General features: G+C 34.3%; 6 protein-coding genes across 10 annotated transcripts; 3 read left to right on the top strand and 3 right to left on the bottom strand.

Annotated features, from left to right (window-relative positions):
• Positions 1–40,131: 40,131 nt before the first annotated feature.
• On the top strand, positions 40,132–41,875 carry LOC132304631 (GDSL esterase/lipase 6). The gene is made up of 4 exons (XM_059802376.1): positions 40,132–40,357; positions 40,485–40,630; positions 40,942–41,407; positions 41,525–41,875. Exons 1-4 carry the CDS (start codon positions 40,132–40,134, stop codon positions 41,761–41,763), a joined length of 1,077 nt encoding a protein of 358 aa, XP_059658359.1. The 3' UTR covers positions 41,764–41,875.
• Positions 41,876–42,908: 1,033 nt separating this feature from the next.
• Positions 42,909–58,586, bottom strand: LOC132302550 (sulfhydryl oxidase 2-like). 3 transcript variants are annotated; one of them, XM_059799444.1, is made up of 12 exons: positions 58,252–58,585; positions 57,263–57,287; positions 57,087–57,179; positions 53,563–53,744; positions 51,254–51,323; positions 51,051–51,119; positions 50,887–50,960; positions 50,648–50,804; positions 45,671–45,711; positions 43,974–44,120; positions 43,453–43,899; positions 42,909–43,268 (listed from the first exon to the last, which is right to left on the bottom strand). In XM_059799444.1, the coding sequence occupies exons 1-12, from the start codon at positions 58,464–58,466 to the stop codon at positions 43,247–43,249; spliced, it is 1,542 nt and encodes a 513-aa protein (XP_059655427.1). In that variant the 5' UTR covers positions 58,467–58,585; the 3' UTR covers positions 42,909–43,246. The 3 variants fall into 3 exon arrangements, with proteins under 3 accessions (XP_059655427.1, XP_059655429.1, XP_059655426.1); XM_059799446.1 differs by having other exon boundaries at positions 57,087–57,193; positions 58,252–58,359; XM_059799443.1 differs by having other exon boundaries at positions 42,909–43,899; positions 58,252–58,586.
• Positions 58,587–88,187: 29,601 nt separating this feature from the next.
• LOC132302549 (uncharacterized) lies at positions 88,188–97,156 on the top strand. Of its 3 annotated transcripts, none has more exons than XM_059799441.1 (11): positions 88,188–88,342; positions 89,373–89,471; positions 89,620–89,690; positions 89,809–89,858; positions 94,661–94,734; positions 94,821–94,883; positions 95,222–95,309; positions 96,320–96,382; positions 96,490–96,569; positions 96,646–96,717; positions 96,829–97,156. In XM_059799441.1, exons 2-11 carry the CDS (start codon positions 89,440–89,442, stop codon positions 96,908–96,910), a joined length of 675 nt encoding a protein of 224 aa, XP_059655424.1. In that variant the 5' UTR covers positions 88,188–88,342; positions 89,373–89,439; the 3' UTR covers positions 96,911–97,156. The 3 variants fall into 3 exon arrangements, with proteins under 3 accessions (XP_059655424.1, XP_059655423.1, XP_059655425.1); XM_059799440.1 differs by having other exon boundaries at positions 88,195–88,404; XM_059799442.1 differs by having other exon boundaries at positions 88,195–88,404; positions 89,351–89,471.
• A 741-nt stretch (positions 97,157–97,897) lies between these two features.
• LOC132302548 (uncharacterized) lies at positions 97,898–103,832 on the bottom strand. Its single transcript, XM_059799439.1, has 9 exons — positions 103,340–103,832; positions 102,705–102,892; positions 101,597–101,775; positions 100,497–100,781; positions 100,351–100,409; positions 100,198–100,234; positions 100,017–100,088; positions 99,398–99,722; positions 97,898–98,561 (listed from the first exon to the last, which is right to left on the bottom strand). Exons 1-9 carry the CDS (start codon positions 103,458–103,460, stop codon positions 98,139–98,141), a joined length of 1,689 nt encoding a protein of 562 aa, XP_059655422.1. The 5' UTR covers positions 103,461–103,832; the 3' UTR covers positions 97,898–98,138.
• Positions 103,833–124,429: 20,597 nt separating this feature from the next.
• LOC132302547 (probable ribose-5-phosphate isomerase 2) lies at positions 124,430–125,903 on the bottom strand. Its single transcript, XM_059799438.1, has one exon. It carries the CDS (start codon positions 125,479–125,481, stop codon positions 124,675–124,677), a length of 807 nt encoding a protein of 268 aa, XP_059655421.1. The 5' UTR covers positions 125,482–125,903; the 3' UTR covers positions 124,430–124,674.
• Positions 125,904–136,287: 10,384 nt separating this feature from the next.
• Positions 136,288–141,863, top strand: LOC132302546 (beta-glucuronosyltransferase GlcAT14A). Its single transcript, XM_059799437.1, has 4 exons — positions 136,288–137,159; positions 140,530–140,605; positions 140,697–140,812; positions 140,934–141,863. Exons 1-4 carry the CDS (start codon positions 136,661–136,663, stop codon positions 141,446–141,448), a joined length of 1,206 nt encoding a protein of 401 aa, XP_059655420.1. The 5' UTR covers positions 136,288–136,660; the 3' UTR covers positions 141,449–141,863.
• The last annotated feature ends 2,316 nt before the right edge of the window (positions 141,864–144,179 follow it).

Here is a 144,179-nt window from a genome sequence, read left to right as displayed (position 1 = left end):
TTTATTATACCGTCAAATAAGCATTCTCCATATCCAATTCATCCTACACATTTAATCTCAATTGCTAAAACATATTAAAAGATTAAATTCATTCGTTTGTTTAAAACATTCAAATAGCAAGCATCATTATGATTGAGTCTATTTAAATTTATTTAAACCCAAACCTAGTTTCTATTTAATGTTCAGGAATCTTAGACATGTTTTTACGTTCCATCGTTCTACAGATATGAAAAATACATAATTTAAACATGTAAAAATTCACACCGGAAATCAAATCAAAATCATGCATTTATCAATTCATAACACAAGAACAGATATGAACCAAATTCATAAAACCTATGTTCTAATCCAATTAAACATGCATAATTATTTAATTTTATGTGTTTAATAAATCCTGGAATTTCCTAGGCATGTACAGAAACACGAATCAAATGGAAAGAGATAGAAGAAGAACTTGTCTTAAACTTTCAGACTGAAAGTTAAACTTCTTCTTCCTTGATCTTCTCTCTAAAGGGTTTTCTCCTTATTCCTTCCTCTTTCTCCTTCTCTCTCTAACTCTCTCTCTCTAGAATATATTACGTGATATATTTTTACTCCTTTTTCAACCTATAGTTGTGTATTTATAGGCTAAATAATAACCCTATTCCTTTTTCCAATCCAAGTCAACTTAATAAAGAAAAATTAAAAAATTAAAAAATTAAAAAGGTAACTTAAAATATGTTACGTATATAATCTATGTATATCCTTATTAATTAAATAAAATATATACATTAGATTATTTATTAATACTAAAGTTACCATAATATTAAAAGGTAAATTAAAACATGTTACGTATATAATCTATCTATATCCTCATTAAATAAATAAAATATATACATCAAATTACTTATTTATACTAAAGTTACCATAATATTAAAAAGTAACTTAAAACATGTTACGTATATAATCTATCTGTATCCTTATTAAACAAATAAAATATATACATCAGATTATTTATTTATACTAAAGTTACCATAATATTAAAAAAGTAACTTAAAACATGTTACGTATAAAATATATGTTCATGTTTATCCTTATTATATAAATATATAAAATATATACATCAGATTATTTATTAATACTAAAGTTACTATAATATTAATAAATTACTTTCCTTTTTATATATATGTATATACATATATATCTATATATATACATATACAACTATCCATGGGTAATTATCCATATCCATCCAACCTCCTATCCAAGTAGTTCATGGGACCCAATTAGTTAGCCCATTACCACTAATCATAACCATAAAATAAAATAAAATAAAACATTTAATCATTTAATTTACAATTAATTACAATTAATCAAATACATCATTTAAGCACATAATCTAATTAAACAAATAATACAAATAACACCTAGACAAAATACAAATAACACATAGATAAGTAGCCAAATAATCAAGTAACACTTAATTCAATTAAACACATAAACAATTAGTCAAATAATCAATTAAACAATTAAAAAAATACAATAAAAATAAATAAATAAATACCGAGACTATCCTTTTAAAATTAGGGGTATTACATTAGGGCCCGGGCCGTTTAAGGTTTTTCAACCTAAGGGAAACTCTTACCCTACCTATTTGATTCTGAGTCACATACACAGTTGGAAAACCAAAATCAATTACCACAATAGGCAGCCTTACCCAAAAACATTTTCATTCTCCTATATAATCATAATTTACAAATATAAATTTACTAATAAATCAATACTACTAATTCATAAATGAAATATTACAAATATAATAATATAAATAAGTACTAGAGAAATCTATATGCAATACAAATCTGTAAAAGAGAATTTCAAAGAAATACTACCAGCAAAGAGCATAATCTGTGCATAACTACTGCTATCTCCAAAAACTTTCAACAAAATAAAAATATTATTTACTCAAAAGTTCATATAAAATCTTCTATTGACCAAACTAATATACACCAAAACTAAATGTAACCTAATTGATTGTAATATGAAATTCATAATCAATATTCCAAAAAGGAACTACATAAAGGAATTAATTTTAGTCACACAAAATAGAGGGATTTCTGTTGGGTGAAAAGTAATCCCACGGACTACCTTACACCACTAAAATGATTCCATAATTAATTCAATAGGTAAGTAAATCAAATCGAATAAAATTCCACAAGTTCAATTTATAGGGTATTTCAATGCCTTAAAACTTCAAAGAAAATAGTAAAAGTAAAATTACGAAAATAGCATTCCGAAAGCCAACCTAGTGTTCTGTTCAGATTCCATAACAAGACTAAATTTACAAAAAATTTAGATTATTGGCCAACAGATTTCACAACCAAAAACCATGTTTTCAGAGAATAACAGGAAGCGAAAGTTTCAATTTTTCCTTTTCTTTTGAATACCAGATTTGAAAATTAAAAAAAATAAATAAGATTTGAAAACCTACCTCCTTATATGGCTACTGGTTCCTCCTTCCTCCTTCCTCCTTCCTCCTCCCTCTAGTCTCCCTCTCTCTCTCTAGCCGAGACCAAGTGATGTGTGTGTGTGGTTTTGTACACTATTATATAAATATATATACAATTTCCACTAAGCCTTAAAGACTTTGAGTCAACTAAGTTTCTTCCAGAAGCTCTAATGTAATTGGGAAATACACCTGGCAACTTCATTCCATGCACAAGGACAAGTGTTACTACTGCCACCTATACACTCCTACAAGTGCCACATGTAACATTATACATTCTTTCTTTTTTTCTTTTTTTTTTTACAAATAATACCCAACTAAATTAAACAAACAGAAACAGTAACGGCTAAAAAAAATTTAAAAAAAATCAAGGATATCACACTTAGTGACCTTATTTAAGGTCTAAACCTGACCCGAACATGCAATTAACAGTGTAAAAACATAATTAAACCCCGTGCCTTCAATTAAACCGAATACAAGTCCACTACATCGTTTGAAGACCAAATTATACAAATCCCATTTTTATACAATTTCTAAGGAATTAAATACAGAAAATGAGGCCTTCATGAACAAAATTACCTAGCTTTAATAAAAATGAAATGAAATCCTAACTACTTCAATATCCATGGATGCATATCCTTTACCGGCTCATCTCTGAATTCCTGAAAAATATTAATGATAATAGGGTGAGCTCAACAGCTCAGTAGAAAAAACCTAAAGTACATTCCTAAAAATCCCATGAGCCATAACCAAAGAAAGGGAAATCAAAGAAAAGGGATCGTGGGATTATAAGTCATATCAATCATACCTGAATTTCACAAATTCACAAACCATACCATCAAAGATGAAATGCAAACGTTCTCTTCTTCCTTTCCGACCCAACCTTACCAAAACCTTCTTAACCACCACCTTAACTTACAGCATCATCCTTCATCTCACTTCCTAACCTTTTTCCCACATCAAACCTTCATTCTCTCAGTTCACCCCATACCATGAATATGCATATCATACTGACATTTATCAATATACAAGTCATTAGTTACATCATGATTATCATATCAAACACCCAAACATAGAAATTGGTCACACAATTCATACTTTCACATTTTCTCATAGAAAATAGAATGCTTGGCACAAATACAAGAAACCATCATAGTCTCAATCCACAACAATTAAATCAACACTATCTCATGCTTAACATCACAACCAAAAAGCTACAAACTAAGCATGCTTCACAATATCAAGATTTTCATGTAAGAAAATACATAGAATCTCACTAAAATCATAGGAATTTGTAATTTAGACTTCCCCTACCTCAAGATAGCAAACCAAATAAGGCCTTAGCAAGCCCTAGTTTTGAGATTCTCCAAACCCTAGCAATATGGGTGCCAAATGGAAAACCTCTCCAAGCTCTCCAACTTTTCCGTTCTTGGTCACCTCCAAAATCTCAAACCCCTTCAAATCAAGGTTTGCGATAATGGAGACATATGTGTATATAGATGTATAGATATATAGAGAGAGAAGGAAGAAAACTAAAGAGAAAGTGAGTGATTTTCGGCCAAATGAAGAGGAAGAGAAAATGAGTTGGTTTATTTTCAATTCATTACATGGCTCTAAGTGTGCCACTTGTCAAAATTTGGTTGATTTCTAATTTTATGCAAAGTTACAATCTTGCCCTCCTTCAAACCATACATTATTCCCTTTGTCCCAGAAATATCTACCTCTAATATATAGATATAGATGTATACATATATGTGAGAAATCCATTATGCCCCTTTCTTAAAATGACAAAACCGAGAGAAGTTCCCGAGTCCAGAAATCATCCCGACTTCTAAAAAATTCTAAAAATGATACCGTCACTTCTAATTGACTTAAAGTTGATTAAAAATAAATTTTCAAAACCCTCGGCTCAATGAATGACCAAAATGCCCCTCGGAGCCGGCGTGGCAAACAAAACGAGGTAAGGATTAAAATAATTCAGAAAAATAAAATAAATTCCAGAAAATAGAAAATAGGAAAAATCAGTAACATTACATTTTTTAGGTACTTGTTTCAATCCATATAAGGATTTTACAAGCTTGCACACCTTCTTTTCTTTTCCTGGAACTATAAAACCTTCAGGTTGTTCCATATAGATTTCATCCCCTAATTCACCATTCAAGAATGCAGTCTTAACATCCATTTGATGTATTTCTAAATTTTGCAATGCCGTAATAGCTAGTAATAATCTAATCGATGTTATTCTTGTGACTGGTGAATATGTATCAAAACAATCGAAGCCTTCTTTTTGCCTGTATCCCTTAGCAACAAGCCTGGCTTTATATTTATCTATTGAACCATCAGGCTTCATCTTCCTCTTAAAAATTCACTTATACAGTAAAGGTTTAGTACCAGGAGGATTATCCACCAGCTCCCAAGTATGATTTTGTATGATGGATTCAATTTCACTACTTATGGCTTTTTTCCATAAAGGAGCTTCAGGAGAAGACATAGCTTCCTTATATCTTTGCGGCTCATTCTCCAATATATATGTCAGAAAATTAGGACCAGATGACTTAGACATTCTAGCTCTTTTGCTACGTCTAGGTTCTTCCTTATTTTCATCATCTATAGACTCTTGGTCTATATTCTCTTGGATATCATGATTTCTTTTAAGAGGATTTTTACAAGGAAATATATCCTCAAAGAAACACGCATTCCTTGATTCAATAATTGTATTGAGATAGATGTTAGAAATGTTTGATTTATGCACAAGGAAACGATATGCACTACTATTTTGTGCATAGCCTATGAAAATATCAAATGTTTTTGGTCCTATCTTAATTTTCTTAGGAATAGGAACCCCAACCTTAGCTAAACACCCCCACACTTTTAAGAATTTATAGGAAGGTTTTTGACCTTTCCATAATTCATAAGGTGTCGCATTTGTTTTCTTTTGAGGTATTTTGTTGAGAACATAATTAGCAGAGAGCAAAGCTTCCCCACACAAATTCTGGGTTAAACTAGAACTTATTGACATAGCATTCATCATTTCTTTTAAGGTCCGATTTTTGTGTTCAGCAACACCATTCTGTTGAGGTGAATAAGGAGCGGTAGTTTGGTGAATAATACCATGTTCTGAGCAAATGTCAGCGAATGTTGCTTCGTATTCACCACCTCTATCACTTCTAAACACCTTTATCTTTTTGCCAAGTTGATTCTTAACCTCATTCTTGTAATGTTTAAACATTTCCAAGGATTCATCTATGCTTCTTAACAAGTATACATAATAGTATCTTGTGCAATCATCAATAAAAGTAATGAAATACTTTTTCCCACCTTTGGTTGGCATAGATTTAAAGTCATAGATATCACTGTGAATTAATGCTAGAGGTTCAGTACTTCGCTCAATAGAGTGAAATGAGGTTCTAGTCAATTTTGCTTCTACACATGTTTGACATTTTTAATTTAAATCAATACTAAATTTAGGTATAAAATCCATGTCAATTAATCTACGAATCTTATCATAATTAACATGTCCTACCCTACCATGCCACACATCAGATGACTCAATCATATAAGCAGAAGAAGCATTAGCTTTAATATTATTATTAATAGCTTTGGGTACAACAGTCATTACATTAAACTTGAATAGTCCATTATTTAGATACCCTTTGCCCACATACACCACATTCTTAGTCAACACAAACTTGTCAGATACAAGGACTAGCTTGAACCTATTCTTATTTAGGAGCGACCCAGAGACCAAGTTCTTCCTGATGTCTGGTACATGCAGCACATTATTAAAAATGAGCTCTTTTCCTGAGGTCATTAATAGCTTGATCTTTCCTTGTCCTTCAACCTTTGCAGTAGACGAGTTCCCCATGTAGAGTTGTTCTTCATTATTTATAACTTCATAAGTAGTGAACATCCTCTTTTCTGAGCAAACATGACGAGTAGCTCCTGTGTCCACCCATCATTCTTTATTGTTGCTCACAAGGTTGATTTCAGAAACCACAGCTGAAAGATTTAGCTCTGACACATCAGCTATCAACTTAGCTTCCTCAACAATGTGCACCTCAATGGTCTTCTTCTTAGGGTTATATTATGCTTTGCGGCTACGACAGTCTTTAGCTCGGTGTCCTAGCTTTCCGCATATGAAGCTCTTCCCAGTGAACCTCTTATAGTTTCCTTGGGTGGGACCTTCTCCAGAGTACTTCCTCTACTTATTCTTCTGTCTAGCTTCCACTATATTCACCTTTGACACCATTAAAGAATTTCCGGCTTTCTTTTCAGATATGCGGTTATCTTCTTTAATTCATAGCCTGACAATCAGGTCTTCAATCCCCATTTCTTTGCGTTTATGTTTCAAGTAGTTTTTGAAATCTTTCCAAGTAGGTGGCAGCTTTTCAATGATTGAAGCTACTTGAAAGGATTCACTCAAAGTCATCTTCTCAGCATATATTGTAATACCCCTAATTTTAAAAGGATAGTCTCGGCATTTATTTATTATTTTTATTGTATTTTTACGTGATTATTTGGTTTAATTATTTTTTTATTATTAATTTGATTTAATTGTTTACCTATGTGACATGTGTTTATTTTATTTATTAATTTGATTTAATTGTTTACCTATGTGACATGTGTTATCTTTTATTATTTAATTGGTTAAGTGTATTTAATTATTTAAATTGAGTTTTAATTTAATTATGTTTTAAATTACAGTTAACTTTGGTGTTGGAATTTCACGTATAGGTAAGCCGTAACAGAGATAGTTTCATGGGCCGACTAGGTTTAGAATTAGGGCTCTGTCTCTGATTAAACATGGATTAGGGTTTAAGATTTTTATGCCTTTATATATACATAGTTATAATCTGCATTAAGGGTTGGAAAAAAACCTACTCACGTAACATAGATACAGAGAGTTACAGAGTGAGGCTTTGAGAGAGCAGATCAAGTTTGTGAGGTTTCCAACCGAGGCTTCAAGATTTGGCTTAGGAAAAGGGAAGAACAAAAGTAATAGGAGGCTAGACAGTGTTGCAGTTGTTGCCGGAAGTTAGGACGACGGCGACAAGTTTTGAGTCTAAAACAACAGGCAAGTTCTTTTCCTTCTTTTTCCCTTTGCTTGTGTTCTGTGCACCTAGGTGGTCTCTAGGATTTAATTAAGAATTAACTGGGTTTCTTATGTATATTTGATGGTATATCGATGTTCTGTATGTGTGGGAATTTATCTAGTTACAGTTTGTGCGTGTCTGTGTTTTATTTGTTTCTTGAAGCATGAAAATCTTATAAATCTGTATCCTCTGTTTTTGTATGTAATTGCTATAAACACATCTTGAGAATGATACTAGACTTAGATGGAACTCTTAGGATCAATTTAAAACCAACTGGACAGGTTGTGAATGGCCGAAAACACTGCAGAAAGTTACAAAAGGAATAGAGGTTGAAGGAGGAGAGAGCCGGCTCTGGAATGCAGAGAGCCGGCTCCCCCATCAAAGAGCCGGCTCTAGGAGAGGTAGAGCCGGCTCTAGGCTGCTAGAGCCTACTCCCAAAATTTGGAGCAGGCTCCCTCTTCCATTTTGCACACTGATATGTTTTTTTTTGTGTTTTTACGAACTGTGTGTTAATATTTGGAGCATGAAAATTATTCTGTTTAATCTGGGGTTGTACAGGGTGATTAGGAAGATGGTTTTGGGCATTACTAAGACTTAAAATTAATTAGAATTCAATTCTAATTACTTGGAACAAACAGTAACAATTTAGTGAAACTATGTATACGGTTAACGGATGAAAGGTGGATTAAGTGCTTAATTAAATTTCAGCAATATAATGGGAAGTAGGATGGTTATAAAACCTATTTTAAATGCATGGTAGGGTTCTCTGTGTATTTATGTTGATCTATTCATGCAATGGGATGTTAATTGTCGAATTATTAAACTTTTTCTGCAACTACTTGGATTACCGTTGGAATTTAATTGCTAAAATATTAATCAACGTCTCTGCGATTATTTGGATGTTACTTTGAACTAAAATTTACCATTTGTATATTTATTCTGCTCTATACATGCTTTGAGATGTTAATTTTTGAAATGGTAAATTCTTTCTACAAATACATGGATTAGTGTTGGATTTAAATTGCTAGAACAACAAAACCTTTTATGCAATTATTTGGATATTAGTTTGGACTGTAAATTATTCAGTTATGAATTAAACGCTGTAATTTACATGGATATGGAGGATTGTATGCACCGGTATGGGACGGTGACATACTAGGGATGGTTTAGCTTAAAAACGCTAACCTAACCTACTGGATGGAAAGAATGGATTATAAATTATTGAATCCATCAATGTGCTTAAGTCAAATCAACTGACTAGGTTGAATGACTCCTTGGATTAATTGGTTGTGGTTAAGTCACTTCAACTGAATAAGTTGAGTGCTTATCTAGACGGTATTTTGTATGTCTCTTCATTGAATAGGTGAATGACATACTATGGTTTCGGATGGACTTTAGATATATGGTTATGAAACCACGATATGAGCGTGAGTCTCAGAGTCGTTGGTTAGGGTGCGTATATGCAGTGGATGCGTAGCTGGATATAGTCGGTAGGTGTACCCTATTAGGTCTAGGTACTCATGCCCACCTTTGGGTGCGTTTTCGCATGTTGCCTTCTATTCAGGTTGAGACCTCTACTATAGTCCAGTGAATGTCCTTAGTGTGGATATATATATGTAGATTTATGGATTACGTAGTTATGTTGAGGGTATCTTGGGTGTATCTGCGTATCGGGCACTGTATGGATTACAGTTGGAATAGGACTTGCATGTGGGCCTGACCCACTTCTTTATTATTCTTTTCAGGTAACAGACGGTTCCAGTCTCAAGCTTGATCGTGCTAAGCAGGGACTCTCATTCATTCTACCGACGATGTAGGATTTCACTTCATGATCTAGTCTTGGAATATCTATACTTTCAGTTTATTTAGTTCCAGTTGGAGTTTTATTTCGGGGTCCACTAGTTGGATTCCCAAGTTGTAACCTTAGAGGTTTTTGAGTTGGATTATTGAATTTTTTGAGGATTTTGTTTTAGTTTCTATCAGCTTAAAACTTCATTTCTTATTTCGGTTTGTATTCTGTGTTCATTATAAAATATTAATTGTTAAATATCCCTCGGGTTTGGGCCTGGGCCTGATCAACCCGTGTCTCGGATCCGAAGGGTATCACATATATGTCATGTAAGATCAGCTGGAGCTCTTGCACTTGGCTTTTGACTGTCTTGGAGTCTATCATTTGAAGTCCAGAAATCATCCGACCATGAACTTCTTCAAGCCAGCATCCTCTATTTTATACTTTTTGTCTAGTGACTCCCAAAGCTCTTTAGCAGTATTTATTGGACTGTACACATTATAAAATGTTGGCCAATCCATTGAGGATGTAGTTCTTGCATAAGAAGTCTCCATCCTTTCATGCATCAACAGCTCTTAGCTTGGTAATGTCAGTCTCACCCTTATCTAACACTGGGGCAGTCTCAGTTACGTACTTGCTTAGATTCAGAGTTGTAAGGTAGAACATCATTTTCTGTTGCCACCTTTTAAACTCCTCCCCATTAAATTTTTTAGGCTTCTCCCCATGACTGACGGGAACATTAGGCATAGTAGTACTTGTACTTGCCATTCGTCTGTTATATATTAAATACATAGACCATAGTCAAATTTACAGACTTAAAATAACAACAATATATAAATAATTAAACTATAGTATAAGCCGATTCTGTCTTAAGATTGTCATCCAAAAAAATGGTCTAATTGTACCATATACTATAGTATTATCTAAAATATAATGTATATATATAATTATTATATAAAATAATATTCTATATATATAATTTCTTATAATATATAGTTTAATATAATCAAATAAAAACTATAAAATAAATGAACCTGATTAAAAGTCGAGGCTAGAATTTGAATATATGTCCTTAAGATAGATTCACCCCGCTATGGTGCTAACGGACTCAGTGGCGTCTATCTTCCAGGATACAACGACTTGTCTTTCTTTGGTAGTAGCACTGCAAACCAAAGGAATGGGTGAATCGTGTAATACCCCTAGTTTTCAAAAGGATAAAATGGGAATGGGAATTTAATTTTCAATTTTGATTTGTATTTCATTTTTTTTTTATTTAATAATTGGACTTATTTGTTATTTGTTTAGCTTAATTGTTTTATTTGCTTAATTGGTAATTGTGTTTGTTTAAATTGATTGTAATTGTTTTAATTTAATTTTTGGTTAATTTAAATATTTTATTATTGTTTTAATTTAATTTTGGGTAGCTTATAAAATTATGTGTGCTGTATTTATAGTTTAGGGTTAGGGTTTTATTTCATATAGTAGCCGACATATCATTAGGCTGGATCTAGGATTAGGGCTTCATAGAAGGCTATATATATATATAAAGTTATAAGCAGACTTAGGATTGGGGACGGCAATATATATATATATATATATATATTCTTATATGTCTGCAACCCTATTCTCGTAATATCTTGAAAAGGAAAAAAACAGAGGCTCTGGAATGTGAAGAGAGATACACAGTGAGGGTCTTGAGAGGTGAATTAAGGGGATTGTGCGTGGGTTGAACCAAGACATAACAAAGGTAGAGAACAGTGATGAGAGGAGGGAACAGTCTTAGAGAATTTAGCAACGGCGTTGAAAGGTTTCGAACCGAAACCTAAAGGCAAGTTTCAGTCTATCTCTCTCCTATAAACTTGTGTTCTGTGCATCTTATATAGACTCCAGGAACTTAATTAAAATTTTAAAAATGGACTTTATGCGTGCTAGATTATTTCTGTAATCAGTTCTGCGTTTTTAAAAGTTCAAACTTATTGTTGCATAAACTGTTCTGTTGTGAGTTTAGTTTCTGTTGATTGATTTACACCGGAGTATGAGGGGTTCTAGGACTGTAAAAAACTTAAATAGAATCCTAAAGATGCTACAAAGGTTTGGGGATACGATAGGAAGCTTCGCCGGAAGCACAGACATCAACCGCACGAGCAGAGGTGAAGCAGAAAAGTGGAGAAGGCTCAAAGTTGGGAAAGAGAAGGCTCCAGATTTATAGGAGCCATCTCCCCCTTCAAAGAGCCGGCTCCAAGGGGTTAGGGAGCCAGCTCTAAGTGGCAAAGAGCCTGCTCTTTGATTTTAGAGCAGGCTCCCTTGGTTGGGTTATGTTTGGAAGTGGTTTGGACACTGTTTGGACACTTTTGGGCACTGTTTGGGATTTTAAATGGTTTCAGGGACTGGAATGAGAATTCTAAAAGTAATTATAATGGATTTTAATCCCTTTAAATGTATAATTTGGTCCATAAGGTAATTGGAAGAAATAGGGTAAGAATAAGCAACTTTGTATGCTGCTAACGGATAGGACGGACTAAATTGCTAAATCTTCTTTTAAAAAAATAACGGATTGTAGCATGGAATTTAAATATGTTATTATGCTAGGTTAGAGCCACATTAAATAAATTAATGTCTTTCTGCTCATAGATTTAACCATAATAAAGTATACAGCGGTGCAAGCTGTTAAAGGACGGAAGGAGTTTAAATGCCTAGTTTAATTTTAGCAATTTAACGGAATATATATATTTGATTTCAAAACTTATTATGGTTGTATGCTAGGGTCAGTTATATATCATGTTTGATCTATGCGTACCTCGGATGGTAACTGTGAAAATACTAAATTCTTTTCTACAACACATGGATTTGAGCTTAGGTTTTAATTGCTGTAATATTACGCACTACCCTGAAATTATTGAATTTTGGTTTGGACTTAAATTGATGAACTAAAACTTAAGTTCCGTCGATCTAATTAGATGTTGGCCTGGAATTAAATGCAGAATTAATTATATATTTTCTGTTGAATTATCCGGATGAATGCTAGACTTAAACTTGATGAACTATTAAACTTTGCCTCGTTAGTTACATGGATGGATTCTGGATTTTTAGTTGATGACTTGTTTAAAATCTGTGTTTATCAACTATATGGATTATGTGGACTTTATTTGATGTACTGCTCATAATGTTGCATCATTCAAGGATCATTTGCATTATATGTACCGGTATGGGACGGTGACATATCAGGGATGGATTAGATCAAAAAGCTAAGTCCTACCCCTTCATACATAAGGAATGGATTAACTAAAACAGTTAAATCCTACATGGATGCATGTCCTGTCAACTAAAACAATTGAACGACATAATGGATATTTGTTTTATCTTTCTATACTAGGAAGGAATTTATATATATATTTATGGTACCGTGATACGAGCTTGAGTCTCCTGATCACAGTTAGGGTGCGTATATCGCAAAGGTTGAGTAGCTAGATATAGCAAATGTTCCCTGGTAGGTCTAGGTACTTGGCCGCTGAAAAGCGTGTTTTATAGGTCACCTTCTACTCAGGCTGAACTATGTTATAGGCTAGTGAGCATCCTATAGTGTGTATATATATATGGACTATTGTAGATATTGCCGAGCTATCTAGGATGTATCTGCGTATCGGGTTTATATACGGATTGTAGTAGATTGGAACTTGCATGTGGGCCTAACCCACTCCTATTTTTCAGGTGTTCGTGAGTACCAGGCTTAGGGTTTGATCGTGGTGATGCAGATACAGTCACTCACTCTTCCGACTACATAGGATATTCTTTCTTATTTTGGTTTTGGATTTTGATTCTGTAAATGTTTTACCAGTTGGAATTATTAGGGGTCCACTAGATAGATTCCCGAGTTGTACAGATTTGACGGATTTAAATGTTATTAATTTATTATTTAAGGTTCGAGGATTTTCATTTTAGTTTCTTTCAGCGCATTATTATTTTATTCTTAATTCAGTTTTATTCCTGCTTGTCTACATATTAATTGTCTGATATCCCTCGGATCTGTGCTCGGACTTGATCACCCGTGGCTTTAGAATCGAGGGGTATCACAAATCAGCTTTGTGTAGTACTCTCTGACTCGAACTCGGACTCGGAGTCACTGACTAAGGCTCGAACCCAAATACTAGGGCTTGAACCCACAGACACTTATAGAAGAAGAGAGGAATGAGAGAATTCAGAATTAGAGAAAATGGTTCTGAATTGGAGTGATTTGTAAATGATCCAAAGTGGGGTATTTATAGGTAGGAATGTGCCTTTTCGGGTGGGTGCAACCATGGGTTATGATGGTTCATAAAAAGATGCAATCCTTTAGAAAAAACTAAAAATTGGTTTTAATTTAAATTCAAAAAACTAATTTTAATTTAAATTCAAATACCAACTATCCATTTGTGAAACCCATTTAAATAAGCCCAACCCAAAAAAAAAGGCCCAATCCAAAATTTCATTTAACAGAAAGAATAATCGGACTTTACAATTAGGCCCAAGCCCAAGCCCAAACCCAAATCCCAAATTTGGCTTATTTAAGCTTCAATTGGTTTCAACATTTTTTCCATGTGGGACAAACACTTCCCACATTTTGCATACCTATTTAGGCTTATCAAAACACCACACTTTGGAGCTAATTTCTCATTCACCCGGAAACGGATTTGAGAAAGTAAATATACTACGTTCATCTCCTTGCGGAGAGAAACGCGCTCGTCTAGAGATCCACAAAAAATTCTTAGCGGAATCTATTCCAAATCTCATCTAAAGTTTATGTTTTTAATGCCCCCATTTCCAACACACTGTTCTCACCCAACCAAAATAAATATATATTTACTATTTAAATAGATCTCTTAGTGGTGTCTTGATGAGTGTACATAAGACAAGGTTTACTAATAATACCACTAATTATCATGTCTTGGTGTGGATCATCATCAAACCCAAAAAGTTTATGCAATGTGGCCAAGTTTTACATTTAGAAATTGCCACTACTACCTTTCACTAAAAATATAGCTAGGGTGAGTAGGGATCGTCCCAAGGGATTGAGGGTCGTACTTGGTTGAGGAATCAAAATTAGGGTTAGTAGGTCGAGTGATCAAAATAGTGGTTGGTTGGTTGAATTAAACTAGATGCAAATTAAACTAAGTAAACAATAATACAATAGAGAAAATAAAAGAAAGAGAGATCTTGGGGTTTAGAGATCACCACTAAGCATAACTTTTCTACACCTTTAATGAATGATTAATGAGGGGAAAAACACGTATTGCAACAAAGTGTGTGTGTGTGGTCGTTCTAACAAGCATGGATGACAAATTAAGCATATATTGTCTAAACAACGAGGTGGATAGCACAACATATCAAATTAAACCATTAATCCTTTCTTTGAGCTCACAATCCAAACACATCACAAGGTTAGAGATATATGTTACTTGCTTTCATAAGTATGGAACATCAACAACAAGCATGGATTGTCCTCCCATTTAACAACTACACTACAACTAAGCTAATGACATGAAATTAAACTAATTAAACTAAGGGAGAGGTACAATCTATTAAGAAATGAGTATAAACCATCAAATAAACCACAAGAACATGACATTAAGCACTATGTCTTGACAATCTCTAGATCTATAGCATCAATACACATAGACATGCATCAATAACACAATAAATAGAGACAAACACATGAACATCTATTCTAGCATACATAGACATATGGATAGAATGAAATGATCAATTGGAAGCATTAAACCACATAAATCATTAAATAAATAAAATCTATATATATAAAAGTGTCAAGACATGAATCACAATACAAATCCCCTCAAAAATACATAAATCAAGAAGTAGAAAGCATGTTTAGGGTTAACTCTAGCCCCAAAAGGATGTCTAGCCACTCATGGATGATGTCCTCCAACCCTCAATGGAAAGCTCCATGGAAGAAATCTGCTCCTTGGTTGATGAAGAGTCTCCAATGGTGTCTCTAGCCTCCTCCTCTCCTTTGCTTCCTCACTAAAAGTTCTCTAAAAAATCCTCTCTCTACATGAATCTACAAGGTATGATATAATATATGTAAAAAGTAATCCTTATCCTTATATAGGTAGGTCAAATGACACCTAAAATGAGCTGGGGTCGTACAACAAATATTCCCCAATGATTGGATAAAGGACAACTTTTTGTGAGCTGGAAATTTAACTTTTTCGCACTAGAGGAAGTTCGATCTATCGAACCTTAGACTTGGATCGATCAAACATGGCTGAGATCTATCGAACTTAGGCTGGATCGATCCACGATGGCAGTGCCTTTTTGGATAAAAACAAGTCTGAGATATTTTGAGAGATATTTTTGGGAAAATGACAAAAGCGGTTGGTAGGGTGGTACAACTGGATAAGATCAATCATTTAGATAAGAACAAGAATGTTCAATCGATCAGAGAAGGAAGTTGGATCGATCGAACTTTTGAGATCTTTGAACAGGGACAAACATGGCTCAGATCCATCTTAAAGTGATGAGATCGATGAAAGTTGGATCGATCGAACTTTTCTTGAGATCGATCGAAGTTGCTGAAATTCCACCATTTGCTTCCTTTTGCTCTACTTTGCTCCTTTCTTTGATTCATCCCATAATTGCTTCAATTATGCTCTTATTTGGCTGAGTTAGCTTATTTTGGAGATAAGTACCTGAAAATGGAAATAACACGAAATCAATACAAAAAGGTAAAATAAGATAGATAAAGGTTCTAGAATACCTAAGCTTAAGGGGTTTAAATACGCACTTTTTAACGTTCATCATGTCTCACAATATATATCAGTTTACAAAGAATCAACACATGTATATATATATATATATATGAATCTTATAACATTACATATATATATATATATATATATATATATAGTGTACCAAATATGCTTTCCACACACATGAAATTGTACGTATATACATATTTCATCACGATATCTATCGCACACAAATTTCTTATGTAAATTTAATTTATGCATTAGAGTCCATGTAGGCTCTGATACCACATGTAAGAAATTTTCAACATAAATAGACTCTGATACCACATGTAAAAAAATTTCAACATAAATAGAATTCATGGCTCTAATGCATAAACTTTGTTAAGAAGACATACCAACTATAAAAACTCAGTTTGGAGAGAATTACAGCGGAAACGATTTTCAACCCTCTCCTATGTCTACACAACCAGATCATGGACTCCGGGGCCTTTTACGCATATATATAGCGAGGGTTAGGACCGTTTCATTCATACATGAAGAGTTATGTTAGTTCCATCAACCGATACAACTATATATATATGACTATTCATTCTAAGGGTGCAACATCTCTTATATGCATATTAACAATATATATAATTAATTATTGATAAACTACTAATTTGCTTACATCCAGAGCACCCAAAATCCTAAGGAGTTGCACATGTATACAAGAATGGATCTGACTAGAACAAGAAAATGAAATGGTGCCAAGTGTAACCCAGTCTTCCATAATACCAAATCATATTCATTTTTTTTTTTTCTAAATTTGATCTAAAAATCAATTAGATGTATCACTAGAAGATATTTCTTCAAACATGTGTTTAACGTGTGTGTGTGTGTGTGTGTATGTGTATTTAAATAAGTGCATTTGAATGAAAAGATTTGAGTTTATTTTATTTTTTATTTTTTACAAGATCTGAGTTTAAATTAAAGATTAACTATTGAAAATATATTGGAACGTCAATGGATGTCAAATTTGTTTGTTGAACTAGAATATTTTATTGGCATGAATTTAAAGATTAAAATTTAAGTATTTCTTAAATAATTGAACCAAAATGTGGAGCTTGCCAGTAATTGCAATGTCAAAAGGGTCATACAGATTGTCAAATGTTCATTAACTTAAAGTTGATTTAAAAATTTCATATAAAATATGTTTGACGCACCGAATCAGCGCCTTGAATTTGAAATTGGTAAAAATTAAGTACAAAAATTAAATTAAATTTCCTCCAATTTCAAATTCAAGACACCGATTTAGTGTTTCAAAACATAACATAAAATATATAAATGTTTATAAAACAAAAAAAGCTGCTCAATAATTGTAACGGCCCGAATTTTCATAACCCAGAGCGTTAGTGAGTAACCTGAAACCATGTCCCAATAACGAGTTCAAAATGCAAAAATGAAAACTGAACAAAAGGTTACTAGAGAAGACACCATCTCTAAGACAACAAGAGAATCCCAAATGGAGTCAACAAGACTAAACTAGAATACAAATGCGGAAGCGATGAACTAAAGGAATTAAACCGATTCCTAAAACGGAAACTGAAGGGTAAAATGGTCATAACTACAAATGAGATATCATACGATGCCCCAAAAATGCATATACATCAATACAATGCAATATAAGGTGACTTAGGTCAAGAAGAAGTGACAAAGAATGAACACAAAATAAGGAATAGGGAGCTGCCAGGAACCGATTAATGTGTAAGGCTCACACGTCGACCGAAAGGTCCAACTCGATCGACGTGAAGGTCACTTTATGTTGATCGAAAGCTATAAGTCTTGGAAATGTATACTGTGCTACATTGGAAACTGAGATACTCGTCGACGTGAAACCTTTACACATCGACCGAAACTCTATAAAAAATGACTCTTAAGCCCAAAAAACTGTAGAATGGTCTTTAGTCCCACCCCAACCTAAACCAAACATTCTAATAGTCTCAAAATCTAAAACTAAACCTCAACAATGATGGAACATGTCATGGAATTGAAGATGCAATAAATGTGAGCAAGTGAGACATACAAAAGTGTGCATTAACATAGGAAGCATGCTTAAAGTAAAATGGCCCCTTGGCCCAAAGACATTGAAATAAAATGACCTCAAGGCCTCAATACATCATGTCCTCAAATATACAAGTTATCAAATACATAAATTGACAACTTAAAAGAAAATAAATACAACTTAAGGTTTGAAACCCTTTAGATTTACATCGAATTACATATACGTCAAAATGAATCTACAATGATTTGAAACATGGCATGAACTTTAAAAGCCGTCCCAAGTGACACCTTTCTTGAAAAATGTTTGTACAGTAGGGTTGAGCACCGCCGCTCAGTAGGAAATGGTAGATTATACAAATAAATGCGTCCTTTAGAATCCCAAGGACATGCAAGGAAAATGATTGGCATCCTAAGGATGAAAGGTCATACAACCTAGAGTCTAAGCTCCGTGAAATAAAAAAAGGTCATACACCTTAACTCTAATTTTCGTAGCATGATAGTCCGACTCAACACAAATAATCCACATAACCAAGTCATGCATCAAATATACGCAAACGTCAAATAATAACCACAACGAACCTTAAACCGAAATAAAGTACATTATCACATAATGGCTACCATGAAACTATAACTGCAACAATATCTACATAATCCTATGAATTATGAACTCAACACAATCCCTTAATTCTACCATGACATAACCCACACACGTGAATGCCATAATGTAAAATGATAATGCATGCTCCATGCCGAAAATCATATCCCGCTCATAAAAATAAATAGGTGTCCTTCCACACCCTATGGAGAGCATTTATTCATCAAATATCTCATGTATTGTAATACCCCTAGCTTTCAAAAGGATAAAATGGGAATTTAAATTTGATTTATGGTGCATTTTTATTTGGTTATGTGACTTATGTGTTTATTTGCGTAATTGTCTAATTGTGTATTTATTTAAATTAATTGTTTAATTATAATTATTTATTTGCTTTACTTTATTTATTTGTTTTAATTGTAATTATTTAATTATTTATTTAATTGTAATTACAAATGTGCTTTGTGGTGTACGTAATTGGTTAGTCATTTGTTTAATACATTGCGTTATAATTAAGTTTAGGGTTTTATTTTTATGTAAGTAGGTTAGCTGACTTAATTAGGCTAGAATTAGGATTAGGGTTTTATAGGAGCCTATAAATATATCTGTATTAATCTGCCAACGGTTTTAGAACCCTATACACGTACTGGAGGCAGAGCGAAAATAGAGAGAGACTTGAGAGAAACAGAGAGGGGAAAACTAGGGTTTAGCTGGGACTAAGGCTGAACCAAGGAAGGATTGAAGGGGTGTTGTATGGGTGTGTCACCAAGGAGGAAACAGAGGGGTTAGAACACTGCATAATCATAAAATCTAGGAAGACGACGTAGAGATTTTAATTCCAAATCTCACAGGCAAGTTCTATTCCTAACTCTCTCCCTTTGACTCGTGTTCTTTACATGCCTAACACAATTCTAGGATTAAATAACAGTTAAATTAAAACTGGTATGCATGTTTTAATATTTATTTGATTTTAAATTTTCCTTGCATAATTCTTGTTGTAATTGATGTTGTTTAGAAAATAATGAATTTAATATTTTTCTGGAACATTTTGGACCTAGTTTAGACACCTAGGAACTTTAGGGATGGAGGACAGATGATTGGAAAGTCAGAAATTTAGCAGGCGTCGAAGAAGACAGAGGCTGGGAAGAGTGGAGGCGGCTCCACCCTTCAATGGAGGCGGCTCCATTGGAGTAGAGCTGACTCCACACTTTATTGGAGATGGTTCCATGTGGGTGGAGGCGGCTCCACATTTTTTTGAGCCGGCTCCATCATTTTCCTTCAATTTGTTTTTATTTTTTTGCTTTCCAGTGAGATGTTTGGCTACGGGGCTTGGATTTTGGAGTTTCCGGATGCAGGTATGAGGTATTTTAGGGGTGTCCAATAATGTCTAAAGCAATATTAAAACTTCCGAAGGTAGTTTAATACATAGTAAATCAATAGATGTTTATAGCTTGAACGGTAGACAATTTTTAAATAAATTGGTTTACTGTTTGGGTGCTGAGGATTTTAAATTACTGAACCTTGGTTTAGCCATTCTCTGTGAATGATTTTATAGTTAATCATGTACCAATGGTAGTAGATAAGTATGTGAATTAATATATTTTTATTATGCATATCATGGATTAATGGACGGTTAAATTTATTATCTGCATTTTTAAGCGTTGGATAATTCTGTATCAGTGGTTTAGGAGGAGCATGATAATTTATCTATTTTTATTATGTTTGACATGAAATTAATTGATGTATACCTTTACTTAGATTCATCAATTACGGAGTAAGCATGTTAAATTATATATTATATTTTTATGCTTATTATGGATCAGTTGATATGTACATTTATGATTTGTTTTATCAACTACTGGATGTCTGGATTGTATGTACTGGTATTGGATGGTGGCATACTATGGATGGATTAGTTTCAAAATACTACATCCTACCTATACGGAATAAGGGAATGTATTCTAAATATAAAATCCTACTTATATTAAGTCTGTGCAGCTGAACAAGCTGAACAACTAACTGGATTTCTTTTGGATTTATGGATTAGTTGATATTTACATTCAAGGTCTATATTATCAACTACTGGATGTATGGATTGTATGCACTGGTATGGGACGGTGGCATACTAGGGATGGATTAGTTTCAAAATACTAAATCCTACCTAAGTTGGAATAAGGGAATGGATTATAAAATAAATCCTACTTATATTTAAGTCAGATCAGCTGAAACAAAGTTGAATGACTAACTGGATTACTTGCTATGGATATGTAAGTCAGGGCAACTGAATAAGCTGAACAGCTTACTGGATTTCTTATGGATGGATAGGATAGGACTTTAAATATATTTTTATGGTACCATGATATGAGCTTTAGACTCAGTGTCGACGGTTAGGGAGCGTATATGCAGTAGGATGTGTAGCTGGCTATGTTGGTTGAGGTATACCCAGTTAGACTTAGGTAGACATGCCCACTCAGGTGCGTTTTACATGTTGCCTTCTACTCAGGTTAACACCCTCATCATAGTCCAGTGAGAGTCCCATAGTGTGGATATATATATATATATGTGTGTGTGTGTGTGTGTGTGTGTGTGTGTGTGTGTGTGTACGGACTACATTGTTATTGTTGAGTTGGTTAGGAAGTACGTGTGTATCAAGTCTCTGCTTGGATTGTAGTAGGATAGAACTTGTTCGTGGGCCTGACTCATTTCTATTTTTCAGGTGTTCGACAGTTCCAGTCGTAGGCTTGATCGTGCTGAGCAGAGACTATCACTCACTCTTCCGACAATGTAGGACTTCTCTCCGTGGTTGAACTTTGGATGTTCTTTCAGTTTACTTTCATTTTAGTTTGGTTTTAATTAGGGGTCCACTAGAGATAGATTCCCGAGTTGTTTAAATTATTTGAGGTTTTGGATTATTGGATTTTCTAAGTATTTAATTTGAAAGGTTTTTATTTTAGAATTCATTCAACTTTTATTTATTTCTTAATTCATTTTGTAATCTGTGTTCGTTTATATATTAATTATTTGATATTCCCTCAGGTTCGGGCTTGGGCCTGATCAACCCATGTTTCGGATCCGAGGAGTATCATAGTTGGTATCAGAGCACTCCATGTTCTAGTATCCTTAGGAGTGTCTTTCGTTATATGACTTCCGCGTTGCATCTCTTAAAACTTAGAGCCATATTAGGATTCGTTGTACTCTTTTACGATTCATTATGAGAGGAAGATGTCAATTATATTTCATATTTATGGAATGGTTGACACTAGGAGGAGGATGAGGTCCAAGGCGATAGCGATACAGACCCAAAGGAGTAAAGGAGTACGTTACCGAGTTCTTTGCCAGAAACAGAACTTGGGATCGAAGAGTTAGTTCCGTTTGGCGCTACTTTTATAAGTACAAGCCAAGGAAGGATTTGGGAGTGTGTTTTAGGTCACCGCATAAAGGGACCAGCACGATTTCAGTTGTTCTCATAAAGGAGACAAACGAGGAATAGGAGTCCAAAGAGGATTCAAGTGGAGGAGATTTCAACATACCCAAGAACGAGGGTATTGAATCTTGAAAACCAAGGATCGCGCGTGGGTGATCTTATTCGCTAATAGTGTAGTGAACGATACTAGTAAAGTTGGTGTGGATCGACCTACATATAGTTAAATTTTCGTGTTACATTGAAAGAGGTAGATAAAGAGAACTCTTTAGGAGTTTGGGATCGGATGGAGTTCTTATCTGAACGCAACAATGATTTTATATCACGTTTCAGGGTGTATGGGGATTAGGTTGTGATGGTCTAAGTTGTTTTATTAAGCTACATTAGACGGTTTGCATTCTGTGTATAGGGAAGATGAGGGTTAAGCCTTTGGAATTTGCTTAGGCAAATGGATTTTGTTTTGAGCTATGGTTTGAGCTTATGTTTCGAGGTTGGATGATTACCTCCAAAAATGTGAAAGGAGATTATGAACCAATCAGGTAAAGTCGATTTCCAAAAGAGACTTGCTTTTCTGGGAGGAACGATGTTTTACGTAGGATTTTATTATGTTTTATTGTGTGTGCATTATGTGTTTTATTTTCGTCAATTATTCAGGATCGGGAATATGGTTTAGTTGGGGACACAAGTGTGTGATCAGCCAACTACCGTTTTGGGAGAAATAGCGTTAATTACGCTAGGATTTTGGGCATGTGGTCATAGGATTTGGTAAGTATACCTAACTTTAGCCAATCTAATGAACCTAGACATGCATAATTATGGTATGTTTTTAGGATGGGATAATTAGAACCAGCAGTACGAGTCAAATAATCTGGTACGATTGGTTGGATATACCATAACGCCACGATGATTTACCGTAGGTACTGACTTTGTTGAATATCTTCTTGGAAATTTTGAAAGTTGTTCCCAAGTTAGCAAGAGGATTTTATACTGATTTAAGTACTTATTGAAATGACACCGACTGAGAATAGTAGACGGACTAACTATTCATCAGTCTACTAATAATCAAGAATTTTAATCATGAGGGCGTGTCATTAGGAAGAGTTGCTGGGGTTGCATATCGAGGATGAAGCAAAGTCTCTTCATTTACACAAATAATATGGAAATTTTTTTTTTTTTTTAGGTCACAGTTCACAACAAATAGTTGTTGCTAAGAAATGCTGACTGTTTGGAGGATGGAAAGATTCCATATTCTTTTGAAGTTAAACAGGAAGTCTAATAGACCCTTACTTGTATTAGAGAAGTAGGATGTCAAACACATGAAGGTGAGACTAAACACCTAAATAAATAAGGGGTGCACAATGTATGTGGAAAGGTTTTAGTTAGTTGACTTTTGATAAATGGAATTATCGATTAACTTTCTGTATCTGTAAGTGTGTCACAGATTAGAATGTATGGATTTAATTGCAGAGTTAACATTTGGCAATGCTTCAAATTAAACAATGGGTACACATAAAAGCTGGTGGCACTAGACTAACGATACTTTCTATACACAAATTGGAAGAAGGATGTAAGGACTGAGGTTCATAACTCTTAGTTTTTTTAATTCTGGTGGAAACATGATGCTTCACGGAATGAAGCAAATGTTTGGAGGACAGGCATGAGGAGTGACCCAGTAATTTTGTCTCAAAGTCTGATATCTAGTAGATACTTCAGATGAACCATCAGAGATCATTAGATCCTTACAGCCATTTCTCATACTAGAGCGGGAATGACAGAGTAGTTCCCACAGATTTAGTTGAGAAATTTCTGATTCTACACAAGGGTCAGGATTCTGGTTGGGATACTGCTTGATTGATAAAATAAAAGCAGCTTCACTTTGTCAATTTTGTAACTGATAAGATATCAGTTCATACAAATATCATGGATCATGAGACGGCTTAGATGGATAGATGTGGTGATTCACACTTTGCATTAAGTTTCGTCCAGTGGAAGGAGGATGATCTTAGCAACTGATATGGTAAGTGAACCTTCGGTGGTTATTGCGAAATCAGTTGAGTTTTAGCATGTGTAAAAAAAATGACACTTGCTATTACCAAGGTAATTAAGGAAGTCAACTTAGAATATTGGAGCTGACCCTAGAGGAGGTGGTACCTTACTCAGATGAGCTTAGGGTACTGAAGGAGGATGAGTAGTTGGTCTTTATGATGCTAGGAAGGTTAGAGTGACTGAGCTGTAAAATTCATAAATTTTACAGTACATCAAATGGTTAAGGGTTGCATCATGACATACCAGGTTCGTTTTGGTGAGCTGGTACGGATAGAGACATGTATATCACTGTCTCCAAGTGTATCACCTGTTAGCAAGGTGGAGAATGGATACTTGGATATCATTAGAGGTTTTAGCCACTTCCTATATCAAAATGGGAGTAGGACTAATCAGGAGAGGATGGTGGGTAGAAGATACCGACATTTGTTGAAATTTTATTTCTATATGGATTAAGAGTAATGGATAGAGCAAGTTCGCTTGTGGACATCATTTTAGTGGTGTTTACCATGGCGTTTCATGTTAGTTCTACCGTGCACTGATAATGGAGTTATAGCAGGTGGTTATTTCTTATAGTAGATAAACAGTGTTATGTCAAAGGAATTTTCTGAAGGTGTGGGAGCAACAATTTTGTTTCGCATCTCTAGACGGGAGGTTTGGTCAAGACATTATCTTTGGTCATGGAGGATATACTTAGAACATACATCCTAAGTTTGCATGGGTAAATGGAAGTGTTACTCCGCTTTTCAGTTATTATCTATGCTATTGTTGGCATAAGGAGGTTAGTGCGACAACGGTTGAGGTTTTGGATATTACGTAGTGCAGATCTCTCACTTATTGGTCTGAAATGGAAGCGAAGGTTATCTAATAAGACCTTGCCTTTATATAAGGTTACATCGAAGAGAAATACTCTCTTTTGTCGAGGCTTACGCGTGGTTTGAAGGCGGCAGTCGGATTTTGTAAATGGTTGAACTCATGTATTCAAGTTTTCTATCAGGAAATGGTTATTTGGGATATCTTCCGTATTGGAAGCAATGTTTTTTTGGAGGAAGGTCAATTTTACGTATTACACTGATTTTTCCCGGATTTTGTTTATCGATTTAAGCAGTAGCCTATTGCTTAGCGTTACCAATTAGTTAGCGCTGGATGCATAGGAATTTTATGCGTCTTTCTATAGAACTTGAAGGAATAGAGATCGTTACCCTTCACTAAATATTGGGTACGATTGGATCGTTGATAGATACAACCTAGGAGTTGTACATTTATGGTATTTCTTAAACATAAAAACCTTGTATATTGTTGGATATGTTGGAATTTGGTAGAGCTTATATACAGAGGTTGTGCCACACAAAAACAGTAATGAATTTTGAAAAGACATTAATTTAGAGTTTCGTGAATTCCGAGGACGGAATTTCTTTTTTTAGGGGGGAAGAATGTAATACCTCTAATTTTCAAAGGATAAAATGGGAATTTAAATTTAATTTCTAGTGCATTTTTATTTGGTTATGTGACTTATGTGTTTATTTGCGTAATTGTCTAATTGTGCATTTATTTAAATTAATTGTTTAATTATAATTATTTATTTGCTTTACTTTATTTATTTGTTTTAATTGTAATTATTTAATTATTTATTTAATTGTAATTACAAATGTACTTTGTGGTAGACGTGATTGTTTAGTCATTTGTTTAATACATTGTTTGCGTTATAATTAAGGTTAGGGTTTTATTTTTATATAAGTAGGTTAGCCGACTTAATTAGGCTGGAATTAGGATTTGGGTTTTATAGGAGCCTATAAATATATCTGTATTAATCTGCCAAGGGTTTTAGAACCCTATACACGTACTGGAGGCAAAGCGAAAACAGAGAGAGACTCGAGAGAAACAGAGAGGGGAAAACTAGGGTTTAGCTGGGACTAAGGCTGAACCAAGGAAGGATTGAAGGGGTGTTGTACGGGTGTGGAACCAAGGAGGAAACAGAGGGGTTAGAATAGTGCAGGATCACCGAAAAATCTAGGAAGACGGAGTAGAGATTTTAATTCAAAATCTCTCAGGCAAGTTCTATTCCTAACTCTCTCCCTTTAACTCGTGTTCTTTACATGCCTAACACAATTCTAGGATTAAATAACAGTTAAATTAAAACTGGTATACATGTTTTATATGATTAAAACAGTATGTGTTCGCGATGTGGTATTTGTTTGATTTTAAATTTTCCTTTCATAATTCTTGTTGTAATTGATGTTGTTTAGCAAATAATGAATTTAATATTTTTTCTGGAACATTTTGGACCTAGTTTAGACACCTAGGAACTTTAAGGATGGAGGACAGATGATCGGAAAGTCAGAAATTTAGCAGGCGTCGGAGAAGACAGAGGCTGGGAAGTGTGGAGCCGGCTCCACTTCAATGGAGGCGATCAGAAAGTCAGAAATTTAACAGGCGTCGGAGAAGATAGAGGCTGGGAAAAGTGGAGGAGGCTCCATTGGAGTGGAGCCGGCTCCATGTGGGTGGAGGAGGCTCCACATTTTTTTGAGCTGGCTCCATCATTTTCCTTTAGTTTGTTTTTATTTTTTTGCTTTCCAGTGAGATGTTTGGTTACGAGGCTTGGATTTTGGAGTTTCCGGATGCAGGTAAGAGGTATTTTAGGGGTGTCAGTAATGTCTAAAGCAATATTAAAACATCCGAAGGCGGGTTAATATATAGTAAATCAATAGATGTTTATAGCTTGAACGGTAGACAATTTTTAAATAAATTGGTTTACTGTTTGGGTGCGGAGGATTTTAAATTACTGAACCTTGGTTTAGCGATTCTCTGTGAATGATTTTACAGTTAATCATGTACCAGTGGTAGTAGATAAGTATGTGAATTAATATATTTTTATTATGATTATCATGGATTAATGGACGGTTAAATTTATTATCTGCATTTTTAAGTGTTGGATAATTCTGTATCAGTGGTTTAGGAGGAGCATGATAATTTATCTATTTTTATTATGTTTGACATGAAATTAATTGATGTATACCGTTACTTAGATTCATCAATTACTGGAGTAAGCATGTTAAATTATATATTATATTTTTATGCTTATTATGGATCAGTTGATACGTACATTTATGATTTGTTTTATTAACTGCTGGATGTTTGGATTGTATGTACCGATATAGGATGGTGGCATGCTAGGGACGGATTAGTTTCAAAATACTACATCCTACCTATACGAAATAAGGGAATGGATTATAAATATAAAATCCTACTTATATTAAGTCTGTGCAGCTGAACGACTAACTGGATTTCTTTTGGATTTATGGATTAGTTGATATTTAAATTCATGGTTTGTATTATCAACTACTAGATGTATAGATTGTATACACCGGTATGGGACGGTGGCATACTAGGGATGGATTAGTTTCAAAATACTAAATCCTACCTAAGTTGGAATAAAGGAATGGATTATAAAATAAATCCTACTTATATTTAAGTCAAATCAGCTGAAACAAAGTTGAATGACTAACTGGATTACTTGCTATGGATATGTAAGTCAGGGCAGCTGAATATGGTAAACGGCTGACTGGATGGATAGGATAGGACTTTAAATATATTTTTATGGTACTGCGATATGAGCTTGAGACTCAGAGTCGATGGTTAGGGAGCGTATATGCAGTAAGATGCGTAGCTGGCTATGTTGGTTGAGGTATACCCTGTTAGGCTTAGGTAGACATGCCCACTCAGGTGAGTTTTGCATGTTGCCTTCTACTCAGGTTGAGACCCTCATCATAGTCCAGTGAGAGTCCCATAGTGTGGATATATATATATATATATATATATGTACGAACTACATAGTTATTGTTGGGTTGGTTATGATGTACATGCGTATCGAGTCTTTACTTGGATTATAGTAGGATTGAACTTGCTTGTGGGCCTGACCCACTTCTATTTTTCAGGTGTTCGACAGTTCCAGTCGTAGGCTTGATCGTGCTGAGCAGAGACTATCACTCACTCTTCCGAAGATGTAAGACTTTTCTACGTGGTTGAACTTTGGATGTTCTTTCAGTTTAATTTCATTTCAGTTTGGTTTTAATTAGGGGTCCATTAGAGATGGATTCCCGAGTTGTTTAAATTTTTTGAGATTTTGGAATATTAGATTTTCTAAGTATTTAATTTGAAAGGTTTTTATTTTAGAATTCATTCAACTTTTATTTATTTCTTAATTCATTTTGTAATCTGTGTTCGTTTTAAAATACTTTAATTGTTTGACATTCCCTCGGGTTCAGGCTTGGGCCTGATCAACCCGTGTCTCAGAATCGAGGGGTATCACATGTATGTCATGCATACATAACTCATGAACCCAATAAGGACCACAATGCGCCCATGGCCAAAGTGGCACCCACACCATAACCTACGCATTATGAAAATAACGCAATGCATCCCATTGCCCGGAAATAGTCCAACAACCTCATAAAAGGGAACAAAAGTACCCATGGTACACAATAATATATATATATATATATATATATATATATATATATATATATATATATATGCTTCAAATGCCCGCAAAATGAATACAAAACCTTAAATAATCACAAAGGAAATACTATTAGCCAAAACTATAACCCAATCCATTCCATTTATATCATGCTCAACAATTCCAAAACCCAATATAGCCCGAGGCAAAATTAAAATCAAACCTATAACTTAAACATTGTATATATATATCACATATATAACAATTAAATCATGGATCACGTATACATATTGCAAATAAACATACTTTACACCTCCAAACACCCATAAACCCCAAAGAAAGTACAATTTATAAGTATATGACACCCTTACCTCAATTTGAGGTGAAAACCTCAAATGACGCCAAAACGAAACTGCTCTAAAGACGACGCAACTTCAAGGTTACGTCATGGACAACAAAGGCAACAACAAATCCTATTGCGGCACCTCCAAAATCCGAACCTGGGCTCAAACCAAAAACTCAAAAATGATACAAATGGAAAACTGATCGGATAGAAAGCGAAGCCTTACCAAGACCAACATATCTCTCTTATATGGCAAGAGGTAAATCACAAAGGAATACTTTCATATGGAGGAAAGAATAACTAGATGTTAAAAAAGAAAAAGGAAGAAAAAGAAAGAAATGATTGTTGATTTCTCTCTCTCATCCCTCACTTTTATACTAGGTTAAGAAAAATCAACAAATGGGCCCAACAAGACCCCAAATAGCAAAAGTTTGTAAGATTATTTATTAATTGTGTGGCTCACATGTGATATATTTCATTAATTAGTGGTTAAGTAAATAAATTTCAGATTAATATTATATTATTTGGTTAACTTATAAATTACCTTTTTGGTAATTAATTATTGGGGAAGTGTTTTTCTATTTGTTCCTTACTTTGATTGAAAATGGAATTAAGGTTACTAAAAGGAAAACTGGTCATTTTTCTGCCTTTATAAACATGCATATTCCCATCAGTTATGTATGTTAATGAAACAACATGTATAATGTTTATGTGTGCAAAAGGCTAAGAGAGATAAATCAGTTTCCACGCTTTGACTATTATTCGGACTTACAGTTTAGCATGTTATTCGTTCCGCAGAAAGGATTTAGACATTTGGCTTAATTTCTACGAGAGTTGCAATTACAGATCAAAGTATTTATATTTAACTATTTGTTTATGCATTATAGACATGTGAAAATAATGAAGTTCTAAGATCTTGAGATTCATGTTTATTTGTGATTAATGCTTGACATGAATAATTATAGATTACATGTGGTATCAGAACCATGGTTTAGGAACTCATGATTTTCTTCTAAAGTTGCATAAATAAAAGTAAAATTAAATGATTGTATAATATATTCTTTTAGAATTCACACACACACACACACACACACACACACATATATATATAATGTGTTTTTATTGGCCTTGCATGATTGTTCGCGGATTGCCTAGTTCATAATGTGGATCAGTTTTATTTATGCTTCATGCATAGATATAGACAAATAAGATGATTTTTTTTTTTTGGTTTCTTGATTTACATCCCTGATTTGAATAGTACATGAGATTGGAAAGTTTATAAGTCCTGTTTGTTATTGTTTTTGAAGAAAACTTATTGTTATGTAACTTGTCCAATGATTTCAAAGATCCGTGTTTTTAATTTTCTAAAAATTAAAATAAAATTATTAAATACATAAAGCATGTGTATTTATTTATTTTATTAAAGAAATTTAAATTTCTAAAATAATGTGAGTCTAGAAATTTAATTTAATCTTATTGGACATGCAAATAAATTTCTAAAATAATGTGTGAGTCTAGAAATTTAATTTAATCTTATTGGACATGCAAATAAATTATTGTTTTATACCCATACATACATACATGATGAATAATCAATTTTAGATTGATTCAATTATGATATCTGAGTCAAGAAATAAAATTAATATTTTATTATGCATATAAAATAAAAGGATATTTTTATTGAATTTTCGGACTATTAAGTTTTTTGGATTGAAATTACCTAAACTAGGATTGATGAGTATGAGTATGTGTGTATAATGTTAAATGGGTTAATTAATAATTAATTAGTTACTAGCTAATTTAATATTCATATTATATGATGGTTAGTAGCTACCAAAGTGGCCTAACCATAATGGCCGATGAATAAGAATTCTAGTAGTAAACATAACTTAATGATAAATATGTCACTAGATAATTTAATATTCATATTATATGAGAGTTGGTAGCTGCCAAAGTGGCATAACCATGATGATTGATGAATATTAATTTTAGTAGTAAACATAATTAATGATTAATTAGTCACTAGCTAATTTAATATTCATATTATATAAAGGTTGGTAGCTACCAAAGTGGCCCAACCATAATAGTTGATGGATATTAATTTTAATGGTAGACATAATTACAATATTTCATGAATTACGATGCTTATAATTTTTTATGGTATTCATGAATATTGAGTTTATTTAATTATTAGAAATAATTCCCCAAAAGAAATTGATTTTTTGTTTAATTAAACAATGCATTATCAATGAAGGTATACATATAAATACAAATAAGTATCATTATTAGTATTTTATAGTTGTCACCTAAAGGGGTACTATAATTATACATTGTATTTATATTTTAAGTTATATATATGTATTGTTAACTCAAAGTATTATTGTTATGAGCATTTTATCTTATTAAGTTTGTTTTATTACATCCCTTAATACGTATACTACATCTGTTCTGATTCTTAATTGGACTAACTTCTCATAATGGAATGAGTAAGTTAAGTTCAAAATTTAGGTGTACTAAACCTTAATTTAGCATTTAAATTGAGAAATCTGCTGTCATTACTGATAAAGACAATAAGGAAGAAAATATTCTCCATAAAGCTTGGGAGAGATTGAACAGATTAAGCATTACGGTTATTCGAATAATTGTTTCCCATAGTGATAGTGCTAAGGAATATTTGACAATAAGAATGTTTTTGTATTGTAGATAAATATCTAAAATGAAAATTATTAATTGATATCACTACTATGCATTTTTGTTGATACTCGTACCATATATGAACATATTCTTAGATGACTAATGTTGCTACAAAATTGAGAACCTTATGGATAATTGTGGATAAGAATTTTCTTGTTTAATTTATTCTCAATTTCATATCTACGCAATATGGGTCATTTCGAATTAACACTATTAAGATAAGTGGAAAGTGAAAAAAAAAAAAAAAAAAAAAAAAAAAAAAAAAAAAAAAAAAAATGTGTCAGTTATATATGAACACTTTTAAAAAGATTATATGAAACGTAAAAAATGATTCGAAAAGAAAGGTAAGTCTTTTGATTTTTGTATATTTCAAATCACTTATTGATATTCCTTCTAATACATAATATGTTGACTTAAGTACTAATATTTATGTTTCTAATAGATGCAAGGATTTCTTATGGCATAAACCACAAATTCAAATGAGAATTTCTTATTTATGAGAATTGGAAAAAAGTTTTGTTGAAACCATTGAGACATTTTGTTTAGTTTTAGACAATGGATTTTATTTAAATTGTTTTAAACTCTTTATATTTCTTTAATTTCCCATAATTTGATTTTTAATTCAAAACTTTATGTTAATGGTTTTTCTTTAAATTTGATAATGATGTTTATTCAAGAAATTCTAATTTGTGAGTTATAGTATTCTTGTTGATGATTTCTGTAAATTCAAACTTGATAGTTTATTTATTAAAACCCTTTTGGCCTTGCATCATAATGTTATAATTAAGCGTAGCTCAATTAATGAAAATTCATTTATCTTATGGCATAAAAGACTGGAACAATATTCAGTAAAAGGTTAGAAAAATTAGTAACTGATGTGATTCTTCTGAATCTAAACTTTACTAATTTTGATGTATATGGATTGTACTAAGGATAAACAAATCAAACACACAAAGAAATTAGCCACAAAAAGTACAGAGCTTCTTGAAATTATTCATACAAACATTTGTAGACCTTCTGATGTTCCATCTTTTGGTGGAAAAAAATATTTTTTCACCTTTATAGTTGATTTTTCACGTTATGGATATATCTATTTGTTGCATGAAAAATCTCAAGCAGTGGGTACTCTTAAAGTATACATAAATGAGGTTGAAAAATAACTAGATAGAAAAGTGAAAATCATAAGGTCATATAGAGGTGGTGAATATTATGGAAAGTATGATGAAACGAGTTAATACTCTAACCGTTTGCTAAACTCCTTGAAATGTATTGTATTTGTACTCAATACACTATGCTAGCATGCCACAGTAAAAGCGTGTACCTGAAAGGTGTAATCGTACTCTTATGAATATGGTTAGGAGTATGTTAAATAATGTCTCGTTACCCATAATGTTGTGGATGTTAAGTAATCTAAATGGTACACGTTTTACTATCCTAAACATAGTATGAGATTTATTGAAACCAAAAATGTTAGATTCATTAAGAATGGTGAAATTAGTGAAAATGATAAAAATAAGAATGTCATCATTCAAGAAGTTCGGGTACAAATTTCTTACCCATAACTTCTAAGGAAATAATTATTCCTTCAATTGTTGAACCGTATAACAATGATGAACAATTCAATGATCTACAACTCCATGATAAGATTATCACCAATGAATAGATTGTAGAAGAACCACAAGGAATAACATTAAGATGATCTCAAAGAGAAATGAGATCTGCTATTCCGGATGACTATGTGGTATATCTGCAAGAATCTGATTTTAATATTAAGATATATAAGGATCCGATTACATATTCACAAACCATTAACAATAATGATTTTACTAAATGGATTAGTGCCATGGATGAAGAGATTATAAAGAAACCTTCACCACAGTATCTAAGAAGGATTCTCCTAAAATATCATAGCATTAGCAGCGTATTATGATTTAGAGTTACATCAAATGAAGGTGAAAACAATTTTTTTGAATGTGAGTTTAGAAAGAGGATGTTTATATGAATCAACCTGAAGGCTTCACATTAGAGGGTAAAGAATATATGGTTTATAAACTTAAGATGTCAATAGATGGACTTAAACAAGCTTTTTGACAATGGTATATTAAATTCATTGATACCATTATTTCTTTTGGTTTTAAGTTTAACACTATTGGTCAGTGTGTATACTAGAAGGTTAGTGGGTGTAAGTTTATATTTCTGATTCTATATATTGATGATATTTTGTTTGCTAGTATTGATCTTAGTTTATTTTATGAAACTTAAAGTAGTCTCTAAGAATTTTGAAATGAAATATATGGATGAGGTATCATATGTGATAAGAATAGAAATATTTTATGATAAATCACGTGGATTTGTAGGATTGTCTCAAAAAAATATATATTAAAAGAGTTCTAGAAATATTTGTTATGGAACATTATTCAACTAGTATTGTTCCATATATAAAAGGGGATAAATTCAGCCTAATGCAATCCTAAAAAATGAGTTAGAAGGTAAAGAAACGAAAAATATTTCTTATGCATATATTGTGGAGTTTGATGTATGTATAAGTTGGTAAGTGATAAAAGATTATATGCTCATACTTAGGATAACATTTTTATGAATATGTGGATAATAATTAAGTTACAATTGGTTATTTGTTCCTTTTGGCTGGAGGAACAATATTATGAAAAGTGCAAAGTAATTTTTTATTTTATCTAGTATGAATTTTTAATTTGTAGCACACTTTGAGGTTATAATTTATGGTTGCAAAATTTACCTCAGGTTTTAGAGTTATGGGTTCCATTTTCAGATTGCTGAAAATTTATGCTGTAATTGTTGATCTTCTTGTATTAAAAATGATAGGTATTATAAAGTTGAAATACTTTAGATATTTAGAAACAACGAGTGTCTATTGAATATATAAGCACACAACTTATTATTGCAATCCATTAACGAATGGACTACCACCCAAGACATTTATTGAACATATTGAAAGAATAGGTCTTGAATGTAGTCAATGATGATGATTTTTTGTAGATTGCTTAACTGTGCTTATATATATTTGACATTTTGCGCTAATTAAATGTGTTTATGATATTTCCTATTAATTAATGTATATGTACGTATTGCCTTAATGAGTGGTAATAGGAATAGTCTTGGAAAAGACATTATTGTTAGACTATTACCGATATTTTTCATTTATAGACTATGTTGAATAGGTTACTAGTGCTGTGGTACATGGAAGAGACTGTATCATTTAGTAATATATAACCGCCATGACTCGCATTGTTAGTTTATTTACTATTGTATTTATGATGACCAACTTAATGAGTCAATCTGATTTATGGTACACACTAATGACTATTTTACTAAACTACAACAGAAGTTATCAAATAGGCCAAGTGGGAGACTGTAAGATTATTTATTAATTATGTGGCCTACATGATTTGGACATGTTATATATTTCATTAATTAGTGGTTAAGTAAATAGATATCAGATTAATATTATATTATTTGGTCAATTTATAAATTACCTTTTTGGTAATTAATTATTGGGGAAGTATTTTCCTATTTGTTCCTTACTTTGATGGAAAGTGGAATTAAGGTTACTAAAAGGAAAACTAGTCCTCTCTTTACCTTTATAAAAATACATATTTCCATCAGTTATGTACACTAATGAAACAACACGTATAATGTTTATGTGTGCAATAGACTCAGAGAGAGAAATCGGTTTCCACGCTTTAGCTATTATTCGAACTCGCAATTTAGCACGTTATTCGTTCCGCAGAAAGGATCTCGACGTTTGGCTTGATCTCTATGATATTTGCAATTACATATCGAGGTATTTATATTTACCTATTTGTTTGTGCATTATAGACATATGAAAATAATGAAGTTCTAAGATCTTATGATTCATGTTTATTTGTGATTAATGCTTGACATGAATAATTATAGATTACAAAGTAGTCAAAACGCGCTCGAACGAAAAAAAAAAAAAAAAAAATACCGGTATTGAAAATAATGAATAACAAAATTAACAGTGTCGAAAAATAATCTCGAGCTGAAAAGTTCGTCTCGAACCCACACAGTGACCTCCCAGGTCAAAATTTCAAAAATGAAGAAAATGATCCAAAATGCATTTCTAAGAATCCAGAACTCGAAAGAAATGGTAAAAAAAAATCCCGAGAACTTCGTAAACATATCCCAATGTCATAAAAAATAAAAGAAAAAAATCCAAAAAATCAGTAAAAGGACCGGTCTCTAGAATAATAATGAATTGTATGAATTGGAAGTAGATACATAAAAAGTATAAGGTGAATTATAGTGATCCATTTTGGACTTTCATCTCATAAATTCAACCTTTTTTTTTTTTTTTTTTTGAAAAATCACTCTTACATCTTGTTAGAGTTAGAACTATAAATTGATTTATATCAGCAATGTACACTACCATTTTACTCTCGTAATAAAACATATAATTGTTGTCATTCTGCTGATTTTATGAAAATAAGTTAAAATTACAACTTTATCCCTTATCTTAAGCGTATTTACATATTGGGTGAATTACTCTGACATATTGTTTGTCAAAATTACACGTGGATGAAACTATTTGAAAAATGATGGTCAACTACCGTTTGTTCAAATCATTCTGACCACCCTATTTAAGTCAAAAGTTAATTATGTCAATAGAATAATTTCTAAATACCACAACTACCCTTATTTAGACAATACTACCCATTGCTTATATTTGTATAATTTACCCTTTTTCCTGATAGTTGCACCATTTTGGGCCCTTTGGATTGGATTTTAGGCAACCATTTTTGGCTTCTAGGACTCAAAAGCTAATTTTTACAGTGTTTGGATTACAACGTTGAAGAGCTTCCAGTCTATGGAAGAACGTTGGACCGAAGCTAAAGGAGGGTAGCGTTCACGAAACGCTCTTCCTGAGGGACACAAGAAGCCTTTTGTGGTTTTAATGAAACTTTTGTAATTCCCATAATACCCTATATTCTGTAAGGTTTTGTTTAGTTAGATAGAATCAACTAGAAAAGAAAGGGAAAAAAATTTTTAAATTTTTTTTAGAGTTTAGATAGATGGAAAAAGAATCGTAACAGAAAATATAATTTCCCACATTAGATTAATTTCCCTCAAAACTTTTCTCACACAAAACACGAGGAAATAATATTTTCTCCTGAAAACTTCTTCTTTTTATTTGAAGTTTCTATTTTATCTAAGAACTGAATCATGTAAATCAATTAACTTCTTTTTTTTCTAACTGAGTTTCTTTTCTACTGAGTTTCAAAGAGACAAGTTCTCTAACAATTTTTATTTTAGTGGACTCTAAAAAGGCAAGTTCTCTCTAAACATGTTCTCTTGCAAATACTATTTGGACGATTTTTTTTTTTTTTTTTTGGTTTCAAATATATACATTGTATTTGATATATATATATACCTCTATTATATAAACAAAGAATAATAATATATATATTGCTCTTTTTGTGTTCTCTGGTTGAAAGCCATGAGTCCAAGCCCAAATTTTTTTATTTTTTAATTTTTATTTTTAAGCTTCCATATTTCTCTTAAATGAATAGTTAATTCTACTTTTACGGTTCTACCTAAGAAGTCTTAATTGTTTTAATTTAAACAATGTAAATGAATATAAATAATTATATTATTAAATTTAATAAATCATCATTTTATTAAAACTTTGATAAAATTAGACATCATCAAACACAAATTTATTTATTTTTTTAGTATTTGAAATCATAAGGGTAATTTTGGTATGCATAATCACTTTCTTTTCATTTTCATGCTATCCAAAGTAGGAAACTAATATTTTCATACAATTTTTCTGAATAAATTTTCATGGTAACCAAATACTTGACAGAAAATAACTTTTCTTACCATACCATATGGAGCATCCGGCAACCTCCAGCAGGAACAAAAGCATTTTAACATTTTATGATTGGTTATTCTTTGTTGATGATTAACTTATTCTCTCTGGAGACCCTTTTTACTACAAATTAATGTAATTTGAGCCGCTCAGTTGATACCCAAATGACGAATTACGAATTACTCATCTTAATTTCATGGTTTCAAAGTTATATTTTTTCATTCACCAAGTTTTGAGATGATACCCATTTCAGAGAACATTCATTGGGGTTTCAAAAAAAAAAAATCTCACTAAATTTAGTTCTACTTCATATACAATGATTGTTATTGTTGGTTTTTCAAATGGCAAATTTTATTTATGATTAAGTATTGATCATTCTCGGATTTTATATTGACAGCTTTGTTTGTTTATGAACTACCAATAATCTTAATCGTTTTTTTTTTTCCTTCAATTATTAGGACTATTTTTTCCATCTCCTCATTCAGTTGTTCTAAATTCTGTGTACTTCCATGAACAGGGGGAGGTTAAACGTTTGATGAATGGAAAATTGATAGCAATTCAATTTTTCAAACTTGCAGCACTTTTTATCAAACATACTTTCATGTTTTTGCTTTCAAAAATCTTGCAATAAAATTACATTCTCAAATAAGTTTCGAAATAATGTTGAACAAACTCTAAAACGGAAACATTGTTTCTGCTTTGGGTCAAAGCAAAACTACAAAACAACTGTGGTTGCCAAACGGGCCCTTAGAAATCCCAAGTTTGTGTTTAACATGCTTTCAGTTCTTGAGTGATTGTGTTTACGACTATTTTTGCTTGCTCATGAATTTATGTGAGTCTACACAAGGCTATGTTGATGAAATTACGTTCATAAACCTATACATGCTTATATTTATGTAAACCTCTACATACTCTATGTTCTTGAACATATCTAAGCTTACACAAGCCAAACTCAATATTTTCGTTTATTTATTAAGCAGGTCTAAAAATTAAACCCTAGTTTGCTTAATGAAAGAGTCTGAACCGATCCTTAAAAGAGCTGAGGCCGAGCTATTTATGATCAACTCAGTTCATTTGCAGTTCTAAATATTGATTCAAACATTAGTTGGTCGATCCACAACAGGAAATTATATTGTTTTCTGCAATTTGGTCAAAAAATTTAAGTGACTAACCAAGTCTTAAAACAGTAAGACTGTCTTTTGAGTTTGCTTTTGAACCATTGATATCTAGGCTAACAACATTCATAACTCAAGAAAGAAAAACTTCCATTAATGACCATGAATCACATTAATTACCTTTCAGCAGCTGCTAACTCCCTGGTGAGGGCAGGAATGTCATCCTCAAGAATTTTGGTTATCTTTCTTTGCAAAGCTAACTATGCAAATAGATATGCAATTTTTTCAACTCATCGTAAAAGACTATTTTATCTTTTCTCAATAAAGAGAGTTTATGTAAAGTATTGTCTTTAAGTTTCGACTTGAATCGACCCAACAACTAACTCAACTACTTAAAAAAAAAATTGAGCAGTGTATTAACTTCACATATTATAAATGATGAAGATTTCATTTAATTTAAATAACCAATTTTTTTGCAAATGAGATCTTTTGGTATATATAAACGTTTCCATCTATAGATAAATGGTCTAAAAGAAGTTCAATATATAAGAACAATGGAAATAAAAAAGAGAGATTTGTTGAGTTCTCTTTTTTCCTATTGAAACATTTAAGATATATTACTTATGCATGTGTGAATTGTCATCAACAAAAAGTTACAAAATTAAATGAAATTAAATTCAAATGAATTTATATACATGTGCTAGATGGATCCAAATAACATGTTAAAATTTACGGAGTAATTGATTGGTGATATAATGTGTGCTAAAAAGACATGGTACCACCAATCTGTTACCACCTCTGGAATAATTAATGATGAAAGACCTAGCTGATCATGCATATGCTTGAATTCATCTTTTCTTTTTCTTTTTCTTTTCTTCTTCTTCTTCTTCTTCTTTTTTTTTTTTAGGAATAAGAAACTAACATCGGCAATCACCCGCAAACTATATATATAAATTAAATTTAGATTTTTTTTGTATGTTGTAAGAGTCAAACTTAAGATATTCGAATTTACGGCTCGTCCCTTCAGACTCCCTTAATCACCTGTGCAGGCTCTCTCTTTCTTTATAGTATTAATTAGTCTCTTAATGTTAAGATTAGGTTGACCTGCCCAATTAAAATCCACAGCTGAAAGAAGAAAAAGCAAGAAAACTGACATAAAGCAAAATAAATTTTGGACCAAAAAGATGAGCAAAGTGGCTTCAAAATGTTGTCGGCAAATAACTGTTTTATCTGGCAGTTTGTGCAAATAACTATGATATAAAGCGCTTTGTCATGCACTAAGCTCGTGTGTTCTGTTTCAATTTGTCTTCACTCTCTCCTTTGCTTGCTATATTTCCTCTTTTCATCAACATATATATATATATATATATATAAACTCACTCCATATTCACACTTCCCACATTAGCTTCAGTGCATATCTCCCTCTGGGACTGGACTTGAAGCTTATGGAGAGACTATTACTCATCTCTGTCATTCTTAGCTTCTCTGTCTCTGTCTTTTCGTATAATGTTCCCGCAATTTTCACATTCGGAGACTCCATATTTGATGCAGGTAACAATCACTACAACATCAACTGCACAGCCCAGGCCGATTTTCCGCCTTATGGATCCAGTTTCTTCCACCACCCGACCGGAAGATTCACCAATGGAAGGACAGTCGCGGACTTCATATGTATATATATTTTCTTTCTTTCCTTCTGTCAAATATATACTCCGTATATGTTAAAGTCATCCCATTTAAATCTTACACATGAATTTCTTTTTTTTTTTTTTTTTTTTTTTTGAATTTAAATTTGTAGCCGAATTTGTCGGCTTAGATTTGCAAAAACCATATCTGCAAGCACATCTTGAGGTTGTTAATGGAAGTCAGAAGGCTTATCCGTCCAATGGCATCAACTTTGCAAGTGCAGGCAGTGGAGTTTTGCTCGGAACGAATAAAGATTTGGTAAGAATATTGCTTCCTTGGAGTTAAGAAGAGGGAGTACTCTGTAATTAAGAATGATCATATGGAGTCTTTTAAGTATTTTCAATTTAGATAGAGCAGTTACATATGCTCCATTATAGAAAATCTTGATATATATATATATATACTCTTATATGTATATATATATATCACTTTCACATACTTTGGGGGATAGACCTAACATGGATTTTACTCTACAGTACTGTGTACTAGCATTTAATTACATTCATGTGGCAAACATTTTACTCCAAGTACTGTGTACTAGCATTTAATTACATTCATGGGGCAAACAGGGAGTGATACCAATCCAGGTCCAGCTACAACAATTCCAAACCCTAATAGAACAAAACCAGATTGACGAAAAACTGGTCCGGCAATCTCTCTTCTTCATCGAGTCTGGTTCAAACGACGTCTTCAACTACTTCCTCCCATTTGATCCCCCAACTCTCAACCCAGACGCATACGTGCAAGCCATGTTGACACAAGTTGGAATCTTCCTTGACCAAATTTACAAGCTTGGTGCTCGCCGCATTGCCATTTTTTCGCTAGGTCCTGTGGGTTGTGTTCCGGCGAGGTCCCTCTTGCCTGATGCACCGATTGAACGATGCTTCGGGAAGATGAATAGGATGGTCAAGAATTACAACTTCGGTTTAGAAAGTTTGGTGAAGAACGTAACCATAAAGTATCCTGGTGCAGTTGGTGTTTATGGAGCTGTATATGACACCGTGCAGCAGTTTCGAGCACTCCCAACTCGCTACGGTAATTTTAGGCTCTTCTTTTTTTCTAATAATAACTACTTCTGTGTTAATGAAGAAAAGGTGTTCCAATTAAGTTGTTCGACGCCTAATGAGAGTGTACTTTGTTACGATTTCACAGGCTTCTCCAATGTATCAAGTGCATGCTGTGGTGAAGGAACTCTGGGAGGGATGGTGCAATGTGGCAAGGAAGGTTACAAGATGTGTTCAAACCCTAATGAGTTCTTGTTCTGGGATTACTTCCATCCATCAGAGCACACTTACAAACTCATCTCCAAGGCTTTATGGGGTGGAAGAGGGTCACGAATTCGTCCCCTAAATTTGAAGACTCTGGCAAATATTACAGTCACTCGTGAATGAGTAACAAGAATATTTTGAGGGATGTGTAAGCAAAGAAAGAGTACATTTATCAGTCTACATGAGTAAACTTCATAAATTATGGGTATCTAATAGATTTGTGTGTGTATTAGTACTCTTGCCTTGTTCGGTAATGCATTTATTTGTTGGGTCAACCTCGTCTCTAAGACATATGAACCTTCTCTAAAAGGAGGAGAGCCCGCTACAAGAATTTTTTTTTTTTTTTTTTTTTTTTTTGATAAGTAAGAAATGAATAAAAATCGCTCAAAAGAAGAGCCCATCCAACAAAAGGCAAAAGAGCCTCTAAGCTTTCAAAGAGGTCCAAAAATCGATAATATTCTCAATAAATATAAAATCTTTTCCTGAAACCCAACAAAAAAAAAGTGAATACAAAAAACATGAAAATTTAGAAAACATGAACACTTTTACAAAAGAGCCGTACCCATGTCAAATACCAATACTCTTCGTACACTCCTTGAATACGTGTCCATAAATAAAAATTAATTTTATTATTTTAGACACTTCCTGGACACTTCGTCGACACTTCTCGGACATTTCTAACACAAATCTACTCAGTAATCTTGAAAATAATATGAATACTTTCATGACAAAGTAGTAAAATAATGATATATATGATATAAAAATTATTACAATAATGACATAATTTCATTTTCTAATTCATTTCAAAGCAACTCTTAGTATAAAAATTATAAATAAATTAAAATTTTATAATACTATTACTAAATAGAAGTATAAAAATAAAAATAAATATTTATATTTATATTTATATTTATACATAGCCATGTCCACACCGTACCCGTGTGTTACATTATTTTACTTTTTTAAAATTTGACGTGTCAACGTATCCTGTCCCTGCCCATGCTACATAGATGAAAATTCTTGGTGTTGAGATCGCTAGAAAGAATTAGTTACAAGATTCTTCATGCAAACCACAGAATTCTAGTCATATGCAGATCAATAGCCTCAGTTCCCAAAAAGTCCAAACCGTGCCTAAGAAGAATTTCCATCCAAAATAACACAGCACGGAGAACGATTCATTTTTGACAATAAGGTGGAATTGTCAAAGCGTGTCGTCGGGTATTTTACCTTTTTTTTTGTTTTTTTATCATAACAAATTAACAATCACATAACCAGTAAAAACTAAACTTTATAATCTACTGTATCAAAACTAAAAATGTCTTTTTATTCTTACATAAATTCATATAATACACAATGAGGTAAAAAGAAAACGCTGATGAAAGCAAATGTTGGAGGGACTTTATAAGTTCTCTTCAAAAATTAAGATTAATATATAAACCTGTACATCCATATGAAAATTAAGAAGGAAAGCCTCGGAAAAAAGAGTAAAAAAGACCTGACAGTCTATTTGGTACAAGGCCATTGTCTGAATTCCTAGTCAGAGCTTGATTGTACCTTCTATGCATCTTCATTGATGGCCATGTGTGGATTTGTCCGATTAACAATATCATTTCCAGCTTCTCCTTGGCCTGAAAAGTTCGTTGAAGAAAAACAAATAAGAATATAACATCCTAACAAACACTTCTCTCTTCTCTTCATCTCTCTCTCCACAAAATTTTTTTTTTTTTTTTTTTTGGGTTGCTCTTTTAGTCTTTTCTTAAAAGAGCTCACGATAATCATATGTTCTTTAAAGAGTGTAGATGGTGTAAATACTTCCGATTCTTCTGCTGTGAACGCCAGAAGCAGGCAAGTGCTCCAAATGCACAGCTGGCAACAGCAATTGCCAATGCTGCCCCCACAGGCACCACAAGTGCATTTGTTGAAGCTGCCAAATCTTCAGCCAGACCCTTGTTTGTCCCATCATCCTCGAGAAGCCCTTTATCCTTGTACAGAGACACGATCATCTTCCCATAGAAGTTTGTCAAAAACTTGAATACCTCGTCATGGTCCCAATCAATCCGACTACTTTCATTGTTTTTCCGGCTTCGAGCAAGATAACAAGAAGGACAAAGCTGTTTTGGAGGCCAAATAATCTTTGGGAATTTAGGGTCAACCGTTTTCAGAGATGCTTCTTCTTTCATGAGTCTCTCATTGACTTTATTATGTGCACTCCACAACCAGAGGACAAGGTCACGGGTTTTGTTGAAAGGGCCAGAAACACTGAAGTAAAATTAGCCATAATCAGATTCAATGAACCTCAAGAAGTAGAAGACAACCTTCAAGTAGCTTTTTACCTAGAGCACATTTCATAGAAATGTTGGCGACACTCCTCACAGACGAAGAAATTGTGGATAAAATCACATATAGCTGTAAACGCCAAGTGGCTCTCTCCATCCTCAGTTCTCACAGAGAGTGAATGTAATAGAACCCACAATCCACAGCTGCAAAAGGAACATAAACTACTTGGCTAAACAAATCTGCTGAAAAATCTATTATAGCCTTTAAATGGAAGACTGATTTGTAGGAAGTAAAAACGAAAAAAAAAAAACGTTGGTAGCCAAGTTATTTTCTTTTATCTTATTTCCTGTCATCGTTATTGTTGTTAACTAACTTTGGCAGTGAAGTTATAACAACAGAAAGTAACAAAGAGCCATAGTTGCAGAGTCAACTCTGTCGAGGGTATATAGTAATGCGCTAGTAAATAATTAGCTCAGCAACTGTGACAAAAATATATATATATACCATGCATAACAAGTAAAGCAGAAAATAAAAAATTAATCGTCTTTATGGGCAAATATATACCGCTTCTGAAAGCAAAAGTTCATGATGGACTCGGATTGCATCTGCTATTCAATTTTTGTAACAGGTCATCTGATGCTCCTGATAGAATAATGCACAACTGTCATCTAAAACCATGCGCTTTTGCTTTCAAAAGGGTAGAATAAATTGTCTTCCATCACGAGAAAGTAACTATTGCAACTAATAGAAAAAGTGAATTTTCCCTTCCTCTCCACAACTGCTGCTATCAGGACACCAGAACTGCAGCCGCTATGTCCACGCGTGTTTTAAATGCACTGTAGTTTATACTTCTCAGTTTATTATACCACCTTACTTCTGTTATTTGTTCAAAGCCAAAGACCAAATATATTGCTTTTCAAATGTAGTTCAAAAATTCTGATCCCAACGGGGGCCTTAGCTGATCCCTTTGTGCCATGTTCAGGTAGAGTGATTGTGATGCCACCTACATCTACTGATCTAATTGCCAAATACAAATTTCATATTCTTTCGTATAGCGCCTGCAATATGACTTTTCTAGAGGCAATAATTGCTAAAACACTTCAACAACCTCTCTTGTAGATTATAAGCACTATAATACATAGATGGCACATATAAATCTAAGTAAGTTCGAGAAACTCCTATTGACGACAATGTGGTTCTGAAAAGAAAACTTGAAAGTACAATCTACATTTAGCACACCCCAAAATAAAAATATTTTAGCATAAGAGTCCCTTTTTTTTTAGTTCTAGATTTCATTAATTTCATAGTTTAATTTTCATTTTTTTATTTTTTATTCTTTATTTTAAGTTTTTATTTTCATTTAGAATTTTAGTTTCTTGAACTTTTAAACCTATCAGGGATATCTTGGGAATTATAACCAAGTCCAGAAGAGGGTTGATTTTATGGTTTTATTATAATTTAATTTATTTAAATTAAAAGGAATTTATTTAAGGGGTCATCACATAAAAGATCTTCTTTCTGTTGTACACCGCCCCATTGATTTTGGATGGGATTGGGGCAGAGGAATTGCAAAGCCCTGTGAAATTTTCTTTTAAGTTTCTTTTCTTAAAGTTATTTTAATATTCAGAAAATAAAATTATTTGAAAGCATGTAATTCGATGCAATAATAAGTAATTGATAAATACAGAATGAAGATATGAAGGATAAACTATTCAAGGTTAACAAAGTATCAAAAATAAGAATACACCAGTACCTGAAGCCCCTAGTATCATTCTTGCTGCCACGACAAAACATCTGCAAACGAACACCCATATCAGATTGAAACAACCAGAAAAAAATTCCTTTTATCAGATATTGACAGATAACATCACAGCCAAATTATATTCAGATTGAAACAAGTAGAAATATTTCAACCAAATTTTAACATAATCAAAATTGAATTTATACAGTGAAATAATGAAGACAGCCCATAGAGAGAACGAAGGCACATTGGAGAGCAAGAAAAGTTCTATAAAAACTGTGTGAACTATTGAGAGAGAGGGAGAGATGCAAGGGGCATCCAACAGAGTCTTAGCATTCAGTAACTAACTCCCTACTCCTAAGACATTCCAATCCAATCAATGTGCCAACACGGTCTGCCAACTGAGAATTAGATTACTGACTCACACATTACCTTCAAACATCCTTCAATATAGTTCAGAAAGAAATACCTAGGAAAAATATTGGTTATTGAGTTGCTGCAATATCAATTTGGAAGTGTTAATTTTCCACTGCAAAATTCCTTTTAACCAACTTTAAGAAATTTTCTCACAAAGAAATAACAAGTTACACAAGTTATTAGCCAACACAAACAAATAACTAGACAGAGAATCCTTAATCACTCATCAAAAGCTAGATCTAGCCCTTTTAGTAACGAGTCCGCTTCTGACTGCAAATCTTGGCTTTTTACGTAATCCAAATTTCCTATGATCTTTATAACATTGATAACTGCATAAAATTTATGAGGGAGGCCAGCATGCCCCGATCTTCACAAATTTGACATGAAAATTTTAACTAAGCACCATTTATTCCAATCTCTTCATTATCCTACGAAATACAAAACCACTTTAACTGTCTAAAATAATATTCTTATCCCCCGTGTAATGTAGACTAGCAAAAAAGATCAGTAACATCACCACTATGAGTTTAAGAAGTAAATAGCACAATATTCAAATGTGCATCACTTTTCCTGTAGAGACTAAAGGGGGGTGTGTGGTTCTTCTGGGAGAGGGCAATTTACAAACCTCAAGAACCCTTCTCACCAAAGGCAGATTGAGATGAAGCTGATAGATATTTAAATGGCATTACTACTAATTAGAAGAATGCCATTCATATTCTTTGTAATGACTTGACGTATTAGGTCACTCTGATGGGCATAAGTGAGATGAAGTTAAAATGTTGTCCCTTGTGAATTTGAGAAGATACCATTTATGGTTTTTTTGAAAGGAACAAAAGAAAGAACCTACCCAGCATGCAAATATATACAAATTATAACTCCCATCAATATTATCTCCAATGCCGTCCACTGCCTCATTAATGCTGAAAAATCAATTGAAAGCTTAGAAGTAGAGGTTCATCAAATAGTTTGAATCCTCTTTCATAGAGTATGTAACATTTGTAATCTTGAAATTCGGTAACAAAATTGTTGTCATCATTTTTCAGCACAGTTTCATATGGGTAAAGTTATATCTCGCAAGTTTCTTGCCAATGCCAAGAGGACTCACTAAACTCATAATGCATCAAAAACGTATTTGCGATTTGTAGCACGATACATAACAATACAATGTCATTTTTAGGGGTCCACGAAGAACCGGTGGAACCAGAGAACCGATCGGAACTGAACCAAATTGGTGCTTTGGTTCCGGTTCCTCACCGGTCTGGTTCCGGTTCCAATTTTGTGGAACTGTTGAGTAACGGTTCGGTTCCGGTTCCAAACCCTTGGGAACCGAACCGGTTATATAATTTATATATAATATATATTATTTTTTAATTTTATAATTACAATACATAATGATAATATATATTATAATTGCTTGGATCAAATATAGAGTGGTTTGATGCATTCCTAAATCTTCAACTCTTTTTAATGTTTTATTATTTCAATGCTTACATAAAAAAATACTAGTAGTGATCATCAGCCAAGAATGTTTGATTCTTGCAAGAACAGTTTATAAGAATGTTTATTTAAGTGAGTTAGACATACAAATTGATGGAATGAATGTGATCTCCAGTGTACTGTGTGTGCGCGCGAGTGAGAGAGAGATCAAACCGTACCTTATACACACATAAACACACAGTGAATATTATAGTTCAACAAAGTTGCTTCCATTCCAATTCTGACATCAGTTTTGAATCAAAGACCATTATGACACAGAGAGAGACAGAGAGAGAGAGTGGAATCACAAGTAAGCATTTATGCATTAATTTAAATAACATATAAAAAGAATAATTCTTTTTTGGAGAAGTAAACAAGTTTTTTTTCTCAAATTTTATATAATGAGAACCGTGGAACCAAATGGAACGTTCAGTTCGGTTCCATGTCCCAACGGTTCCGGTTCCGGTTCCGGTTCCAATTTTCTAGGAACCGTTGGGAACAGTTCGGTTCCGGTTCCGCCACTGAACCGTGTGCACCCCTAGTCATTTTTGGTTGATTATGGTATCGAGAATCGTAATCAGATTGAAGGACCAGAAACTCATATGTGTGATATGGGTACTTGTACTTCACGCATTCAAAAGAGTCCATGTAACATAGTATACACTAACACACATACATAGATACATAAACTCCCATAAACATTCACTAATAGAACCGCATGCATAAATATGTGCAAGCAAACTGAGAAATAGACACTATAACAAGGAAGAGAGTGATATATTTTAGATGACTAAATCTGGCGATGGTGCTAAAAGATCTGGATGATTAAGTTTACATTTTTCGTGGTGAATGGTATTGTCTCATACAATTTAAACATTTGTCCATTAAGAACCATAAATCAAATTTCTTTTCTTTTTCCTTTTTTTTTTTTAATTTGTTTTAGTAACAATCACAGTTTCACCTGTGTGTGTGAGAGAGAGGAGGGGGGGTAAAGGAGAGAGATATAAAGTTATAAATCCATTTTATGGTAGTTTTATTTTTAAATGAAGATGACTATGCCACACTGTTGGGAATTGTTTTTTTTTTTAGAAGTAAAAATATATTAGAAAAACGTTCAAAAGGGGAACGTGTCCCTAATACAAGAATAAAAAAGGTCTAAGGACCGATGGAATCCAAGAGATCAAAGAAATCATCAATCGAGGAGTATGCACTTCCTCTTACATAAGAGAACAGAGAACGAAGAATATGAATTTTCCTTCAAAGGATCTGTTATTCCTCTCACGCCACAAGCACCACCAGACACAATGTGGAACAATCTTCCAATAATCACAGGACACCTTTTCCAATCGTTAATCAATTGAGAGGAGTGCTTGGGCATTACCCAAAAAACGCCAAACATGCTAAAAATAGAACTCCAACAATCAAACGCCACAGGACAATGCAAAAGAATGTGATCCACATATTCACTATCAGCTTTACATAAACAACACCAATTAACAATGATATTGCCTCTCTTTCTCAAATTGTCCAATGTCAAAATCTTCCCCAATATGGCAGTCCAAACGAAGAATGCAATTCGAAGAGGAGCTTTAGAGCGCCAGACAGACTTCCAAGGGAACTCAGGACCAACGAAATTGGACAAACAGATGAACATAAAGCGAACACCATACCGACCATGAGCTAAAGGAACCCACAAAATAGCATCACACCCTCTGCCAATATCCTTCTGTCTATGCAACGTATCCAAAAAAACACAAGCTTCCTCCATTTCCCAATCCTGAAAGAGCCGCCTAAACTGCACATCCCACGTAACTCCATTGTTATCAAGTTGATAACAATAACTCACGTAAACATGCTTATTGGCTGCAATACTGTAAAGCCTAGGAAAGGAGTGAGACAACAATTGATCACCGCACCAAAGGTCCTCCCAAAAACGAACATGTCTGCCATCACGAACTTTGGGAATTGTGTCTCAAATTCCTATTCTGATTAGGTTTCTATTTAGATTTGTATTTTATTAAGTAATTCCTTGTTAGATAGTCTTGGGCTCCAAGAAATTGTAATACTTGTCCAACAAGGAATTGCATTTGGACTCTACAAATAGATACCTAGGTTATGAGTTTAGACTTATGAAATTGAGAAAGGTAGCCAGCCTCGCCAGGTAATGAGTGAGTGTGTAGTCTCCTTGTTGGGAATTTTACCCCTTCGTTCGGACAGCGGAAGCAAATCACTAACATATATAAAGATCCACTCAAAAATCAACAAACAATAACACAATATTTAACGTGGTTCAGCCACACCCGGCCTACATCCACGGAGTTTGGGAATTATACCCCTTCGTTCGGACAGCGGAAGCAAATCACTAACATACATAAAGATCCACTCACAAATCAACAAACAAAACAATAACACAATATTTAACGTGTACACTCTCTCTACTCAAGGTTATGGTGTCGAATACCCAAGCCTTTCACGATCTACCACTCCACGAGACCCCTGCTCGCCATCGGTGTTCCACCACTCACTCATCATCTCTACTTCCACACACTCACAGATTTCTATGGGGCTACATCTCTCCACTCTTTGCACCTCTTCTCTTCTTTTCTCTTCTTCATTCTCTTTTCTTCTCTACCCTCTCAATTCAACTCTCTCTATTGACATAGCTTGGTGAGCAAGTAATACAAACCCTTGTTGGGTAAGAATGCAACTACTTGGGGCTCAAGGGCAATTACTTCATCCCTAGTCTAACCAAACATTCCCAAACCATTACAATTCAAAGCCCAACCCAATAAGAAAATGAGACATACATCACACACAAACATTTCCCAATCATTTGTAATAATATAATCACTTAACAATATTGAAATGACCTTGTGCGTAATGAGATCAAAACGCAAGAAACTATATTTATTTACTAGAATCAGGTAACCTAGTCCCTAGGGCAAACACACCGGAAGGGATCCAGTAATGGAAAAATACTCAATAATCTATCAAGAAGCCAGCTTATGTAGATAAAGATGTAAATGCTTCTAGGTATATGCAGAGCAATGCACAAAGACAATTTCCTGGAAGAACAAAATCCATTTGCATACCCACCCAGTATCCACGAGGAACGTCATTCCCACAAATCTGGAAATTCTTTAGTGCGCCCTTTCCTTCACCAGTAACAATCTCCTGTTTGTTGGTAATTAACATATCTGATGGCCACAAATCATCAAAGTTCACAAGTATTTTTGCACTTCCCTTCCGGCACCTGCTACAAAAGATCCATAGTAAAAACACCGAATGAAGCAGCACATAAATCAAATATTGATACAGAAAGGGTTAGCAAGAACCTCCTAGAAGGGTGATGAACAACCAAAAGTTGTAAGAATTTTATAAGAGATGCCCGAGTCTCTGATTTGATCATCTGTATAAAAAGCATATATTAAGTGAATCACAGCAATAAGCACCAACTTTAGTGAAGCAACAAAATCTGACAAAAAGAAAGAGATGTTACCTTGTGCTCTAAGATTATGTCAAAGGCAGTGCCTGTTGCCTCCTCAACATCATATACCGCACGTGCAATCTTCACAAATCATACATTGAAAATATATATATATATATATATATATATATATTAATATCTCAAGTTCTGTGGAGGGCTTTAATTTGTAAAAAAAAAACAGTGAAGCCAATTCTCAGGTATGCTTTAAGAAGTACCTGTCCAGGATCTGATGCATTCCATTGAAGATGCTCATTCTCGTATCTTTCATCGTCCAAACCATATGAGCTATAAATATAAAAATGCATAAGAAAATTATAATAATAACATTAACAGCAGCTACCATGTATACATATAGTGATATAAAGGCAAGTATTCAAAAATAACATGACACCAAAATTTTTGCATTGTCAAAATTCACATTTAAGGTCTTGCTTTTAAATCTTGTGTTGAAGCTAAGTACAAATTTGTATAACAACAAATGAGCTCTTCGACTGTTGGTTAGCGTTGTTTAGCTGAGTACAAGGTCAGAAGGTCTTATGTCTTAGATCATCAAATCAAGACATCATGGGTTAATGGAGAAACATCTAGTATATTTATAGTGGACCCCTCTTACATTGAAAGGGAAGTTCTGTAAAGAAGCAATTAAACCGGTCATTCTTTATTGGACAGAATTTTGGGCAGCTAAAAAACAATGTATGTCTATATGAGTGTGGTGGAAATGCAATATTGAGAAGGATGTGCGGCAAGACAAGAAAAAAAAAAATCGAAATGAACACATTTATGAGATTTTTGAAGTAACAAAAACCGAATAAACTCAAGTAAGGTTTGGACATTTTCAAAGAGTGACACGGTCACATTGAACATAATGCTAGTGTAAGGGAAGACCAAAATTAACATGGGTAGGCTACTAAGGAAAGATATGATAACATGTGGTTTTATATAGAGCGGAATGAAAAAATATGAAGCCGACTCCAAGTAGTTAGGAAAAGGCTTTGTTGAGTTGAGCCAAGCCACTTTAACACAATAAGCTCCCTTCTACTCATTAGTCTATTTGGACATGGTCGGTCAATCCAACCAAAAAAATCCATGTTAAATGGAAATACAGCATTAATAGTTTAAAATTTTAAAGCTTATAATTTCTGCAATCCAGTTTCAAAGGTTATAGAAGAAGAAGAAGAAGAAGAAGAAGAAAAAAAAGGGTTATCAAGCAAGGAGTTAGGGTATCTAGTCAATTTAACACAAAATTCATCAGTATTTTTCCCCCCTAGTTGAGACTCACACACCCATTCAGGAAAGGGGAAAAAACCAAAAAGAGATTCACACACCCACTTTGCCCCTGCAGAACTTGAACCCTCAACCATCTACTTTAGAAGGTGAGAAAGTACCACAAGGCTACAACCCTTGGTAATTCCTAATTACTTTCGTCAAGAACATCAGCAACATCCTCATATATATTTGGTACCAACAGATTCATCAGTTTGATTGAAGAGGGTATTTAATCCACTCACCGGCCCTGCAATGGTATTAGTGGTAGTGCATCTAACAGGAGATTTAACAAACTAGGCAACGTCGTAAGAAGTTGATGGTATCGTTAATGGTTATGCAGTATTTAGTTCAGCAGTAGTCTCATGAAATTGACTCGATTATAAGAAACTGAAAATATCACACTTGTGGCAGCAAGTCATTATTAAGTATGGGAAGAAGTCTATGAGATGCATAGAGCTTGGACCTTAATACTATAGCCATAGTCTTTCTGGTTGTCCCATTCCTCTATTTGGCAAACATACTTCTTGACTACTACTCGGGTACATCTTGTGCAATATCTGCTATCCTACAACGAAAATTATATTTACCTTTCAAGAAGATACTTAATCCAAAAATGTTGAAACATATCTATGACAAAGACATCATCTATTTTTTCTTATTAAGCCAACAATTTTTTATGTCTCAGTAGTTTTTGTCTAACAATAACCCCTCTCCAAAAACTCATCACTTGGCCATGTAGAATAGACAAGTTAACAGTTACTGATTTATCCAAAGTAGATGGAATAAAGTAAGGAGCAGCATGACGTGTGACCCCGCCCCCCCCCCCCCCCCCCCCCCTCTTCTCCCAAAAAATCACCCTCCGGTTAGCTAATTACCTGTCAATCTGTCATTATCTCAGGAATAATTCATGCATGGCATGTACCCAGTATCAATTTAATCTTTGTTTAAATTTTTATTATACTCATTCCTTTGATAGTTTCTAATTTCTTTATAGTAAAATATCAAAAACCTAAGGAGACTACTTGCCTGAATTCTCCTGCAATGTGAACAAAAAAACAACTTTTCATTAACAAATATATGCTCCTTGAGAGTATGAAAGTGTTAATAGTAACTTATAATTATTACCAATAATCTCCAAAGTATCAAGACATCAGAGACGGGAGAAGGCAAAGTATGATAAGTCATAAATTATTCAAATCCTTTACAGAAAAACATACAGTATGGGATTTTGAACAGAATGGGTGAAGATGCCCAATACCTGCCCATTTGCTTATTAATCCAGCTAAGCAAGCGATCAGCTGTCCGTCCATCATCAATGGCCAGTATTTCACTTTTTGTTTGTTTAGGCTCCCAACCACCAGAGACAAATTTAGATGGAGGGGCCCAGAAGAGCATAGGATAATGACTTATAGAGAATCTATCACAAAGGTTATTGTTTATCTGTGCTGCCAAGCAAGTAAAGAGGAGAGGGACTAATCACTATTCCATATATGTTATAACAAGGACATTTCCAAAGACAAAAAATAAGCAAAAGGCAATAATGACAAAAAAGAGAGGGAGTAACAGATTGATTTAAAAGATTAACAAACTGACAAGGTTATGGATGAGAAAATACAAGGAAAAAAAAAATAAAAATTGCACCGAAGCTTAGTTATGCCCATGAAAATATGACCTCTAGATCAGCATATTATAACATACAATGATATTCGAATGCATTGATATGTCAGAGAACAATATTATTGTATCTCTTTCTCTCTTTTCTTTTTCTTTAGGTAGGGGATAAGAAACAAGAAATATGTAAAGGAAAAGGAAAAAATTTTGAACACATTACTCTACCAACAAAAAATAAAAAGAAGCTACCCATCAAATGCTAAAATCCCAAGCCCAAAGATCCTCAGTAGCCTAACTTCCAGAAAGGAAGCTCAAAGAAGGGTAGAATTGACCCCCAAATGGCATGGCATCAATTCCGAATTTTGATACGTTTTCTTCTACTCTATCTTTTACATGAGCATTTTTTATCATTTATCCTTATGTTATGGTGTAAATAGTACAGGTCCAATGGTAGGGATGATTGTGATTGCCATCCTTTTTTTACCTTCCTCTGTCCACCCAAACAATCCCAAAAAGAAAAAATACAAAATAAAAACAGAAGGATAAAATAAAAAATAAAAAATAAAGGCAGTCCAATTGTTCGAATCCTAGCGACTCTTTCAACAGAGAGAATATTAATTTTATTTACTTTTATTCATATTTTCCACATGAATGCCACATGATACCATTTGAACATTATTTGCAGTATCTGCTGTTTGATGTTATCTTTTATATCTTCAGTTTTCAAGATGCATAATGGCGTCATTTGTTACTCAATTTCCTATTTCATGAGTTTATTCTCTTTTAAATATTCAAAAATATGTAAACTCACCACCTTCAACTAAGATTTCCAACATTTAGCTCTCTATAAAGTTCCGTGGATTTTGAAGAACTAACAGAAACTTCAACAAATTGATTCTCCCTCCAAGATTACACGTGTTTGCACCAAACTCAAGTCTCATGGAACTCTACTAATCCTTCGAATTAACGGAGTATTATTATAAGGAACGTATGACCAGAAAAAAAATATATAGAGAAATCAAGCAAAGGCAGTCAAACGCTTTTTTAGAACTGCTCTTTTTGCCTATAATTTCTATTAAACATCCACAACTACCAATTTTATCTTCAAACAAAATCTAACTATTTGCATTGCTCTTCAAATTAAAAATAAATAAAATAGACAATGGTATAAAAATATGTCAAATTTTCAATTAGAAAAAAGAAAGGACTTTTTAAAGCTTCTAAAGATATGAAAATTTTATATATAAATAAACAATTTTTTAAGCTTGTAGTTTCAGGGTTTCTAATTTTTTCAGCTTATTCTTGATCATTCGCAAGAATTTAAATGGAAAGCAAAGTAGCAAGTCACTAAAATAATGTTCCAAGACCTCACAGACAATTTAGATTAAGAGAGGAAAATGTACACAAAATGCTTCCTTTGTAGCTAGAAATCCCAACATCCTGCCCATTAACAGTTTTTTCAAACAAATAAACTGAAAACTTCAGATAAGTTTCCTGAAAATATCTGATGGCAATCCAGATGGAAAAGTTTTCAATTCAGGAAAAATAGTATATACTATATATATATCTATATATGTATGTATATGCGTGCGTGTGTTTGCCTGTTGCCAACCAATCAAGCTGCTGACACAGCTAGTTGATCAATAAAAACTAATTAATTCTCCAAAATAAATTTACCAGCAGAGTTAAGAAACAGTATCCTTGCATGGTGAATAGCATTCTTGGTTGACCCAGCTATTGGAGTAGCTAATCAGTATTCATAAGTAGGTTCTAGTAGAAGAGTTATTTAACCGTGCAGGGTCAGTTGAATGTATAATCTTAAGTTTAGAATCTTCCTTTTTTTTTTCATGGCACTCTTCAGTATATTGTTAAGACAACAGTTCTACCTTTCAGTAAGTCTACTGACATTGGAACATATATCTTGATGGGCCATCCTGACAATTACAATGTATTCAAAGGAAACATTTAATTCTCATCATCACATGGATAAGTTACACGTCACCTAATCAGATGCTATTAACATTAAAAGGCCAATCTACCTCCAAAGAACTTCAGATGCACTTACTGAACCATTTATGCTAGTGTCACAAAAGATTAAAGCTAATAAACTAATAAAATGGCAACTAATATTACTTTTTAACTAGGCAAGGACATTTATGTTTTGTTCATATCACGTATTGTACCCACACTTCCATATCATGTTTATGATTTGTTCAAAAATCAATCAAATTTCGGAAGAAATCTTCCAACCACAGATGGAGAGGACATTGACTAAAGTACATGATAGGAGACTATAACAGGATAAAAGTCCAGTAGTCTAGTAGCCCACGAACTTACATTTGTGAATATACAGTTCTACAGTAAACCCTTTTACTATATAGATTCTAAGACATGTCACCTGGATCTCTGTTCCACCAGTGTACCCATCTTGACTAGACATAACATAGTACACATGTGCATGCAACACACCCAACAATTCAGATTATCACAAATCTTTGGAACGTAGATTAACCCATCACCTCGACACTCATCCACAGCCAACACCAGTATTCTAGTCAATATGACATTTTTATTAATATTAGTACTAGACCAATATTGTATATTTGATTCAGTACCTCCTTCTAATGGATCAAGTCGGTCAATTTTATATTTTTAAAGTATAAAACGAATTCACCATAATTTAGCTGTTTGTTCATAAGTTTCAAAACAGATAATGCTTATCTATTTGTTTGTAAAGTAAAATTTCTTAATCAGTTTAATAATTAGTTATCAGTTTCCAATTTTAAATTGAGTAATGAACCTATATATTATAAAGACAATAATGAAATATAACCTCCTTATCACAATGTATGTTGAGCTGCATATGTCCAATCATTGGCAGTATAGTTTAATATTTCAAAGGAAATAACAATGAGAGAAGATGACAAAGTAAAATGTTACCCACTGCAGTTGACTTAAAGTGGACCCTACCACAATCCTTGCCCAATATAATGAATATATAAATGACGTATTTTTCTTCACAACATTTTATTTTACTTTCTGATAGGGCATAAGATATAACTCTAAATATTGTACAACAAACAGGTGAATTTCGGAATTTGACTATACGAACATGCCATTACGGCATTGCCACCTCTTAAGGTAAGTTTCGAGAAAGCATATCAGCAATACCTTCGATGCACAGTCTACCCTCGTCATCAATATGATCCCTGGATGAACTGCATCAGCTCCATTGAAAAGCCTTGCCACTCTTTCATAGTGACGCTGCAAAGCTGCGGCTTTAGCAGTAATAAAAAATAAGAAAGTATTATTAGGAAATGGCAAATGCATTTACCAGTGGTAAATACCTTATAATTTCTGCAAGCCGGGCACCTGCAAGAGCAATAGTTGCATGTAAAGAATTAATAAATCAATTACTATCAGAATATTGGCATAAAACTAGGCATCTAAATTCCAACGCGACAGCAGAACTTGATTTACGAAATTTGCCAACAGAAGTCCTATTAACATAAACTACCTTGATTATCGCTAACAGTTAAAAGTTAGCCATTAGTATTTTGTTGAAAGAGCCAAATGAATGAAAATAATTGTTGGTTCAGTTCATTGGACCAACAATTGTGGCTCCCATAATATAACGAAGAACAAATGAATGAAAACCATTCTTGGTTCAGTTCATTGGACCAACAACTGTGCCTCCAATAATATAACCAAGAAACTACTATTTGTTAAAAAAAGAACACTCACTCCCGACACCCTCTTTCTCAAAACAGTCATTTAACTCGCAGCTATTAAAGAAAATTACAAATACAGATACTTCAGCTACTGCTCCCTGGAATATTTTCAACTTAGCTCATAGTGGATAGCTCTGCTCTTTAGTAGTCACAATACAATGACAATTGTAATATCCTAAAGACCATCTATACTGAAGGGTTTTTTCAATAAAAATACTTGCATTTTCACTTGTTATATACTTATTCAATAAAAGAACTACAACATTAAAAGCATTTTATAGCGAAACTTTTAAAAGATTAGAGCTTAATAATTAAAATTGAAAAGGGAAAAAAATCCAGCTTGAAAACTAATAGTGGGTTATGAATCAAAGTAAGATAGTTAATCAAAATTCCTTCTATAATTTTACCTTCTAAAGTGTTATACTTTCATCTATGTCTCAGTTGAACAGATCTCCCAAACAAAAATAACGTTAATGGCATTCTATAATAAAAAATAAAAACTTTTTCAACATCAGAGCGCAATAAGACCTAAATAAGATTTAATGCCACAAAACTTCATGCTAAGAAGTCCATAAGAAAAACCCTAATAGAATAGATTTACTGACCAGTGGGCGAAGAATTCAACAATGGCGTATCTAGCTGGTGTGTCCCTCAGAACTGCATCGAAGTTGGTAGCGTTCAAATCAACGGCGTAGTCAGGTTGATCACCGTCTCCCTTGTTGATATCTCGAAGGATTGAACGAGATCCAACTGGTGACGATGATGATGATGCTTCGAAGCTCACAAGAAGCAGAGTCAGAAGCATAAGAATTGAAGACATGGAACAAGATCGATGAGAGAGAGAGAAAGTGGAGCGCGCAGGGTTGAATCTTCGCACTTGTATTTGGTTGTGAGAAACGTCTGTGTCTGTTGAAGTTCGGAGGTTTGAAAGTGGGGTGATCTGTTTGACTGTGTGTGTAATCAGGAGGTGTCGGGAAATATGGGTCGGATTATCCGGTGATGGGTGCGCACAACGCTTTCCGGGTATTTTAGAATGAAAGAGTGAAATTTGGGACGGTAAAAGTTGACGGGACTCGACAAACTACTCGAACACGACATGACTTAAACGAGTTTGAATTGATTTTAAACGGGTTCAGGTTATAAATGAGTCGATACGATTAATCTGTTTAGTTAATCGTGTCGTATTTGGATTGAGAAGTTTAACCCGTATAACCCGTTTATATACATTTAAGAGTATATGTTGTAAATAAATTTCTATTTAACTTCTAAAATTACTATATAAACTTGTGTCTAATAATTTAATATTTTATAAATTAAAAACTATTTAGTAATTTGGTTGATTAAAATTTATATTTTTTTAGTATTTATTATTTTATTGAATATTATTAATAATTTATTTTTTTTTTATAAATTGATCATTAATGTGTAACCCGTTTAATAAGAAGGTCGGGTTAGCGTTGAGAGTTCCTGATACGATTATTAAACGGGTCACGATCGAATTGAGCTGTTTAGTATAATACCCTTAAATTGACACAACACAATTACAACTCATGAATACGAAAACCCTTAAAAATGCAATGCACCTCTCGCGTGACAAAGTAGGTAGTAGACTTTTACAAATGTTTAATTTTGCAAGTATTATTTACATTAGAATATAATTACACAATTATTATTTTGTGATTATTTTATGGTTTATTGATAAAAATTTGTTGGAAAAGGATAAATTAAAAAATGCATTATAAAGAAAAAATATATATCAGATTAATTAGGTAGGTTTTAGTAATTTCATTTCATTAATTTCTTTGCAATATTCAAAATTTAATTAAAGTAATATTTGGTTATGGGTGTGATCCAAATTTATTCCAGTCACTACAGAATAATTTTTCATAATTTGATTTGGCTTGGTTAAGTTTCGAGTCAATTTGACAAAATCTTGACATGATTTCTGATATTAAAACGATTGAAATAATAATTAAATTCATATTAAACGTATATTTATTTTTAATTTCTCATACTCGGTTTTGACAAATGTGGAGTATGCGACGTTAAATGTCATAATAATCAAATTAAGACTTCTTTTTTTTTCCTTCCTTACCTACAATTAAGTATTGGACTCGTTTTATGATGATGCAATCTCTTGGTCCCATCTAAATTAGTCGATTACCCAACTCTTGAAATCAATTTATTTTTAACTTAAATCCATCAAATTACTCAAATCTAACCAATTCAATAATATCATCTATTATATTATATTTATTTAATCGATTATATTCAGTATTTAATTAATTAGTGATATAATATAAGAATCGGTTTGGCATGCTATATGTTTTAGAGGGTATTTTTTTGTCAATATAAAAAAAAAAACCTGTTTTGTTGAAAAAGTATTTTTGGTAGAAATTCAAATCATGTTTGGTAACGAAAATTTGTTGTGGAAAATTCAAAATTTTGCTTTAGTTCCTCCACTACATATCAAAACACACAATATCACTAAATTGGTGTTATGGATTTGGGCTAAAAATCTGATATGTTATAAATTATTCCAAATCAATCTCAACCGTCAAAAATATGATATGGCCCAAATTTAAATATCAATATCAGAAAAATAATATCATAATACATTCCTAACAGGACCATTAAAATATTTTTAACTCAACTCAATGCGTTTGAAAGGTAGGTCAAATTTCTTAAATCTACCAATCCAATAACCTTACCTGACTAACGAGAAAAACTTCTTCTCAGTGCCTGTTGTATCGTACAACGGGTATTTCTGGTTCATCCGTATAATACACACGCCCATACATGTATTACACATATAATAATAAACGGTTGAACGTGTCCTGCAATGGGCGAAAATTTTATCCTAACTAACTAATTTTAATAGTGCCAATCATGTACGCAAATTGCAACCTACCAACCCCAAACCCAACTCAATCAGACCTCAATTTTTCAAGGTATTTGTTGTCCTCTTGAATTCACCAGCTCTGTTTCTCAAGGTGGTTGTTCTTTAAGTTAGCTCCTCCACCAAACACCATCCACCCAACTATTACGTAGAAGGAAATGAAAATGATAAAAGCGTATTTGTGTGATTGAAGCCTTGTAAAAATGTATTGTATAAGGGAATTGTGCAACTTCCAAATATATTATTATTATTGTTTAGAGTTTTTCTGAAAAAGTAACATGGAGAGGGGAGTATGTATGTGAAAGACTACTTAAATTTTAGCCCTTGAAATTTGTTTAGAGTAGTGTTTGATAAAACGAAAAATTAAACATTCTTGATGGGGTGGAGCCGGTGTATGCTGGGGCATGTGCCCTTGGTTTGGCCCAGCTTATTAGAATATATGCTAAATTTATCTATATTTATATGTATATTTGAAAATTTTCATATAATTTTATTTTATTTTATAATGCAAGAAGTGTTAGACGTTAAATTAGCAGAAGTAGAGAGTCGAAACCTGACACTCTAAAGTTCATTGGAGGCACTAACTCACAGGGCTATCGAGATATCTGAAAATATACATATATATATATATATATATATATATATATATATATATAATGCCCCACCTAAAATTTTTATTTTCTAAAATTATGTCTAAGTTTTTTATTTCTTCTATTTTTTTAAATTCGTGTGATTTCCGATAATAATAATAAATAAATAAATAAAAAGTCAAATTTTATTTGTTAAATCAAACTCTAATTTTTTTTTTTCCTTCTCTCATTTTTCTTTCTTTTTTAAAATTTTTGTCAACTATTTATCTTTTCTAAACTACTCATTAATTGACATATTTATTTTTAAAAAAAATTTACATTGTGCCCCCTTGGATTTAATTTCTGGAGCCACCCCTTATTATTGAATATCACTTTGCCAAATAAGTCAAAGTAATTGACATAAATATCATAATTAATGCATTAATTTGAAAACATGTTTGATGCTATCTAAATTTTAAGGGTTAAGTGCAAAAAAACCCTCCTCTACTATCGATATAATGCATATTGGTTCCTGTGTGATAAAAAAAACACCTTATACTATCAATTTGGTGCAAATAGGTCCCTGTGTGGTGTAAAATAACGATAATACCCTCACTTCAGTTGAATAAATTAATAAGGAGAAAGTGCAGAAAACACACATGAAGTATACTTTTCGTAGCACTTTTACCCCATGTTTAAAAGAGTGTGTAATAAACACCCTTAATCTTTTGAAATTGTGCAAAATTACCCCCCGGTCAGAAATCTGACGTAAATTATTGTTATAATACCTATTTTGCCCTTTTACTATTCCCAAAATGCCCAAGGGTGTATATATGCTACAAATCTCATAGTATATGGGTGTTTTGTGCACATTACCTTATATATATATATATATATATATATATTTTCTCTATATATACCCCTTTAGTGTTTTCTCTCTCTATACTTCCTCTAGCATTTCTCTCTCTCTAGCATTGCATTTCTTTCTCTCTCTCTCTCTATTTTTTTCAGCTAAAGTCAGCTTCTTGTCTGGCTAGAGGGATAGTGGGAATATTGGTCCGGCTTTATTGGTGGTGAGAATGCTTGGTATGCTTGCTTGTCTGTGAGTATTCTTCTAGTTCTAATCCGGGAGCCTCATTCCGTTAGTTGGGTTCTTTCCCACTTCTCAAACCCCCTTCATCTTTCCTTTCTGCTTACATACAATAGTATTACATTGAATCTTCAACCTCAAGAAGTCGTTCTTACTCGTATGGAAAGGCGAAAGAATGTTACTGCCATTGTAAAGTTAGAAGTCCTTTGAAGATTTCAAATACAGAGAGAAATCTGGGTAGAAGGTTTTATGGTTGTGCAAACTATAGAACTAGTTCATGTGGTTTTTTAAGGTAGAAAGATGAAGAATTGCCTGAGTACTACTGTAAATTAGTTTGGGATCTTATGACAGAGGTGCAAGAGTTGTAACAAGCTAAAGCATCAACAAGAATTTCAGAGGCACCCATGAATGTGAAGGATGAAAGGTTATTAGAGCTAGAAAATATGACAGTAGATTTAAGAAAAGAAGTGAAAAAAAACTACTGAAGTTCAGCCTTCGGTACCTACTGTTGGCGGAATATGTTGTGGTTCGTTTGGCATTTTTCTCTTTGGCTTTTTTACCTGTATTGTATTTCTTAAGATAGTGATGTGAATTTCTTATTTGACTTCCTGTATTGCATGCTTGTATTTTAGTTTCTGTTGTGTTTTAGTGCCTGTATTGTGGTTCACGTATTGCATGAAATATTGCATTCAACTTTAATGCTTCAACCATACGAATAAAAACTGTCATCGCTAAACATTCAACCATATCAATTCATTCATCTAACCTGTCATTAGTCATGACCATTCAATTAGTGCAAACCATATATATCAAACCATTCAACTATACCAATGCCATATTTATCAAACCATTCAAAAAAAAAAAAAAAAAAAAAAATCATACAATGCACCTTCATAAACTTGCAGGAACTAGAATAATTAATTTACCAAGATAATCATCCTAAACAAAACCCAGTTTCACCTTCAGTAAAGGTACCACTTTTAAAAAAAAAAAAAAAAAAAAAAAAAAAAAAAAAAAAAAAAAAAAAAAAAAAACCCACATGTAGAACCACTTTCATTAAGTCATCCTAGTCAAAAAGTAAGCAGGCCTATACAAGTCATCCTATACAAAAAGTAATACTAGTTTCAGCAACTCCAAAAGTAGTACTATTTTCACCATCATACACAAAAGTAATTGTTGTACTAATTTAAGTCATACCCTACACAGTTCTACATATGTTGCTGAGATACCAAAATTCATTAATAGTCCCTGTAAACTAGCCAACAAGTAATGACCTGGAACATTAAACAAAGCATGAATAAGAACCCGATCAATGCAAACTGTCCTAAAACTAAATGCAAACTGTCCTAAAAGTAAATGCAAATAAATGCCACCAGTTTATATAAATGTCAATTCAATGCGTATAAGCATTTCATTCTGGAGACTAAAAGTGCTGGAGATTGTCAAATTCAATATGTATAAGCATCTAATTTTGTTCTCTCTTTTTTAATTAAAAAAGAAAAAAGAAAAGAATTAGGTAATTGTCAGTGTTCTAATTCAGACTTGTTTGATGCTATGACAGGAAGTCAAATTTGGAGGGTAAATGTGCAATCAAATTGTTTGTGAGGGAGATAGTGGTACTTTTGCTACAGGGTTGAGATTTTTCTAAAGGAATCAAGTGGTTGGCAAGGTAGGGGGGTCCATGAGGATGAGGATCTCTCATTTCCTTTTTAGCTTCATTTTAAATATAGGGGAGGAAGATGTGGCTGCTGAGTGCTAAGTGTTTGTTTGATCACGTGTGACACTATTCTAATCTATATCTATGCCTCTTCATGTAATTAACACATTTTTGACTCAAATGAAAATAAAGTAAGAGAAGGAAACCTATCTTAGTCTTGTTTGAAAATGAGAAGGATAAGAAAATGAAAAAGAAAAAGAAAGGAGAACAAATGGTGAAAGAGTGGTTTTGCTTCTTAAATATGACCTTTTTTATGTGTTAGCTCAACAGACAAGATGTGTTCAATAATTATATAATCTGAATATTATTAATTCTTAATATTAAGACTAATTATAAATATTACAAAATTAATCTGAATACTATCTTATATCAGGTTTTGAAGCATAAGCTATGGCGGCATATAATGAGAAACTTAAACAATATGTGCTGCCATATTGAACATGTCCCATCTAAAACTAAACTAATTAAGAAAAATATAAAGTTATCTTGTATTTCTCAATTATGCTTTTTGAGTGTTATAAAGAGAAATATTATGAGAATGATTAAATTTTTAATTTCAAATCAGGTTTATATGACTTGTTTACAAGCATCATATGCTGACATGTCAACATATCCCCACAAACACTAAAATAAAGTTGGTATGAATTTCTACAATTTATAATAAAATCAAGGCAATAAAATGCACAAATAAGCATTACGTTAATGCAAATACCTAATACAACCAAGACTGTCTTGGGTTGCTTGTGATAGGAGAGTAGGCATGTCAACAATATGAGATTGCGTAACATTAATAACCTTTTTATACAGTTTTGAATAATTAATTATGTCATATCAAAGGCACAAATAAGTATTATGTTAATGCAAATAGGGTGTTAAGCACAATATACCTCACTAGCTATGACTGGAACATCTACAAAGTTGGAAGTCCCAATGTCAACACTGCCAATGCACCCTTTCCTTGTGTTGTCAGTCTGCTGCTACTACTGCCCCAACCACTCCCAAATGCACCCCTTCCTTGTGTTGTCACTTCACTGCTACCACTGCCCAATGCACCCCTTCGTTGTGTTGTCACTATAATGTTACCACTGCCCCTAGTCCTTACTGTTTTTCCTCTCCCAGTCCCTCTAAAAGTCCTATCACCTCTTTCTTGTGTTGTCCCTGCTGCTCTTCCTCTCCCAGTCCCTCTAACAGTCCTATCACCTCTTCCTTGTGTTGTCCCTGCTGTCCCTCTCCCAGTCCCTTGTGTGGCTGCATCTCTTCTAATTATCTCATTCACATTATGTAATACCCCTAAATTTAAAAGGATAGTCTCGGTACTTTAATTATTATTTTTTTTTTGCATTTTTAGTTGATTATTTGATTTTTGGTTAGTTGCCTATTTTTACTTAATTGTTAATTAGTTATTTTATTTAAATTAATTGTTTAATGGTTATTTATTTGAATTAATTGTTTAAATGTTTAGTTATTTTTAATTAATTGGTTAATTGTTTTTATTTTTGTTTGATTAATTTGTTTTAATTATATATTTGTTTAAGTGGACTTATTTGGTTTAAAATTTTATGTCGTATAGATTAGGGTTTTTCTTTTATGAAATTGTGGTTAGCCGACTTAGTCTCCGTCTCTTAATATACTTCGACTTAGGATTAAGTGTGGCCTATAAATATATGTATTAAGTTTTGCATAGGGTTTTAGAACCCCATTCACGACAATGGAGGCAGAGAGAGAACAGAGGAGGGTTTACAGTAGTCGGATTTCGCCGGAGAATTTAGGAAGACGACGGTGCAAGGTTTCAGACTGAGACCTAAAGGCAAGTTCTATTCTTAACTCTATCCCTTTGGCTCATGTTCTTTATATGTCTAATACAATTCTAAGAATAAATAAAGATTAAAATTAATCTGGTTTTCATGTCTGAGATGCTTTAAACAGGACGTGTTCACAAATTGTTTATTTCTCGTTTTAAATTATTTCTTGTGTAACTCATAATTTAATTCATGTCAGTTGATGCATAAAGAATTTAATTAGTCTGGAACACATTGGGAAACACTAAAATTAATCTGATTTGCATGGTTGAGTTGCTTTAAGCTGTAGGTGTTTAGGAATGGCTAATTGTTCTGTTTAAATTCTTTTTGCATAATTCATGTTTTAATTGATGTCGGTAATTGAATAAAGAATTTAATTGTCTCTGGAACATACTGGGACTTAGTCTAAACACCTAGGTACCTTAGGAAAGGAGGACAGTTCATCAGAAAATCGTTGGACTTGAAAGAGACGAAGGAATAAGAGGAGAGCCGGCTCCCGTTGGAAGGGAGCTCCCCTAAGCAAAGAGAGGCTCCCTCAAAGAGGGAGCCGGCTCTAGGGGCCTTGGAGGCGGCTCCCCATTGTGGGGAGTTGGCTCTGTAATCTAGGGAGGCGGCTCCCTCGAATATTTTTATTTTTTTCGGCTTTTTAGTGACCTGTTTAGGCTACGATGCTTGGATTTTGACTTTTTCAGGTTCAGGTAGAAGCTATATTGGGGTATTCAGGGATGTCCTAAGCCTTGGTTAACCTTTTGAGAGCAGGTTAACGCAAAACAAACCAACCGATGCTTATACTTGAATCGTAGACAAACTTTAACTAAATTAGTTTACTGTTTCTGGATGAAAAGGATTTTTAATTGCTTAATCTTAGGATAGCAATTCTCAGTGATAATTTCTCAGTTAATTATGTTCCAGTGTTATAAAACAAGTATGTGAATTTATATATTCTAGTATGCTTATTTGGAATAAAATTGGTTTACTGTTCCTGGATGGAAATAATTTTGAATTGCTTAATCTTAGGATAGCAATTCTCAGTGATGATTTGTCAGTTAATTATGTTCCAGTATTATAAAATAAGCATGTGAATTTATACATTCTATTATGCTTACTTAGAATTAAATGGTTTACATATATGACCTGTAATATCAATTAGTGGACTTTGCGGAGTAGTATCGAATAAGCCTGTTAATTTACAAAATTTTATCATGCTTAATATGGAACAATTGATGTTTATATTTAATATTTTAATATCGATTGTGGAATATATAAATTAGTTGATAGTTACATTTATTACTTATTTTATCAACTGCTGGATGTTTAGATTGTATGCACCGGCATGGGACGGTGGCATATTAGGGATGGATTAGCTTAAATCGCTAAGTCCTACCTATCTTGGAATAAGGGAATGGATTATGAAAATAAAATCCTACTTATATGTAAGTCTGTGCGGCTGAACAAGCTGAATGGCTAACTGGATTTATTATGGATGGATAGTATGGACTTTAGATATATATATATTTATGATACCGCGATATGAGCTTGAGTCTTAGAGTCGACGTTTAGGGAGCGTATATGCAGTAGGATGCGTAGCTGGATATGATAGGTTGAGGTATACCCTGTTAGGCTTAGGTACTCATGCCCACTCAGGTGCATTTTGTATGTTGCCTTCTATTCAGGTTGAGACCCCCTATATAGTCCAATGAGAGTCCCGTAGTGTAGATATATATATGTACGAACTACATAGTTATTGTTGAGTTGTTTAGAATGTACATGCGTATCGAGTCTTTGTTTGGATTGTAGCAGGATAGAACATGTTCGTAGGCCTGACCCACTTCTATTTTTCAAGTTCGTGGCTTAGTGTTCAAAGTGGAGACAACGTCAACGCTCCAGCTCGAAGAGGCTTACAAGAAGCCTTGATGAAGTTGCCGCCACAAGGCCTCACGGGTGCCCGCCAAGCTCCTCAACTCTCTGCCTTGTTTCGCAAGGCCCCGCCTAGCTCCCGCGGGGGCCCGCCAGCGCACCGTGGGCGCTCGCTGATCTGCAGAGAGCAGCCCACCTACTCCTGTTTTTGTGCTGAACTTGTTCCCTCTGCAATTTTTGTGTGGTTCTACTTCCTTGGAGTGGTTAGAGCTCGTGATGGAGTGTGAGGAAAGGGGTTTTTGGCTAAATAAGAGCCTTGAGGCATAATGATAGAGGTACACACATTTTAGCTAAGTTCTAGAGAGAGAAATGAGTGATCTTGAGGGTTTTGGGTGCTAGCTTGCTTGAGCACGAAAATTGAGGGTGGATTTGCTTCTTCTCCTTCATTCCTTATTCCTATGGGTAACTAAATCCTTCTCTAGGGAGGTGATAAAGCCCTCCCTTGTAAGCATGTTTTAGATTAGCTTCTATTTTGGGGATAATGATGTATAGTTTGGTTTTTTCATAATCTAGAGCATATTACTTGATGTAATGAATTTTAATGCACACAAATGATTGTTTTAAGTTAATTATCTTGTCTTAGATGGTTTCTTATCTCAATCATAATGCTTGCATTTTCATGGTGACAATGGAAATAAGATTGTGAATGGTTTTCATGACATGTTAATAGAGAAACTTGATAGTCCATTGCTTAGGTATTTCCTTTGATGGTTTATGCTTGATTCCTAGTTTCATGTGCTTTATCATTTGATTAAAGGCTTGATGATCTTTTACTTAAGAGAGTATGTTTGATGCTACACCCTAGTTTAGGTAGTTCAAATGTATAAACTTTTGATAGATCATTCTTGTTTTTGATTTAATGAACTGCTTGATGATTATACGGCAATCATGTGTTGCTATATAATTCTTGACCATTATATATTGTCTATCCCCAATTTAGTCTTTGTCTAGGATGTGTATAGGGTTGAAGGTGGATTCACTTCCCTAGTCCCTTCTTATTTATCTTTACCTCTTTACTTTAGTGTTTTATGCATTTTAATTCTTAATTTTAGTGACAAACCAACAAAACTCTATAAACCTCCTTTCATCATTCTAAAAGTGATTCTAGATATCTTAGTTGCCATAAACTAGCAGTCCCAGTGGTTCGACTTACCCGACCAATAGCCCTATTTTACAATGATTTGTGTTATTGCAAATGGTTGATTTATAATTATAATCGATCCGTCGATCAATTTTTGGCGCCGTTGCCGGGGACTGCAAACGGTTTTGCAACCGAGGTTTTAGGATTGCCTTTGGTTTGATTGTGCATATTGTGTCTTGTGAATATTTTCTTGCGTGGTTTTGATCATTGTGACATTTTAAGTGTTTGTGAGATCCTAGATATTCAAGGCTTGCTGAGGAAAGCTAGCGAATTTGTAAGTCTAGACGACTTCAAGTAAGTTTTCGAAGCTCTAGTTTCAAAGTTGTGAATATCTTGCATGTGTTTAGTTTAGATATAGTTAAGTTGTGAAGCCCTAGTCGAGGCTATTTTTGTTTTTCTATATTGCAAGCATCGGTCCTTGTCGTGGCCATTTAATTTCTGTATTGATAATTGAAGAGAAAGGGAACATCGTATGTGGAGTTGATGGTGATGAATTATTGTCTTGATTGTGCTATGTGTTGTTGATGTTTGGCCGTAGGTCACTTTCTTTACCAACGCTTGACTCGCCAGTTGACATAAATTCACTTGAAAGAACTCTTAGAAGAAACCTTAGGGAATCTACGAGCATAAGAGAACTTGAAACTGAATTTAACACAATGGCTGAAAATGTTGGAGATGTCGAAAATGAGGGAATCCATAATAATAGAGCTGAAATTCCAAACGTAGTTCCCATGACTCTTAGGGACCACTTCATCCCTACCACTTATGCTTTTCCCTCTTGCATAGTGATGCCAAATATTGAGGCCGGTCAATATGAAATCAAATCTAGCACCATCTAAATGTTTCCATCTTTACATGGCTTTGAAAATGAGGACCCTTATAAGCACCTTGATGAATTCCTTGAAATATGCTCTACCATCAAGCTGAGGGGCTTTCCTGACAATGCTCTCCATTTGCATCTTTTCCCATTCTCCTTAAAAGAAGGGCAAAATATTGGTTGAACTCCCTTGCTGCAAATTCTATCACTACATGGGCTCAATTGCAACAAGAATTCTTAAAAAAATATTATCCAGTGAGTAAGACCAATCTAATGAGGCGTTCTATTCTTAGCTTTTCACAAAGCGATAGGGAACAACTCCACGAGACTTGGGAAAGACTACAACACCTCCTTAAGAAATGTCCGCACCACCTAATTCCAAAATAGCAATTGGTGCAAGCTTTCTATGCTGGTTTGACCGACACCCATAGATTCATGGTTGACTCATCATGTGGAGGGATGTTCATGTCTAAAAGTGCGGATGAGGCGTGAATCTTACTAGAGAATCTGAGTGAGAATTCATTGCAACACAATTCTCATATGGCTCCAGCCTCAACCAATGCCAAGAACACCTCTACCGAAGACAATGAGGGAAGAATCATCTCAAGTGGATGCCATAGCTCATAAATTCTATCAATTGACTTGTCTCAAAATTTAGCTAGTACGGTGTGTGCATCATGCACTAGTCCTTTCCATCTCTCGGAAGATTGCCCCATACCGGAGCAATTTTCTAATCCCAATCAAGAGCAAGCCAATGCTATGTTCTCAAGGCCCGAAAATAATCCATATTCTAATACTTACAATTCGGGATGGAGAGATCATCCGAATTTCTCGTAGAGGCAACATGCCCCACAAAATTCTCAATTTCAAAATCAAGGGCAGCAAAATCAGCCCTCTTCTCAATTTCAAAATAGGCCATTTCAGGCCTCTTCAAGTTACCGTCCTTCTTACAATCCAAATGTCTCTACTCATCCTCCTGTGTTTCCAACCGATGAAATCTTGGCTGCAAACAAGCAAATGACGGAATAATTAAATAGGCAAATGATGGATTCCAACAAGCAACTCTTGTCATCTTTGCAGCCCACTCTCTAAATGGTTCATTCCCACACTCAGTCTATTGCTAAACTTGAGAATCAAGTGGGGCAAATAGCCACTTCAATGAACTAACTCCTTCAAAGAGATAAAGGGAAGCTTCCCGCTCAACCATTTGAGAATCCTAGAGGGATTCATGTGATTGATGAAACCCCTCCTCTGAGTGAGCCTACTCATGAACAAGTTCAAGCAATCACCACCCTTAAGAGTGGTCGAGTTGTTGACAACAAGGTTGACGAAGACAAGGATGACAAAAATTCTCCCTCCGAAAATCCAAAAGCTAGCTTATCTAATCCAAATTCTACTCATGAAAATCCCAAGCTTGTCACCCCAAATATGGAAACTTCTTATTAGCCTAAAGCTCCGTTTCCTCAATGTCTCCAAGAGTCGACAAATTTTGGGAATAAGAATTGCAAAATTTAAGACATGTGGGAAGTTTTCAAGCAAGTAAAGATTAACTTGCCTCTCTTGGATGCTATAAAGCAAATCCCGCTCTATGCGAAATTTCTTAAGGATTTGTGCACTCAAAAGTGCACTTCCAAACATCATTTGCCAAAGAAGGTGAGATTAACTGAAAATGTGAGTACAATCATTCAACACAGTGCTCCTCCAAAGTATAAGGATCCGGGTGCCCCAACTATCTTGTGTGTCATTGGCGACAACAAGATAGAGAGGGCCTTCTTTGACTTAGGAGCTAGTGTAAATTTGATTCCATATTCAGTTTACTTACAACTAGGTTTGGGGGATTTAAAGCCAACCTCCGTGGTCTTGCAGCTTACCGACAGATCAGTCAAGCACCCACGGGGCATTCTTGAGGATGTCATTATCAAAGTGGACAAATTCTACTTCCCGGTAGACTTTGTGGTTCTTGATACGGAACCAATCCATGACCCAAAGAAGTATATTCCCGTGATCCTTGGTCGACCCTTCTTTGCTACGGCTAACGCTTCCATTAATTGCAGAACCGGGGTGATGGACATTGCTTTTGGAAACATGCAAGTCAAACTCTACATCTTCCATGCAACTCAACATCCTTCCAACGAAGATGATTGTTTTCTAATTGATATTATTGATGAAGTGGTTGAATAATCTTTTCCCTTCATTCTAAGCAAAGATCCTCTCGAAACTTGCATGTCTCATTTCGACTTCTCAAACTTTGATATTGACCAATCCATCTAAGAAGTAAATTCTTTGCTTGACATTAATGCTATCATGAACTGTCTTCCTTGGAAAATACCAAGAGAACCACTTCCCCAACTTTCCACTACTCCTCCGGTCCCTTTCTTGAAATCTTCACCACAACTTGAGTTACGCTCCTGGCCCACCTCAAGTATGTGTTTCTTGGTGCGAGTAAAACTCTTCCAGTCATTATTACTTCTGACCTTTTAAAGGATCAAGAAACTAGCTTTTTAGCGGTGCTACAAGAGCACAAAGAAGCTATTGGCTGGGCAGTGGCTGATTTGAAAGGAATCGACCCTTCTATTTGTATGCATCGCATCCATATGGAGGAGGATGCTAAACCTTCTAGAGAGGTGCAGCGCCGGTTGAATCCCAACATGAAGGAAGTGGTCATGAAAGAAGTGATCAAATTGCTAGATGCGGGAATCATCTACCCCATCTCTGATAGCAAGTGGGTGAGCCCCACTCAAATGGTCCCCAAGAAATCCAGCCTCACGGTTGTTGAAAATTCCGCGGGAGAGCTCATGCCATAACACACCACCACCGGATGGCGTGTGTGCATTGACTACTGGAAACTTAACTCTACCACTAGGAAGGATCATTTTCCACTCCCATTCATTGATCAAATCCTAGAGAGGTTAGCCGGCCAAAGCTTCTATTGTTTCCTTGATGTCTATTCTGGCTATAACCAAGTGGCAATTGATCCATAAGATTAAGAGAATACCACATTCACATGCCCCTTCAGAACCTTTGCCTATAGACGCATACCTTTTGGGCTATGCAATGCTCCGGCCACGTTCCAAAGACACATGATGTTCATATTTTCGTATATGGTTGAAAAGTTTTTAGAGGTGTTTATGGACGACTTTTTCGTCTTTGGATCCTCCTTTGACTCGTGTCTTCATAATTTATCTCTTGTACTCCAAAAATGCAAAGAGACGAATTTAATTCTAAGTTAGGAGAAAAGGCATTTTATAGTCCAAGAATGCATTGTTTTAGGACATGTCATTTCCAAACGGGGAATTAAGGTAGACAAAGCCAAAGTGGAGTTAATCTCCAACCTCCTTCCTCCAAATTACGTCTGTCAAATTCGTTCATTTCTTGGCCATGCCGGCTTCTATCGTCGCTTTATCAAAGACTTTAGCAAAATTTCTCGGCCTTTGTGTAATCTTCTTGCCAAAGATGTTCTGTTCAATTTTGATGAAGCTTGAATGGAAGCTTTCGTGAAACTTTGCACTCTCCTCTCAACCACCCCAATCATGAAACCGCCTAATTGGTCTCTTCCATTTGAGATCATGTGTGATGCATCCGATTATGCATTAGGTGCGGTTTTGGGCCAATGTATGGATAAACTTCCATACGTCATCTATTATGCTAGCAAGACACTCTCTGACGCCCAGTTAAATTACACCACCACTGAGAAAGAATTGCTAGCTGTGGTGTATGCCTTGGATAAATTCCGTTCCTATCTTCTTGCATCCAAGGTCATTATTTTCTCGGATCATGCCGCTCTTAGGCATTTGCTCATTAAAAAATAGACCAAAACCCGCCTAATTTGATGGATACTTTTACTTCAAGAGTTTGACATCGAAATCCGGGACAAAAAAGGGACCAACAATGTTGTCGCAGACTATCTCTCTCGCTTACTCATTGAGAAATCCTATGAATTTGCTGCGGTCCGGGACTCCTTTTCGGGTGAGCAACTTTTTCAGATTTCCCATTCAAGCCTCCCTTGGTTTGCGGATATTGTCAACTATCTAGCGGTAAGTAAAATTCCATCCAATTGGTTCAAACAAGAGAAAGACCGGTTCTTCTCCCAAATCAAACATTTCTTTTGGGAAGATCCGGAGTTGTTCAACTATTTCTCAGATCAAATCATCCGGCGATGCATCCCTGAAACTGAAACCACAAGTGTCCTAAATTTCTGCCACACTCTTGCTTGTAGGGGACACTTTAGTGCCAGAAAGACCGTTGACAAAGTCTTTCAAAGCGGATTTTATTGGCCATCCTTGTTTCGGGATGCTTATAATTTTTGTAAATCTTGTGAGCGTTGCCAAAAGCTCGGATCCATGTCTAAGAGAGACATGATGCCCTTCACTCCCATCCTCATTATTGAAATTTTCGATGTGTGGGGGATCGACTTCATGAGACCATTTCCATCTTCTTATGGCTATGAGTATATCCTTGTAGCGGTGGATTATGTTTCCAAATGGGTTGAAACCGAGGCTACCCAAACTGATGATCATAAAGTTGTGATCCAGTTCATTCAATCCAACATTTTTAGTTGTTTTGGTACGCCCCGAGCCATCATCAGTGACGGTAGATCTCATTTCCGAAATCGTTACCTTAAATCCGTCCTCTCCAAGTACTCTGTCATTTATAAGGTTGCCACACCTTACCATCCTCAAACAAGTGGTCAAGTGGAAGTATCTAATCGGGAGATTAAACATATCCTAGAAAAAACGGTTCGACCGGACCGCAAATATTGGTCATTAAGACTAAATGATGCACTTTGGGCTTACCGGACAGCTTATAAGACACCAATTAACATGTCACCATATCGGCTTGTCTTTGGCAAAGCTTGTCATCTTCCAGTTGAACTAGAGCACCGTGCTTATTGGGCCATAAAAAGGCTCAACTTTGATCTCAAACAAGCCAGCTCTACTCGCATATTGCAACTCAATGAGCCTAAGGAAATTCGAAATGATGCGTATGAAAGTGCCAAAATCTATAAGGCAAAGACTAAAGCTTTTCATGACAAGCACATTGTCAAAAAGTCTTTTACTCTTGGACAAAAAGTTTGGCTTTTCAATTCTAGATTGAGACTCTTTCTCGGCAAACTCCGGTCACGGTGGGATGGTCCATATATCGTCACTTCCGTTTTTCCTCATGGTGCAGTCGAACTTCAAGATCCTACCGATGGATCTCTCTCTAAGGTTAACGGCCAAAGGCTTAAACCTTACATTGACGGCATAGTCCCTATCCGCAAAGTAGAGAAAGTCCTATTGACGGACCCGATTTACGAAGACTAATGCGAGTTTTGACTCCGTCTAGCTATCAACGTTAAACTTAGCATTCATGGGAAGCAATTCTTCCATCTTCTGAGCTTCCCTTTTCCAAGTGTCAATTACCTAGATTTTTTCGGGAATTCGCTAAGTTTAACCAACATGTGCACTTATCCGGAATTGTCTCATCTTGCATTCCGTGGTCACATTCGGTTTCTTTAATTCAGGTCTTTGTACCATTCCTAGAAATATTCAAGGTTATTGAGGCAGTTGTCTCGTCCAATCCTAAAATTCAATTAGCATTGGGATCTCATGGCTATTGCTTCTACTTTGAGCGCCTAATCTAGTTCCGAAAATTCTACGCGCATGTTAGGGTCTTGGAATGCTTTCAGTCCAGGTTTAGGTTAGTTTTGTTCCCATCCCAGCCCTAGCAGGCTGCAAAATGCGGCACAAGGCAGCATTTGAAGATGCTCCGCGGGAGCCCGCTGCGCCACCGCAGGCGGCCGCCAACATCTCGCGGGCCCCCGTCGCATCTTCGCGGGCGCCCGCCGCATCTTCGCGGGCGCCCGCCGCCAGTCGCTGGTGTTTTAAAAGCCCATTTTAAATCATAACCTCTCCCTCTCCCTCTCAACCCTCGCCCCCACCCTCCTCCAAACTCAAACCCTTCACTCTTTCTCCCTCCATTTCCAATCTTCATCCATTCCCTCCATCATCCTTCCATTATCCATCTCCATCTTCCTCCTCCAATTCTTCTATCAACAAGCTCAAGAGGAGGTTTGTTCCACCATTGGGTAAGTTCTCTATTCTTCAACAAAAGGTTTGAAGGATTGGAGATTGTTGGGTGTTGAATATATATCATTTACAGGTTGAAATTTTGGGCATTTTTCATTTCTAACCTCACTTTGTCCCTCTTCCAAATTCTTGTGCACACTAGGTGTTTGTAGAAAGTCCTGAACCAGTTTTCGTCACTCCAATGGCCTCCAAGGTTGCTTCAAAATGTGCTCATTCCTCTGAGGGCCCTTCTAATGCGCCTCCAACCCCAAATTAGGCTGAATGGCCAATTGTTCCCGAAGCCAAATTCGCTATCAAAGATGGTTTTGAGCATAATCATAAGACGGCGTGGTCCGTCCACAAATTGAAGAAGCGTGGTCTTGAAGTTCTCTTCAAACCACGTGCTCACTCCTACTACCCACGCATGGTCCGTCTCTTCTATGCTAACATGTTCTATTCATGTGCAGAACCGGACAAAATCAAAACCACCATTGATGATTATGAGTATGAGTTCACCCTTGATAATTTTGCTTTGCACATGGACTGCCCGTTGATTTTGCCGGCGGATGAGGCGGGACTGCCCCATTATGTTGAAGGTCCTGATCAGCTAACATTGTCGGACATTGTGCACACGATGTGCCACGACCAGTACACCGGCACTTGAACCACAAGCACCAACAAGTCCTTTTTGCCATGCCGGTTGTGGTTTCTTGACTCGGTCCTCACTAAGAATGTCCTTCCTGTGCCCAGCCATTCCGAGCGTAAGGGGGATTTTCTGAAAACTCTCTACAATGCTGAAAAGGGGTATTGGTTTTGCGTCCCATAGCTTGTCTGGGACCAAATACTAAAAATTTACAATGAATTAATCTTGGTTAGGTTGCGCACTACCACCATATGGGCATTCCCTATTTCTTACCTTATTACAAGGTTACTTAAAGATGCCGGATTCAAAGCACCCCGGGGTGAAGCTAAAGAAAAGACGGTTCTTGATTTTACTCTTGGGGTCTGGAAGTCGAGCACAGTTTAGCTTCAGACATCCGGTCAGGCCCGCATTGGGGGCGAGTTAGATTGGGGTGCTCCAGCACCCCCCTGTGGCTCTTGCTCCGCCTGTTCATGATGTCTATGTACGTCCAACGTTAGATGCCATGACCCGAGCTGACTATCTCGCCCTGAATGCTCGTCTCGATGCATTTGACTGCGCTTTGACGCCATAGAAGGCGCCGTCCAGAAGACTCAAGAGAATCAAGAGATTTTACAAGCTATACTCCAGTTATTGATTGACCGTGCGCCTGGCGCACCCGGTGGTTCCTCCTCCACTCCGATGGTGGAGTGATTTTATGCTTTCAGTTTTATTTCCCTTTTTCCAGTAGTACTATTTTAGACTTCTTTTGGGCCGCGTTTGGCATTTATTTTCCAGTTTCTTTTGAACTTATAACTGCATTCCATTTTGCTTCTTTGCATGGATATTAATTTTGAAATAAATTGCAGTTATCATTAGTGATTTTTAGATTCATATGATTCTTGCTCTGTATAAATGTTTTTGCCAGGTTTTTGAATTTAAGTTCGGGGGTATGCTCATGGAATTCACGAAGTGGCCTATTTTTGCACCGCCACTCCATTCCTCCTCAACTTGGTATTATTGTTCTTGGCACTCTCCATTTTTATTTTTATTTTTCTTATCCTTTGTCTTCTCACATTAAGGACAATGTGACATTCAAGTTTGGGGGTGCATGTGCTTGCATTCTTATGATTTTTGTTTATTTTTTATGCATGTTAATAAAATCATGTTGTTGGGAGCAATGATAGTGTAATTTGGAACTTTTGGAATCGAAACATGTGTTTAATACTTTGCATATAGAAGCTAAGAGATTTTTGAAAATAAAGAAATTTTTTGAAATAAGCATGTTGATTCATATCAGTCTGTATAAGTACTTCAATTAGATTTTTGCAAGACTTCATACTTTTTTATGCTTCTCTTTGCACATTTGCACACAAGAAACCTAATTGTGAGGTATGTAACCCAATTGACCTTGACCAGGACTCAGTTGATCTGAATTGATGACCTTAATGAATGGATACCCTTGGCATATATAAAAAATAAAAAATAATAAAATAATAAAAAATAAAAAATGAGCAGTTTCTAACTCGTGTTATTAAGCCCTAGGAGTGTCTCTACACTTAACACCCTAAAGCTGGGAGTTGTTGGCCTAACACTTGCTACATGGGTTGGTTAAAAAACTTAAAGGACTTAGACATTGCACGGTCATTCAAAAATAAATAAATATGGTTCATCGAAGTTCATAGCCTTTCCAATTCGAGTTATTAAGCCTTAGGAGTGTCTCTACACTTAACACCCTAAAGCCATCTGGTTTGGGAGTTGTTGGCCTAACACTTGCTATATGGGTTGGTTAGAAAGCTTAAAGGATTTTGACATTGCACGACCATAGTAAGTGATCTTTTGAGTTGATCAATAAAATCATCATTAAGCAACAAAAGTTGTTTTGTGAATAAAGTTAAGCCTTAGGAACCTCATTTAGAAGGAGATTTAAGGATTTGAAAGCTTGTGTTTTTGGGATTGGAAAAAGAGGGTAAAAGCCGCATATTGGGAATCCAGTTCACTTTCACTGAAGTTAGAGTTAAATTCCATTTTAGAAATGACAATTGAAGTATTTATATAGGTTTTAATGAGCAGTGCGTAAAAGTTGAAACTTATTTTGCCATTTTGAGTATCAAGGCTTTATATATGTAAGGTAGTTTACTTAATGAGTTTATTTCCAAATTCTCTGTTGTTCCAAGTTATTTTTGAGCTTCGTAGATAATTTCTTACTGCATGATTGATACGTGTTGATGGAATTTCATATGTTGTCATTTTGGTTAGGTTATATATTTTGTTTTGCTAAGGGACTAGCAAAATGTAAGTTTGGGGGTGTGATAAGCGCCGAATATTGCATATTCAAGCGCCCTTTCTTGCTTGAGTTAGGTCCATTAAGGAAGTATAATGTACAGTTTTACTTTACTTGTGTACTTTTGTTTTGTTTCAGGTCGGTTTCCCCGAATATGATTAAAGAAGCGGTTTTGACATCACTCTTGTTGAAGTAGGTGCGTCGTTGCTGGGGACCGTCTTTTGGGCCAGGCCTCTTAAGTCCTTGTATGCATGGAGTTCGTGGCTTAGTGTTCAAAGTGGAGACCACGTCAACGCTCTGGCTCGAAGAGGTTTACAAGAAGCCTTGATGAAGTTGCAGCCACAAGGCCTCGCGGGCGCCCGCCAAGCTCCTCAACTCTCTGCCTTGTTTCGCGGGGCCCCGCCACAAGCTCGCGGGCCCCCGCCGAGCTCCCGCGGGCGCCCACCGTTTATGCCAGTAGCTCCCCTCGAGCCATGAAAGCCTGCGGGCGCCCGCCAGCGCACCGCGGGCGCCCGCCGATCTGCAGAGAGCAGCCCACTTGCTTCTGTTTTTGTGCTGAACTTGTTCCCTTTGCAATTTTTGTGTGGTTCTACTTCCTTGGAGTGGATGGAGCTCGTGATGGAGTGTGAGGAGAGGGGTTTTTGGCTAGATAAGAGCCTTAAGGCATGAGGATAGAGGTACACATATTTTAGCTAAGTTCTAGAGAGAGAAATGAGTGATCTTGAGGGTTTTGGGTGCTAGCTTGCTTGAGCATGAAAATTGAGGGTGGATTTGCTTCTTCTCCTTCATTCCTTGTTCCTATGGGTAACTAAATCCTTCTCTAAGGAGGTGATGAAGCCCTCCCTTGTAAGCATGTTTTAGATTAGCTTCTATTTTGGAGATAATGATGTATAGTTTGGTCTTTTCATAATCTAGAGCATATTACTCGATATAATGAATTTTAATGCACACAAATGATTGTTTTAAGTTAATTATCTTGTCTTATATGGTTTCTTATCTCAATCATAATGCTTGCATTTTCATGGTGACAATGGAAATAAGATTGTGAATGGTTTTCATGACATGTTAATAGAGAAACTTGATAGTCCATTGCTTAGGTATTTTCTTTGATGGTTTATGTTTGATTCCTAGTTTCATGTGCTTTATCATTTGATTAAAGGCTTGATAATCTTTTACTTAAGAGAGTATGTTTGATGCTACACCCTAGTTTAGGTAGTTCAAATGTATAAACTTTTGATAGATCATTCTTGTTTTTGATTTAATGAACTGCTTGATGATTATACGGCAATCATGTGTTGCTATATAATTCTTGACCATTATATATTGTCTATCCCCAATTTAGTCTTTGTCTAGGATGTGTATAGGGTTGAAGGTGGATTCACTTCCCTAGTCCCTTCTTATTTATCTTTACCTCTTTACTTTAGTGTTTTATGCATTTTAATTCTTAATTTTAGTGACAAACCAACAAAACTCTATAAACCCCCTTTCATCATTCTAAAAGTGATTCTAGATATCTTAGCTGCCATAAACTAGCAGTCCCAGTGGTTCGACTTACCCGACTAATAGCCCTATTTACAATGATTTGTGCTGTTGCAAAGGGTTGATTTAAAATTGTAATCGATCCGTCGATCACGGCCATGTAAAATTACTCTTTTATCCACTTATATATAAAATAAAATAAAATAAAATAAATTATCGTAGTTTGATTAAGGCATGATTTGGTATGTAGATGCTTAATCTCGGGCTTCAAATTGGTATAACAAAAGCTCGGTGGGTTTGTTCATGACAGAAATAGAGGGATTTTGCGCTCTGTTCAAGTGAGGAGAAGAGACCCATTTTTCAGCGAGGTGAGAGTATTGCATGGATTTGTGAATCTGTGCGCAAGCAGCGGGAATGATGTTCGATTCCTCGCCGCAAGCGGCAATTCAGAATAACGACGTGATACGTATGACGCTAGCAAGGAGAGAGTATTGCATGGCTTTGTGGATCTAATGTGGGTCTCTAATCACAATAGCCTCGTCGAGAGCTTTTTTCACAGACATGGCATTCTTCTTTTATAATTGATTCTTGTCTGCAATTGTTTCTTCCCAATTCACCTCTAGTCATAACAATTCAACCGTTATAAACCCAAAGCTCTTCCTTGGCGGTAAGATTATACATATCTCAAATTATGAAGAAAAAAAAAAGATTATACATATCTCTATATGTATGTTTATATAAATACATATACATACATATATATATATATATGTATATACAGAGAGGGTTTGTAATGATCCAGTCATTTTCATTCATTTCCTTTTCTCAGATTTTCACAGATATATATATTTTTTTCCGTTGATCTTTTCCTTTCTGAGTTCGATTTCTTGTCACTTAGTGTCATCTTGAGTACTTGGGAATGGTTTCTGAGACTCTTTTCCTTGGATTGACTACTTCCTTTGAGGACCGAGTTATTTTCACTTTTGTGACACTATTCACCTTTCGTCTTTTTCTCGGTTGTCACTTTGTTGGCCTAACCTCACTTTCCGTGTTCAGATTTGATTCCGGTTTTGCATGCATCCACGATATTTAAATTCCATGCTATGTGTATTTTCACTTTTGTAGAAAAAGCATGCTAAGTGTTTACTTTTCTTGTAAAGGGTATAGACGTATAACCTTTTTGTAATATTTTAAACTTTTGGGGTTTTGTGTAATTACTGTAAAGTAATTATTTGTCGTCTTAGGGACCATTTTACAATTTAATTTGGAAGATATTTTCAAAAAGGACCTTTTTGCAATTTTCGAAAAAGTGTGACAAGTGTCACACTCTCATTGGCCACTTGTTGACATTTGTGTGGGGACACTTTGATGCCTTGGATTATGACATGTGGAGGGTGGAGATTCACCCACTTATTGGCCTAGGATTGGTGCACTTGTTGGCTTGGATGGTTGATAAGTGTAGGTTTGAGATTAAGCCTAGGATGGAGCCTTGGATTTGTGACAAGTGTAGGCACCAAATTTTGTCTTGCAATTATTTTTGGGCCACTTTGGAATTATGTTGTTAAGGAGGGTTTTTGTGCAATTGACCAAGACTTGTGTGTGTTGACCTTGGTGTAAAACCACATAGTGAGTGGAGGATTTCTATTTCCTCCACTCACATTCTTTCACACTTAATTTCTATCTCTTCCCTCACTTGTAAAGAAAACCCAAGTCTCTATGGATGGAGCTTGAAACCTTTGGTCTTGACCTTGATTTTTTATGTCCTTCCACTCACCTTAGAACATGACGCTTGGAACACTTTTTTGTTCCCCTCATCTTCCTCTACATAACTCTTGAAGGGTTTGCCATTTTGTGTAGATTTGCCTTGGATTATAGAGAAACTCTTCTCTAGTGAGGTAGGGGGTATTATAATTTATTTTCCAAGTTGTTTTACTTGCTCTTGTATGAAATATAAGTTATATACATGACTTTTGTTAAAGTGATAAATTAGAGATTTATCATAGCTTGCATATAACTCATTTTAGACTTGGTAAATGGCATGGCTATGAGTTGATCTTTGATATATATTAAATTGGAAAGATTTAAATGAGGTTTCAAATCTAGAGATTAAATGGATTTAATTTGATTTAAATTCTAGTAAATTGTGTTTGGCTTGTATTCCATTTTAGACTTGATATATAGTATGACCATGACTTAGTGCTTGATATATATTAATTTGAGATCATTTGAACAACTTTTGAAATCTAGAGATTTAATTGATTTAAATTAATTAAATTCTATTTGATGATATCTTGCTCATCTTACACTTTTGATTTGATATATGTAAAGACCATGATATGTTGCTTAACATATATAAATTTGAGATTATTTGGAATAGATTTGAAATCTAGAGACTTTCCATGATTAGGTTGAAAATCTCTTAAAATATGGCATTTTAATTACCTTATGAGCATGCTACTAACTTGATGTAAAATTAGTACTTATGGCTCCTTAACATGGTAATTGGACTTAGCATGATATGGAATATCATTGACTTGAATGGCTTGTTTACATATATCTTGTGTAGGTATATAACTTGTTAGAATATTACAATTATTTACCTTGAAAGTTAGTTACTAAATTGAAGCTTATTTAGTACTTGTGGTTTAGGATGGTAATGTGGCTCAATTGTTGTAAAAATATTCTTACTTAGTGTATAAATTGCATATTGAGGACACGACTTGTCATATGTTACTTAGACTTGAATTCTAGGACATGAATTGTGTGGATTCAACTTTACTTGTGCATGGAATGTGGTAATTTGCATTTGATTTTGTATAAGTTTTGAACTTGTTGATTTTGGAAAGCTTGTGAGGACATAAATTATGTGATAGCTAGGGTTTGGCTCTAGTACGGAGATAAGAGTCTTCTAAGTCATAAGTGCACACTAGGTAGTACCTTGTGGGTCGTAATTACCCGAAAATACTTACTTGGTCTAGCGACCACATGTCCTAATCTTTCCACTACTTGATTTTGCACTTAATTTTAAGTTGTTAATCATGGATTACTTATAGCTTGAGAATTAATATTTACTTGGATATTCAAATCCTATTCAGTATACTTGAACTTGTATACTTGCTCCACGAGTTTAAATTGCATTTAGTATACTTGTGCTATGTATACTTGTCATATGTGCAATCCTATTAGCTTAGTTTGATATAGACGTTAGGTGGCATGACCCTTTTGAACTGTATCATGTTAGTCCTAAAAATCTCTAAAGAAATTGAGTCGATGCATGCTCATTCTCTACGAGTAAACTTGTTTACTCACCCCGAAGTTACTGGGGCGCTGTTTCAGGTATGAAGACTTGGTGCATGATGTTCATCATTGCTTGGATGATAGTTGACTTGAAGGCTTTAGTTCTTGTAAAGGTTGGCTTGAAATGCCATTTGTAGCCTAAATTGTCAAAATGTGTATATTTGATTCCATATATGTAATGTGTACATGAGTATACTCTTTATAATGTATTTGACATGTATAAGATGAGGCCGGAGGCCAATGACATGTATTTTGTATCCTATGTAATCTATGACTTCATGAAATATTGTGGAATTATTAAAAAATGCCAAGTCATTGCGTCACCATGTTTGCATCGGGTGTGGGAATTCCATTTTGATTCTTTCGTAGGATCTCATTAGCCATGTATGAGGTGTGTCCAATGGCCAAACGGTCATTTGAGGTCATTCGTTAATTTTGGATTTCAAAATTTCCATTTCAAGTTCATTTTCGCCTTTTTGGCCGTTGGGGGATTGGATTTTGACTCGGCCATTTTCGGAAGTCGCGGACCATTTCCGCAAGCTTAAAATCACTTATTACGTGCGCGTGCATATTTGTTCCGGTTTAGAAGTGCATTTGGGGTCAAATGTATTCTTGGTGCAAAGTTGCATTTTCGCCTTTTTGAGCCTAAACTAATCTAAGGGCATTATGGGGATATCCTTTAGGAAATAAATTCCGTTCTCAAATCTGTCACATAGAAAATATGATTTTAGGGGGAGTTTCATTTTCGTGTTTTTTCGAAAAATGTCATCTTGACCTCATAAACTGCGCTCCAAGTTCAATTTGCTGCTAAAAACACTGTTCCTGCAATTTTTGAGGTTCCAGCCCATGCCACTGCCCCATTTGGCGGGCGCCTGTGGCTTACTGCCGCATTTGGCGGGCCCCGGCGGGTACTGTTCCTGCTCCAGATATTTTTTTTCAACGGACCATATCTAACTCGTTTTAACTCTGAATTGGTCCATTCTTGAGTCTAAATTGACCGCGTCGAAATAAGCTTTCCAATGGTACCAATTAGAGCTTCAGATTCCATTTGTAGCTCAAGTTATTCATGTTTTAGTGAAGTAGTGTCAGGATTTGGTTCGAACCGGGATAGGGTTTCCCTTCCTTCGACTTCAAGACTTGATATTTTTTCCGTCCGGACTCCGAATCAGGTGATTCTTGAGTCTAAATTCATTAATTTTTTGTTTTCTTTCCAATGGTACCAGTTTCAGCTTCACAATTTTCTCATAACTCAAGATATCCTTGTTTTAGTAAGAGGGTGTCGGATTTGGTTTGAACCGGGATAGGGTTCATCTGGGATTTCTCTTCCTTTGGCCTTGGGACTTCATGTGAAGTTACCAAAGGGTGTTTTAGGATGTTTTAGATCTAATTTGACTTATTGAAAGTTAAATTCCTTCCTCTTAGGGTAAAATGACCATTTTACCCCTGGTTCTTCTCTTGTAGGGTTTTGATGCCCTTTTCATCATTTTGTTTCCGTTGAGTCTCGAAACTCTTTGAGAGTCCATTCTTGTGCCCTAGGGATGACGTACATCTCTAAGGACTTGTCTTTGTCTGGCTTCCGCACTTTATTCATTTGAATCCCGTGGCTCCATAGGGAGTCATCGTGGTGCCTAGGGATGGCGTACATCTCTTGAGGTCATTTTGCTTCTTTTACTTCCGCATCTTGGATCTGGTTTGGGTCATCACAGGACACACTGGGTTGAAAAATTCAGAGTCGTTACAGGGTTGCAAGGAGAGGCATTTGCGTATGGGTACTGTGTGTACATATATTTGTGAGTGTGTAATATATATAATACACAAGAATATAGCGAGTATAGAGTAAGCGCGAGTAAGAGATGGGAGCAATGTGTTCAGAGAGCAATTCTCAATTTATGAACGCTATCTTAGGCGATGTTGGTTATGTGCTCGAAGATGTTACTCACTTGATTGATTACATTCCGAGTCTCCCTGTATGTTCTTCTCTCTCTCTATAAATGAAAGGTTATTTTTGGTATTATTGCCCCTAATCATTGAGACATTATAGAGATGAGAAAGAAATAGATTTGATCACAGAATAAGTTCCACAAGACCAAGACGAACACGACGCTGCAAACAAAAGCCATAGACGACGTTACACACGCCTACATGCACCACTTGAAATTTTGCGCGTATATCTCACGCACCGTCGCGCACCCCACGTGTCTTCTCCAGTGCTAGCGAATTTTCCGGCAAGAACTCGGTCACATCTTCGCGCGAGCTGAGCCGTTTAGCCAGTACCAGCCGAGCCATATATAGGTGAGGGGCAAAATAGGAATCAAAAGGGTAAAATAGGGTTTTCATATTTAGTTTTGGTTATAAAGTGGTCAGAGGGGCTTATTTGTACCTTTTTTGAATTTTATGGACTAACATGCACATTTTCAAAAAGGAGGGACTAGTTTTGCACAAACCCTATATATCATGGGTGTTTTTTTTGCATTTAATCCTAATTTTAAATGTTCAATTCATTAAAGGTAGAAGTTGGAATTTGAATGTTATACCTATTATATTTTAGATATTAATATCTTTTTTTTGAAGAAGTATCTTAATATCTTCTACACATGATATTGTTATAAAATATATTGTATATATAATATAAATAAACATGTAAAGCAATGAATTTCACTAAAAGAAATATATTAATTTAACAATGAATTTCACTAAAAGAAATATATTAATTTAACAATGAATTTTAATGTCAAAATTAATCATAGAAGTATCCAAATCAGAACACAATTCATGTGTAAAGATAGTACGTGTGAAAGAATTATATTCTAGGAATAATTATATTACCTCAATGTAATTAAATATCAGTTCAATTTTCGCTCCACTCTTCTAACTTTAGTTTTAAATTTTAAATGTATATGAGTTGGCTCGATTTGAGAAGTTAGGTTGATGAAAAAGCTGATTACGGTTATGCGGTTAGAAGAAAAGTTTTATACTTGACTTGGGCACAATATACAACCTTAATTAAATTGCTTAATCTATATAATTAATTGATATATTTTTCACGTTTGTTTGTACAGAGGTGTTTAAACCTTAATGTGTTATCGTCTAATTATTACATATAAAATCTTTTAATGTAATTTTGTATTGTGGTAAAAAGGGTTACAAGAAAAGAGCCTCAAAACTTTTGAGATTCACATCATGTCGGACTCAAACTTTTAATCTTCCCTTTTGAGGAGGATCATACCATTAAACTAATTTTTTTTTTGGTTTGAGACTTTAATCTGTGGCTTTTAAATTGATTGAATAAATTAGTTTTATTTTTGTTTAGAATCTTAACATATTTAGGTATATAATCAATTTGAATTTTTTGATCATTGAATTAAGACATACAAAAGGTGTGACAACTCTGATATTTTCCCAAACTTATTAAAATGAAAAGTTGTGGTTTAAAGAGAGAAAAAACTTGTTAGGGATTTTATTTATTTATTTATTTTTTGCCTTCTTCTTTTTACCATGGTTTTAACTCATAAATTACTATGTACCTTTTGTTTCTATTTTAGAAGATAGAAGAAGTATCACTAAATTATGAATCTTGATAGTAAGAAAAAAAAAAAAAGATATTTATATGAAAGTATGTTTTGTTCTCCTTGAGGAACGAAAAATTATATAGCTTTGACTGTTTAAGAAAAAAGGGCAAATTTTTTGGTCCAAGTTTTTTATTTTTTTCTATTCAATAATTGTTTGTAGGCCTATGAGTAAAGGTTTGGAAGTTTCAACTCTCTTTAGAATGATAGATGGAAAATTGGTTAGAAGAGAGAAGATGATGAATTCAACGAAAGTGACATTGTTAGAGAAGGAAAGAGTGTTTATTTTTTCATTTTTTTGGTTTACTTATGAATTTATCAATAGACCATTAGATATATAAATTAATATATTTAAATAAAATAAAATTTTCACAAATATCACATATATATTTTTTTCTCATTTAAGTCATCTTCCACTCACGTTTGATGAAAGCAAAATATGATTAGCGCGCGCGCGCATACACACACACACATATATATAAACTTGACCCATTCCTTTTTCTCTTCCCTCCCACCAAACTCCACTACGAATGCAACTTGCCCGTCTATTTGATCTTTTCAAAGTTTCAACTCGCACATGCTCCATGATTGTACAATTGACATTGAATTTCTTTATTTTTATTTTTATAATAGTGATATTTTGATAAGCATTTTATTTTTAATATATGTTATCTCCGTCTCAATATAAATATCCACGTTATAAGGAGTATATATTTTATAATAGTAAATAGTAAAAAAAATATATTTAGTAAAAAATATTTTATTTTACAAAATATTTAAACATTTCGTGACTAAAAATTGAAATATCAATTTAGTGTTTTTACATATTTGAGCATTGTAACAATGACTAATTTTACAATGAATAATAATTTTATTTTATTTTATTTACTAAAAAATTTCAATTTAAATTAATTATTATATTTTTTAAACTTGTAAATTTTTTTTTTCAAATATATATTTGTTAAATTTTTTTTCATAAAACGTTGTCATACATTTTTTAATTACTACGTACTATTCAAAATATTATAGGACAAGATGCTAATTTAGTTTCAAACTAAAATAAATTCGCAAAAACAAAACATGTACCAAACTTCTGTAATATTCGGAATCGTATTGGAATCGTCCATCAAGTCCGTCCACCACAGATCCGGAATTACTGAAAATTTTCTCAAAATTCAAGCGAAGGGCCCAATCCGGGCCTTCCATTTGTGATCATCATATCAGATAAGATAAGCATCAGAACCGTCCGATACTAGAGTCCAATTACAGTAACATAACCAGATCTGTCATCTGTTGTGTTGGCACACCAAAACCATTTGCCAACCACAACCACAACCACAACCACAACCACAAACAGGAGAGAGAAAGTTAGTTCCTCGCTGATTAGGGCGTTTTGCTTCTGTTTGTTTTGCGCTCCAATAAATTCAACGAAGATCGTTTGGTTCCGCGTGGAAGGTATTGCATAGCAAATTTACCAATTTAGTCTGTCTCCGAGTTCTTAGAAACCCGCTTCTATAGTAAGTTGCTTTCGAATTCAAAAATTCTCGATTCACACACTTATATATATATATGAATGTTCTGTTTTTGTACTAGTTTGTTTGACATAGAAGAAATCACTATAGAGCTATGAACACCGGATTTGTAGTTTTAAGATTTCAAAAATTGCATGAAATAATTTTGGATAAAATATATATATATATATATATATTTCCTGTGTTTATGTCGGTTGTCTCTAATAAATTTATTGGGCTTCGTGCTATAAACTACTTACATTTCCTATGGATTTCTGGAATTGAGAGACATGTTGCTTTAGGGACTTGAATTCTGGCACCTGTATCGAATGGTTGACTAGTTTGAAAAAATTGGTATAACTCACTTCATTTTTCAATTTTAGTCATGAGAACCAATTATTTTCTAATTAAGTTTATGATGGCAAGTTTATCATATCTGGGTACATTACTGCTAATTGACAAGTACCTCCATAGTAAAAGTGTGTGTGAAATGTTAACATATATATAAGTTTGCAGGTGAGCTGTTCTTTTCAGGGAACTGTGTTTTTTTGTCTTCCGTAGGTTAACATTATTGCTAAAGCTCCTTTTTTTCCTTTCCTTCTAGAGTTAGTGAAGGTACACTATTCGACTGGGTTGGAGTTTATTTTCTGTTGTAATAAGTGCTTATAACATTTACTTTCTGAATTAAAGTGGCAATAACATTTCCCTACAGTACTAAATCACCATATTAACTTGAATTAGAGAATTATCTGACCGTCACGGCTATATCCTTACCTTGGTAATATAGTTTGATTTGAGTTGTAGAAAGCATTAGGAACAAGAACAACGTCATGATATTGAAACGATTGGAATTTTGAGTCAAAACTGAAGGTCACTCCATAGGCCTAACCAATTCGTTTTAATGTTCGATTTGACTTCTACAACTGGGAAGTGGGTGATGTAAAATTATTAGGGTGTTTGTGTGTTCAATGCAGGATCTCATAAAGATCTATTGTGCATAGGCATCAACCGAATTGAAGCCTATTTTATTGTGATACCATCATGAAGTACTTGGAATACACACCTCTTGATCGGTAATTGTCAAACTATTCATTTTAGGACAAACATGATTAATCTTCCTCTTTCAGTACATATCTTAATCTGATTTTGTAAGTTATTTTCTACTTTTTTGTTTCTTCAAATTTGCCTCTGATATCAAGTTGGGATTTATTATGTTTCCAGTATAAATGACTTCTTAAGTCATGTGAATCTTGGAGAGCGTACCATCAAAGGATGCCTTGAAGCGTACTCTTGTAAGTGAAATTTGCTGCTACTTGGTAAAGTTGTCTTCAAACTTTTTTCTTCATTTTTTTTACCATGTCAGGATTTTAAGAACATGGAGTTTTGTTTTATTTTGTTTCTCTTTTCTAGGCAAACATACGGGAACAGATAAGAAACTGTCTCTCAGTTTGGAACATGAGGTAGTTCAAATGCATGAAATTTATTACATGTTTGATTTATATCCCCGTTCTCTTATTCTATTCCCCGCCAGGGGACAAATTAATTTGTTTATTTATGTCAGTGTCCCCTCTGCTGAAGTTTTCTTTCCCTTTCCCCCCTTATTTTCAATCCTTCCAAAATGCAACTTTGAAGTTTTAATTTGGTTAATTACTTGCTTTGTCATGTTGAACAATCTTAATTCATGATTGGCATCTTTATTAAGGATATCTACATGTTCTTTCAATTTGATGAAATGGAAAGCAAAAATAAGAAAATTTTCTCTTCTGAGGGAAGTTGAGCTCCAGTTCAAAAGCAAAGAGTAACAAAAAAAAAGGAAAAAGGGATGAGAAGAACTCATTTCTTTAACTATTTTAACCAAACTTTAAAACTAAACTAATGTTCCAATATTTTATTTGAAGCTCATACAAACTATTAATAAATATTTTGAAACAGAAAAGGGTAAAGTGCACAAAACACCAGTTTGATACCAATACAGTGTGTATACCCCCGTGTAGTATAAAACACCCCCAAGTTTTAAAAGTGTTCAAATAAGGACCTACTCTCACTTTTCCGATCAAAAAGACTAACTTGCCATTATATCAGTATAATAAGATAATATTAAAGAGTAAGGTATTGTAAAATGACTATTTGGGACATGTCTCAATGCCTTCTTCTCTCTCTCTACTTCAGGTCTCTCTCACATGTTTGTGTGTGAAGAAAAGTTCTTTGAAACCTCACACCACAGATTTTCGGCTACATTTTCCAAATGGGTTTGAGTCGTTTGAATTCTTCACTTCTCTCTCACGCGTTTATTGGTCTTATCAATGGTAGCAGCTTATATGCTATGGTTCATTTCCATCACACAGTCGCTAAAGGGTCCACGTGTCTGGCCCTTATTGGGCGGCCTACCGGTGGTAAGAACCCCATACATACAGAATACATTGTGATCTCTTATTCTTTGCTAAGCGACTCAACCCCAATTAGTTTGCTCAATTCTTTTTGGTTGAAGGAATAATAGAAACCTTCACTTTCTATCTGGTATTCAACCTTTCCACATCAAAATTTCCAGAATTCAGATCTCTATCATTCCTACCCAAAAGAATGGGCAAGCTAGACTTCTTGAAGATTTAGGGTCTTTTCTTTCTACAATCAAGATAGGTTTGAGATGTAATTTTTAATTCGATTGGTATGGCTGCATTGGTTGTTAAGTTTGTTTTGTTGTTCTTTTTATTTCTTTGGGTATATTTTCTTGCATGGCTAGGGGTGTATAGCTGCACTATAGAATATAGATTTAGAACAAGTGAAGGTGCCAATGTAGGGTATTGTTCCACACCTGTAAAGGAGTAGATATTGACATGGCATGCCAACCAAATCAGACTACATCATTCAATGAAATGAATCCCACTCAAATAAAAAACTTTCCTTAACTAATTTGAATGGTGTATTCTGCTAGGGTGGGCATACCAATGACGTGGTATGCCCGGCTCACTCAATAGTCAATATCTTGTCCCTGTAAAGACGGTTGTGACGGTTGTGAAGTCAGGATAGCATGCCAAGTTATGGAGCTCAAAAAGCATCAAACTATCTCAATTACGATTTGCAAGAGGGTGGAAAGGACCAACAAAAGGGTAACCAAGAAGCCCAACACATTTAGGGCTTTCACTTTCTCCAAAAGTAAAATCATGATTTTCATTTCTGAATCTGAAATATAAAGTAGAATTATGTTTACTAATTTGTCATGCTTTCAATATTTTCAAAGCAAGAAATTAGAAAGCAAGTTCAATAATTATAATTTTTATTTTGTTTTCTAAATTCACAGTTACTGTTATATACTATATATATATATGTGTATATATATATCGTCACTGCTACAATTGACACCGGGAATGGACCGCCACGAAGGGATTGAGATGAAGATAACAAAATTCCAGATCTAATTTCGTGGGAAGCTCCTGAAATCAAAGGGCATCGCAAGACCCAGATCCCCTTCGACCAAAGAAGCCAGTAGTGCAGATTGGTCTTACAAGATAGAGAAAGTGATTCCTGATTTAGAAGCCAGAATTGTTATCAAGAGGCTGAAGCTCTAGTAAGAGGAACAGGGGAAGCATGTTATTTCGACCGAAACTTTGTCATCTGGTCAGTGCATATAGAACTGGGGAGCTTGCAAGTTCAAGATTCTGGTCATTTGTGACTTACTCTCTCTTAATCAATTCCTTTAACTTATTTCTTTTTATCGGGAGTGTTTGTAGAGAGAGAAAGAGAGAGATAGAGGAGAGAGGTGTTTTAACATAAACCAAAGAAGATTTCGGATGTGGCAATGATGGCGGTGGTTGTCAGCAATGGCGATGGTGGCGGTGGTTGTCGACAGCGACGGTTTGCGCTTTCGGTTTTTTTTTTCTTTTCTTTTCTGTGACTGGTCAAAGTTGATTTGGGTATATGTTGATGGCTTTTGATGTGTATGAGAGAGAAGAGACATGGTTGTGGCAGTGGCTATGGTGGGAGGAGGTGGCAGTGGCAATGACCATGGCGGGGAGGAGGTGGGTGGAGGAGATGGGTGATACAGAAGACCTGTTAGAATATTTTTTTTTTATAATTTTTTATTTATTTTATAAATAGTGCTACAGTAGAGAAAGTGATTTCTATAAACAGTGTAGAAAATAGAGAAAGTGAGGATTTCTCACTTTCTCTTCTCTTCACAAAATTAGAAAGTACTTTCTTAAAATAAAAAAGTGAAAGTATTTTATTAAACATGATTTTTACTTTTGATTCTCAATTTTAGGAATTGACAGCAGAAATTAGGAATTATTCGTGTTAGTGAACAGGCCCTTAGCATATCTGATGGTCCAGAGATGCTTTCTTTTATTAACTCCCTTTCATTGACTTCTTGCATCAGTTACTGATTCATTGTGTTAATTAACCTTTTGATATCCAACCAGACTGGATTCATAACAATTTTCTTTTCCTTATATCAGCATTTGAAGCAAAAGTTATCAAAACGAAGCTTCATGGAAGTAAGAGCAACAGAACAGATATCGTGAGGCTTCCTCTGCATTATATAACAAGGCTTCGCTGAAGTCGGGAAAACATGCCGAGTTATGGCTTGTGCAAGTCGCTTGGAAAATCTAGCAAGGATTTATGATTGTAATTTACTGAAAAAAAGGATTTATGATTATACGCTTAGATGTTAGGCTGCAATATAATTTACAGTATATTCGTATGTGCATCTATAAGAGATCACAATTGTGAGAGAGAGAGAGAGAGAGGATTGAGTGCTTACTGTGAGAGTGAGTGTGTATGTGTGTGAGAGAGAGAGGGGTTAAAAATTGGAGAGAGAAGGAGCAAGCTTGCAAGCTTCTGTGTGGAAGAGAACCGTAGAGTGATTTTTTTTTTTGAGAGGGGTTAAAATTTGGTAATTAATATAACAATGGCAAGATGGAAATTTTCAGCATGTTAAAAGGGCAAAAACAAAATAATACATTTTTTTTTTTTTGTGATAACCCATAACTCCCTGAGGCAGGGCCCTTCGGACCCACCCCCAGGGCACCAAACTGGGGATACTGCAGCCTGCCCCACAGCTACAGCACCAGGTTAGTCGACGAAACTAGAAGGCTTGGTAGAGGACTCGAACACTGGCCTCTTGTGTGCCAGGCCCAAGCCCCACCATCACATAAAAGTGGTTTGAGGGGGTGTTTGCTACCTTTTTGTAAAATTAAGGTCTGACACCTCACAGTTTAAAAAGTACGTGTTCATTGTGCACAAAATCTATATCGAAGGGGTGTTTTGTGCACTTCACCCAAAAGAAAAAGCCCAATTTCCAAATTCGCTGTGGCATTTTTTTCTTTTGGAATTCCAAAATCTAGGTTATGGTGCAGGCCCAAGTCTAACAACCTAACTTCAACTTGGACAACATACTTGAACTTAAATTGTCATACACGGTTAGGTGTTTTAAGCGGCCTTTGTTGATTTCTTAATCTTGTGTCTATGGGTTTCTACTAAAGGATCCAAAATCTGAAGTTGATACTGTAAGAATGTTAATTACTGACAATAAAAATATTCATTTCATCTTTTGAAATTCTTGCGATCAACATTCTTACAGTATTTTCCTCCTGATTTGAATGGTAATGTGTTCATTATACAATGCTTGAACTGTTTGTTGCATAAATTGCGGAAAAGCAGATAAAAAATGGTGAAGCATATTCGTTCACATTATTTCAGGAATTTTGCAACACAGATTCGGTTGGCCCGTAATTTTATTATTATTTTTATATGAATTTGTGAACTGCTTCAATAATACTTGCTAGTAAGTTTCCTGTCTTCAAGGTTTATAACTACTTTTGAGTCCTGTCCTCTTATACTCATTCTGATTTCTTTGCAAGAGAGGAGATAAATTTGTTTATGCATGCCTCCCTTTGCTGTTCTTAATTTTCTTTATATATTTTGTTTAACCTGTGAAATTGCATTCTTAGAATTTTTTTTAGTTATGAGCTTTGCCATCTTGAAAAATCGTTACTCATGTCTGGCATCTTTTATCATATGCATTTCTCTTCCTTTACATCTTTATTATTAATTAATCCATTCTTTTTTCTGTGTTAATGTTTTCTACCATTCGGGCTGATGCTCTTTTGTTGTTGTGAATTGTTTTGGGAAGTTTTGTTTTCTGCCACCAGTATATTCATTTTGTTAGTTTCTGTCTGGGCTTCTTTCATATCTCTCTCTTTTATATATTGTTTTCCCCTTCTTCTATTACTTAATCTTGGGTGGTTACATATATTTTTCAATCCAGATTCTTGATTATCTTGGAAAATCTTCAGATACTGACTCTTCCTCACCAGCTGAATATCTATCTAGTAGATCCAGGTGGTAATGTAATCTAGATTCGTCGATGAAGCATAGATTTTCTTGTGTGTTTTATTAACGCATTTTTTCCTTCATGTATATTTCAGCCGAAAGACGTTGATTTACCTGATTCTTACACTGTACCACATCTATCCTGATTATGACTTCAGGTAACTTTGTATCTTCTGATCTATAAAAAAAATTTGGACAACATGGAGCTGAAAGGAGGGTTATGGGTAATGTCATTGTCAGCTTTCTGGGCGACATGGCAACCCGCTATATAATCCTTTCTTATAGCATTGGGAGTGTTGTCAAAAGGTTTGACAGACAGTTCAGATAACTGTTGCTCTTGTAGGAGCTGAGAGTTCAAGTCTCTCCATTTCCCAGAACCAGATTTACAGTTGATGTGTTTTTCAACTTGTATAACTATTACCTTTCGTGCTACTGATGTATCTTATGGATATTTCCCGTGGTTTACAATATTGCCAATATTTTTGCTGTTTACCAGTGCAGTGAATGCTCACCAGTTTTTCACAGAGGAAAGTTGGGACTGCTTTAAGCAGATTTTTGATACCTACATGTTTGAAGCATCAAAGGTATTGCCACATCTATACTTTTATGTGGTGCGCATCGTCATAATCATCATTGCCTTTATCCAACATGAATGGGGTCAGCCATGTGGATTCATTCTTTTCTATCACAAGCCAATTTTTCCTATTATTTTTATTTTTTTAAACTTATTTTTATGGTCAACCTCTCTCTCTTACCTTCTATACAAACTAATCTTCTTTTTCTCACCAATGTACGATAAATATGACTATACCACCTCCTATTGGTATTTTGAAGTTCTCCATTATTAGCACTCCTTCTTGTTGGGTTTTAGGTAGAAATTGTAAATCCATGGAGGAGATAGTTAATTTTTCTGACCCAGAGAGAGTTTAGAGGCCCTATTTGGCCTTGTGTAGCTTTTGAGGGACGTGCTCCCCTTTTGATCGCCTTTTTAATACTTACTCAGCTGAAAAAAAAAAAAAAAAAAAAAGACTACTAAACCAATTAAGTATATTTTCTCTTATTTTCACACTAGTAGGCGCCACTCTTAATCTCTCCCTCACACGACGATGATAACTTATCTTTTGTAGATACTCCAAGCACCCGTCTCAGCATTCGTGTTTCAACAACATTAATTATACAAGGCAACTGCAACATATGATTTAATCCAACTATAGATTCATTGATTTTTTTTTTTTTATCTTTCAAGTGATGCTGGCAATGCTAATAAAATAGCCTTGTGCTTTTCCTTTTGTTTGGGCCTCTTTTTCATGTCACCTTCCACAGAGGGTGCATTTTATGCATATATCCTTGACAAAATTTTTTTTTGAAAAGAAATTGTACATATGATCTTTTGAAATTCTTGTAATTACATTTTAAAATACCGTCTCATTGTATGGTAGTTCTCTCCATTTTTTACTTTATATAATTAAATTATTGATGCAGTGCAGGTCCTGACGTTCTATCATTTGAGCTTTTATGGACTTGCGTCATCTTTAAATTGCTGAGTACTTTTTGAGTCCTTTGTTTAGGTTTCTTTATATTTTGGCGGTTTCAGGAATGGGTTGAAGCCAATGAGGGTGGTCCTCTGCTGGAAATATTGTACAAGGCTCTAGATGAGGTGAACTTTACTTTTTCTTGAATGGGGGAAAAAAGGAAAAGAAAATAGAAGAAAAAAATGAATGCAAGTTGTACCAAGTGGCAATTTACCGAAATGTATCAATGCAGGTTGTCAAACTAGCAGAATGTGAAATTTACAGTTACAATCCGGAGTCTGATGCAGACCCATTCCTTGAGAGAGGAGCCATGTAAGTTCTATACTTTTATCATAAAGATTGTTAGTAATGTAGCTGTAGTAATGACCGGAATTTCTGCATTTTTCAGATGGTCGTTCAATTTCTTTTTTTATAATAGAAAGCAGAAGCGTGTAGTGAGCTTTCGTTTCTGCTGCATAAGGTGACCTTTTAAACCTTCTTTCAATGTGATGGTTACTATATTTTGAATATTCATGGTTTCACCCACACACTGCTATGATTTCTTTGAATTGACCAGTCGCTTTTGTGGCAGCAATTTGGTGGCCGATGGTTTTCTTACCGATGGGTTATGTAATGAGGAAGATGGAGAAATATTTGATGACATGGACATGTGAGTGTATGATGCTACTTGGACAATGTTAATATTGTTAAGACTTCCTGGAAGGTCTGTTTGTATAAAGTTGCTACTCGTTCAGTTGGGAAAATAGGGTTGCAAATGCTTGTTGCTTCCTGACCTGTGATGCTATTTATTGTGATGTATATCAGATGTAATTCAGGCCTGTGAACAAATGTAGGGTAATTCAAGTTCCTTGTGAATTCTGTTTCTTTTTACTACAAATTTTTTTATGTGAATTAGTGAAGCCTCAGTTTTTGTCTTCGTGTTCGCGGTCTCCTTGGTAAGGAAGACTCGTGCAAATGCTCCAGTGTGTTGTGCCCTGTATAAAACTGAAATGGACATTGGACTTGATTGGTCCTACTCTATGTACCCTTTCGTCAAGTTTTACTGTTTTTTTTTTTTTTTGACGAGTCTGGGGATGCACCTCAGCAAATCGTGAACTCACGACCGGGAAAATTTCATACCGACTGGACTTAAGGCAGGGTTGTTGAACCGAAGTCCTGAGAAAATAGGGCCAAGAATTGATACTGAAAAATGGTCTTTCGCGTTGTTGTGGGCTTCCTTTTCTTCTTAACTTGATTGATTTCAGCGGGAGTTTCAAGTTTTATTGTAGTTGAGCCTTGACAGTGAGTATTTGTGTTCTAGTCAATATTCTGATATGAAACTTGTAGCTTTGAAGAGTGGGATCGAACATATAAAAGCAGGGGAGATGATGGTCTCTCTTGTGTCGGCTGGGATCTAAGTCGATCCTTCTCTACATATCATACGTTAAATTTATGCCTCATATAAACGGCTTAGAATGTGCCACGTAATTCATAAGAATTAAATATTAGATAATGGCTTCGTGCAACAGAGTAAGTTGAGCCATTTCATAATGCAGGATCTCTCATGTCTATTGTCTACTAATTCGATAATGGCAGCAAGCCAAGAAATTCCAGTCGCTACATAGCTATTGCTTTCCCGTTAGTGCGCAGTTCTCAATGTATTCACTTGGAACACCACGAACCGATATATTATAGTAAAATGATCAGCAAAACAACTGATCTTCATGCTACTGTACAGAGATAACAAGACATACTAGGAAATGGCTAGCATCAGCCTGCAACTCAAAATGGTGCTTCGCCCCACCTTGATTTCTTCTGCTAACAAGGGGATAAAACAGAGCCTGTAACATCTAATTTTCCTTTTTTTTTCCCTACTTCTACATATATATTTCGGTAACCGTTCTAGACTGCGCCCTTTGGAGGAGTGCTTCTTGACGGTACACCATTGTTGCTACTGTTCTTGCTACTGCAACTGCCTTTTATTCTTGAAGATAGCTTCACAAACACTTCCTCCCTTTGGGGGCGGTTTGCGTAGAATAACCAAAGGGCAAGACACAGCATAACTCCTACTGAAATGAGGCCCAATCCTGCATTTACCATCTGCAGATAATGCTGCAGGGGAGGACAGTGACCTGAAGTGATATTTCGGAATGTGTCACGAACGAAATTGCAATCCTGGAAACTTAGTAATGGTGGGGTGTAGTGCTCAAGAGCAAAGCTTATGTTAACTGCTGCCACCAACTGACCGTACATGTCTGAAGTCAACCTCCCAACACTGCCGCAAAATCCAGGTGCCGACTCGGTACAAATGTAACTCTGCCAAACCTGAAAAACCACATTTTAAGGAGTTTAATTACATTCCACCTAAACAAATTTTACAAAGAACAATTAGTATTTTTCTCTTTGACAAACTAAATTTTAATTGAATTCGCACGTGCCACGCTAGCTAATCACACCATATAAATGGTTCAACATGCTCCAACATTTTAAGTCCCTATTTTATATTGCATATGAACAAGAGAATTTTTTTGAGATATTAAAAATTATGAACTTTTTGTCTCCATTTACAGCCATCTCTCAGTCATTAGAATTCATGATTGATCTGTTCTCCCATCCATCCCTGGAAAACTTCCCACAGTTTTTGAGGGAAAATTTGAAAAAAAGAGATGGACGAAATTTGAAATGAACTTTCAAATATAACCAAGTTAAGAATTGAGTATCAGTTTTGAATATTAAAATAAAACCATTGGAACCAAGATGACGCAATGCAAAAGTAGAGAGTAGAATTATTAAAAAAGCATGCTGCATGCCATGGACTGCAACCCAGCATATAGTAAAAGGTAACATCTACTGGTTCAATGGACATTATCGGATGACTTTTTAACGTCCAAACCCAGATGCTTCAAGCTTTGTCAGATTAGTATTCTGTTTGAACCATTGTTTTCTTTAACATTCATGAAGTTCGAGTTTTGGTCCGTCCTTAACATGAGCTCTGATGCTTTATCTTACTGGATTAAACAATTTCAAACCTTTTGATTTCTTAAATATTAATGAAGCATAATATTTTTGGGTCTTGGTGGAATTAAGATATTTTCTATGACATGATATGATTTTAAAAATAAGCCTGGCAATAGACAATAATTGCCATGTGGAGCACGTACCAAAGAAGCATTTGCCGTAGAAACCTCTTGAGATGGACATGGATAGTCTTGCAGTTGATTGTCATATGGGTGACAGAGTCGCGGCATTGTAGGTCCTGACTGGTTGTAATAACTAGGAATGATCTGAGGCGGCGGATTGGAATTGGCGACGTTGTCTATATATTGATCAACAATATTTACAATATCATTGATGACTTCTTTACTCTGAAACAGAGTCTGGTTTGTGGTTCTCTGGTCAACACATGGAAGGATGTTGGTAAGAGCAGTCTCTGCATGGGGATTATCTACCCATTCTCCCATGGCCATACAGGTGTCTGAAATTGCACTGAAGAACAACAAATTTATCAAGTAAGTACACATTTTTTAGCTTGTTCTATTAAGCATGTCAGCATGTGATTTGTTCTCTGAACCACTAAAAGGCCAAATCAAATTAGACAACCCAAGCAGATGTAATATTTCTTTCACGAGGAGTTTGGCTTTCCTATTATGACAGCAAAAATGACAGTCAACAAAGCTGCTTTCTCAAGAAGAAGAGAAGGTAAAAGAAGAAAAGCAGCAAATGCATTTCTCGAAGGTAAAGCAAGGAAAAATGGAAGTCATCTAAAATACAATATCTTACCTGTTAAGGATTACAAAAACTCCACAAAGAATAAACGTAATTGCCACTAGAAACCATCCACTAAAGATGAATCTGCATCAATGTGATAATCAGGTCAGGCAATACTGAAAGAATCCTGCACTTAAATAATTGTTTTGGTGTTGGAAGTGGAATGCATCAACTAAACACATAGATGACTCACATGTGAATTGCATGTTGGTGACCAAGGATAGACAGGACTGCAATATAATACAGGAAAAGATATCAGTAAGCCGCAAAAAGACAATAAGAATCAAGTGGGCAGACAAAGTTAAAATACAACAAAAGGTTGATGGGATTTTCCAGAGATACATACCAAGACCAAGAAGAGATAGGAGAAGCATCACTGCTGCAACAGTGATCAATGCTGATCGCCTGCAACAAAGAACTTGTTTATCAAACCATTGTTGAGTCAAAAGAAAAAGCTAAATTCATAATATTGCCAAGGTTATTAGACCATACACTGCATTGAAAACTCTTCGTATTTTGCCAGAATTTTCATTTGTTTTATCAGTCAGTGTATTTGCTGCAGTATCTAAGTCTATAATCAACTTGTCAATGTCATCTTTGACATCTGAAGGAAGGAAAACCTGGGCGACATTAATAGTCTTTGCAACTGACAGATACTCTGTGACATTTCTGAGTGTCTGCACAGTGTAGTCTGACTGGTTCACAACATAATTTAGAGTATGCAGTGATTCATCATGAAATTTGTCTTGTCCAACGGAAAGAAGAATACATCCTATCCTGGGTGAGAAGAAGAACTAAAGGTGTTAGCAAGAGATTAAAGGCAAGATGGAGTAAAAAATGAAAGAAAGAAAATTATTACATTCTCCAAGGATAGGGGAACATGCAGGAAGAAAAGCACAGGAATCAAAAAGGTAAAATTTTTACTCCTTCAACTGATAAATAAATGACAATTAGTTACACACACTCCAAATTAATCCCAAATGATAGATTTCAAGTACCTAAATCCTCAGAATTCAAAATTTCAGACAAACAACCTGAAAACTGTTGTCTTGGTGAATCTCAATCAGCCAAATCAAACAGAAATTTCAAGAAAGGTTTGACCAAATGTAAAGTGGATTAGAATATGAATAGAAATCAGCAAAAGTCCCAACCAAGAATCTGAACTAGAATTATCTGTTAAGATTCAATCTGAACCAATTTGCAGCACAAAAGACATTACATATGCCAATCTATGTGCAGCAAGACAAGTAAGAATAAAGTTTGAAATCAACCATTCATGAGAATGTTGAGGCTACACCAACCGAAGATAAGACGAGAGAACCAATTAAACTGGTTTAGTTTCATACAGTGAGTTATTGTCTTTCTTCTGGTTTATGAGGATTGCATTTCTCAACCAATGATTTTAAAGTTACATAATCCAAACAACTTCAGGCTTCAGAAACATTATTGTCAATACAAGTTGCAATTAGATGAATGCAACAAATAAGAACGATGTTGCTCAATACGAAAAATTAAGTAAAGCACCAAGGAAGACATAAATCTAGCAGCAAAGTTAATAACAGAGGTTACAGATTCGGAGTTCAGATTATTACGCTGCAGCACATGTGAAGACAATAAGCATTATCAGACATATTCTTTGTGAGCAGTACGACCGTTTGCCTTGGCCACTTATTCTCCATCCACAGCAGTGATGTACCAGAAGAGCCAAGCCAAAAGAAACAAACCATAGTGCAGCAAGGATAAAACCGGCAGCACCTGTGAATCCAACAGACTGCAGATAAAATGGTCAAAATAATGATAAAATATATGCAGAATTTTTTTTCTTTCTTGTCCAATATAGAACAACACATGACTTGGTCACCAGGTAAACATGCTTAAGCAGAAACACCCTCCTTGTGTTACTTAATATACACTATATTTTTTTCATAGTAACATATACAATCAAAACTAAATTAGCAAATATAGATTCTATAGACAATGTCATAACATTTTATCAACCAAAAAACAATTATATGTTTCCCGTAATACTTAAATTTCTTTTTCTCTATATAATTACAGTAAGATACCAACTGGCCTGTAATGCAATATCATTCAACCATTTTAAAATAGGAGATGAGATCAAGAACTTCCAGATTATTCACCCAGTCAATACGTATACTATTGAGAACATCAAGAAAGGTTTCACTGGACATATTTCTTGTTTTCAGGCTACTCTTTACAGTTTTCCACTAGAGTTACACATAACTCAACTCAACTCAACAAATCCTTTTCCACTGGAGTGATATATATTGGACATAAATGACTCTTAATTTATTGGATAATTTGTTTCGCCATCCAACCAAGTTTCTTATTACAAAAATTTCAGATTTGTCACCACTATTCATTCATGGATCATGAACTCTTGCCTTAGATCGATCGTCATAAAGACAAAAGTGGGATATTGAAAACATCTGAATCTCCTCCTACACTTGATTTAAAATCCTCATAATTATTGATGCAGAAATCTCAGATATTCCTCTAATTCAATCCAAGGACGACCTTAATTTAGCAGTATAGAGTACATAACTTGCATCCATGTCATAACTCAGATAAGTGCAGTTGACCCAAAATCAAGAATCAATCTCTTCTACAACTATCAAGCTTGAAAAGATCAATGAGATCACCACAACAATGAGAAAGAAGGGGAAAAATGGAACTTACAGCCCAGTAATGTTTATTGGCAATGTCCCATCCACCTCGATAACGCTTGAAGCCACGAAGAATGTCCGGCCTCTTTGTCCTTTCAGCAGCCAACACAAGAGGGACTGTAGGCACATCTGTTGCAGGTCCCGGTGCTTCTGCAGATACACTCAAGATTCCATCTTTCCAAGGCCCCAAATTCACTTCTCCTGCAAATTCCAACACAAATCTAAATCAAGAACTACCAATCCAGTTCCTACAGTACCCAAAGCTAAACACTTTCGTATGTGCAAAAAAGAATCAAACTTCACCATTGAGTAACATCCGTAAAAGCCTAAAAGAACAATACATTATAACAATTGATGAACCATCAAGAGCAAAATATGATTACCAAAGTAAACACATAATTACTACAACAAATCCAAATCTGGAATCACCAAAATCTAAAACAGTTCTGTATTTCTGAAAAAAGAATCAAATTTCACACCATTCAGATCATCCGTGCAACTTGTAAAGTACAAATAAGTGACATAAAACTGTAAAAGATCGATGCTTTAACCCAATTGATGAATGAATTATCCATCAAGAACAGAACAAATAGTACTAAACATTTCAACATATCATACATATATAATGTGTGCATAATTGTAACGAACCTAAGATGAACTTGAGAGTGTCTCTGGGCTCTGCAGAGGAGGGAGGAGAGCGAGCCCGAATGGAGCTCAGAAAGGCGAATATAGCAATGAAGGTAGCAAACTGAGCGATGAAGATCTTCATCTGCGGTAAATCTCAGTGCAAGAACCGCAAATGATGGGATTTCATCGCCAGATTTACTTCGTTCTACAGAAAGTTACATACATGTATCTATATACATACATACATATATAGCCCCACACGCATTTAGAGAGAGAACAGGGGATTCTTTCTACCTAAAGTCTCGTAGTCATTCTGTTCTTTTCTTAGGGTTTATATAAGTTAAAAAATCTACAGCGATTAACTTTTTGCTATATATATATACACACAATATAATAAATATGTGTATATACACATATAGCTATAGAGAGAGAAACTGAGAAAGAAGGAGGCACAACTCACATGGGTGGAGGAAAAGGTATGTCTGAGTGAATGAAGCAAAGATGAAGACGAATGGGAATTTATCTTTTGTCCTCTTCTCTCTCACTCTCTCTCTCTTTATGACTTTTATGGTGATTAATTACACTTTTTATTCCTTAATCAGATTAGTAACCTTTCGGTGGTTTCTCAATGGACGAAAATACCGCTTATACTGGAAGCAATTTACGGTATCTATCTAGCCATTGATGTTGTGTGACTCTGATTGACAAGGCTATTTTTGGGAATTTGTAGTCCAGATGGATGTGAACTAGACGTAAGTGAGTGTATCTTCCATTTATGTTAATCTGTTGTGAAACTTTATGAAGAGAGATAATCTGGTACATTTGGTGTAACGTAGCATCAAAATCAGGTTCGTTCAATAGTGGGTCCATGATGATTCTAAGTGAGTTTGGTACTCGTTTGGAAACTATCACGATGGAATCTGAGGGTGATTTTCTGCCGACTAACGGATTAGATATAAACCTAATACATATGGAAATATATATATATATATATATATATATATATCTACACACACACACTGTTAGTCCAACTTTCAAGAGAGCATGAATGACTGGGCACGTGACCCGATTACTTGTGGGCCCTCCCGGGACGACATGCTTTCAGTCCCGCGAGCGCGAATCGAATGTGAAATGGCGGGCCCAACCGAGTATGAAAAGCAGCGCGCCGCGAAGGATCGGATCTCCACCGAAAATGGTACCCATTTTGTGAGGGCAAAAGATAAAAACTTAAAAATAAATATTTTTTAAAAATAGTATATATTTGTAGTAGATGCTTTTATTACTTTTAAATTTTAATATGGCAATAAGATCAAATGTTAAAAAGTTGTTTGTCTTAGTGCAATAGGAGGAGGAAAAATCACTCAAATTAAATGTTTAGTGATGTGTATTTAGTACTTTTATATATGACTCATATGATATTATTCAAGTGGAAACTTACCTTCAAAAATTAAATTATTATTATTATTTTTTTACAACTCCTTCAAATTATACTTTTCTAAACCTACAGTTTTCAAAAAGTATATATATATATATATATATATATATATATATATATGCTTCTTGTATGTTGTTATTTAATATCTATAAAAGAGGTAAAATATAAATTTGGGAAGATATTAAATGACTTATCATAAAAGGGTCCAACAAGAAAATAAATTTACCACCTGGATTTGCTTGATTTGCAAATTGGAAGGTCAAAAGAGGATCTGAAACTGAGAATTAACTTTCTTATAAATTTTTAGGATTGTAATACAAAATCTTGTTCTATTATAAAGTTATAATATTACATGAATGCCTACCAAAAAGAGAAAATAATTAAAATCCTCCTTTACTATCTGATAACAGATAACAATAAATAATAGTGGTGTTCATTTGAATCGTAAAATCAATCTGATTTGTAATGATTGGATTGGTTTTTTTAGCAGATTTATAAATAAGGAATTCTCAAATCACGATTAACGAATTGGGTTTAAAAAATAATTCGATTTGTTAACCGATTTCATCCAATCCATTTAAATTTACATATATAAATTTTATGTTTATTATTTTAATTTTTACTAACTTTTAACTCCTGCTAACTTGTAAGTTTTACTATGGGTTAAAAATTTATCGCATAGTTCAAAAAGGACTTGGATCTGTAAGTTAAATATTCTCAAAGTTATTCTAAGATTGACTCGTAACATTTAAAATTTATCTACTTTCGTGTTAAACTACGTCAACTAATTTAAAAAAAAAATTGAAAATTGCACATTTTTTAGATAAGAAAAATTTACCAAAATTTAACAACTGCACCATTTTGAATTAAGAAAAATTTACCATACTCTAATAACATTTAACGTCGTTATCTGTATTTTTTTAAGTGCATATATCCATACTTATATATATATATATATATATATATATATATATATATTTATATATGTTATTTTCTAATCATTACTATTTCTTTTTTGGACTGTTTCCAAAATAATTGTCCACTTTCCTTTTTCAAATAATATATTTCACATATTTATATATATATGTCCTTGGAATTTAAAATTTCAAACTTAAATACTCAAAATTTAAAGAGGTAAATTAGTAACTTTTCAGGGGACAATGCATGTCCCACACATTCCCTTAAAAATTTATACTCCTTAAAAGCAACACTTAAATTAGTACGGAGGGAGTAATATTGAGTTATTTGAAAAAGATCCGTAAGACCAATTCGACCTGATTTATAAAAAAGCTTAATTTGATTCAATCCAATCCAATGTGTAAATCAACAAATCAAATTCAATTCAATTTTTTATCGATTTGTATTAATCGAATTGAATTGAATTGAATTTGAGGATACCAAAGATGGCATGGGCCGAATCTAACCCACATGATGAAGAATGGGCAGGCAAATGGCTTGGGCCAAATCAAGTTGTCATGAGACAAGCCCAATACCGAAGAGTGAATCTGAAGGCCTGAAAGACGAATGAATCGATGGATACAAAAGCTTTATGGAGGGAGTTAGTTAGGGATCTTCTAGAACATTGTAAACAATATATAAATAGAGGAAAATGAAACAGATAAAGGGAGGAAAATTTTTAAAGTGTAATGAAACTCTGTCAATTTAGAGAGAAAATTTATTGCATCTTCAGAATTTAATGTCCAATTCGATCCTATATGTGGTGACGAGGAGTCTAATTGTCCATTTCTCTGTATACTCTAAAGTCCGCATGAATGGCCATGTGGTGGTTGTTGTTTGTGTTGGGCTTTAGCTCAACGCTATTGAATAGAGTTGTTTAAAGTCAACATCAAAGATAGGGTCGGTACCTGCGTAGCCAAATCATAGTGTTTTTAATGTTGTCATTGTAGTAGTGATGCATCACGAAGAAAACAGAACATAATACAAAATAATAAGCTTCTTAATACTAAGATTGCAAACTATACATGATGTTTGATAATTACAATTTACAAGTAAGTAAATCACATGAGTCACGCAACCCACCCCTGCCATTGTCATGCCTTTCACGTTCATAGCCGAAAGAAAGGGGAAAAAGTTCATTTGCTCTTTCTTTTTTATGCTTTCATATCTCTCCGTGTCCCTCACACACCGAACCACTTTATATATAATTATATATATAAAGTAGCAGATGGGTGGTGCTTAAGGCTTAAGGAGAACTAAAAACTAGGTGTTACTATGCATTTCTTGGATGATACATAAAGGATAAAGTAAGCAATTAGTGACTGTCCCTCACACAATGTGAGAAACGAGGATTGGTGCTTTGGTGTTTACCTTTAAGCATTACTTATAACTTTGAGATATTAATCTATAATTGGTAAAATTCGTTGCCAAAACGAGTGCGATCGAGTTGTAAATTTTTTTTTCGATTTGTCAAGATTCAAGATCGGAAGCAAAATTAAAGGAAGGATTGTGTTCATACTTCGATACACTCCGTAATGGTGCAACACTTTAGGAAGGTAAGTGAGTGTATGAAGACACTTGGGTGGTTCAAAATTAGATTAAGTTGTAAATTTTTTATTCGATTTGTCAAGATTCAAGATCGGAAGTGAAATTAAAGAAAGGATCGTGTTCATACTTCGATACACTCCGTGTTGGTGCAACACTTTAGGAAGGTAAGTAAGTGTATGAGGACACTTAGGTGGTTCAAAATTAAATTTTTGGAAAGATTTTCCATTCTGCGTAATTTGGACCTGTTAATCAAAACTTGAACCAGTTCAACTTTTGGAGGATTTCAAAGATGTTCAAGTCTAACCAACTTGAAACGGTTCAAAAATTCCTGAACCGGTTCAAGTGTCAAAGTTGAATTTTTGACCTCACTTCTAACCAACTTGAACCGGTTCAAGAAGTAAGCAATTAGTGACATGTCTCACACAATGTGGGAAATAAGGATTGGGGCTTGACAAAATCTTGGGGTTCACCTTTAAGCAAATGCATCCAAGTTCCAGAAGTAGTGGATGCATAAATTAGTTTTTGGGATTAAATAGGCTATAAGTATTCAAAGGTAACCCAAGTTCAGTGTACAAGATTTCAGTTTCAAACTCTTGATCTCTAAGTCGCATTGATTGTAAAATATACTAGAATATATTAGACAAGGGCAGTGGCTATATAAATCTCACTTCATTGATAGCAGTAAATAAAATAGCAGAGAGTGGTCGCCCGGGCTAGTCCAGATCCGTCTCTATTCAGAACGTAATCGAATCATGTGTACGGTTTTCGAAGCTGGAGGGGCTTGATGTAGAATTGGATGGAAGTCGTGTGGTGAATCCGGCGCAAGAAAAAGAATGACGTCAAAATGCCTTCTAAATTGATTCGGACATCCATGCTCCAACTTGAGGGGAGTGTTGAAATTCATATTGAATATGTTGTGAATTCACTAATGAGTTAGTGGAAAGCAAGCTTCCCAACCCACGCGCTTTCGAAAAAACAAAAATATGAAAGATTTTTCAATCAATGCTTTGTGTAACGGGCTAACGTTAGCTAAGGCTATAAACAAGCCGAGCCGAGACAAGTAATGGTGTGCTCAAGCTCGGCTCAGTCAGGTAATAGTTTAGTTCGAGCTCGGCTCGACTATGTTTGACAAGCCTTGAGCCAAGCTAGATAGCTCATTTATTTTTTAAAAAAAATTTAATTTTTTTGTTGGTGGTACTTCGCATCTAATAGATCTGGAGCAAAAAATTAAAAAAAGTTTGAGAGAGAAATAGATTTGCAGTAATAAAAAGAGAAAAGTTTGAGGGAAAAAAAGAAAGAAAGTGATAAATTTGGTCGAAAATTAAACTTACCAGAGTTGATTTTGATGAAAGAAGTTGAGAGATGCATAAATCAATAGTAAATTCCAAAATTAATGGATTTGGATCCTCTAAGTTAAATCTTCTCTAAGTTATCCTAAGTTATTCTAAATTATTTTAAGTTGAATTCTCTACCTATTGACACGTGATATTTAAAATCTATCTACTACTTGTGTTATTTGAAATAAGAAAAAATTATCAAAGTTTAAAAACTATACCGTTTTGAAATAAAAAAAATTCACCATACTTTAACGACGTTAACGTCTCGCTCATTCCCACGAGATTTTTGGTGCCTAAAAGCTCTGGTTCAGTATCTTTTTCTGTAATCTAAATTGCAGAATTCCTCTCTTTTTTCACTCTTTTTACAAAAAAAAAAAAAAAAAATCTAAATTGCAAAATTCCTCTCTTTTTCTAAAATCTAAATTGCAAAATTCCTCTCTTTTTTTAAATTTAAATTGCAAAATCCATTACATGGAATAAGCAAGAGGAGAGAGAGGGCGTTCTTTTCCAAAAAAAATGAAGGAGGGAGAACGACATTAACATCATTAAAGTATGATGAATTTTCCTTATTTTAAAAGGGTGCAGTTTTCAAACTTTCTTTAAATTAGTTGACGTGGTTTAACACAAGATGTCATATGTCAATTTGCAAAAAATTCAATTTAGGATAACTTAGAGAAAATTTAATTTACAGAATCCAGTCCAAAATTTATACTCAAAATCAGTTTGGATGAAAGAGGATTAATTGAAGAAAACAAAGAGTTTTTGGGAAAGAGAGAAATGTGATTGGAAAAATGGTCCATTGGTGGCCATTGAAGTAGGTGAGGAGTGCTGCTACCATACAAACAGGCAAGAATGAAAGTGAGAAGATACTTATATATATATATATACATATATATATATGTATATATATAGTTAGATTAAATCTAACGGTCTTTTTTAAATCGACTTATATCATTTCCTTTTAACATAAAACCACTCTCACCCTATTTTTTAGTTTCTATATTTAATTTTATCATTTTTTTTTCCTAAATCATATTTAATTTTACCATTACCACCTGCTGTAGCAATAAAAGATAATTATCAAAATAAAATTAGAAACCTTTGAAAGAAAATTAATACCAGTATATATTACTAAAATTTTGTTTTCTTTAGATGTTTCTTTGAAAGAAATATAAAAACATTTGAAAGAAAAATAATACAGTATATATTACTAAAATTTTGTTTTCTTTATATGTTTCTTTGAAATAAAAATAATACCGGTATCTTTTAATTTTGCAAGAACAATATCATATTATCTTTCAATTTTGCAACAAGAGTATGATATTAGAGCATTTTCTTAAGAAGCAACTTGTTGTTCTCAGTGTTCAATAGTGTGTGGTCTTTTTTGCATGTGTACATACTAAAAATTCAAATAAATATACTTCTCTAATATAAGTAAATTTATGGCAAAAGTACAAAAAAAAACCGCTGAACTATTCACTTTGTTGCAAATACCCCCCTGAAGTACCAAAGTGTGCAAATACCCCCTGGGACTCACCGGATCAACTTTTCTGGCGTGTGTGATTTGAAATGACCGAAATAACCTTACTTATTAAATTATAAAAAAAGAAAAAAAAAATGTAAAATACCAATTTTACCCTACTACGTTAAGTTGCCCTAAATTCTTATTTTACTGATTATGTTAAAGACAGAAACGTACAGAGAGATGGAGGCGTAGATACAAACCAGAAATAATTTATCTTCATAATTTTTATGTGTTTGACACAAATGAGTTTCTTGATCGTGAGATCGTATGTTTGGTATATAAGTTTTAGTGGGAAGTAAGTCACACCGTTAAAAAAGAAAAAGAAAAATCAAGTCCTCACAACTACTGTAATAAAGAAAATTATATATATATATATATATATATATATATATATATATATATATATATCCACACTCTTCGTCTGAGAGTGTGGATTGATAGAGGTCGGTAGGGGAGCAGAGGTCGGCATCGGAGGTTGGCAACGGTGGTGGAGTAGAAGGCAGCGTCGAAGGTTGGCGACAATGGCAGAGTGAAGGGCAGCGTCAAGGACGAGGTCATAGAGGAGGGTAGTGTGCCGGTGTCGGCGACAACAGGTATTAGAGTTCATCTGTAGGCATCAAAGCTTTCAACATTATGTTCGAAGAAATGCTCAATTGCAAGCTCTGATTTTTGGTTTGCTAAGATGGGGTATTATTCCATTATTTTGCCACCATATTTGTCGGCAACAAAGCAATCAATGATGGGTAATCTCAGATATGTCGATCCTTGGCCAAGCACAACTGCACAAGATCTGATATAACATTTCCCATCCCATGAAATCAATTCAAGCCCTATTTTACAATATCAATTTTTTCAATCCTAATTCATCTAAATCAAGCCCTGATTTGAAGAAATGCTCAATTGCAAGCTCTAATATTTGGTTTGCTAAGATGGGGTATTATTCCATTATTTTGCCATGGTTGTCGGCGACAAAGCCATTGATGATGGGTAATCTCAGATATGTCGATCCTTGGCCAAGCACAACTGCACAAGATCTGATATAACATTTCCCATCCCATGAACCCAATTCAAGCCCTATTTCACAATATTAATTTTTTTCATCCTAATTCATCTAAATCGAGCCCTGATTTGCAACCAAATCCAACTGATCAGTATAATAGAGCAAATCAAAAGGGAGACGAAGATAAAAAAATCACAAGAAAAGGAAATTGCTCTGTATAATAGGACAAATCAAAAGGGAGAACTGTGCTGTACATTAACGAAATTGGGATAACAAATAACAATAAAAAAAGTACAGGAAAAGGAAAGAAAAAGCGAAGAAGAATGGATAGTTACAGAGGGAGAGAGAGATTTTAGAGTGAGATATATATATAAATATCTTTCTCTGTCTCATGGAAGTCTTGCCATGTCTCATGACTCCAAAGTCCCAATCCAAACTCATCGCCACCATAGAATCAATTTTTCCAGAATAAGAATCCGAACTTTTCCAGGTTACTTCGCTCTCTCATGACTTCTCACTTTTTCTCTCTTCCTCCAAATCGTTGTTTTCTCTGTCTATAACGCCTGCGGAAAAGATATGCGGTCCCCACGGTGGCTCCAAAACGGCAGCAGCGACGCTCCCTCGCATCACCCCCAAATCCAGATGCCTCCTCACTTCCAATCCACCGTCTCCATGCAAAAGCTCCGGCGATTCAATAAGTTGTTTCTTATGTTCTAGCTCGTCGTGCTTTGCTTCTCTCTCACTACTTCAATTTTCATGATCACCAACTCCAGAGGCTCCAATTCACCTTATTTGTGACAGCCCAAGTTTTTCAACCCGGTGCGTCAGTGATGAACCGAAAGTTGATCCGATAACGGATCCGAAATGCGGAAGCAAATGATAAACCAAGGTCTTAAGAGATAAGAGTCACTCCTAAAATACAAATGTGACCCTCCATGAGGTCACGAAACTTAAACAGAACAAAGACGGAAACAAAGGTCAAAAAGGACAAAATTTGCCATTCAAGGGGCAAAAAGGTCAATTCACTATTAAAAGGAGAAACTTGACTCTAAACAAGTCAAACAAGGTTAATAAAAAATAATCTAATCATTTTGAAACATTCCAAGAGGTTCCATGAACATTGGTTAAGAATCCCACAAAATGCCCCGTCCCGATTGAAGTGAAAACTGACACCACTTCACTAAAATATACATAACTCCCATTATGTTTGGAATTTAAGAATGGGATTGGTACCATTGGAAAGCTGACTCAAAATCCTTGAGTTTAGGCTCAAGAATCACCCCATTTGGATTAGAAATGAAGAAGTTATGACCCGTTGAAGTTGGATTATCAGTGCTGGAACTCCACAGAGACTAGGCTCGGGATCAAGCTATTTCGGTCGACCAAAATGGACTTTTGGACGACCGAAATGAAGTGCTGAGACCTGAAATCATGAAGAAAAGTATACATGTTTGGCCCTTGGCCTCTTTACATACATGTTTATAATGTCATGAGTAAATGTTTGAGTGTTATTACATATCAAGAAAGCTACTAAAGCTCCAAAAGTACCATACACCCATGGCATTCAAAATATGATATCAAAAGAAAGGCATGCTAAACACATGCATGTCAATATACAAAAATGTTTCATTTAGCTCAAAAGCTTCTAAGGATGATGAGCCTCCAAGAACATAGTCTTTTTACCTAAAAAACAACCCAAACCACTAGGGTGAGTAATCAAGTTACTCGTAGGATGTGGTGCATGCGCATACCCTATAGTTTCAAGTATACTGTGAACCAAACATAGACCATCACAAGGGTGCATTCCACCTAACGTTTATGTTCCCATGGTGCTCTGAGGGATCATCTCAAGCTATACAAATGTTGAACGATAAACACGTAACATCCATGTACACATAAACAAGTACACCAACCACATTAAAACAAGATTTACCAAATCACAAGTTACAAGAAATTCATGATTTACAACTTGGAAAGTAATGTGAAATCAAGTAATGGAAAGACTAGGATATGTGGCCACGAGACCATACAAGTTATTTTGGATAATTATGACCCACAAGGTACTACCTAGTGCGTACTATGACTTAGGAGAATTCCTATTCTCCGTACTAGAGCCAAACTTTAACCATCAAACATTTCATATCCTTACAAACTTCCAAAAATCAACAAGTTCATGTCATTTATACAATCTCAATGCATGAACTACCTACCAAGCACAAGTAAGGTAAACCACACAAACCATGCCCTAAGGTTTCATGTCTAAAGTGGCAAGCTAATGATACTACACATTATGCCACATGGATTTAATATTAATGTAGGCCACAATTACTAATCATGCAATATAGCAATTTACCTACAAGCAATTTCAAGTGATACTTACAAGTCTTTCAATGAAATCTATATTACTTAACAATACAAAAGTAATTTCAAGATATTCATCATAAATCCTCAATGAAATCACAAGTAATAGGCAAATCATTAAGCAATAATCTACATATACAATTTAATAATTATATACATGCTTTAGTTCACAAATCCTAAGTCAAGCATACAAAATCGCTACTTATATGCAAATACAAGAATTTTAAAGCATGTAATCAATATATATCAAGCTCCAATATATATAAAACCCAAAGAGGATAAACATACAACCACCCCTACCTCAATAGAGAATTGAATCTCTATAATCCAAGCAACCAAGCCCTAAATGTAAAACAAGTTTAGAGTTATTGAAGAGGAGAGTGAGAGGAATCTTTTCTCTCCCAAGGTTTTTACTCTAAGGTGAAAGGAAGTGAGCCAAATTGAAGGGAGAAGCTATGAACTAAGCTTTCCTCCAATGGTGGATTTGTTAGGGATAATGAAATGAAGAATTTAAGTGTAAAATGGTGAGTGGAAGGGCTAAAAATCCTCCACTCACTATGTGCTCTTGCACTACCTCTCTCACACACACAATACAAGACTAAACCTTGATTCTACACTTGTCACTAATCTAATACCTCTTCCAAGACTAAATCCCAAGCCTACACTTGTCACTAATCCAATGCCTCTTCCAAGACTAAATCCCAAACCCACACTTGTCACAAATCAAAGGCTACATGTGTACTAATTTAGGGCCAACACATGAATGAATCTCCACCCACCAAATGTCAAGAAGTCATTGTGCCAAGTCTCTTCACCTAAATGTTAACAAATGACTCCATGAGAGTGTGACACTTGTCACACTTTCCAAAAATTGCAAAATGGTCATTTTTCAAAATATCTTTCAAAATAAATTTCAAAAAGGTCCCTAAAATAAAAAATAATTATTTTACATAATTACACTAAAACCCCAAAAGTTAAAAATAATTACACTAAAGTATGCATTCATGCCTTTTATAAGAAAAGTACTAAACTAGCATGCTTTTCAAGAAAAGTAAAAATACTAATATCATGGAAATCAAATATTATGAATGCATGCAAAACCGGAATCAAATCGGAGCACAACAAGTGAGGTTATGCAAGGAAAAACGAAAAACGACTAAAAGACGAAATAAGGAAAAGACAAAATAGGAAAAAGACAAAAAAAAAAAAGAAAATCGCCAAAAATGGAAAAGGAGGAAAAAGACCGGGTCATTACATTATCGGTACGACTTTGAGGGAACAAGTGTTTTTTGGTCATTTGACAACAAAGAAGGGTAGTTTCGGCATTCTTATCATTTCAACAGGCATGTGACTTTACACACGCCGGAAAAATTGATCCGGTGACTCCCAAGGGGGTATTTGCACACTTTGGTACTTCAGGGGGATTTGCAACAAAGTGGATAATTCAGGGGTTTTTTGCACTTTTGCATAGATTTACCAACAAATATACGCCATCCAGCTAAGGGGAGAGAAAAAAGTTTTAAAAGGGCACTTTTGTCCTATAAAATTGAACTTGGTGACGTGATGAGAAATACTTTGTGACCTTAAGCGGGGTGTTCCGGGATTAAGAGGTGTTTCATGTTGTTTTAGAACCAAAGTTCTCACGGGAAGCAGTATTGTTGTTACAATTATTTGTGCGTGTAGGTGTGAACAATATTATACAACTGAATAATGGAATCCCATGACATTGTCTTTATTCATTATTCAAAATTGACGAAGCTTAAATTAAATAAAACTGAAACAAAAATTTTAATCTCTTCATGAAGGGTTGAAACTCAACAAAATTTAAAAACATTTAATCCTCAAAGCCTTCAAGTAAACTCTTCCTGGACAAATAAAAGTAAAGCTAAATAGAAGACATTTAGGCCTCAAAACCCACTAACTCCAATCCATTCGTTTTCTCTTCCTCATATTTCTTTCAAAGAAACATCTAAAGTTTAAACAAAATTTTGGTAATATATGGGTATTAATTTTCTTTCAAAGGTTTAGAAACATCTAAAGAAAAACAAAATTTTAGTAATATACAGGGGCGGAGGGAAGGGTAGGCCAGGGGGCAGGCCCCCCCAAAAAAATATTATTTTTATTAATATTTATAAAAAAGAAAAAGAAAAAATTAAATTAGTACACTTGGCCCTCGCAACATATGAAAGGAAAAGAAAAACTAGGGCACCCGCCGCACACAGACTCTCTCAGTCTCTCTCTTTCCCCTTGTACCTGTTCCAGCAGCATGGCCACACCAATTCTACTCCCTCATAATCATCCTGTACCTGTTGTTGTTGGGATTGTCATTGCAAGTAGGGTATGTTTATTTTTTATTTATGTTTTTCCCTTTGGATCATGGAATTTTTAGATTTTTTTTTTTTGACTAATTTTTTAATTTAATTTTGCTGGTGTGGTAATTGAATCTAGTCAGTTCTATGTATTAAAGAATAATAATTTGTTAGTGGTTAATTCTGTATGAGTTGGTTTTAATGTTGATCCATATAATTTTAGGGAGTGGTCATTTGAAAAACAACAATCATGTTTGTTATGTGCTGATTCCAGATAACTTATGTATGAATATATGAAGATTTATGCATTGTTTTGTAGGCTGAAATTTTATTTTTTAGTGTGTGCGGGGCCTAGTTTCGCGTATGATTCGCGAATTAAACGCGTACGTACGAATTTTAGAAAAATACTTCCGTTTGCCGATCAAAGTTGAAAGATACGGTAAAATGCGCATTTTTTTCCATCACTCCGTATCTAACGCGTTTATTCATTTATTCATTTTGTTACTCCGTTTAATTCGTAACCTATTTTTTTTTTTCTTTTTCTTTTTGTTCACGAAATTCACGTTCCTAATAGCGTATTTTTCTGAAATACAAACTATTGTATTTTCTACCCTCTTTTGCTTGGTATGACCATTATCTTTTAAGCCATTAAAATAATGTTATTTATTATGCAATCTCTTATTGTTGTCACTCCAATTATGATATTTAATCAAAGTAACGAAAGATATATATATATATATATATATTTGTGGAACACTATAATTATGGAACACTATAATCTTGAAGAATCACAAGTTTTTATTGATGTTTGTAGATATTTATAGATTTTTTGTTTTGTTGTGAGATCTTCTAAATTTTGTTAATATCTTTATTATTATTATTTTAGAAATTTGTAGATCACCACACTCCCCAGATGTTTTAGTAAAGTATCACATTATATACTTATGATTTTTTTTTTTTTTATGATTATTGTGATAGTGTTAATTGTAATATATTTATTTTATTATTTGTTACATATTCGTTATTGTCCTTACAAATATATCATATATATAAGAAAATAATAAGATGTATATAGCCGAATTTTTTATCCCGAATTTTTAGTGTATATAACGTATTATACACGTACGTATCCGCATTTGAATTTTTACGTTGCCGTATTTTTTTGCCGAATTTTTTAAACGTATTTTAAAAAAAATATCGAATTATACTTATACGTTTCCGTACCCGTATTTTTTCCGTACCGTATTTTACTAACTATGGTGTGGGGTTTATATTGTTTAATTTAATTGATTCAAAGTAGAGGTGAGGTCCGTGAGGACTCTTCAATTACTTACCAAAAAGAAGAAAAGACCTCTTCAATTATGAAACTCTATTCTTCTATTTTCAAAGAAATTTATGTCTAAAGCATACTGATGCATATATTGCAATGTTTTATTGTTCTCTGATGTACGTACATTGTGCTCAACATGTTAAAATTTGAATTTTCTTGTGATTTGGCTTCTAAAAGAATATCTGCAAATGGGAGTTTTATGGTAGAAATATAGATTATTAAGCAAAATGTCAGGTTAGTGTTCTTTTGCAGTACTTAAGCAAAATGTCAGGTTAGTGTTCTTAAGCAAAATGGTTTTTTTTTTTTTTTTTTTTTTTAAATATTTTCAATATTTTTCAAAAATAGATTTCCTCTTCTGCTAGTTGCAAGTGATTTTAGGACTTTTTACTTTAACAGTCACGACCGCAACCTGATGTTTTTTCTCCTCTCTTTTAATTCAGGTGATTATCCTGAAGATGTTAAAGCAAGACTTAAATACTTAGTTAAAGAAGTGTTGTCGATGTCGAAACTTAGAAAACAAATTCTAAGCTCACGGACTTGACAATCACGGTACACTAATTCTATCTAATTACATTGTCGTTGTCTTATGCACACTGTACATGCACACATTTTCAAGATATAAAGTGTTTAGACAATGCACAAGCGCACAATTTATTATTTATCTCTGTCATATTTAACTAGATATAGGTTAGTTATTGTTTTGTAAACAAATTGGCCAAATTTTGGCTAGATATATTTTTGTATGCTTCTAATTGATCATGAAGTACTTTTAACTTAAAATATTATTATATTATATTGGTAAAACTGTTAATACTACAGCCCCCTTACATTGAATCCTGGCTCTACCCCTGGTAATATATACGGATATTTTTTTTTTCAAAGGTTTTTATATTTATTTCAAAGAAACATCTAAATAAAAACAAAATTTTAGTAAAATATACCAGTAAAAATTGGTGAGAGTGAGTTTTTGTTAAAAGCAAAGAATATAGGTGGGTTTAAAAAATGACTGTAATATTTAATCTAACGGTACATATAAGAGATTAGAACTCTGTATATATATATATATATATATATATATATATATATATTATAATTGAATATATTCGCTAACGCATTATCGAGCCCAATTCGTAAATAATTAATGAATAAACGAGTTAAGTTTACTTAGACTCTGACTCGCGTTTGCGGCGATTTGCCAACAAGGTGACTTCTAGAAAATGGAAAATAGAGAAGTTTTCTAAATATACTTTAGATACTGTAAAATATTGTACTGATTCGCTTAATTGTATCACATCAAACGTCTTGTAAATCGACAAATTCAATGCACCAGACTTTTATTGCAGAATTAAAACTGTCAGATGGACGTAGCCTTATCAAATGTGTCGTAAATATAACCTACAACTCTACAAGGTGCCCATCATTTTATAATTTTTCAGAGAGCTTCCCTTCTTTCAAGTACATCTCACTTTTCCCACTTCTTGTTCCTCTTCTACTTTACTCTGATCAATTTTATTCTCTTACATCTCTCCATGCCAGTTTGGATCACATTTTGGGCGTGCAAAATTCTTAATAATTATTAAAATATGGCTTAATTACAATCACCATCATAAAAGTGCTGCCACGGCCTTTAAAATGGAGGGATAGGGATAGAGTTCTGCATCTACTTGTTTATTTTTTATTTTATTTTATTTTTTTCACCATTCAAGCTTCCCTCACACAAATCAAATAAAATTCAAATTTTATCCCCGAGCATTACCTCATAATACTTTATAAGGTATGAGTGTTCAAAACTTTTTTAACTAGACCAAACTGTTGGGATTGTCATGAATCTACTTGTTAACATTTGGTTAATTGTTAGTATTAGTTTTGTAGTTCTTTTACGTATCTTCAGTATTTTAATGTCCATGCTTTAGCTAACCATGTCCTTTATAGACTATTGCATACTCATAATGCAACCACTAATGATAAACATTTAAAAAGTTCAGATTCCTGAAATTCGAAAATCAATCAAATAAAAAAAGTATCCCATCCTGTAATCTGAGGGAATCAACGCAATACTAATACAAAATTTTAAATCGTTGACATGTTGACCACTCTTACATTGATCCAAATCAACACGAAACACAGATTTTTTAAATGCAACCAAATTGCAATAGCTCTAAAGAATATGATACATAATTCAAAAGATGCTGAAGATATTACGAGTAACGGTGTGTGATCTTCACCACATGATTATCACTCTAATATTATTGGATGTTTCAATAGTCCATGGATGTTTCAATTTTAAATCATTGACATGTTGACCACTTTTACATTGGTCCAAATCAACACGAAGCTACAGAATTTTTAAATGTGCAACCAAATTACAATAGAAATGATACATAATTCTAAAGATGCCGAACAAGGATAAGTAAGAGTGTGCGAACTTCACCGCATGATTATCACTCTAATATTATTGGACGAGATCTCCAAATTCGGTAGATATATCATTATTCCACCTCCAAATCTTCAATCCAATTAAAAAAATTGTTCATGATGGCATATAAGCACTGAGAAAAATATCTGTTCATCCAATTAAAAGGAAAAAAATCCATTAATGGATGAAATTGATTGGATACCTTTTTAGCTTTTGACTACAAGGGAAAAGGGTTAAGAAAGATATGTTTATCAGATTTCCATAAAAGAAAAGACAGAAAAAAGAAAAAAGGAATAGGAGTAGAAAATGGGTTTATCTTATCATCACTTTCTAACTTCAAATCTGAACGAAATATTTGGTGCATAATAACGTATATCACAGTCTTTGAAACTCGTACAACCACCACCTTACATTTTCCATTTGGGTTGATTCTTCTTGAACTCAAAATGAGTGGTCCATTGACCAAACAACATAAATACACTGCACTAAGAAAAGTTAATGTGGTTGAGATCTTTAAAGCATAAAATAAAATCAGAAAAATCAAAGCGAGATTGCTCGTTTCGGGAGAGTTCCCAATTGTAGCAGTCTCGTTATTTAAATAAGTTCATCATCGATTGTTAAATAATAGTATTGCATGTGAAGTAATGTGTTACATGTGCATTAGTTTGACGATGTTTTGAAAGGAAAAAAATTCAGGTACGTCAAAATATTATGAAATGAAGTAAGAAGTCACGTGTGAAAACTAAGCCTCAAAAGGTTTGGCCATGGTGTTCAAGGCCCAGTTCTGATTCAGCTGAAAATCATGGCCCAAAATCTTGTTGTGGGCTTCAAGTTGTTAATCAGGTACCCAAAGCTAAAGTTCTCACTTACAATAACCTCCTTTGTTCCATGGCAAGAGTTGTGACAAGGACAATTTAATAACGTGATGATGACTTCATCATTCATTCACATAAAATTGTCAATGACATCATGATGACATCATTATTTACTAGCATAAAACAGTGAGATACAACTTTCGAACTATTTCTCGTTATTTCATGGCAATGGTGCGGGTCATATATTTCGACCTTCTACTTTAAAAAGCAAAGAAGATGACTACCCGGCCGGTGGTGGTTGTTCTGTTGCAAGAATTCAATTGCCAATAATGATTGGTCCTTGTGCTGAGCAGCAGGGCTAATGCAACCTGATCTAACTTTCGAGAATAAGAAGCTCTTGAATGAAAGCCCTGAACTCTGTGAAACTCTTGGAGAACAAGAAGTGGAGAGATTTGGACAGCATCTCAAAGTAAGTTGAGAGATCAATCCATGTGTGTAACACTTGACTTTAAATTGTTATCTCCTGTTTGTGTGGCTTAATTACACAATTTTTGAAGGTCTAAACAGAAGTCTCCACACCACCGCATATGCAAACTCACCAAGAACACTAAAAATCAAGTCCTTTACAGCTCTAGAATAATTACAAAACAGTTTTCAGAAAACAAAAACTCATAAAACTGCTTGGTTGAAAATAGTTTTCTGAAAATAAAGAATATTGCATATCACTCATTTATTTTTTTCTTAAATTTATTATAAATATTAGATGTGGTTTACTCTTAAATATTTTTAAATTAACAAAAATTGCTCTAAAAATGAAAAAAGACTATAGAGACAAGAAGAAAATTTTCGCATAGTTTTACAACCAAGAAGAAAATTTTGATAGCATAGCCAAATTGAGGATTGCACTATGTAAATATTATTATGTTATTCTTCACAAATCCATAAGGACTACAAGAAAATTTTAATGAGACATAAGATTAGATCTAGTTGAAAAGAAGACAGAAAAATCTTCACAGAATTTCTTTTTTATTATTATTTTTTTCACCACAAATCAATACTAATAATATTATTATTCAAAATCAGAAGGCATACAATCACAGTTAATTGCAATTACAAATTTACAAGCCATGAAGGCCGTTCATCAATATCAGAATCACAGGAGCCCATTGACTTGACTTATGTTCCACTGTATTGTGAGCTTTAGAAATCCATTTAAGTTGGAAGTTTACACCATGTTGTAGACAAAGCAGAGACACTTCTAACACCAATGAGAAGAACAACATCAATATTCAATTTAAACCAACCATCAGCAACTGAAGACTAGAGACCAACCATCAGCACTAGGTTGTAAAGAAGATTTTGAGGAATGGATTTATAACCACAGCTTCCTTAAATTATCAAAATTTTAAAGATCTCAATAAAAGAATAATTGGGGATCCCATTTAGTACTATTGAATTACCAATATCATATCTTCAAAGGACTCATCTTCCACACTGTCTTACCAACTGTGCAATCACACACTGATAAAAAGATTCAATTTATCTTTTTTAATTAAGAAAAAAAGAACTGTCAGAAAATTAGATAGACAAATAAAGTTCAAGAATAAAACCCAATAATCTGTCCAAATATAAAGAAAACAAGACATAATGTAAAATTGTAAATGCTAAATTGTGAATGCATAATGAGTGGATTGTGAATGACTGTAATGACAAAAAGAATAAGAGCAATACTGTATTTAATCAATATGATTGAATCTTATTCAATTTAATACAAGCATTCAAAGAGGACACTAACCAATTCTTTGTTGTCATCCCCCAGTTTCAAGATCTCTAGTTATAACATCTAGTTATAACATCTATGGCTATGTGCTTAGAATTACCATGAACTAAAAATCAATACCAGGGACAATCCCTTACTTTGACTATGTGCTTAGAAAATTCCAATTTAATCAATTAGATTATTTTAAGGCAATTAACACCATCAGATTATTCCAAGGCAAGGCAATTAACACCATCAAATTATTTAAGCATTTTGCTGTGAAAAAATAATTAGATGTTGCGAAGAACATACTTTGAAAATGATTAAAGTAAGATGCACCTTTCCATTATCCTTTGCCTAAATTAAATACCAATTGATATCCACAATAATATATAATAGCAGTTCCTTTCTTTTTCCACAAAGAAATGCACAAATCTTTGACCTTTCTACAAAGGAAAAGAAAACTAAATTCAGTTACCTTCCTTTCTTTTTCCACCAAAAATGCACAAATCTTTGACCTTTCTACAAAGGAAAAGAAAATTAAATTCAGTTACCTTCCATTCTAACAAAACCAAAAGATAACCTAGCTGTTATTGTCCATGAAATCATACGAAAATCTTACACAACCAAGCTAAATGGGAAGTGCGAACAACCAAATCAAATAACCTTCAAACCAACACAACCAAATCGAACAGGGCAAATTATCAACCCTAACCCCACAGGGTTGGCCTAGTGGAAGAGGCTTGGGACTTGGAGCCTCATTAAGCTTCAGGTCTTAAGTTCGATTCCCCTTAAGTGTAAGCAATTCCTTGGGGCCACGACCGCGGACATAGTTTGAGTTTTACCCGGTCCGCGGGGGGAGTCGCCTTGCACAGGTCCTCGGGGATTAGTCGGGGCAAAGCCTCAAATACCTCGGGTTTTCGAAAAATAAAATAAAAAATATTATCAACCCTCAACCAAAGCACAGAAAATTAGAACTTTGAACAACCACATCCAACACAACCAAATCCAATCCCACCAAAGCAAATAATCAACCCTCAACCCAAATCGGAACTGTGAACAACCACAAAAAATTCATAAATCTGACAAAGAGCACAGATCGACCTTCTTATTCAAAAACTGACAGAGAACTTGAAGAGAGAGGCGAAGAAATCTGAGAGAGAGCATTTAGGAAAGAAAGAGAATGTCAAAAGGGCTTGCGCGTAGAGCTTAAAACGAGATTGGGGTTGCGTGTGTTTTCCTTTTTATCATCTCCGTGTTCTCAAAATTTTCCAAAATAACAAAAAGTTGTTCCCTGAAAATTGATACTATGAGAACTCAGTTTTTAAAAAACTGTTTTGTCAAAACAAATCCAAGCAGAACTATTTTGCAGTTTTCAGTTTTTTATCACTATGAAAACAGAAAACTGTTTTTATAGTTCTAATCCAAGCAGGGCCTTAGACTCTAATTCACGGTCTACTGACCATTCACCCTAACTGCACCACCGCCTTCATTCCCAAACAACAGCAAGAACTATTCAGAGGGCTTCAGACTTTGGCTGCAACTACAGTCTACAGAGTCACTCACAACAACAACAACAAGAAGAAGCTATTAGATCACTAATCCCCGCCCCTTGTGAGCCATAGCTAATGCTTTCTCTGAGTTGCCCACAACATAAACCATGACATTAGCCCTTAGGTGGGCTGCCCTCACCAAACTCTATTTCAGATGCTACAAAAACTCATCTCCATGCAATCGCAAACCTGTAATTCCATTAAACGAAAAGAGCTAGTGCAACCACAAACGTAATTTCAAAATAACTTAGAAATAAATTGTCTACAGCAAATTACAACCTCTTGAAGCTTCATAAAGCTTGCCTGGATCACATGTAGCAACATCTACCAACTGTTCTTAATTAAGAGGAATCATAGGAAAGTTACACAAACCATCAAATGTCTTTAAAGTAAATTGAGGAGCTTTACATAAGGGCTTCTGCATGGGATTTTTAAACAGAAGTGCATTCAGTGCTAGCATGGAAGGAGTACAACTGTCAATAGCATATACTAAAATCAAAAGCTGAGGCATCCTATGATTGAAGATATTACAATCACACCAAAATCCAAGCTTGATCCTTCAATGCGAGCGGGGCGGCCTTCATGTTAAAAAAAAAAACAAAAGAATTTTCTACTTGTGTTTTCCCAAATGCAATCTAAGCTAAATAAGGAATATCAACTAAGAGAAAGATCCCATAGAATTGGCACTAATTATGTGCTCACTCACAGGTACAAACTTAAGGATATCGTACTGAGTTCAAAAGCAAAATAGTTAAAAGAGAAGGCATTTTTCATAGCAAAATGCAAACTTTATATTGATTTTCACTAATTCTGGTCTCAATACGTATCAAAACTTCAAGGGGAATTTCCAAACAATCATATCAGCTAATGCTAGGAGACCAAAATCTTTTCCCTACTACAATACTAATCAATAAAAGCTTCCCCAATTCTATTGCAAACCAATAATTTTACTAAGCCTACATAAAATAAGTTAGAGCCTTGCTAAAACAACAATCAGCAGATCTACCTCTTCTACTTATTCTTCACGGTGACACCGAGCTCGCCTGCAATAATCACTGTGGTGGCCATGTCAATAAACATTCCATGCTCCACGACACCGGCAAGTCGCAAAATGGCATCACTTGCAGCATTCAAATCCCCAATGTCTTGCTTGAAATACAAATCAATAATATAATTCCCATTATCAGTAACAAAAGGCTCACCATTTTTGGTGCAATTCCTGAGCTTGGCAACACAACCTGACTCCGAAAACAACAATTGAAGCCTCTGTGCCGTGAAATTCCAACAAAACGGCACAATCTCGACCGGCAAAGCAAGCCCACTGCCCCCCAAATGCTTCACCATCTTTGTCTCATCAACAATCACCACAAATTTCTTGCAAGCACCCTCCACCATCTTCTCCCTCAGCAGCGACCCGCCTCGCCCCTTCACCAAATTCAAATGCGGGTCGACCTCATCTGCGCCGTCGATGGCCAGATCGATGATTGGGTGCGAATCGAGGTCCGATAACGGAATTCCCAACGACAGGGCTTGTTCGTGGGTCATCTTCGATGTGGGTATTCCGATTATGTTCTTCAGCTTGCCTTGCCGCAGAAGCTCGCCGATTCGGTCGACGGCATGCCTCGCCGTCGACCCGGTTCCTAAGCCCAAAACCATACCGGACTCGACGAACTCGACGGCCTTGTAGGCGGCGATTTTCTTCAGCTCGTCCTGGGTTAGAATCACAGGCGGCCGAGATGGGGACGATGCGGTTACCATAAGAGCCGCATCGACGGTTGATTTGTCAGACCCAATAAAATGAGGGTAAGCTAGAGCCATAATCAACGACGGAAATTGAGCGAATCAAGAAAAAATCAATACAGTATCTAAGATTCAGTAAGCTCTCTCTCTCTCTCTCTCTTCAAAGCTTGTTTTAGATTTAGAACAGACCCAAAGAAATACTACTTGGGTTTTGATAACTGAAGAAGAAAAACCAAAAATGTAAGGGGCTTTTATGAAACGAATGGTGGAGAATAAACCTAATCTGAACCGTCGCTTTTAGAGAAAATGAAAATTTTTGCTATAGAAATTGGGGTGCCATAGAAGACGAACACGTTATCTAAGAATGTGTGTGTGTGTATATATATATATTTATAGAGAGAGAGAGAGGGAGACTAGGGTTTGGTTTTGGGTCTGGTTCTGGTTTTCATTTATAAAGGGGAGGGAAAGGTGGAGGAGATGCGAAGGCTCAGAGCATTTATTTAGTATTTTTGGATTATTAATATGAGGCGATGTTTGTGCGGTGGGAAATGAGATTCCTCGAACCAATAGAATCCTATCCGGTGATGTATAAAATATAGGGATTATTATATAATAGCCAAATATGCCTTTAAATATGATATTGCTTCTATTTTTATTTTTTATATAAATGTATTTTTTAAAAACTTTGTACAAAAACAATCTTACACTCGATTATTGACTCAAACCTAGAGCTGGGACTTGTCACCTGAGTCCGGTCGGAAAATTTTACGGCAAGGAATGGAATATGAATCATGAAATGCAACTGGATTTAAAATTTTTATATATGTAATGTTATACGTTACATAGATAATTTAATATTTATAGTAAAATAGTCACCTAACTTAAACACACTTGCTTTAAATATTTAATATATTTAGTTAAGGAAATAAAATAATAAAAAAGATAAAATTTAAGTTCCTTCCAAATTCTAATAAAAAAAAAAATTATTAAGTTCCTTCCAAATTCTAATAAAAAAAGGTTTTACAACTTTTGATTTGCCATGGGGTAACATTTACCCGTCCAATCCACCCAAGTCCCTCCAATCCACCCAAGTCCCACCCCTGTTCAAAACTAACTTCACTTTTAAAGAGTAATTATGTTATTTTTCTAAAAATAACATGCAAGTATATTTACAAAATATAAACAAAATATTTGTTCTCCGTTATTATATCCAACTCTTTTAGTAAATCACATAATTATCACTTAAAATTGAAGGCAATTTTTTTTTTTTTATAAATATTTTAGAGCTTTAAGGAGTTTTAAAGATGAATATGTCATTATATATATGCACACGTACTATTTAAGAAAATGCCAAATGCAATATAATAGAGCAAAAGTTGAGAGTTAATTTTTTTTTACTCTTTTTATTATACAATTTTTTTTTTTCTCCTGACAATGGTCAGTAATTAGTTAGGGAGAAAGGAATCTAACCTAAAATGAAAAACTTTAAACCTAATCTTTTTACCATTCGAATAACACCGCCACACTAATTATACAAAACTATTCAAACTTCACAATTTTGTCAAATAATTGATGGAGATAGGATCTAGGAAATTAATTTGAGAAAATAATTTAGATATATAGTACTATTTTATACCTAAGTCACATAAAGTAGGAGAGAAAACAAATTTGAGAGTGGGAATGTGAGAGCGACAAAATTATGTCATAAATAGTGAGAATTTGAGTAAGTGTATAAAGCAAGAGCGAATTCGAGAGCGGGAACGTAAGAGCGACAAAATTATGTTTCAAATAGTGAGAATTTTAGAGCGAGAACGCGTAAGGAACGTGAAAACAAGAGCGCACTCGAAGCGTGAGAGCGATACATATTGAAAAAAATTTAAAATTATATAATTTAGTTCCATACACATCTTTTGAGAATAGAGAGCAATACCTATTATACAAAAGGGTAATTTACACAAATCTCTCATGTGATTTGCCCTAATTACAGGAATCACCCTTATTGTTTCTGAAATTACTCGACCTCTCCTAATTTGACTTCCTCTTTATTAGAGTTAACGGCCAAAATTGATAACGTCAGCTACTATTTTTATTAAAATTTATAAAATACCCTTTGTCTATATAATTAGATATTATATTTAAAAGATATATATATATATATATATATATATATATATCAAGTATCAAGCCCTTTATCTGGTTTAGTCGGTGGTGGTGGCGGCGAGGATCTGTGACGGCGACGGGTTGTGGTGATGGGTATCAGTGACGGCGACGGGTTGTGGTGGTGGGTTTGAGACGGTGAGGCTGTGAGACGGCGACGGCGAGGCTGTGAGATTGCGACGGTGAGGATTTATGACGGCGAGGCTATGAGGCGACGACAAGGATCTGTGACGGCGAGGATCTGAAACACAAGAGGAAGAACAACCTATTTTGACTTCTCAAAAACAAGGAAGAAAGATCTCAGGTCACCACATAATTATCACTTAAAATTACAAAATATAAACAAAATATTTGTTCTCCATTATTATATCCAACTCTTTTAGTAAATCACATAATTATCTCTTAAAATTGAAGGCAATTTTTTTATTTTTTTTTTTATAAATATTTTAGAGTTTTAAGGATTTTTAAAGATGAATATGTCATTATATATATGCACACGTACTATTTAAGAAAATGCCAAATGCAATATAATAGAGCAAAAGTTGAGAGTTAATTTTTTTCACTCTTTTTACTATACAAAATTATTATTATTATTATTATTATTTTTAACGGTCAGTAGTTAGTTGAGGGAAAAAGGAGACTTTAAACTTGAGAGTTATGAACCACGAACACTCTTCTCAGATGTCCCGTACCACTATTGGACACTTTTTGGACACCAATACTCGTGTTCGACACTTCTGTAAAGTGTTTAGAACTTATTTTTTATGGGACACGCGCAGGACACGGCGGGATATATTTTGTAATTTTTTTAAAAGATAGGACATGGCGGGGGACACAGCGAGGTATATTTTGTAATTTTTTTTTTAAAGATAAATGGGGTACTGAATATAATTTACTAATTTTAAAAAGTTTAAAAGTAAAATTTTGAAAAAATAAAAAAAAACAACTATAGACAACATAGTATTACACAGAAAATTTATTTTCTCTCACTTCATCTCTCAGTCTCTCCTCTTCTTCAATTATCTTTCTACATAAACAAGACTTTTTTTTTTTTTTTTAAGTTACATGAACAAGACTTGGTGACAGATTAAAAGTATATATGTTTATTTCTATACATATTTAGCTCATTATAGTTATGTTTCTTCTGCATATCTTCATTTGAAATTTAAATCAATTTTATTTTTTATTTATTTTATGTTTTGTCTTGTCTATATTTGTCTTATAATAGAGATGAAATTATTAAAATTTGTCTTTTGTATTTACATATACCTGTTTGTTATTAGGAAAATGAATGCGTAAGATTTTAGTAATTATATTTTGAATATATAATTATATATATATATAATTATATTGAAATATCTTAGTCGTATTCGTGTCTTATGTTTTTAAAATTTGTCTCATTATTATATTTATATTATATTATATTTGTATTTTGTGTTTATATTTGTATTCGTGTTCGTACTTCAAAGCTTGAGCGTAGCTTGAGCGTAACAACCCACACCTATTAAACGAAACTATTCAAACTTCACAATTTTGACAGGGATTTGATGGAGATAGGATCTAGGAAATTTATTTGAGAAAATAATTCAGATATATAGTACTATTCTATACACGTCTTTTAGAGAGAGTGAGAGAGGGGGCACAAATTGGACCTAATATTTGGGACCGCAAAGTCATTGTCATAGATCTGAGTAGGGTTGATTTAGGTTGTCTTTATTGGTGGAGTAAAGTGAATGGAATCAATTCCATCTCCTCATTTTCCTAGCAAAGTGGCAAACAAGGCATGGGCCTTGCATTCATTGCGATTCTCCGCATATTTCCATTTCACTTTTTTTACATTAAAACTTATTCATAGAGTGCTTGACCAAAATAATAATAATAAACAATTAAAACCTTTCTTTAGAGATATACTCTTACCACTTTCAATAAATAAAAATTCTTGGTTAGAATTCTCCATTAAACTATTAAGTTTAGACAGTAAATTAGTAATATTATTTAAACAAAAAAAATTTATATTTCTTTTATGTTTTACTTCCATAATTTTAATACTTGTTGTGAAGACATTATTCTTTTCACACTTTTATCATTACGAAGTCATGCTTGTTGTTTGATAATGATAGCGACCCCTAAGTTCTAAGTTCAAGGATCAAAAGCACCATTTTATCTTATTGTCCCATTTAGCAAGAAATATATTTCTTTAAATTTTAATGGATTCTTGAGGGTGAAAGAAATTTCAGTACGTATCTAATGTCAATTGTCCGGCTACAACTTTGATCTTATCTATAGCTGATCTGGCCGGGATTAGTAGGGGGAAGAAGAAGTCCAATGAAACCCATGTGAAAGTCGATTGGTTAGGTTTTATTTATTTACTTATTTATTTGAACAAATTAGAGAAACGAGGGAATCATATACCAATAAGAATTCTCTCCAACATTAGAGAGGTCAAGTACAGATTTTACTGGTTAAGATTGCACCACCATTATTACTGGATCCCATTTATTTATTCAATCTCAACCATTAAATTATGTATTGAACTTAAAGAGGATCCTTGTACCTCAAATACAGTTACACCTGTTGGGAGAATTGAAAGCTCTATCAATTAAATCATTAGTAATGTTTGTAATTGATTAGAGTTCTACAACAGCATTTCGAAAATGATTTTTAAGCTAATAAATCACTTTGTGATAACAAACAAACTTGAGAAGTATTAAAAACAAAAAAAGAAAAGAAAAAACAGAAACAGATTGATGTCCATAAGATCTTCTAGATAAAATGACTTTTTCAAGACTCAAAGTCACGTTTCAATTGTTAATCCGGACTCAGACCACAAAATGATCCTCGTATGTACGTCATAACTCATAAGCAAATGAAGACCAATCACAAAAAAGTTGTTAAAATTGTTCTCATTCTTGGTTTTTTTTACTTTTATTCTATTTTATTTTATTTTATTTGCAGTAATTTACTTCTACAATTTTGATAATAAAAGGATTATGTTTTTTTAATTGAATAATTCATCTTAGTATTACAAACATAAAAAAACTTTAAAAAAAAAAAAAAAAAATTTATTTCCTAAAACCATACAAATTAATTTCCAGGAGTATATTTTTTACCCAACAATTTTAAAAATTGCTTTGCCAGACGGTGTTTACCAAGTCCTTTAAACTCTCTCTCTCTCTCTCTCTCTATATATATATATATATATATATAAACCTCAAAAGGGCTTCACAGAAAATAACAACTTTCCTCTTCACCTTTCCAAGACACATCCATGCATTGGTTTTAATTTTGCAAACAAACCATTAATCAGAGGGAAATTAAAAAAATAATAATTTGCATATATAATGAACAATATATACATCTCCAATACAATAACTGATCATTAATAAGAATTACCATAATCAACAACAAATTAAAGAATATATTCCAAACTAGTAAATTAATCTATCAAATAAAATTAATTAATTAACCAAAATTCACCCTAGCTAGGATGTCTTTCACTATTTCCACCAAATGAAACCCAACCACAGCAGTAGATGTGGGCACACTGAGGATAACAAGAACCACCATTCCCAAAGCAAAGCTTGGCCTAGTGTCCATCAAGAGAGACTGTAAAAACCCCATTGCTTCACATATATCCGAATCGTAAGTGGTGTAGTATCTCTTCTCCCACTCCATCCACTCTCGCGGTGGCTCGTGGTTGCTCCCAGTCATCTCCATCTCATGAATTCGCTTTCTCAGCACGATCATGTCTTCATCCACCATCCTGCCATCGTAGCCATGATTGTATGCATCTCTTTTCGAAGCAAAAACCGCGCTGGAAGGTCTCTTCTGACGAATGAAACGCGGGTTGTGCTTCGGGTTGCTTGAAAATGGACTGGTTGGGAGTGATGGAGAATGATAGGAAGATGTTTGCATTGTTTTTGGACGTTGGAAGTAGGCAACAAAAATGGTAGATGGATTAGAAATTAATGTTGTGAGTTGTGAGGAAGGACGTGGTTGTGATATATTACATAATTTACATTTACACATGTATATATAGACAATTACTCCGTATTAGATATACTCGGGGAGAGAGAGAGAGAGAGAGACAGAGGGGAAGAGACCGTGTGTGTGGTGTGAGATTTCGCGTTAATAGTCGGCTGGGTGCGGAGAAAGTTGGCGTTGGGAGTGTAGGAATCTTCCAAATTAAGTTGTTTCGGCTTTGTCTTCTTGTACTCTTGCGGCGGCGATTTATTTATTTATCTAGACGGTCTAGAATATGAAAAAATAAAAAATAATAATAATTTAGAGGGTCAATAATTAAGCTTGGGCTTTAAAATTTATAATTGGGGCTTGGATCGAAGCCCAACCTAGTGGGTCTCGAATTGGGTTTGACCTTTGAAAACCAAACTTTTTTAAGCCAAGAAATTCACGTCGGTGCAGAGCTCCCTTTTTATCACAAAGACAAAATGTAGGACTGTTCCCGGGAGGATCACTGACTAATACTAATTCTATCTCCGTTTCGTATCAGATGTTTCTTTTGGAAAGCGTAATTATTACAAAAATTATAAAATTACCCTTTTAAGTTTAAATATATACATAATCACGTTTGATTTTTTTTTTTTTAAGGATATTTATGGAAAGAGGTGAAATATGTTGTTTAAATTTGGTAGGTGGACAAGTATTTTGGAACAATCCTAAAAGAAAAGATGGACAACTATTATGGGAAGAAGGGAATATAATAATATAATACTCCGTAGAAAGAACAATGTTTGTTTCAGACCCCAAAACAGCAACGTTATCAATTTGTAAAATTATTGTGTATTTTATATAATCTTTTTACACAACCACATCAGTATATTTCCTTTCACATCATTCTTTCTCATTTTATTAAAAAATCAACCCTATATTAAATAGGTTTGTAAAAATTATATGGCTTCAGGTATGACACTGGTTGGTTGTTATTGGGAAATATATTTTTACACATAACGTATAAAATAACCGCTGGAGCTAAAAATAAATAATCCAAATTTTTTATATAAATCTATTATGACACATTAGATTTACACATATATATATATATATATATTTATATATATATATATATATACACAACGATTGGAGATGATCTAATAGGAATGTCTTTCTGATGCTGACATAGACCAATAAAAATGTGACACGTGTCAAAAAAATTTTAAAATAATTAATAAAAATTGTTTAGATCTTTTTGCGGATTATCCAAAAGGAAAGATTTTTTTTCCCTTATGCCTTTGAGATTTTCTACTGCAAACCTTTCATATTGTAATCCATTATAGAAAAAGCTAAACAATTAGTCCAAACATGTAAATTAACCACAATTATAAGACCCCAATTATCAATGGAGTTTTAAGCAATTTGGTCTCAAATTGCAACAGGTGATGATAAATCTCAAAATTTTGGATGCCACTAAAGTTATGCATATTTATTAATTGGTCAGCCTCTTGACTCATTCTGGAGATAGGGTTGCAACAAAGATGGCAGGCAACGAATGTGGCGGCTTGAATTATCTTTAAATATTGGATGTAAAAGATCAGGGTTTGGGAATGGAAAAGGTGACAAGCAGCAGAGACCGGCAAGCATTGAAGGTGGTGGAGGTCGGTTGGCGGAAGAAATGATTAATATTAGGATTTCAGAATTAGGAAGATAGTAGGCATCAATGAGGATTTAGTGGGAAGAGAGAAGGAATTGGAATCGCGAGTTAAAGAGAGGGAAAGCCCGCTACCAAGTCTCACATAGAATGATTCAGGTCTAAATTTTTAATTTTTTTTTTTTACACATGTCATATTGTTATAGGTCCATATCAACATCAAAAGGAAAGACCTAGGCCTGAGGCATGCTTTTTCCTAATAGAAAAGAACTGTCTTTCTATGTATACTTTCCCCATTTTTTTTGCTACCAGCGGGTTTAACTCAATCGATCGGATTATATAGATATCCTTTCAACACAACATGGGTCATCGACCCACCAAAGTACGAAAATCAAGATCTTTCAAAAAATGGATTCCTATTCGAAGAGTGCAAAATCGCATAAATGAGCTCACACTTACTCGTCAATTTAGGATTCAATTTGAGATTTTTCTTGAGAGGTATGTGTTAAAAAAAATTAAAAAATTAAACATGAATCATTCGGGTCTTTTTGCGGGTCATCCAAAAAAGAAGAGGATTTCTCTCACATGTGTGTGAGACCTGGTAGCGGGCTCTCCCTCTCTTTAACTCACTATTGTTTTTCTCTTCCCACCAAATCCCTATTAATGCACACCATCTCCCCAATTTTAAAATCCTAATATTATTAATTCTCTCTTGTGCCGACCTCCACTGCTTGTCACCTTTTCTATTCCCAAACCATAATCTTTTACATCCAATCTTTAGAGATGATTCAAACCCCCAATAAATAAATGCGCATAACTCTAGTGGCATCCAAAATTTTGATATTTATCCCCACCTGTTGCAATCTGAAGCCAAATTGATCTCCTTACTCTATTGATAACTGGAGTATTATAATTGTAATTAATTTACCATATTTGGGCTAATTATTTAGTTTATTCATATGAAGGGTTTTGAATAGAAAATATCAAACGCATGAGAAAAAAAAAAAAATTCCTTCTGGATGATCCATAAAAAAGTTCAAACAGTTTTTATTAATTATTTTTAAATTTTTTTGACATATATTATATTTTTATTAATCCATGTCAATATTAAAAAAAACATTCTTATTTATGATGCCCAAAACAAGCATTATTCTATAAATATACATATTTCATATTTAGAGAGAGAGGGACTTATAACAGGTGAGTGTTTCGGACCAGACTCCAGAATCTTAAATTATTATGTGAAATCAGCATGTATATGGAATTTCGCATTATTTGTTGATTGGGTTCCGAGAAAGTTGCTGTTGGGAGTGTCGGAAGGTGGTGATTGCGTGTGGTGTAATAATCTTCCAAAGAAAGTGGCTTTGTCTTCTTCTTATGTTACTGTGGGCGGCTATTTATGTTTTTATAATTTTATATAGAGGGTCTAGAATGAGGCTTGGGTTTAGGCTTTAAAAATATAAATGGAGCTTGGGTTTTGGGCTTTCAAATTATAAATGGGGTTTGGGTTTCAGCCCAACATAGAGGGTCCATAATTTGGTTAGGCCTTGGAGAACCAATTTTATTTATTTATTTAAAATTACTAATTTAACACACTCGGTCATCTATTACACGCTGATAATGAAAGATTGGGAGAAATTTTATTCAAACTTTAACATTAAATTGAATTTGTTTAACTTAGGAATTATGGAATATAAATAGTTAACAGGTTATCGGATTGAATGTTAAATACGAATTAGAAGATTGAATTTGAATCAAAATTCAAATTCAAAAGCAAAGTCTATTTAACAATCTCCTCGACTTTAACATTAGAGTATCCCAAACTTTTGGTAACTTCAAAATTTCCCTCGAAAAATTCTAAAATATCCGGAAGTACAACATTGCAACTCACTTCATGTACTTCATTATTCTTTCTTATAACAGTATGTATATATATATGTGTGTGTGTGTTTTTATCTCCAAAATGCGCCACACAATTCAATTAATTCAGGAATTTTGTTTCCAGAATAGATGAGGTTATTCTTTTTAAACACAGTGTGCAACCAAAACAAGAAAGCTTTAGAATGTAACGCACGTACACAATAAATAATGAACTATAAACACGTATTTTCTTACCTACTCTCCAATTACATAATTACATTATAAGGCAGCTTACCTATCCTCTAAAATATATCATTATATACTAATACTTATATAATGATATATATACTACTTTAATATACTATATCATTATATATTAGTATAACTACGCAGTGTCTGTCATTATTAAAAAAAAGTGACGCTTGCATTAACTCCCCCGATTGTGACTGTTGACATTTAAAAAAAAAAAAAAAAAAAAACACTAAACACAATACATTGATCGGGGCAATCTTTTATAGTATACACTAAAATTCAGAGAAAAAGAAAAAGGTAGTGTAATAAAAAAATACAAATGTTACCAGGATTGAATTTGATTTTCCCACCATAAATGTGATTGAGAATACAAGACATGGTGTCAAAGCTATTATAATTTTTTTTTTTCTATTTTTATAAAATATATAATATATAAATAAAATAAGCATATTGTATAATGTAAGATGCAAGGGTCACCGACCAACAATACACGATAATATAAAAACTTCTTTTTGTAATATAATATATGGTAAGTTGATATGTTTAACAACGATATACGCCATTTCACACGTATTTAGACTAAAAAAACATGTAATCAAATAATCAATAGACCAACATTCATTACAAAATTAATAAATACTTTAATATACAATAATCAATACAACTTGTGTACCACACCCATAACATTATCAAATATATTTGTGATATCACTGATATGTAGATTGAAATTACAGATAGATTAATTCAATTAATTAGTATCTTTAATTTGGTTATAAGCAAAAATTACTTGTTTAATATAAAAAAGTACTATAATATTCTGAAAATTACTATGAAAGATAAGTTTCACGCGCTATTATGTAGCGTATTTAGCAATTAACAATCAAAATTTCTCCAAACGATGAAGTCATCGATCTAGATCAGAGCGTGTAATCACGCGCATTTAATAAGAGTTGGTTTACGTATCACTTACATTTCTTTTTCACAGATCAAATCAATTTAAACAACAAACAACGAATCCACGAAACTTATACCAACAACCCAAATCTAACCTGCAAACCCTAACCAAACCGCCTTCTCTTTCTCTGATCTTCGGCTAATCGGTTCATCTGATATATATATATATATAAAGTCAGTATAGAGAGAGAAAGCTCTAGAGTGAGAAACACTTTTGTGGAAGTTCTTTTTGTTCTTGCAACACTCTATCTAGCCCTAGTCTGTGCTGCCAATGTACAACCGGGCCCAACTGAATCTTCAAAGCAAAACTCACAAACATCAAGATCTCTGTATACCTATCTATGATGCACTGTTTTACATCTAATTTTAACTATTTCAAACCCTAACTTATTGTATTCATTCCATGCTCATAAAGCTGTATGAACTACCATGGGAGCTGAGAAGAAATGGCTCTTCACGCTCTTCTCCGCCACATTCGTCTCGTTTTTGCTCTTCCTGTCTTCGATCGCCGGCTTCAGCGCCTCCTCCGCCTTCAGCTCCCAAAAGCCCTTCACATCCACCGTCCACCGCGGCGTCGGTTACCCTCCGGCGTTTGCATACTACATTTCCGGCGGCCATGGTGACGGTGACCGAATCTTCCGGTTGCTGCTCGCAGTGTACCACCCGCGGAACAGGTACTTGTTGCACATCGGAAAGGATGGTTCAGATGAAGAGAGACGCAAATTGGCGGCTTTGATTAAGACGGTACCCGCAATTCGGGCTTTCGGGAATGTGGATGTGGTGGGGAAGCCCGATCCGGTGACCTACATGGGGTCAACTCACATTGCAGCTGTATTGCGTGCAGCGTCTATATTATTGAAGGTTGATGAGGCTTGGGATTGGTTCATCACTCTAAGTGCTTTGGATTATCCATTGCTCACCCAAGATGGTATGCCATTTCTCAAATTGAAATTCTTAAAAAATTTAACTTTATGATTCTTTCGGATATGGTTTGATTGGTATTGATATTCTAATTTTATACTTATATAAAGGCATGTGCCTTTTGATTTGCTGGAAGTATTCCTTTTCAACTGGTTAGTTGGGAGTATAAAGATTAGAATAATAATTTTACGGGCATAATTGTGAGACTTCGTTTTTTGTATTTGCTTCACAATTATGCAGTCTGTTCTTGCTGAATGCCAAGTTTGGAGAAGTGGTGAAAGATATTCTTTTTTCCCTGGTGGAATGTGCATTGATTGCTAAAATTTAAATGAGGAACCTTTTTTTTTTTTTAATAATCTTTAGTTCCAAGCGAACATGAAAACAAAAACAGGTTGAAAGTTTGTTTGGTTGTTAGTTTTCTTGAAATTGATTTTTGAAAATTGAGTTAAATAGTGTCTAATTTTAAAGAACGATCTTATGTGGTTTTTTGAAAACACTCCAAGAAGGCAAAGCAGGCTATTTTCCATTAGATTCCAACTCTATGACCCGGCCAAGTGGCATCATCTCACCCAGAGAACAGGGTATAACCCTTCTAACCCAAAACAGAGCCAGCATCCACATAAGCAAAGTGATAAGTCATCTTTTAGTTCACATCCATACTCATCATGGATAAATTCCATACTCATACTATTAAACCTTTTTCGACTTGATACGTCTGCATTTGTTGATTAACATCTTTCCAACTGTGTTGGCCATTTTTTTCTAGTAAAGGGATAAGATAGACAAAATGTAAGACTTCCAATGCTTTAACTGCAGACACAAGTCTAACAAAAAGGGGCTACTTTAACATTCTGATCATGTTGATGTTCGAGCTTGTACTGAGACTGTGAAATCTTAGTTCGAGGTTTGCCACATATGGGAAATTCTTTATGTTGGGTCACAAATAAGTTTTACTTTTTGAGATTCTTATGTCGGGTGTTTGGTGAAACGAGGATCTAGTTTTGTTTAGCCTATTTGTTAATATCCTGCATACATGAATTATGCATCCTTTGGTTCTTTCCAGTGACAATTTTATTTTTATTTTTATTTTTTTAAAATAAAAAGGAGGATGGTTTAAGAAAATCTAATTTAGCAATTCACGTGTTGTGCATCACTTGACCTCATTATGGTAGTCCAAATTCGCTATTTTCAATTTTTAAAAAATGAAAAATGATTGTCATTGTCAGCAAATATTTAGCTTTAATCAAATTTCATGCAATTTTGTACTTTATGTATCAATGTGTTGTCATTGTCATGGCTCCAGATACAAGTTTATTTAATGCACCACCAGGCCATTGGCCTAGGTGGTATAACCCCCCAAGTGGCGCAAAATTTTGTGGTTGTATATGTGTGAGAGAGTTGGTTATAGTGTGGAAGCAGAGGATTAGGAGACTTTCTGAAGGGGTACAGCTTCTAAGGGTTTAAGGTTACAAACTCACAATGTGTAACCATTCTTTTTTTGGAGATTTTAGGTGACTTGCATTTTTGGTTTTTCCTGTGTGTGTGTGTGTGTATACTACTAATACAAATGGATCTGTGTTTTTGGTGTTTTTAACGACACTTTAATTTACCAATCAGAAAAACAAGTGTTGAAGCCTTATAGATACAGTGTTATAAAATCTTGGTTTCAGATTCAAATTGGTCTGGGTTGAAACTGAATTATTATACTGTAGTAATTTTTGGAATAATAGAACATTTTTGCAGATGTGATCGAAATTAGTTGTGAAACGAGATGGAGAAATAAATCCATCAGAGCTAATTAGAGCGCAAATCAGAGCATAGAAAGCTGCAAAACTAGAAGTTATCAAGTGAGGCAAAGGTTTTTATGACACCAAAGGTGTCTGATTTTCAGTCACTGGTGTGATAGTAAGCAGCAACAACAATAAATATTCGTATTGAAAATCAAACAATGATTGCAAACATATTATGTTCTAGGTGCGATGCAAATGTTTTGACATGTGTTGTGAGATATTTGTATTCTCTGGCCCTCAGGATATTTTGTAACCAATTTCAGTAAGTGGAAGTCTTGCAGTGATTTGTGATTGAGGGATCTAGCCACATCGTCGTCCCATTCTCTCTAAACCACACAAAACTGTAATTAGTGTGTACTTCCCAATCTGACCCATTGTAGTGGGTTCTAATAGTTCCATAAAGCATTTGATGCCAGCACTGCTGCACCTTTGATGGCACATTTCATTTTGGAAGGAATGGTTTAGGCACACCTTTGAAGCAGTGGAGTTATTGCCTTTCAAGCTATATCATTAGTTGCTGAGCTCCCTCTTTTTGTGGCTTGTTATTGAGTGTAGTAGTTAATTCTTAAACTATATTAATTCTTTTGTTGATCTTTTCAGAGAGATGTGAGCTTATGGATTGGTGTATAGTTTGGTTATTTCTTCTCCTTTTCTCTCTTGTGCACTTCTGTTAACTCGGGTTGTGCTTCCTTGGCCCCCGAAAGTGTGTTCAATGGTAGTTGTGCAGCATAGGGCTTAGACAGTAAGAGTTGAGAACTGAAGCATGATCTATTCTAAACTTAATCAATTGTCAGTAATGGATTTGATTCCCATTACCTCCATAAAAGTATACTCCTGTATATGTAGTTAGTGACTTTCTCTACCACTGTGATGTTTGGGATCCTCTGTTTTGAGCAATCAAGCGATAAGCCTAGACTGACTTCTACAATGGTGTAAACACTACTTCTGTTATTATATGCTGATGGTACCTTTTGTTACCTTTTGCAGACTTCATAATATATTTTCTAAATGAAAAATCTTTTCTGAATTTTATATTATCAAGTCCACCATCTTGATGTCCAAGCCTTTAGCACATGCCTGGAGTTTAGGCATCGCCAGACTGACATCTTGAGAAACACTTACCTGGATCCCGTTGCAATTGCAGGGATTTCCTTAACAATGATTTTAGATATATTGGTTTAGGAAGATTATTTTCTCATGTCCTTTTAAAGGTCAGATTGTAGTCATGTTGATATTAGTAAATTTTGAATATTTGTGGTTAATGTATTCTTTTCAAGGCCTACAAATCTTCCATGGGTGCTTATATATACCATCCAACATTTACCTTGAAATCTTCATGATAAGGTGCCACTTTTGTTGCTCTAGTCCTGTTACTGAATTTTAATTGCTTTTGATCTATTTCTGTTGCATTTTGCTAATATATCTTCTTCAGTGTTTTGATGTTATGAGATTTCCCATTTGCCTAATGACCATTGCTTTTCATAATAATCCTTCGGAATCTTTTAAGTAATCATGGATATGTCATTTGTATTCTATTGATGTTATGTTTAACTATACTAATTAATGTTTGCTTTTCTATACTTTCAGATTTGTCCCATGTGTTCTCCTCTTTTAGTAGAGACATCAATTTCATTGATCACACCAGTGACCTTGGATGGAAAGAGTACGCGAACTCTTATTTCTAACTTATAGACATAGTTCTGTAGTTATGAGTCCAAGCATATCTGAACAATGTGGTTTATACGTCTTTTCAGGAATCAAAGGGTCCAGCCAATTGTAGTTGATCCAGGGCTTTACTTGGCTAGGAGAACCCAGATCTTTCATGCTACAGAAAAGAGGCCAGTGCCTGATGCTTTTAAAGTTTTCACAGGCAAGAGTTCTTATCTATATCCTATTGATTGCAAGTTGAAGTTACACTGATTCGTGTATTTTAACAAAAGTAAAGCACTCGTGAGAAAGCTTGATTGAAAGAGAACCATATTGTTTTTCAGGTTCTCCATGGGTCATGTTGAGCCGATCGTTTCTAGAATTTTGTGTTCTTGGTTGGGATAACCTCCCCAGAACCCTTCTAATGTACTCTAGTAATGTAATTTTGTCTCAAGAAGTTTATTTCCATTCTGTCATTTGCAATTCACCCGAGTTCAAGAACACAACAGTCAACAGTGATCTGAGATATATGATCTGGGACAATCCTCCCAAGATGGAGCCCCTCTTCCTCAACACATCAGATTATAACCAGATGGTTCAAAGTGGAGCTGTTTTTGCCAGACAATTTCAAAAAGATGATCCAGTGTTGAAGGTGGTTGATGAAAAGATTCTCAAGCGTGGTCAAAATCGAGTTGTCCCAGGGGCATGGTGCACTGGCCGGAAGAGCTGGTGGATGGATCCATGCCTGCAATGGGGTGATGTCAATGTTTTGAAGGCAGGGCCTCAGGCAAAGAAGTTAGAGGAATCCATGACAAACCTTCTTGATGACTTGAATTCACAATCAAAACAGTGCAAATAAATCATAGGAATTGAAGGAAGTTTGTCTAGAAATGTTCACAATTTGTTTGCACCCGAATCATTGGCCAATCGGAGGATTTAACTACTTTTGGTTGCAATACATCCATTGGCCATTACAGCTATTTTTTGTCAGGTTTCTGGTCGCAGGCGTCTTAGTTTCATGGTGGGGGTAGAATTGGAGGGGCAAGGTGAATTCATTTCGGGTTTGTTGGCTGGATGGTGGCTCGGATGCTGGTATTTGTTGTCGTAGTAGAGAGCCACCGCCAAGCAGTCTTCACACAATAAGAGGAGTCTCCCTCTCCTCTTTGTACTTCCATCACAATGTTGTATGTTATACCTCTCTTGGCTTTCCACTCTGGACTCTTCATGTTGAGTCATGACTTCATTCTTTAAACTTGTACTCTATTCTGTTCGCATTCTATCTGTTGGATGCATTAGCAAGCCCATAATACATAGCTGGCTCTGTCGAGGATCAAGAAGTGATGCAAGGAATTACAGTAAAATTATCATAGAGAAATGTACCGTTTACCCAGATACACATGCATATTCATGAATGTAACTTAAAAGGAGTAGAGATTGGAGACTTCAAAGGTCAGTGTATTAAATAGATTCAAACCTAGTTTTGTTGGCAAGTGAACACTTACTAGTATAAAAAGGGTAGATACCTTAGAAAGTTTGAAGCAGCATGAGGAGAAATTGAACTACTCTTTTGTTGGCACCATAATTAGTTGCAAAATGTGGTTCACAGTTCTCAAAATAGTAGTTACAGCGGTGATAGCCGTAGAGGCGGTTCAGGAGGTAGTGCACCTAGTTGGTGTGCTTGCTGCAATGGTCTGATTAAGCTGAAGAAAGCAGAGGTTGAGGATGCCATATAAATATATATATATATATAGATGATATGTTACGAACTTGTGATATGGTGTGAATCCTTAATTGGATGTACCGTGTGCTCTCCTTCTAGTCGTTTCTTTTGTATCAATGTCTTGTTATCATTTTCTATTAGTGATACTCACTGACGGGGAATTGCTTAATCGAATGATTTTTTATTGAATATTTATACTAAACACAAGTAAGTAGAGGACCTCACTTTCTTATTTGTTGCATAAATAACTTATTAAAAATAATAAATCTAACAATGCACTGCAATTATTATTCTGTGCAAAAAAAATTAATTTACTAGACTCATGTTCATATATGATAAAACATTCCACAATTTCCAGAAAATAGATTCTGAGTTGTCCGGTATTAATTTTAATATAGAAATGGATGAAATAAAAGTGAAATAAGAAGCAAATTAGAGAACAAAATTGTTAGCAATATATAACCATATCAATGAAAGGCAAAACTCAATAGATTCACTTCCATTTTATTTTCAATTGATGCAATATCAAGCATTTAAAAGCTAATAAATACGATCGGGCTTGGTTTCAGCATGTATTAGCTATTTGTGCTTGGGTCTAACTTTTAGTTGGGCCTTTTGTTTGTAGATTCGTCCTTCTCAATTTCTATTTTATACAAGAATTCAAAAAATAAATGTGATAAAACCTGAAACAATTGCATCACCTATTAAAGCAACTAAAAGTGGAAAAAAAAAAAAAAAAAAAAAAAAAACTAAGCAACTAAAAGAATTATTGAAATGAGTTCAAATGGAAGAAAAAAATATGTTGATAAATGAATCTCAATTTGTTGACTATTATTTATCAAATCTTGTTCTTTACCCTGATTTGATCTTGTTGTCCAAATAATCCCGTATTATGATGTATCTAGAATAATAGTAATTACTGAAACAAAAATACTTGTACAAACCATCGAACCCATGTAAGCCCAAGGCATAAACAAAATAACAATAGGAAACTATGTCCCTCATCATGAAATAGCTACGCACATAGTGACCACATCACAAATCCTGGAATAAATATACATCATGTGTGAAACTACAATGCAGTTTAATGCATCAATGCATGTACCATGTTGCCTTTAGTTAAGTACTTCGATTCGATGTGTTGTTGTCTGGAAGTTCTTTTGGTGATGGTCATTGGAGTAACCGCATCCCTCAACTACTGGTAAAATAAATGTCTTTTAACTAATCATTCAAGCTCATTAGCTTAAACTTTATCAATCTTTCTCTATGTGTGTCCAAGTATATTTATGGATACATCTTACCAATATGAGTTCTTACCACAGCAAAGGACTGCTAGGATTTCCTATCGAGACGCTTCTTGATCATGGGTTGTTAGAAAGGATTGTATTTGACTTAAAGAGGATAATTTGGTATTTGGAAATAGGAGTTTGAAGGGCAATTTCGACATCAATAATAATTTTTGATGAATATGTAATTATTTTACTTAATTCAATCAAAGTCAAATGTAAAATTTTAAAATAGATTATTTTATTATTTAAGATTGTTAAATCAATGTAAGTGTAATTTTTCTTATTTTTAAATCTCTCTCTCTCCAGTCTATTTTCGTTAAGCGAAACCAACCTTAAAAACCCAACCGAGATATAGAAATACAGTATGTATTATACACACACGCATACTTACATATTCATTATATTTTTATTAATTAAAAAAGAAGCTTATACAAATGCATGTGTGACTTGAAAGGCTATGTTTGTTTTGACTCGTAAAATATATTTTTATTTTTGGTGTTAGGTAAAAGTTTAGGTCGAAATTGAGGTCGAATGTATCGGGTAAAGCCAAAGGCTGATCTAGGATTTCTGAATGGGGTGAG

The sequence above is a fragment of the Cornus florida genome, unplaced genomic scaffold (genome assembly GCF_030987335.1).
Source record: "Cornus florida cultivar Cherokee Brave unplaced genomic scaffold, ASM3098733v1 CherokeeBrave_3.0.0_Hap2_Chr04, whole genome shotgun sequence".
Classification (NCBI taxonomy): Eukaryota; Viridiplantae; Streptophyta; class Magnoliopsida; order Cornales; family Cornaceae; genus Cornus; species Cornus florida.
Note: the sequence above shows the minus strand (reverse complement) of the source record. Positions and strands in the feature narration are given on the sequence as shown.

What these genes read in the sequence shown, in the direction of transcription:
- LOC132304631 (XM_059802376.1), top strand. Translation starts at nt 40,132, where the DNA reads ATGGAGAGACTATTACTCATCTCTGTCATTCTTAGCTTCTCTGTCTCT. An exon ending in TCGGAACGAATAAAGATTTG is followed by an intron (nt 40,631 to 40,941) that starts GTAAGAATATTG and finishes TGGGGCAAACAG; the next exon opens with GGAGTGATACCAATCCAGGT. An exon ending in AGCACTCCCAACTCGCTACG is followed by an intron (nt 41,408 to 41,524) that starts GTAATTTTAGGC and finishes ACGATTTCACAG; the next exon opens with GCTTCTCCAATGTATCAAGT.
- LOC132302550 (XM_059799443.1), bottom strand. Translation starts at nt 58,466, where the DNA reads ATGTCTTCAATTCTTATGCTTCTGACTCTGCTTCTTGTGAGCTTCGAA. An exon ending in GTTGAATTCTTCGCCCACTG is followed by an intron (nt 57,288 to 58,251) that starts GTCAGTAAATCT and finishes TTGCTCTTGCAG; the next exon opens with GTGCCCGGCTTGCAGAAATT. An exon ending in ATGCATCAGATCCTGGACAG is followed by an intron (nt 51,120 to 51,253) that starts GTACTTCTTAAA and finishes TGATTTGTGAAG; the next exon opens with ATTGCACGTGCGGTATATGA.
- LOC132302549 (XM_059799441.1), top strand. Translation starts at nt 89,440, where the DNA reads ATGAAGTACTTGGAATACACACCTCTTGATCG. An exon ending in TATCTATCTAGTAGATCCAG is followed by an intron (nt 94,735 to 94,820) that starts GTGGTAATGTAA and finishes TGTATATTTCAG; the next exon opens with CCGAAAGACGTTGATTTACC. An exon ending in TGTACAAGGCTCTAGATGAG is followed by an intron (nt 96,383 to 96,489) that starts GTGAACTTTACT and finishes GTATCAATGCAG; the next exon opens with GTTGTCAAACTAGCAGAATG.
- LOC132302548 (XM_059799439.1), bottom strand. Translation starts at nt 103,460, where the DNA reads ATGAAGATCTTCATCGCTCAGTTTGCTACCTTCATTGCTATATTCGCC. An exon ending in CACTCTCAAGTTCATCTTAG is followed by an intron (nt 102,893 to 103,339) that starts GTTCGTTACAAT and finishes TGGAATTTGCAG; the next exon opens with GAGAAGTGAATTTGGGGCCT. An exon ending in CACCAACATGCAATTCACAT is followed by an intron (nt 100,089 to 100,197) that starts GTGAGTCATCTA and finishes ACATTGATGCAG; the next exon opens with ATTCATCTTTAGTGGATGGT.
- LOC132302547 (XM_059799438.1), bottom strand. Translation starts at nt 125,481, where the DNA reads ATGGCTCTAGCTTACCCTCATTTTATTGGGTCTGACAAATCAACCGTC.
- LOC132302546 (XM_059799437.1), top strand. Translation starts at nt 136,661, where the DNA reads ATGGGAGCTGAGAAGAAATGGCTCTTCACGCTCTTCTCCGCCACATTC. An exon ending in TCCATTGCTCACCCAAGATG is followed by an intron (nt 137,160 to 140,529) that starts GTATGCCATTTC and finishes CTATACTTTCAG; the next exon opens with ATTTGTCCCATGTGTTCTCC. An exon ending in AGTGACCTTGGATGGAAAGA is followed by an intron (nt 140,606 to 140,696) that starts GTACGCGAACTC and finishes ACGTCTTTTCAG; the next exon opens with GAATCAAAGGGTCCAGCCAA.